This window comes from Magnolia sinica, chromosome 11 (assembly GCF_029962835.1).
Source record: "Magnolia sinica isolate HGM2019 chromosome 11, MsV1, whole genome shotgun sequence".
In the NCBI taxonomy this organism is placed as follows: domain Eukaryota; kingdom Viridiplantae; phylum Streptophyta; class Magnoliopsida; order Magnoliales; family Magnoliaceae; genus Magnolia; species Magnolia sinica.
Window position 1 is genome coordinate 79547577 of NC_080583.1, and position 144179 is coordinate 79691755.

Here is a 144179-nt window from a genome sequence, read left to right on the forward strand (position 1 = left end):
TCCCAACTCTTTGCACGAGCAAATCAACCAAGGCGTCTCTAACTTCAAGAGGCTTTGATCAAGTGTGCACCTGATTCGAACCATCCATTATCCTCATAAGTTCTCATATCTAGAGGGTAAAGGAGTTATGACCCGGTGCATCAAGGTTCAAAATCCTTATAAGGACATATTTGTCTTTGAAATAATGACTGTAACATGCTGCGGCTCTCCTTCTTTCATTTTATCCCTCGATAATTAATTCTATCTATGAGCTGCTGATTTCTTTTTTATCCCTGCTCAAGAACCAACAAGAAATGCAATGCATTTTAAGGGTCCGTTTGTTTCATTGGTAAACACGGTAATATAAAGAAAGTGTGCAGTGATTACAAACTACTTGTCCCCTGACAATGATCACATTTTATCATTAATTCCTATGTCTTTTTGGCAGTAAAATCACAACAAAATTACATAAATGTCAAATTATCACCAAAGTACATTGATGTTTCTAATTGGATTATATTTTTTAAAATAAATTACATGGGAAAAAAACAATAAATTACATATCTTTTGAATACATTTGCATTTGTCCGATCATTTCAATGCTTGGTCAGGTAATGGTAAAATTATAATAATGACACGATTCCTACCCACTACAGGGAATTTTATATTATTGGATATATACGCATGACAATGGTCACACCAAGACAAACTCAAGCAAGCTCGGGAAAATGGCACTTGTGTCTCTAAGGATCTCACATTCCTCTAAACCAACTGAGAGTGCATGTTGGGTGCATCCATTACTGTATCAAACCATTTCAGGAATTTGGAGGAACATTGAAGAAATTAGCAATGAAGACTGCCTTGGAACTTGCCTCACGCTTTTAAATTGAAATTTGATGGTTTGGTGGACTTTATAATAGGAGGGGGATTGCTAGAGGTCCTGTTGAAGATGGTTGTGGCCAGTTTCATTGTTGGTTTCTCAACTGTTGAGTTTAAATTAGTAAAGCAAAATGAATGATAACGTAGAGCATGAAGAATTGTAATATGGTAGAACCATGGTACATTCAACAAAGCGATGAGCCAATCGTCATCGTCTGTCTATTGGGCGTTCTTATGGATCGCAAGTGATTTAAGATGCACATAAATATTGATAATGTAGTCATCTCAAGAACATCCTTAAAATGAGGTGATGGCAGTGAGGAACCTATTAAAAAATGTTCCTATAAGCAAAAGCTATGCAGTGATCTCTGGTGAGGTCCACTCTGTCTATTAGTTTTGCAACTCATGACAAAGCAAACAAGGGAGATTGAAACACCCGTGATTGAAATCTTCTTAGGTCCTCCGTCATGCTTGCATGACATCCAAACATTTGTAACATCCCACTTAAAGATCATAAATAATACTTTGCATGATTTCAACAAACTATTAAAATCAACATTTGATTGTTTCAGGGGAATTTGATGGATTGTACCCAAGGCATATCCAAGTCCATTCAGAACCAACTAACGGTTTGGATCGGCCAAAAGTGACCGACAAGAATCTGATTCCCGCTGGCCACCTTATAGTGATCTAGACCAATAGTTGGGTCCTTGTGGCAATAAGGGTGGCAAATTTACCTTGAAAAATGTGAAACAATACTGAGGAAATTTGACTTCTACTAGTTTAAAAGGTTCACTTATCAGCCTGCGATGATTCTTATCATCTTGAGGCCACGTCAGTACTGATGTGAATCTGATTCCGGCTGATCATTTTTATAAACATCGAGCTCCTCTCTTTCATTTGTAGCGGACTCAACTAAGTAGGGTCCTTACTCTTACTCCGGTGGTAGACTCTCAGTAGTTTCAACACCTGGTTAAGGGTTCAAGTACCCATAGGTGGTAAAATTCCACTATGGTGTGAGTGTGTGCGTGCGTGTGTTTTTTTTTTAAAGTAGAGGAACACAACCCTTGGCTTAGCTTAAAAAAGGGTTTGAGAGAGCTTTTGTAAGGACTTGAGAGGGTTCTAAGGGCTTGGAGAGGTCTTCTTCTCCAAACGATCTTGCCTGTGCTATTAGGCTGCTAGTTTCCAAATATTTCATCAATTTAAGGAATAACATTAGAAACAAGGATGCATGATTAGCTCTTTTCACATAAGAATACTGAACTTCTCTCCTTTTATTTTTATATCTCCACAAGTTTATGCCAGTATTTAACTCGCAGTACATCAACACTATACTCTCATCTACTTTTATTTTCTTTTGTCACCCTTTTGCCTTTATAACTTTCTTGATTTCCCCGAAAAATTAAGATTCCACTAGTAATGTCCGGTGAAAAAGAGTGTCTAACTCATTTATTTTTCATTACGGGAGTTCTTGCTTAGGATCTTCGGGTGCAACCAGGGGTGGCTCCAAGGGGTAGGCAGGTGAGGCAATCACGTAAGGCTTCATAATTATAAAGGCCTTATATTATGGTAAAATAATTTATTTATTTTTAATTATGAAGGTCTTATATTATAACAAAATTAAAATTAAGAAGAAGAAAAAAAGCCTAACATTTTGGAAATAAAATTTATTGAAAAACCTACAAAATAGGAACATCTAAAAATTAGTGTACAAATTTGAAATTAAAAATAAAAAACAAATCCTACAAACTAGCACTATCAATAATAACAGCCTAACTCTATCATCTCTTTTCAAAATAATAGCATCATTCCCAATGAATTCTTCTCTTAAAACCTAGGACTACAACTACCTTTTTTATTGCTAATTAAGTTCTCAAAAAATTAAATTCTAACGTCATTTTTTAAACTAAAAAGCTTCATTTTTATAACTTGCCTAAGGCCCCCAAAATTGTTGAGCCGCCGCTGGTGCAGCCCAACCAATGAGTTATTCAATCCAGAGATTTAAGATTTTTTTATTTCATAAGTAATTTTATGATTTCTAATCCACATAGATTTTAAATTAAATTTAGTCACTGACAACTCTAAAATATCAACACCAACCCATCAACATCAAACGAGCTCACACGCCCAAGAGAAGCCTGTGGTGGGTTGGCCCACTCTTGCTCGCGCTCAGGGTTCGGGACTGTCCATCAGGCTATTCCCATTGGGCCAAATCGGAAATCCAGATGTTAGCCTGACCCAAATCTTCCGTGGCCCTATGAAGGCTTCAACGGTGGTCATTCAATCCTCACCGATTGCTACGGTGTGTCCTGTTTGAGTTCTAGAACTGCCTCAATTTTGTATCATAAACTAAGTTGAGCTTGCAAAACTGATGGACGGAGTGGATGTAACAAGGAGATTAGATGGGTCCCACATAAGTTGAGCTTTTGAAAGCAGGGGCACGTGCAATTGGCCCATGTATACAAAGTGATAAAGTGATAATGGTCCACATTAAGCGTCGGAAAGAGAAGACCCAACAAGAAAGGTCATACAAACTGTGGCCCGCCAGAGGGGCAATCCTATCCACAGATCATATTACCACGCGAACTATAGAGTGATGGCTCTACCTCATTCCGCTTCTTCTATCTACACGGTATTGTCTACGATGAAAATGTAACACAGGGATAGGCATGATGAGGCCGATCATCTTTCATCAAGGGAATAACTACCCTGAATCCATGGAATTTCTCTGTTCCACTTATAGATGCATGAATCCACCAAGAAATATAAAAAACTGGAAATAAATTCTAAAAAATTTTAAATTTTATTAGTAGATAATGAGAGTGAATTTATGATCATTTAAATGATGATACCAAACTTAGAAGAAGTTTCAAAATCAAACTCCCACTCACACCCTAACTTATTATAAATGGTAAATATATTATTTATAATAAGTGTTTTATCTAGTTTAATCACGTTATTTTTCTAATTTTTCTAAGCATTTTTTTATTTTGTATACAACTCATAAAATTTAAAGGATAATCAAATTAAAATTTATTATAAATAGTAAGAATGAAAATAAAATGGATTTTTGACTCGGGTAGTAAGGTTTTGGTTGTGCCGATCACCTCGGCCATGGGGCATTTTCTGGTCCATCTTGGACATTAAAGTGTCCGCGACCCGCTCTACGTCAAAGTGCCCCTTCGAACACCGTAAATCGCTTCGGTGGCCCATCTGTGGTAGGCCACACCGACTCCCCGCCAAAATGACACCCTAGGGTTTCAAAGCCCCCGCCAAAAAAAAAAAAAAAAAAAACCGCTGAGGTCCGGGGCTCCAACTCGAGTGATCGAGTGTGAAATCGAGCATTGGATGGCGGAAGAGAGAAACATCGAGATCCAAGTCCGAAGCCTCGACGGCGAATCGGCCACCGTTTCCGTCTCTCCTGACTGTTCGATCAAAGACATCAAATCACTGCTCATGGAATCATTCCTTCCCGCCAAAAACTCCCCGAATTTCCATCTCTTCTGCAAGGTAAAACAACATCAGATTCATCATATTCAATGAAGAAAGAGAGAATGAGAGTTTAGAGGTGGGGCTGAATCTAATCTAGATCTAAAATCACTCTGATCGGATGATCCTAACCGCCCATTTGGCTGCCTTCAAATTGATGTCTGGGATGAAATAGTCGGTAGTCCAAATCGACGGTGTGGATTGACCGAACACTTTACCTTTTTTGGGCGGCGTCCATTTGTCGTGGGCATGGGATTTGGATCGTCTCGATTTTGAACTACATGCATACCACTTGCATTGTGAAAGAGTGAATAAAAGAAAGAGATTAGAGGTGAGACAGTCTACTGTAGATCTAAAATCACTATAATTGGATGATCCTGACCATCCATTTGGTTGTCATCAAATTGATACCTAGGAAGAAATCATTGACAGCCTAAACTGATGGTGTGGATCGATCGATTGTGGTATCTTTTCTGGGTAATGTCCACTTGCCGTGGGGCCTGGGTTTGGATGGTCTCGATCGACATACATGTATGCCATATGTATTGCAAATTCATAGCTAGAACTCTCTTACAGTGCACAAAACTGACATCATAGTCTAGCTCTTCAGAGATTATGAAGTCAGTGAAATGCAATGGCCACCGGCAACCTACTCCCCACGCTTGCATAATGATGTAGATTCTATCTTTCTGAATTGGCAAAAAACCACACCAAACCGCACTCACAACATGAGAGAAGACTAAGAGGGAAGAAGGAAAATCGGGTTAGATCAATGAAATTTGGGGAAGAAAATCAACCCAAAAGACACACTGAGGAACGAGGAGGAAGAAGAAGAAGATGAAAAGATCCTCTCTCATAATCCTCTTTTTTATTCTGAATTTCGAATTCAAGAACTAACTATACTGATAGGCTACAGGGGGTTTTATACAGGGAAAAAAATGATACAGTAGAGCTGGTTGAATTGTAATAAGGTAGATTGCCAATCAGGTTATGCCACATGGCATTCTAAAAGCACTCACCCAAAAAATTCTGAAAATGTTTGAAAAGTGCCTTTGGATGCCACTTGCCTATCTCCGGACTCTGATTGGTTCCCTACCTTATTACAGTTCAACTAGCTCTATCCTATCGTTTCCCTTTCATATTATTCAAAGTAACAAAGGTGGTAAAGAGTTACCCATCAGCACCAATACACCTAACTTTGTAACTAATCACAAAAAGAAGAGGAAGAAGAAGAAGAAGAAGAAAAGAAGCACAATACTACCCTTCAAATTCCTCTCAAAACAATAATCACATTTGCCCAAGTAAGAACATTTTGTGTGTGTGTGTGGAGGGTCCTGTCTGATGGAAATGGGATCCCCACAGGGACCCCCAAGACACAGCAATGGGGTCCACTGGTTGGCTGACATTGGATTCCTGCCAACCAGGAACCACCCCTTTCTTTGTGTGGTCAACCTTTTAATGACCCTAGGTGGTTCTCTCTTGATGTTTGAGGTGATGTAGGCCTACTGTATCTGCATCACATTGCACATGTTCAACATCTTGTGTGTTCATTTGGTGGACCTTGTGTACATCAGGCTGGTCCAGTCATTTGGTTGCCAAACACATCTAAGAAGATGGATGAAGTGGGGAAAGAATTGGCCAGTGGTCCACATTGGTCATCAGTGGTTGGCAAAACACTTGATGAATCGACCAGCCTCATTTTCTGCATACACTGTTGGGATCACCTGATGGATGTCATGGATTTTGCACATCATGCCACATTGGCATGCATGGGGAGATTACGATTCTAAATCATACCATTGCAGGTAACCAAAGCAGTTCTAATTGGATTTTTTTTTTTTTTTGAAAGGTAACATGAGCTTGAACCCATGACCCATCCCAATGTTGAAACGCACTGTCTACAACTGAGGCATGGGTTGGAACCCAGCAGTGCTAATTGGATAACATTTGTTGTTTTATCAATTTTACTTCTGTATCTTTATTCATTTCTTAATTTTTCTTTCTCTTGTTGAAGGGTGCGAAAATGAACATGGAGAGCCAGATAAACAACTATCCAGTCATACAAAATGAATTCATAGTTCTTGTACCTTTCACTAAGAAAAACCGAATTCCAAAACATTCTGAACTGTCTAAACAAAGCATGGCCCAACCATCAGAATGTTCAGACAGCTGCACGGCTTCGTTTGCAGATTCGGCATGGTCGGATATAATGCAAGATCTTTCTTCTCTATCTGGCATCTCATCGAATGGAGTTGAACCCAGATTAGATTCAAATGCTATAAACATGAAAGAAAGGAACCTGGCAACAGGTGAAAGCTCTAATGTAAATCAGAGCTCGACTTCTTTACCTGCAAATTCGGCACAACCAGACATAATGCGCAACTGGTCATCTTTAGATTCAGATGATGTAAACAGAGAGGGAACAGATGTTGCAATCGGCGAGAGATCCAACCCCAGTTCTTTGAATGCGAAACGTAAGAGGGGTTCGAGTCAGGACGGATGGGAAGGGCGTAAACATGACTTGCTTCGTGATATTCTGTGTTTGAAGAATGAAGATTTTCTCAGCAAACAGAATTGTGGAAGAGTCTGTCAGGTTTTGGAGTCGGTGAATTGTTTATCTGATTCAAAGTCAGCTAACTGTTTGTTGTTTCAAGAACTCTATGGAAATTCTTCTCTAGATTCTGATACAAAAAGGTGCATGTGTCCGCCATGGTTGAAGACAACGTTGAAGACCTTTACTTTCTTAAACATCTTCTCTGGGTTTCTGCAAATGCGTAGTGAATATGTCACCTGGAATCGGTTAAAGGGAGCAGTGGAGAGGCTCAGTGGTTGTGGAATCAAGGAAGTTAGTATTGCAGACATGGAGCAGCTTTCACTTCTTTGCCCAAAGGTAATTGATGGGATGATGGAAGGCCTGAATCAACTAAATTGCATGTTTGGAATTGCAGTTTTGTATTTTTGTTGGAGGAAGAAAGATACCTTAATGGAGGCTTTTTATTGGGTGTATCTCTATAGTATCAGATCTAGCATACTCCACTATCTATTTCCATTCCTCTATATATGATTAGATGCAGTTGGGAAGCGTAAGATATCACATATCTATTCTTTGTTCCATTTCACATATCCATCCATCCATCCATCTATCGGTGCATCCATCTACATATAAATGCATACAAAATCAGGAAACAACATAATTATTTTTTTAAAAATAATCACATTTTAAAATTTATTTTTCTTTAATTTTAAATCATTCAATGATGTCCCATGTATTGGTGATAATATGTTGCTGATACAGACAGGTAAATGTTTGTACTGACGGGTTAGTGGTATTTTGGTGGTATGGGCGAGTATCGCCGATAAAAGTAACATTTTTTTTTTACCCCGGTATTTGTATCAGCCACCTGACGATACTGATATCACCAATATTATTGATAATATTGGCGATATTTAGAATGCTGCTCTCATCTATGCAATAGCATTATTTCCTTATAGGTGGATTGGAAAAAAAAATAATCTACAATGGACTGCTAACCGGACATCAAGTTTCCAATTTTAATGGACTGCCAACTGGATATCAAGTTTCCACTTTTATGCCGGCTCCAGAACCTGCTGCTAGTACTATAGAGGTGCGCATTTACAACACTTACAATTGCATGCCAATACTGCCCCCCAGTAACCCCTAATTGAACAAACAAATGTAGAGCTCAAAGGTCAAGCAAGCAAGCAATCATGGAGGGTTGGTCATCACACATACTGTTGAGAATAGGGCGCACCATGCACATGGAATTCCCTTGTATTGGGTACAAGTCACAGGAACCCAAGTTGGCACCTAGGCACACACGTACCACCATCGGACCAAAAGTCGGAAGGACCCAAGTAGTTGGCTGCAAAGAACCACGGGGAGCGCCCTGATACATGTTTAACTAAAACACGAATCACATTCCAATATGATTATGCTCAACACACTTTAGCATAAACATTACATGCCTAAAGAATCATCCGAAACAACTTGGTTTCTTCTGAGTTATATCAGTTTCACATCGAAATGAAACAAGTCACAAGACCAATTTGAACTTGTGCAGTTGAGTCATGCCAATTTTGGTCCTGTGGCAGGTTACACTCCAAAACCGCTATTTGAAGCCTGATTACATGTTACTCGAAATGGGGTTTTGCAAAAACTGTTAAGGTCTGCTGAGGGCAAACAAGCTCTCTAATTATGATCCACAACTGTCACATATAAATCATAAAAATAATCAGTACGGCAACCATTCCATCAAGAGCAACTGTTTCAAACTTGAGAGTTTACAACTTTACAATTTACAAACAAATGATTACCAATTCTTTCGTGTCTTTGGACATAAAATATTGTTAGGAAGCCAGTGGTTTTGCATAAGCTTGAAATGCCATGAAGAATGGACTAGCCGTGAAATCTCCCTTCGGGAGACTCAATTCCCCAATCCTTCATCCCCCGCACCTCTATCCGAGATTACCTTATGCGAGAGACCAAAAGGTTCTCCAATGGTGATTCTCCTATTTCTTTTAGGTTTCTTCAAAAGACCATGTTCCAAACCACCTTGCCTCGAAGGATCTCAGAACATTCTTCCACTAACACAATCCATGATCAAATGCCTTCCAAATTTTAATGTGCCATCAATCTTCTAATGTTTAGGGCACAAAAGGGGTACTCAATGTCTTTTGGAAGATGCCTTTAGAGTCTTGCTCTAATATATTGATCAAATGAAGATCCTACTTTGTTGGTTGAGTTTCTAGAGGAAGTTGGTGAGAGATAGATGCAGATGTCGTGGCGTCTTGAGAGAGATTCTCTCTCTAAGCTCTTGCCAGTGTTGCAATTGGCAGTTGCCATGCACTCAATATGGACCCATGGACTTTTGTGTTGGGTTATAGTTTGAATGTTTTTATTTATTCTTGGTGTTAACAATGCTTATGGTCTCAATGCAGATAAACTCAGTCAAAGGGAGCCGTCGCTCTTGCTTGCTTAGTTTTTAGTAGGAAATGTTTTGAGCTAAGGCTGCTCTTATATTTTTGTTGGTGTGTCTAAGCAGATGCCTTCTATGCCAACCAATGTGGCTAATGCACATAGTATGGTTCATGTTTGATGTAATCATTGTTACCCATTAGTGATAGACTTGTGGAGGGAAGGGAGATACAAATAGAGATATCTTGCACTCTACTGTGAAATGTTTTCTATGCATATTGATGTGTTAAGTAGGGTTCAGTTTGCTTTCACTTTTGCTTCCTTCATTCTGTTTATTCTGTTTATTGTAATTAGTAATGGATACTAAGAGATCTCTTCCCAGGTAGTAATGGTCGGTGATCGAGATAGTGCGGTAAGCAAATTGTGTGATACCATCGCCATTGTTGATTCTTCAGTGGAGTTGGAAGATGAATGCAAATCTGCAAAAAATTCTAGGACTGGTATGGTGATGTTGTTTTCCTTCTTTATTTTCTTTTTATAGAAGTTAATGAGTGGACATTGTAGTGTGGCCATGTTTGTTTTCTCTTCACATGATATTCTGAGGACTGGTTCTGGTCTTCCTGTTATCTTTCTTCTTTCTGTTTTTTCCTAATTAGACATCCAAAGAAGGATTGGGTTTGTCTTGTTTTCACATGGTCTACCTTGGAATGGTACAACCATGCTGTTCCTTTCTTTTCTGTCCTCTCTCAAGTTGGTACTTAGCCATGGAAACAAGTTTGTGTTTGTATTGTCCTCACCATATATGTTTTCTCAGGTGGAAAGCAATTATCTACCCTGGCAATTGTCAATGCTATAAAGAAACGTGAGAAGGCTTTCAAAACAGATATATGGAACCCTATCAAATTGTTCATGGTATGTTTTCTACATAGAGCATGCAACTTTTCCTAGCTAGTATCTGCATCCATTGGAATTTCATCACTATTTCTGGCATACAAGGTGCTCATATATCATAGCTATTATACCTAGATTGCAAACACCTATATTTTCCAATCCAGATCATGCGATCCAGTTTTTGGGTCATTTGCAATCTGGATTGCTATTTTTATCAACGCAAAATTACGGTCATATACTCTAATAATAGATCAAGCTGCAATCTGAGTTTAGATCTAGAATCTAGAAATTTATACTTATGTAGTAGCACTGTTGCAGGAGGCATATAATCAAAGTATTCCATAACAATAATGGTGTCTGTAACGGTCACCGCCGTTATGTTACGATACAGGCTGTAACAGTCAATTCAGTTACCTTCTTCTTCTTCTTCTTCTTTTTTTCGTGGGAAAAAAAACTTCATTTTTTCCGTAACGGCCGTTTCAACCCGATAATGTGCAACAGTTACCACCATTACCGTTATGTAACTGTTTAGGAATACCTTGCATATAATAACAAATCTTAGTAGCCTCTTATACACATGCCCCCAGTTTCCAAGCAGTACCTGCTGATCTTAGCGCATTGGAACTTGTTTATATTGTACGGTTATTGTGAGCTATGCAACTTGGAGGTGAACATGTGTGTTGGTGTTAGACATAGATGCATGACAATAGACATGGGGAACCCTGAAAAACTGCCACACTGGCATGTCCATAAGATAATATAATGATACTGACAACTCGATTGCTGAATAAACTGCAGCTCATAACACAAGATACTGACAAATGTTTCCTCATAACTCATAGACACAAGGCCAAGTTTCCTGTTTGTCGTGAATAGGGGTGGATAGAGGCAACACCTTTTGCATCTTTTAAAGGTAGCATTATAGGTTTTGGGTCCTGAGGACCAGGATGGCCGAAGATCAAAACCTAATGTGCCAGGGGTTGATCATCGAAGCCAGGGCAATAAAAATGAAGGAATTTGAGTGCTGATGTAGCTAATTTCTCAGCATTCCGGTTTTTTAGGCGTTAGAGGCCCTATTCCTCTCCTCAGGGGTAGGGTTCAGCTCTTCCTGTCGAATTGATTGATCAATGAAACATCCTTCTTACCCCCACCCAACCCACCGGCTCAGGAGATTAATATGAAATTATGAAGTGACCACCTGAAGCAGAGGTGCCATCCAATCTGTACATGTGGGGTCCATAATTATTTTATCCAAGCCATTAATCTGACATTCCTCGATCATGGATGAACCATGACCCAAAAATCTTCCAAATTGGAAGATCGTGACCATCAAATCTTGTCTTTTCTCCATTGAATGTGGATTGTTGGTGCTTTTTTTTTTTTTCTTAACCATTATTTACATGCCAAAAGTGGATAGTATTGACTAAGTAAAGAGATCTTTTGGGCATGGTTCATCCATAATGGGGTCCATAGGATCAATGGATTGAATGAACCAACCATGGGTCCCACATGTACAGATTAAGTACCAAACAGGGAACTCGGACTTCCTATGTATTAGTGCTATGCATAGTCTACAAATACTGCTAGAATGCAAGATAAAAAGATAAATTAAGGATTTTTCTTTTCAGTAGTTGCATCAATGTGTCTAATACGGGTTTTGCATATGCTATTTTTTTAAAGAAAATGGAGTTTGTTGTTACACAGATTCTGAGCAATTTCTTCTGATTCCTGGTGAAACAACTTTGCGAGTTCTCCCAACAATGGAGGCTTCTGTTGATCCTGTGGATTTTGTCCCAAAACCAGTTCATTGCTAAAACCAGGCTTGGTTTGAATTGGGTCAGCAGCTGTAGGAATTTATTGCATGAATCATGCCTCTGTATTTTACTGTTGGCATTTCTGTTTCTCAACTCTATCATCTATGCTTGGCAGTAAAGTGTTAATTAAAAAAAAATCTCAGTCATCTATACTTGGAACTGTTAAGAACCTACGCATTTATTATTGCAGGGTAAAGCAATGTCCGGAAGCGGGATTCCTGTTTTATTTTCTTGTGAAAACCTGCTTATATCTATGAAGACTAGCAGTTCTAGTTCAAAGAGTAGTGAAGTAAAACGTGCAAGGATGAGAAAAGGTTCTCATTTGGTCCAGCAAAGATGCAAGGTAGGCTTATGTGATTCTTATTTTCTATTCTATCTTTCCCTCTATATGTCCTGTTGAAGTTACTAATCAAGTAAGTGCAATCTTTGATAAATTTGAAGTTTACTTTACTTTGTTCATGTGCTCGTTTCACAAGATGTAAATGGATGATTGATAGTTATACATGGGAACCATAACCACAGACAATCAAGGTGAGAAATGTGAATGGGATGCATGTAAGTGCACTTCCATGTCACTCAGTAACTCACACCTGTCAGTATGGCATACATGTGCGAGATCCTAGCTGTCCATCAGGCCAAAGCCACTGTGTAGTTGCCCTGGATTTGGAGTCAGGCTGGTCTGCTCAGCTGGCGCATTGAGATTTGAGAGTGGACCATCGGTCAATTCTTGACGTAGCCGAAGGACCAGAAATGCGATAAGATGGGGAAGAAAATTAGCAATCAAGCTATCTATGACAATGCATGCAAAAGAGCTAAAGACTTCCACAAGTTTCTCTTAAAACATCACCATCGTAACAATCAAATGCTCAACTGGGCTTTAAATAGTTTGACACAAAGATGTAAAACCCTAATAAGATGGAAATTACACTGGCCCAAATCACTATTCCCTGATGGCTCTAAATGAGGGTAACTTTGACAATTCTCTTTTATTTTTAAAGCAATAATCATAAAGAAATAACTAAAATTATCTCCTCCCATCCCATGGAGCCCATGTGGATTTCACATATATGAGCATGTGGGCCCCACAAGTGTGATCAAGTTGATCTACGTGTTGGACTGTGGATCTGTTTGCTTAAATTGTTTATCTTTCGCATGTGTAGCCCACCTGAAAAGCAGACCTCCCTGATTTTTGGGCCTGGCCATCCACACAATGGGGCCCACCTATGAGCAATTTGGATCTTGTATGGTGTTCCATATGGCACATGTGAGTTGTGAGTGCGGTGTTCTGTATGGCACATGTGAGCTGTGAGTCCCATGAAAGCTCACTTGTGTGAGTGTTTTTACTGGGGTTGTCAAACAATGTAATATCTTGCAACCTCTTAATCCAAAATTTTCCTGCTTTTTGTTTTTGAATTGTGTAGTTTGGAGTATTACAATAACATGGCCTTTTCTTTTAATATTCTTAACTTATTGAATCAACAGGACACAAGCGCGTTGCTTCCGGTGGAAATGGTCGAGCATCTTAGAAAGGGCATTGGATCGGAGGGACAGGTCCCTTTCATATTTTATTTGTTATTTGCAAGTTTTGAGCAATGTTTTAAAAGGTGAAAGTTTGAGGTGAGGTGTCCAGGTCTTCCGAGAAATGGGGAATAACCCTCAAGGCATGAGGTGCTAGCCTCCTGAAATGCCTTCGTAATTTCCCTTTTCATTTAAAAGACGGAAGTGACAAAACTGGAGAAAATTAAGAATAAAAATTGTAAACGTTAAACCTCAAGTCTTTGCCTTTGCCTCTAGGTGTTTTCAGAGGGCCTCTCCTCAAGACATAAGCCTCTTGCACCTTTTAAAACATTAGTTAAAAGATCATGATGAAAAAGTGGTTGTATTAATATTGTACTTGGAATATTTTGGTTCATGCAGATTGTCCATGTTGAAGAAATTGATGCAAGAAAGGCCGTTTATGCAGAACTCCCACATGATCTCTTGGAAACAACAAAGGCAGCACTTGAAGGGATGGGTATCTCCAGGTTATACAGTCATCAGGTAAAGATTTGGTGCAATGCTTCTAGGTTGTTGTGTATCTTTAGGATGTTCTGAGGTTTTAGTATCTTTTGCAGGCAGAGTCAATTCGGGCTTCACTCTCTGGCAAGAATGTTGTTGTGGCAACATCAACTTCTAGTGGGAAGTCTCTTTGCTACAACCTGCCAGTTTTGGAAGCACTGTCTCAGGATTCACTATGTTGTGCTCTATATTTGTTTCCCACAAAGGTTGTGGCAAGAAACTACATTATTGGATGATTTGGATCCTTGCGATATATTTGAAACTTGGAAGAAGCTTTGTTTTAGTATTCTGTTTTTGTCATGAGTGCTTCCATTTAATTAGAAATTATAGGGTCTTGATGCATCAGGAGATGATCTGATCCACCCGTTCTACAGAACACAAGCAGGCCCATTGTTCGGCAGTCTAGACCTTTGATCTGATGTGCCCCACCATGGATGAAAGATATCTAAAATCTTCGAGACTGGAAGTCTATCCTCCCAATCTTTGGCCTTCGAATGGAATGTTGCTGCTCTTTTTTCTTATTTATTTATTTAAATCATGGCATCTATTTTTAGCCAAGGTTTGAAGGGTTTGTTCTTGTACATTTTTTGGGGCAGCAGGTTAACTATGGGGGCTATCTTTAAGGCGATATTTGCACCCTGCTGGTGATTAAACCAGTTTGCAAGAGGGCTACAACAAATCCACCTTCAGGATACAATAAGCCTCTTCTCCAAAACCGGAGAAATGTAGGCTTCGACCTACAAAACAAAAAAACCGCACCCCATACACACTTTTGCAGTGGACACCCCTGACTTTTATGCTATTACAGTTTACCTCCTGAAAACTGTTTGCTGTTTACTGCCTGAAAAATCTGTTTGCAGTGTACCATCTTAAAAGACTATTAACTTTTCAAAATGCCCAAACTGAAAATAGAGAAGAAGAAATTGTTGAAATTGTTGTTGTGATTCAGAATTACCCAAAGATGGGTTTATATAGACTCTCAAGGGACAGTAAAGAGCTCATTTCATGAAAAGGCACATATACATGCCTTTTTAAGGTCATGTCTCTTCATTAATGGCTTCCTTCTACCATTAATAGCATCTCTTTACCTTGAATTCAAAATTAAAGGATGTTCTATTCATCAAGAGGCATCACCATTCACAGATGAATGGTCACTAACAATCATCAAAAGCCATAACCCTTCTCCTCATTTTCCTTTATAAATTTGAAAAACCCATCATTTTCTTCTTTCTTTATTTTATAAAAAACCTAATAATCCCCCACTGTTTTTCAAAATAAAGAGGTTAGGGTATGAAAGAAAGATATGTGCATAGGAGAAGGTGTCTTGTGGACTGAATCTTCACGTAGTGTAGACAAATCAAAGTTGCATTAGAATCCTTAGTAGCCATGGTCTTGAACTAAGTATTCTCTATGACACAACCGGACATGTCCCGCACACATATTTTCAATTGACACGTATTCTAAAATTGTACCACATTAACGGCTTTGTGCTCAGTCCTGAATTCATAAGCTCATGAGAGTAGCCAAAACTCTTGAACATTAGGAAGTGGCTCTACTTCCAATACTCATATAGACTAGTCCTTATGAATGCCCCTGTAACAATAGCATCCTTGAAAGGACTCATTAAGAGCAGAAGCTCATCATCATTTTAATCATGACAAGTACCTTACATTATGCATATGTGTAGGAATGAGATAGATAGAAAACGTATAGTGCTACTTTGGCCACTTCCTGTCAGGTACTTTGCCCATTGAACCTAAACTTAAGGTTGAGTTTCCCTCATCCGGTGTCTGTTTAATTGGCCGAAGTCCCATTCCTCTTGATGTTCTACTGACAACATTCCTTGTCAGTCCCTTGGTGAATGGGTTCGCTAGATTTTGGATGGATCACATATAATGTTTTGTTACAATGCCATCACCAAGTAGTTGTCGCACAAAATTGTGCGTTGGACTGATGTCCAGATTTTTCATTGTAAGTCTTGTTATATGCCTTTGACAGTGTCGCTTCACTATTTCAATAGATAGAAATAGGTGGCAAAGGCCTTGCCAATTATGGTATTTTTAACAACAGGTTTCACATCCACTCTGCCTCTTTACTACTAGTCGTAAAAGCTATGAATTCATATTTCATCGTAGAATGAGATATGCAAGTTTGCTTCTTGGATCCCCAAGAAATGACGACTCCTCCAAGTTTAAAAATTCATCCACTGACAGACTTGGATTCATCAGAATCGGTGACCCAACTTGCATCACTATACCCTTCAAGCACACTAGGGTAACTAGAAAAATGTAGACCATAGTTAATTGTTTTCTTCAAGTATTTGAGTACTCTAGAAATAACATTTAAATGATCTATACTTGGATTACTTGTAAACCTACACAATTTACTTATTTTAAAAGCAATATCAGGTCGAGTAGAAATCATAACATATATAAGACTGCCAATTACCTTGGAATACTCTAACTGAGATATACTACGACCTTCATTCTTAACTAACTTGATGTTAGAATCAAAATGAGTAGAAACTGGGTTCTTATCATAATGATCAAACTTTCTAAGTATCTTTTCGATATAATGTGATTGAGACAAAATTATACCATTCTTGTTTCTGATTATCTTGATATATAGAATCACATTAGCTTCACCCATATTCTGCATGTCAAAACTAGATAATAAGAATCTTTTAGTGTCATTTATAACTTCTAAATGTCACTAAATTCTATGCTAAAACTAAATTGGTTTGGGTGAAGAAACTATATCTGTATAAACCCATCTTTGCTAAATATATAAATGACACTAAACTTTGTGCTAAAACTAAATGACACTAAACTCTATGCTATAACTTCATGTCATTTAGAAGAATCCGCTTTATTTTGACACTAAACTCTCTATATAAATGATACTAAACTCTATAACTTCATGTCATTTAGAAGAATACACTTTATTTTGACACTAAACTCTATATATAACACTAAATCTATGCTAAAACTAAACTCTATGCCATAACTTCATGTCATTTAGAAGCATATACTTTATTTTGAAAAATAGTGGGGGAATGTTCGGTTTTTCTAAAATAAAGAAAGAAGAAAAAAACTTGATGGGTTTTTTCAAATATATAAATGAAAATGAGGAGAATGGGTTGTGGCTTTTGGTAATTGTTGGTGACCATTCATTTGTGAATGGTGATGCCTCTTGGTGAATAGACTCTCATTTAATTTCGAATTAATAGTGAAGAGATGCCATTATTGATCGAAAGAAACCATTAATGAAGAGATATGACCTTGAAAAGTCATATATACATGAAAATGCATGTGCCTTTTCATGAAAGGGGCCTTTTAATGTCCCTTGAGAGTCTATATAAACCCATCTTCGGGTAATTTCGAATCACAACAACAATTTCAACAATATCCTCTTCTCTATTTTCATTTTGGGTGTTTTGAAAAGTTGTAGTTTTTTCAGGCGGTAAATTGCAAACAAAATTTTCAGGCTGTGAACTGCAAACATATTTTCAAGGGGTAAATTGTAATAGCAAAGAAGTTAAAGGTGTATGCTGTAAAAGTGTGTTCGGGTTGCGGTTTTGCAGGCCAAGCCTACATTTCTCTGGTTTTGGAGAAGATGCTTATTGTATACTGGAGGTGGATTTGCTATAACTAAGGGTGCACACGGGTCAGTTCAGTTCGGTTCGGTTCTGGGGTGAAACCGGAATTGAACCGTTCTTAACGGTTTTAGGATTTTTGGAACGAAACCGGACCGTTAGCACCCTAGAACCCAACCGGAATCGGATCGTTAAAATCGGTTCGGTTCTGGATTGGTTCCACGGTTTTAGCCTTTTTATAATCCAGCCCAATTGTGTGTGTGTGTGTGAGAGAGAGAGAGAGAGAGAGAGAGAGAGAGAGATGGGCAGTCGCAAGAGGGACTTAGGTTTTTTTTTTTTGGTTTTAAATAGTTCGGTTCCAAGTTCGGCTCCACGGTTCGGTTCCGCGGTTCGGATCTATGGTTCGGTTCCGGTTCACTGTTCGGTTCGGTTCTACATACCCCCAAACCAAGAACCGAACCGATGTAATCGGTTCTTTGATTTTTGGAACCGGAACCGGAACTAGTGCACTTTAGAACCAGACCAAACTGGGCCGTTTGGTCGGTTCCGGTTCGGTTCCACAGTTCTATCGGTTCAATGTGCACCCCTAGCTGTAACCCTCTTGTAAACTGGTTTAATCACCACTAGGGTGTAAATATCGCCTTAAAGATAGCAACATCATAACGCGCCTTAAGCCAATCTTTAAGTGATTGTTTTTCTATCTTTCCGCTTCTACTATTACAATTTTAAGGTGATATTATATCCTCTTTTATGGGCCATCCCGACTTTATTTGAGTAACACTGTTCGACGGCTCAAATTTTATTCGATGGCAATCGAGGGTGCATCTCTTCCTCACATCATCTAAGTTGGATCATGTGCTCACTCAAGATCTTCTTACATCGCCTTCTAATAAAGATATGGCAGGACAAGCTCAAAAGTGACAGGATTGGGAGCGTAACAAATATCTATGTAAGAGTCACATCTTCATTGCTCTTTTTGACTCGTTATACACTGTCTACTGCCAAAAGAAGATTGCTAAGGAATTGTGGCAGGCGCTGCTCGCCAAATACGCGTCAGAGGATGAAGGCAACAAAAAATTTCTTGTAAGCTAGTTTTTAGAATTCAAAATGTTAGATGAAATACTTGTCCTCGATCAAGTCCATAAGTTACAGGTCATCATTTAACAGATCATTGCCGATGGTACTAATCTCGACGAATCCTTCTAAGTATCCACCATTATAGTTAAACTGTCACCTAAATGGAAAGATACTAGGAAGTCTTGGAAACAAAAAAGGGAGAAAATGTCTTTAGATGATCTCTTGATGTTTTTTCGAATAGAAGAACCCGATCAACACTAACCTAGTCGAGAATAGTGTGAATCGGGAATCGGAGAAGCCATCTTTCAAAAAGGATAATCGGCTCAAACCCAAAAACCAAGGGTTAAAAAAGAACACATCCAAGAATGGTCCATACTTCTTTTGCAAAATCTCCGACCACTTTAAGAAAGATTCTTGAAAATACAAAAAGAAAATGCAAGAAAAGAAATGACAAGTCAATATGACAGAAGACATGAATCTGGTAGCCGTCGTCTCTGAGTTTAACACGATGAGTGGGGATGTTGAATGGTGGGTAGATTTTGGCGCTACCAAACATGTTTGCAGAAATTGCAACATGTTTATAAGTAATAAATGATACTAATTTTGACATAAAGGATATGGGTGAAGCTGATGTGATTTTAGGTATCAAGCTAATGAGAAACGAGGATGGTGTAATTCTTTCTTTGTCACGTTATGTTGAAAAGATACTTAGAAGGTTTGATCACTATGATAAGAATCCAGTTTCTACTAAATTTGATTCTAACATCAAGTTAGTTAAAAATGAAGGCTGTAGTGTATCTCAGTTAGAGTATACTAAGGTGATTGACAGTCTTATGTATCTATGATTTCTACTCGACCTGTTATTCATACTCGAAAAGTCATGTATACATGAAAAAGCATGTGCCTTTTCATGAAAGGGGCTCTTTAATGTCCATTGAGAGTCTATATAAACCCATCTTTGGGTAATTCCAAATCACAACAAAATTTCCAACAATTTCCTCTCCTCCTTTTCCATTTTCATTTTGGGTGTTTTATAAAGTTGCAGTTTTTTCGGGCGGTAAACTGCAAACATAATTTTTAGGCAGTAAACTACAAATAGATTTTCAAAGGGTAAACTGTAACAGCATAGAAGTTAGGGGTTTATGCTGCAAAAGTGTGTTTGGGGTGCGGTTGCTTTAAGATCAATGATTTGAATCACTGAACCATGGGCCCCATGCCTCCACCTTATGGACTTGCATGTCTGGGCATTGCTTGCTTTTTGATGCATCACGGCCCTATATTTCTCATGACATAATAGCTACATTCTTGTTCCCTATAATTTTCCACTTATGGCAGCTTTGGTGAAGATTCACTTTTTCTATAGTTTCAACATGCACTTGAAATAATATTAGTTTATGCATGTAGGCTTTAGCTCAAGATCAGCTGAGAGCTTTGTTAGGGATGACAAAGGGATTGGGTATCAATTTAAATATTGGAGTCTACGACGGTGACACTTCTCAAGAAGATCGGAGATGGCTCCGAGATAATGCTAGACTGGTATATCTGTAAGTTTAGGTTGCGTAGTACAGTACAATGTACTGATTCTCTTGATGTGTCTGTCAAGCCTACCATATGCTGAAATTTCAGTTGGTATGCATGCAGTTGATTACAAACCCGGATATGTTACACATGTCAGTCTTGCCATATCATGGACAATTCCAGCGGATTTTATCAAATCTCAGGTACTGTTGGATGGATTAGGGATTCCTGATTTCACTGAGAATTAATTCTTTAGTTGTCTCCTGCTCGTTAGATGAGCTGGTAGAGACAGTGGAGTGTGTATGAGTGATCCAGGGTTGAATCCCTGGTAGTGTTACTTCTCAAAAAGAAAAAGAAAAAGGAAAAAAGAGAAGCTTTTCAGTTTTCACTTTGTGGAAGCATTATCGTATTGCAAATCGTAATAGGGCTTGAATTGTATTGAATTGCAAAATGAATCATAAATCATAAATTTTTTTTTTCTTAAAACATTGAAAAAATTGGAAAAATATTAATAAACCAGAAAAAAAAATCAAGAACTCAACAATCATCCATTTCCCATCAACGTGCACCGAAAAAAGTAATACATGTCATGATATTGGCAATCGTAATAATATTAAAAGATTCTTGTCTTCCTTTACATTTTGTGTTCAAGAACCTTACTCCAAAAACTTACAAGATTACTTTAATAATATTACCTTTTTTAGTGTAGAATCACATCGGAAAAAATGTCATTCAATTATTTTGATTAAAGAAAAAGATATTGATGTCTTTATTTTGGGTTTTTGAATATTAAAATACCCATATCTACTTTCTCTCTCACAAGAAAAAAATGAGGATTTTTAACAGGGAGGGCCCTTTACATGTTTTACAAGCAAAATGGTAAAAAATAAGAAGAAAAAATGTATGGAAAGATAAAAATGATTTTGATGTAAAATTGGGTTCCATTTATGTAGTCCATATTAATCTTATGATTCATACGATTCAATACGATTCAGTATTGTTCTTTTAGGACTTCACATCATATGGTGTGCAATATGATATGAATCATACGATTCATATCACAAATGGCATGATTTTGACAATATTGGACTTACTATGAATATGATCCTGTAAATTGGTGTGTTGTTATGTTCCCTTGATGTGAATATAGGAGTACCGTCCTCATCCATGCTAAAAACGTTCCATATTGACATACCTAACCATCCAAATGTTTGGACTTATTTTTTTTTTTTAATTTTTTTCCTTTAAAGTTGAATGTGGAACATCATGGTATTTCTGGCCATTTGGAGGCTGCCAGTTAAATGGTTAGGATTGTCTCATTGGGTTATTTTTGGGGCATAAGCAATATGGATCCCACAAGATGAACGGTGTAGACCAGCTAACCATGCAAATTGAGGATGTGAGGATGTTATACATACTCTTGTGTTAAGGATCCATATGATGCCTCTAAACTGATTCATGCAAGATACTGATCAGTGGTAGACTTTGAGGAGTTTCAACACGAGGTCTTGGGTTCAATACCCATAGGTGGAGAAATCCCACTATGGTGTGCGTGGGTGTGTATATCGGGTGCGTGTGTAAAAAAGGAAAAAAAATAAAAAATAAAACGCAAGATACTGATCAATTGATTGGTGTTGCCAGTGTTTTGGTTCAAGTGAATAGTTTCAATATTTTTTTCAAATTTTTTTTTCTTGCTTTTTTTGGCTGCAAGTAGTTGCAATTTTATGTACTTTCTGAGGACTTTCTTACGCTTGCTTTTTAATCAGGTTTGTCATCATTGACGAAGCCCATGCATATAAGGGTGCATTTGGATGTCATACTGCTCTTATAATGAGGCGGCTCCGCCGTATCTGTTGCCATGGTACATCGTTCTGGAATGTTTTAAAGATGATAACTCGGTTTTCTTTGTACGCGCGCGCACACACACACATGTCTATTTGAGAAAAATAATGCACTTCTTCGCTTCCATGTGCAGTGTACAGTAGTGATCCGTCCTTTGTATTTTCTACTGCAACCTCTGCAAATCCTCGGGAGCATGCTATGGTAGGATTTGTAAAACGAAAAGTTTACTTATTTTTTTTTGTTTATTTTTATCTGTAATCTGAGACTTGCCTCTTAAGAAAACGGGTAGCAAATGGATACGAAATACATTATCATTTAGCAAAAGCAATCTAAGATGTTCTAATGAAGAGCTCGTGAGGGCCTCTGTATTGAAGATTAAGAAAAGCTGAATGAGCCAATAGGAAAAAGAAAAAGGAAATTGATGATGGTGACCCATCTAGTGGAAACAGGGGAATTGGAGCAATGAAAATTAAGAAACCTTTAACATAGTATCTAGCGTCTTCCCTTGGTAGTCCGATTGATTACATATTTGAGATTTCTCTACTTGTAGATGTAATTTTTTATGGACAACCATAGATTCCTATGCTCACATGTAGGAATCATGTTCATCTGATAGCATTTGTCATTTAGAATCAACTTTTATTTTTCAAAAATTTCAGGAGCTTGCCAACCTCCAGATGTTGGAACTGATTGAAAATGATGGAAGTCCTTGTGGTCCAAAGATCTTTCTCCTGTGGAATCCTCCACTATGTTTAAAGAATGTAGGTTACCTTCTCTCTGAATCTTGTTCCTTCCATTTAGCTTCTACTTCCAAATGCTGTCTAACTCATAGGCATTGAAGTTTCCTAGCAGCATGAATGGAAGCAAATCTGCAGATACAGAAGCTGTTGCTAGACGTTCGAGGTAGACAGTTCTTAACTCTGTTTTCAACCATGAATGATGATGTTTCCCCCTTTCCCATGCTTTTCATGATGTAATTGATGCTTGGTGATTGGGGAACTTTTGGAAGTCTGTACAGTAACTTCTATTTGGCAATTTCCAATATTGTGCCTAAGTGGACCATCGGGAAACCATAGCGTTTGCAGTTTGCGAACCAGTAGGGCATACTGGTAGCGGCACATAGTGCGTTATGTACTTGAAATGACTCAACGGAGAAGCCTAAATTCTTGGTAAGGAATCATCTAGGTTTTGTCCTTGGCAGCCAGGCTAAGTGGGACTTTTGGTTATCCCTTGCCACACCCATCAACATATACGAAGGTTGAACCTTTTACCATTGCTTGACTAGATTTTAAAAACCGATAAATAAATGCTTTTATAGCCTCCATGGAAAGGAGCATTTAAAATGATAGATCAAAGCCTTTTGTTCTCATTTGGTTGAAGAAGAGAAATTTCAACTCAATCACATCTGTACTACATACAACATGAGTACATTTTGGACATTTTTACCCCTGTAATTAGTCATGGGAAGGAAACAAAAAAACTTTCGGCATTTTCATTCATGTAGCTCTTGAAAAAAGGGTATTTTTGTCCTTTCAACTCCTTGGGTGTAGCTTGCACCCACTTCTCTTCTTTTTGTGTAGCCTACACGGAAGACATAGCATGAGGGAGCCCGTGCAACAAAGGGTTTGTGGGGCCCACTGTGATGAATCTGCAACATCCACATCGTACATCTGTTACAGTAGCTCATGTTAGGATGTCGGTAAAAAAACGAGGTATATCTAAAGCTCGAGTGGGTCACAACACCAGAAAGAGTAGGCATGGGGTGCTCACTGTCGAAACCCTTCTCTCTTTCTCTCCTTGCATGTAACCACACACTTTCCCTTCTCTCTCTCTATTTTCTCTCCCCTGCTCACTCCACATGTGTTGCACATGTCGTACTCCGAGAGTGTTTAACATGAATATTTAGGATTACTCATTTTTAACAACCCTCAATTTGTTATGTTTCAAATTTAGAGAACAGTGGTGGATTTTGGTGCTTATGCTTGAGACATTAATTTAATTGGTGTAAACTGTTAGGATCCATGGAGCCTGATCATTGGAGATGTACTGTTCATCTAGCCAGCACCGTCGCAAAAAAGAAAAAAGAAAAAAAGAAAAAAGAAAAAAAGGGAGATATTCAAAGGCACCATTATGGGACAACAACGATGAGAATATTTGTAGCTTCATTGTCTTCATCATCATTATTCATAATAGCTTTGTCCCAGCTATTTGGGGTTGGCTTTATGAAACCTATTTTAACAATCACATCTGAAAATGAATCATCCTCTAATAGAAATGTTCAGATTCAGTCACTTGAACGTTTACATAGAGCCCATCTTTCCTGCTGATGGGTCATTTGTGTAGAACATCCGAGTCGTGGAAGAGGTGGGCCACACCATGAATATCTCCTAGGACCATAACCAGTCACTCATCAGGCGGCCACTCCATTGAAATGAATGGAAAGCCGATGGTTTGACTCATTTTACAGGGGTAACCCACCTATGAGTGGTATGGCCTGTTGTTCATGACATGTGATCTTCATTGTGGCGACCCTTCTTTTACACAGCATGGATGTCCTACAAACATGACATGGGGGGTGCATGTGAAAGTTCACAGATAATACTTGTATGCGAACAGTTCTCTCCTCTTAATATGATGAATTGTTTACTTTAAACATGACTTTGCATTTTATGTGGAATCATTGCCCCTATGGATAATGTTTTGTTTATGTTTTGTAGTCCGATTTTGGAAGCTTCTTGCCTCTTTGCAGAAATGATTCAGCATGGACTCCGTTGCATTGCTTTTTGTAAAACACGCAAGCTCAGTGAGCTTGTTCTATGCTACACGTACGTCACCAATATAAGCAAATGCATGTTGATCTATGTGCTTGTTGTGCTCCACCTTTTTGTGTCTACATTTATCTTATCACAACCTTTTAGTGTTGTTGGCAAAAGTTGACATTTGGCAATTTCTTCATTTTGTTATAGGCGTGAGATTCTTCGGGAGACTGCACCCCATTTGGTTGATTCTATCTGTGCCTATCGTGCTGGCTACATTGCTCAGGTAGTTTTTTCACTTTATTTTGTATGTAAATGGGAAAGTTGGATGACCTCTCTGAGCATTCACAAACCAAAAAAAAAAAAAAGCAAAAAAAGGAAAAATACTTCTGTGTGACAGAGAATGTAGTAAAATAGTAGAATTTATCTGTTTTCATTGGAAGAGATTTTGAGAGAAAAAATTCTTTCCTTTTATCCACCAAACTTGATTTTAGTGTTTGCGTTGACAATAATGTGTCTTGACTTGGCATAAATTTTGGTGATTCTTTTAATATACAAGTAAACCTCTCATTATTTATCCTGATGCTATATCTTAGCCATTCAACTAGTAAAAAGATTTTTGTTTTCCTTCAAACTTCATTAATGTTTCGTATGCTTCTTTTTACTATCTCTCTTACCTCATCAATTAGATGCAGATCAATATCATTGAACAATAAAGTTGTGCTGCTTTTTTACTTTTTTTATTTTTATTTTTTTTTCTTGTTTTGGGAAAGGTGTGACAGTACCATTAGGGATTTTATTAATATAAAACATTAAATACAAGAAAAAAGAAGGGGATAAAAGGCCTACCTCCATAAAAGCAACTCTTACCAAAAAACCACAATTAACATCTAAGTTGTACACCCCCGCTTCAACAAGAAAGACATGTGATTTGGCCACAAACGGCAACTTCTCGTTACAATGGTAGAAAGAGTTATCTTGAGCAATGTTTTAAATATTGATGATATCGGCCAATATATCCCACGATCAATGTTCGAAATATCGATATCACGTTGCGTATAGCATCCTTGGGATATGGATACATATCGGTTATCGGTACATATTGGTTATCACATTGGATATATCGTTTGTATCGGGTAATTTATCGCACCTTTTGGGAAACATTGGGAAACTTGTTGAATTTTTTGTTGAAACTTCAGGGATTATTAAAAAAGACCTTAATACACACATTTAAATCATAACATCTCAAAAGAGATGTGTACATAATAGGTTTCTCGTATAGGGTCCTAAGCTATGCGCTGTCTAACTGAACAAATGCAACCATATTTAAATTGAATGCATAACATTTAGATTGTAATGATCATTTTATCAAACACTCCTAAATACTTTGAAATTAGTCTCAATTGATAGCTGGTTGAAGGAAATTTTTGAAAAAAATTAATATTTTAATAAAAATTTATTATTAATAATTTTTAATTAAAAAATAATTTTTATTGTCCGAAAATTAATGACTTAACAAATCAGTATATCAGCCCTCATACATGCTTGATTTCATGTTTGGAGTGCAACATTGCAAGCAATTTGGGATAAATTGAGAAATTTTGATTTTTCCCCAAAATTTCCCAAATCAGATCACATACACTCAAATTTCGAAATTAGAATGTATGTGATGATTATTTAATCAAATATTCCTAAATACTTTGAAATTAGTCTCAATTGATAGCTAATTGAAGGAAATTTTTGAAAAAAGCATGGAAAACATGAAGAACCAATGGATATTGAAATTAGAGCTCCAACTCCATGATTTTTCATGCAAAACATGAAGAACCAATGGATTTGTAACCATTTGACACTGATTTAACTTAATTTCAACAAAAAAAGAGATTGGAAATTGAAAATGCTCATCCGATCGAACATGTGGGATATATTGGCACTAACGGTGCGTTTCGTATTGCACATGTAGGATATAAGAGATATCGTGGGATATATCGGCCGATATTTTTGATATTTAAAACATTGCCCACGATATATCTTGTATCCCACCCGTGCGATATGAAATGCACATGTAGTGCCGATATATCCCACATGTTCGATTCAGTGAGCATTTTCAATTTCCAATCCCCCTTTTTTTTTGTTGAAATTATGTTAAATTGGTGTCAAATGGTTATGAATCGATTGGTTCTTCATGTTTTGCATGAAATATCATGGAGTTGGAGCTTTGATTTCGATATCCATTGGTTCTTCATGTTCTCCGTGTTTTTTTTTTTTTCGAAAATTTTCTTCAACCGGACTAATTGTGAAGTATTTAGGAGTATTCGATGAAATGATCATCACATACAATCTAATTTCGGAATTTGAGTATAGGTTGTCCGATTTGGGGAAAATTGGGGAACATTTTCCTAAATTTCTCCCAAATTGCTTGAAATGTTGCACTCCAAACACGAAATCAAGCATGTATAATGTCTAATCTATTGATTTATTTAGTCCTTGTCAATTTTTGGAAAATAAAAATCATTTTTTATTAAAAAACTATTAAAATGTTTTTTTTTTTTTTTTCAAAATTTCCTTTCAGCCAACTTTCAATTGAGACTAATTTTGAAGTATTTAGGAGTGTTTGATGAAATGATCATCACATACACTCTAAATGTTATGCATTCAATTTGAATATAGTTGCATTAGTTACAACGCATAGCTTAGGACCTTATACAAAGGAAACCTATTATGTACACTTCTTTTTGAGATGTTATGATTTAAAAGTGTGTATTAAGGTCCTTTTTAACAATCCTCGAAGTTTCATTGAAAAATTTAACCATTTTCCCAATGTTTCCTCATGTTTTCCAAAAAGTGCAATAAATTACCGGAAACAAACGATATATCCCGTGTGATAACTGATACATATTTGTATCCCAAGGATGCGATGCGTAACGCGATACTGATATTTCGAACACTGATCTTGAGCATTGCTAGCCCAATTAGCCCAAGAATCTGCAACAAAATCGGCCTCTCAAAAACACAATAAAACTGTATGACGAATGTTCCCATGTAAACATCTGATTTCCTTCTACCTACTTTAGGTACTCCACATTCTCATCCAATCATGGAGCATGCCACCACCACGAGACATTCCTGGGTTTCCTTGAGATGTCCAATCGACACTCAACTTGAAAACCCCCATGGAGGTTTTTAACCACTTCAATGTCAACAGAATGTTACATTTTGGCTTACGGGTACCAATATTACAGCTCGACAACTCTGACTTTTTGTGCCCCTCAGTTACCTGCTTCAACCAAACCAGAATGTTTCAAATAACCTTCCAGCCCTTCCAGCCCTCCTCCATCTTATCCTCATATTTCAACGAGTTCCCATCCTTCCAAATCTCCCAAAAGATAAATGCTGGGGGCTATCACCAAAGAAGTATGGAACTGTTTACTTAAGGATGCGTCAGACACCCAATGATCAAACTGTTGTTCTATTTAATTCGAGCTGAAAGTCTAGAGATTCAACATCTGCTCAAAGAAACCCCAGACCTATGGAGCAAGATCAGGCTCGCAGAACAAGTGATGAGGGCTCTCGCAACAGTAGGTTAGTCTTGCAGAACAAATAATGACTCACAATAGTTTGATGATCTGCAACAAAGACAATTTAGAAGCAAGCTGAACACCAAACTTCCACAAAACATTTTGGGTAATTTCCACTGTAACAGTCTCCACATAAAACTAGAGAATTTTAAAGGGATAACTTATCCACGCCCAATTACTTGATTGTGGTATATATCCTTTTCCTGAAAAACATTCCCATGCTAATTTGAGTGAGAAAATACCATTTGAAGAAGGCTTCCAAATAAACATATTTGAATCTGAGGACAAGATGATGCAGCTTGAAGGGAGGCCATCAATCACCACCCAAGGAATAATACTTCCAACCTAGAAAGCTCCCAAGGCCCATCATCCATGAGAACGTCCTTCAGACAAATTTTCATCAATTAAATTCCTTTCATCAACCTTTCAATAAGAAGCATATTCACCTACCAAGCTTCAATAAGAGGCATATTCACCTACCAAGCATAGAACCAGAAATTCAGATCATCCGTGCCAACCAACCACTTGGATTTTCAAGAATACCCGTTTTGGCTTTAACATAGATCTCCAAAGAGTAGACAAAGATCTACATGAATGTTCTGGCGGTATCGTGCTCCTGTATTTTGCCCAGATCTAACAAGATTCCAAAGCATTTTTAGTTGGAAACTCTTCTGCACATCTTGTAAGCATCTTATGCCTTGGCCACCACCCTGAACAGTCTCAAATTTTCTTCCAAAACAATTGATGACAATTTCTAGAGTCTGATTCAACCTAGAAGAAATTTGCGAGCTTAGCCTCGATCTTTTTTGACTACCGAATTTGGAACCTCCATCACAGAGAGATGATAATCTGGCATAGATTTTAAAACACTGATCTATATTGGGGCAGCCAATTCTGAGCTTATTAAACATGAATATAAAAAACAGATTCTTGGAAATCCTTACCATTCCCAAGATAGTGGATATGTCAAATACGTCCATATTTTGTCATTTTATCGATGCATGCTCAGGTATGTTCCTTCAGAACCTACATATCCTGAGGGGTATGGACATTGGCTGGCAGATAATGTCTTGATGTTTACCATAGTTTCACAGATCTCTACTTGATGTCTGAATCCCACTTTGGAATCTCTCAAAATTTAAAACTTCATCTCATAAACACATCATTTTTCTACTTCTGTTGCCACTTAAGCTTTTGGATCTTTGGGAAACTAAGGATATTCTGGTAATTGTGTGCCCTTGGTTCCTTACTTCATTTTGCAAATATATTTTGATAATCTTCATTATTTTAATTGTGCTTTTTGTGTGCTAGATGCACCATTTAATATGTATTTGTCATTTTCTTTTTCCCAAAATTTGCATGTATCTTTACGTTGTGTGTCATACCGTTACCTATAGCCTTAGTAATATATGTTCTACATTTTATACTCTATGGTAGGAGTCAACCTGCATTCTGCTTTATTTCATATGCCTAGTTTTACACTTTCTTTTATTTATGTAATTATGTCATACTATTGTTTAATTCTGTCAGCTTTGTAGGAAGTTGTCTAATTATATAAAAGACTATTCATTGCATTTGGCATCTTCCATTTATTATGTAACGCATGTTTTCTTTTGCTTGTGGCATCTTCCATTTATTATGTAACGTATGTTTTCTTTTGCTTGTGGCATCTTCCATTTATTATGTATGATGTTAAAATTCATTGGGTTATGGATTACATGATAGAGCAGGATAGGAGGAGAATAGAGGCTGATTTTTTCGGTGGAAAGCTTCGAGGGGTTGCTGCAACAAATGCACTTGAACTCGGGATTGATGTTGGACATATTGATGCAACTCTGCATCTTGGTTTTCCTGGCAGCATTGCCAGGTACTTCGTTTATTCATTTTGATTTGATTTATCTTACATTTTTTCTCTCACCATTTGGCTTTATCTTTTTAGTTGGGGCTGTTTTTATTTTTGATATGCAGCTTGTGGCAGCAAGCTGGGAGAGCTGGGAGAAGAGAAAGACCGTCTTTGGCAGTATATGTTGCGTTTGAAGGACCCCTGGATCAGTATTTCATGAAATTTCCACATAAACTCTTTAGGAGCTCAATTGAGAGTTGTCAAGTTGATTCTCATAATCAGCAGGTATTGTTGATTCTGTGTACTTGGCACCTTTTATTTTATCAGAAGTTACATTGCAAAGACATGCAAAAAGTTCGCTGCAAGTCATCCACCATACATGTGATGATGGCCCTACCCAATCACGGTAGTCATGGGAACCCCAGTGTTCGAAATATCGGTATTGCGTTATATATCGCACCCTTGGGATACAGATACGCATTGGTTATCGCATGGGATATATCGTTTGTATCAGGTAATTTATCACACTTTTTGGGAAACATTGGGAAAATGGTTGAATTTTTCAATGAAACTTCAGGGATTGCGAAAAAGACCTTAATACACACTTTTAAATCATAACATCTAAAAAAAGAAGTGTACATAATAAGTTTCCTTTGTATAGGGTCCTAAGCTATGCAATGTTTGAGTGAACATATGCAACTATATTCAAATTGAAGGCATACCATTTAGAGTGTATGTAATGATCATTTCATCAAACACTCCAAAATACTTCGAAATTAGCTTCAATTGACAGCTAGTTGAAGGGAAATTTTGAAAAAAATTATTATTTAAATAATTTTTAATTAAAAAATTATTTTCATTTTCCAAAAATTAACAAGGACTTAACAAATCAATGGATCAACCCTCATACAGGCTTGATTTCATGTTTGGAGGTAACATTGCAAGCAATTTGTGAAATTTTGAATTTTCCTAAAATTTTCCCAAATTGGACCACCTACACTCGAATTTCGAAATTAGAGTGTATGTGATTATCATTTCATCAAATACTCCTAAATACTTTGAAATCAGTCTCAATTGACAGCTAGTTGAAGGAAAATTTCAAAAAAATAAAATAAAAATGGAGAACATTAAGAACCAATGGGTTTGTAACCATTTGATACTGATTTAACATAATTTCAACAAGAAAAAATGGATCAAAAATTGAAAATGCTCATTGGATCGAATATGTGGGATATGTCAGCACTGCCTCTGTGTTTTGTATCACACAGGTGGGATACAAGATATATCATGGGATATATCAACCAATATCGTCGATATTTAAAACATTGGATGAAACTAACCATCCCATTGGTGCCTATCTAATTGATGGTTCATCGTCATCATCCAAGCCTTATCCCACCTAATTGGGGTTGGCGACATGAATCCTTTTCCATCGCTCCACTCTATCGAGGGCCATACTCACAGCTAGACTATATGTCATCAAGTCTTTTATTACTATCTCCACCCATGTCCTTTTGGGACTTCCCCTTGCCCTTTTAGAGCCTTTAACTTGTACCAACTCACTTCGAACAAGAGCAATTTTGGGTCTCAGTTGCACATGACATGACCAAATCATCTAAGTCTACTTTCCATCTTGTTACCTATCGTTGCTACTCCTAAATTCCCTTAAATGCATTCATTTCTAAATCTATCCTTGTCTTGCCGAGTATCCATCTCAACATCCTCATTTAACTACACTCATCCTATGGAGATTGTTCCTTAACCGCCTAACATTCTGTCCCATAAAGCATGGCTGGTCTTATAGCCATCCTATAAAATTTCCTTTTCAGTTTAAGTGGTATACTTGATCACATAAAACTCCATAGGCACATCTCCATTTCTTCCACCCTGCTTGAATTCTGTGGGCAAGATCCTTCTCAATCTTTCCACTCATCAATTATTGACCCAAGATATTGAAGGTGGTCATTTCAGGAAACTTCTTGGCCAATAATCTTTACTAATTCTTCATTCCTACTGCTATTGTTATTAAAATTGCACTATATATCTCTTGTTTTAATGCGATTAATTTTAAATCCTTTAGATTCTAAAGCACCTTTTCATAAATCTAGCTTTATGTTTACGCCCTTCCTCATCTTGTCAATCAAAAATGTCATCTGGAAACAACATATGCCATGGGATCCCTTCTTGTGAGTTAATAGCTCTTTGTACATAGTTATTCCACTGCTAAGTTGCCTTATATGATTGGCTTTTCCCTTTAGATACGCTTAAAATATCTTTTGTCACTTTCCTAATGCACTCTACCATCTCATTTCACACAATGTTTACTTCTTCCTTGACATTACAGTTTCCTTCTTCCAACTTATTTCTTAATAACATGGTCTTTTCTCCTTTTAAATCCCACCACCTAGGTTTTGGACATCGATTTATTTCATTCCCTTTCTTTCATCTCTTAGTGTAAACATTCATAGCCATTGTTAAAGTCCTTTGATATACACTGATATGCCATCCTCTAATGGCTTGAGCTTTTAGATCAAGTGGTTGTTTGACATGGTATCAGAGCTTAGGTCTTGTGTTCGAATCCCAGGAGCAGCAAATATGCGTCGGTAATATATTCTCCCACGGGGGGCCATTGTTTATGGTGCGAGTGTCCCTCCACCCTTGCCTAGTATGTTCCCGTGCGGAGTTCCACCCTGCATGTGCAGGGGAGTGTTAAAGTCCCTTGATATACATTGATATGCCATCCTCTAATGGCTCAAGCGTTTAGATCAAGTGGTTGTTTGATAGCCATTAAGCTATGTTGCACAATCAAATTCTTTCTAGGTTTCGCCTTGTAGTCCTTACATATTGATCGTTCTGTCTTACTAAGTAGAGAGAATATAATTGGCTTGTATCTGATCCACTTTTGGGAGTTATTAAATATTCATCTCTTTTTAAAGTATGCGTGTCAAATGGATAGTTAAGAAGAAAATTGTTAGCGGTGCAAATTCAATGGCACATTCAGACGATTAAGATCGTCTAAATAGTGTGGTATTTGGGCTATGCTCCATCTTGAATGTGACAGTTTAGAGTCCTTTTGAAAAAGTCTGCCTTTCTTCATTGACAATTGCCCATTATATAGGTAGATTACAAGCTATTTAAGGAAGAAATATAAGCTGATCTTCAGCCCCTACCATATATACATCTATCTAAATATACTGTACAGCTAATATATCTTAATTAAGGAAGGAATAAATCTGTATAACTGTCATATCAGTCAAAGCTGTAGATATTAGCTGTAAATCTGCTATTAGCTGTAAATCTGCTGTAGATATTAGCTGTAAATCTGTAAATCTGTAAATCTGTAACGCTGTAAATCTGCTGTGTAGATTGATAAATCTGTAAATCTGTAAAGCTGTAAATCTGCTGTGTAGATTGATATTTCCTTTGACATCCCCCCTCAAATTGATGTTGGTAAATCGACAAGCATCAATTTGCTAACGAGAAAATGATGGCGCTGACGTGGCATGGATTTTGTGAAGATATCGGCGATCTGCAAAGTTGTGGAGATATGTGGAAGAGTGACGACTTGATGATCATAGGCTTCCCTGATTGAGTGACAGTCAACCTCGATGTGCTTGGTGCGTTCGTGATAGACTGGGTTTGCGGCAATTTGGATGGCACTAGTGTTGTCAGCATGGAGTGGAGTAGGATGTACGGGAATGAAACTGAGCTCTGTGAGGAGACCACGCAGCCAAATGATCTCGGAGCATGCTGCAGACATGGCTCGGTACTCGGCCTCAGTAGATGATTTGGAGACGTGGTCCTGCTTCTTGCATTTCCAAGAGATAAGGGCATCACCAAGAAACATACACCAGCCGGTAGTAGATTTCCTGGTGTCTGGGCAGCCAGCCCAGTCAGCGTCACTATAGGCTTGTAGTTGAAGTGAAGAACCGGAAGGGAAGAATAAGCCACGAGTAGGTGTCCCAAGAATGTAGCGAATTATGCGGTGGACTGCAGATAGATGGAGATGCCTCGGTGCTTGCATGAATTTGCTGACGGTATGAACAGCATAAGAGATGTCTGGTCGGGTAATGGTTAGATAGATAAGACTACCAACCAACTTCCGATAGGTAGTAGGATCCTCAAGAAGCTCCCCTTCGTCACGTCGATATTTCACATTAAGTTCCATGGGGGTGTCAACCGAAGTAGCGTTGGTGAGACCGGCTAGCTGAACCAGATCTTGACTATACTTGTGCTGATGCAAGAGGAGACCGTGCGGCTGATGATGCACCTCTAAACCCAAGAAATAGGTGAGCTGGCCAAGATCTTTCATGTGAAATGTAGAATTCAACAAAGTCTGAACCGCAGAGATTGCCTCCAAGTCAGAGCCAGTGATGACGATATCGTCCACATAAACAAGGAGGACGACGATACCTGTGGATGTCCTTTGTAGAAAAAGAGAGGAGTCATACTGACTTTGAGTGAAAGAAAAACTAAGCAAAGTGGATCGAAACTTCTCAAACCATACTCTTGGTGCCTGCTTCAAACCATACAAAGAACGTTTCAGTTTGCAAACATCAGTAGGTGAGGAAGTGGGCATACCAGAGGGAAGTTTCAAGTAAACGTCTTCCTTGAGATCACCGTGGAGAAATGCGTTCTTAACATCCATTTGATGTAAGGGCCAGGATTGGGATGCAGCAAGAGCGAGTATAGTTCGGACAGTGGTCATTTTGGCGACCGGTGCAAAGGTCTCATCATAGTCGAGACCATATTTTTGTTTGTTGCCAAGTGCCACTAACCGAGCTTTGTAACGATCTATGGACCCATCGGAATTAAGCTTGATAGAAAACACGAACTTACTGCCAAGGGGTTTCACGGAGGAGGGACATGGAACAACATCCCATGTTTGGTTTTCTTCAAGTGCGAGAAGTTCGGTTTCAATTGCTTTTCGCCAACACTCATGCTCCATTGCCTGTTTATAAGATGAAGGAAGAGAAATAGACGACAAAGTGGCTGTGAAGGATGAAGGAGAAGAGAAACCAAACCTATCTGGGGGTCTACGAACCCGAGTACTGAGTCGGAGAGAGGGAGGTGCAGGTGCTGAAACAGGAGCATCAGTCGGGGAAGAAGCTTGAGGGGGCTCAGGAGGTGCTGAAGGTTGGTGGGAAGTGGCGGTGGAGCGTCGTCGATACACTAGGAGAGGTTTAGAAGGGACTGGATCTGCAAGAGAGTTAGAAAACATAGGCAAAACAGAAAATGAAGGAGAAACATGATCCTGATGGGTAGAAAAAAAATATTGATTTTCGAAAAAAATCACATTTCTAGAAACTCGAATGCGACACAGATTTGGATCATAGCAAAGAAAACCTTTCTGCTGTTCTGAATATCCTAGAAAAGCACATTTAATTGACTGAGCCATAAGTTTTGTGCGTTCATGTGCAGGAAGATGAACATAACAGACACAACCAAAGGTACGAAGGTTAAAATAAGTTGGAGGGTGACCAAATAACCTGGTGAAAGGTGAGTCATGGTTCAATGTGGGAGAAGGCAATCTGTTAATGAGATGGACAGCAGTGGAAAGAGCTTCACACCAAAATCGAGAGGGCGTGGAAGATTCTAACAGAAGAGTGCGAACCACATCAAGAAGGTGACGGTTCTTTCTTTCAGCCACTCCATTTTGTTGAGGTGTTGAAGGGCAAGACCGTTGAGAGATGATGCCATGATTCTGTAGGAAGTCCTGAAACAAATGAGACATATACTCACCCCCATTGTCAGAACGAAGGATTTTGACATGGGCCGAAAATTGTGTCTGAATATATGCATGAAAAATCTTAAAAACAGAAAATACTTCGTCTTTGGAATGAAGGAAATAAATCCATGTGAAACGACTATAGTCGTCAATAAAAGTGACAAAGTATTTGTAATTAGCATGCGAAGTGACTGGTGCCATACCCCACACATCACTATGTATCAGATCGAAAGGTTTGACAACATGCGGTGTGTGAAAAGGAAAGGGTAGAGTTTTACTTTTGCCAAGTCTGCAAGAATTGCAATCAAACTGAACAACACTAAGAGATGGTGTTTCATTATTCCCAAGAAAACCAGATTTCAATAAAGCATGAAGTACATTAGAGTTTGGATGTCCGAGACGTTTATGCCACGCTCGGTAAGCAACATGAGCAGAATTACAAGCGACAAAAGGCAAAGAAAAAGAAGACAAAGGAAATTGAAGAGGAAAAAGACGTCCCACTTTAGGCCCCCTCGTGATCATCCGCCCTGACTGTTGATCCTGCACAACACAACCAGATTTAGAAAACTCTACTTTACAATCATTATCAACTAACTGACCGACAGACACAAGATTGGTGGTAAGACCGGGAGATACGAAGACATCAGTGAGAGAGGAGAAAACATCACCAGTGGCCGTGATAGGTAAATGATTGCCATCAGCAGTATGAATTTTGAGATTTCCAAAATATTTGTTTACATTGGTAAGAGAAGCAGCATTGTTTGTCATATGATGGGAAGCCCTAATCAAAGTACCAAGGAGATGATGTAGTGAAGGGTTTACCTGAGAGTCCTAAAGCTGAAAATGCAGAAATGATCATTTGTTGAATCATGTCAGGGGTCACGGGTTGGACTGAAACGGGAGCAGGAGCAGGAGCACTTTGTGTTGTATTCACCAAACTACCCGCACTAGAAGAGCCAACTGAGACAGTATATGCTGTCTCCGATTTCTTGGGGGGTCGAGTTGGGCATTCCTTGATGATATGGCCATCCTTTTTGCAATAGTTGCAGAATTTTCGGGGACAGTTTGCAGCATAATGACCAAATCCCTTGCAACAGAAGCACTGAACAGTGCTCATATCCCTGCTTCGTGGCCTGCCTTGTGCTGCATAGGCTACAGGAACAGATGTAGGTCGTCGTTGTTCCATGGTGGTTTGCGTGAGAAGGCGCTGTTCCTCGCGAAGAAGATCATTTAGGCATGTATCCAAGGAGGGGACAGATTCTCGGTTCATAAGATTGGATCTGGTGCCTTCAAATTCAGACCTTAGTTTCATTAGAAATTGATCCCTCTGAGTAGTTTCATGGACAGATTGAACAGAACTAAGACCTTCGGATGGTAAATCAGCATAAACTATATCAGTGTATTCAGCCCAAAGATTAGTGAATCTAGAGTAAAAATCAGAGATAGAAAGACTATCCTGTTGGAGAGTGGCCAATTCATGTTCAAGCTGGAAACGACGAGCAGTGTTTTGTTGACTGTAGACCTTCTTCAGGTATGTCCACATCTGAGCTGCAGTCTGAGAAGATCGAAGGTTCAAGATGATGTTGGGTTCAACGGATCCCAAAATCCATGCCATAACTTGTGCGTCCTTGAATTCCCACTTGGCGTGTCGGTCTTTGTCTTTGTCTTTGTCTTTGTCAGGAGCTAGGTTACTGCCATCAACATGTCCCCACAGCTCCTTACCTTTGACGAAAATCCTGAAATGAAACGCCCAAGCAGAGTAGTTCTTGCCATTGAAACGAATCAAAGAAACATCAGACTTATCGGAAGACATGAGGTCAACAGAACTAGAACAAGAATAACCGAGACTAAGAAACTTGAGAGCACGAGACAAATGAAAATTTAGAGCTATAGCTTTGATACCATGACAGTTTAGAGTCCTTTTGAAAAAGTCTGCTTTTCTTCATTGACAATTGCCCATTATATAGGTAGATTACAAGCTATTTAAGGAAGAAATACAAGCTGATCTTCAGCCCCTACCATATATACATCTATCTAAATATACTGTACAGCTAATATATCCTAATTAAGGAAGGAATAAATCTGTATAACTGTCATATCAGTCAAAGCTGTAGATATTAGCTGTAAATCTGCTATTAGCTGTAAATCTGCTGTAGATATTAGCTGTAAATCTGCTGTAAATCTGTAAATCTGTAAAGCTGTAAATCTGTAAATCTGTAAAGCTGTAAATCTGCTGTGTAGATTGATAAATCTGTAAATCTGTAAAGCTGTAAATCTGCTGTGTAGATTGATATTTCCTTTGACAGAATGAACCCCACAACTTGGATGGTTAGGATCACCATGCATATATGCCACGCGTACGGTGGATAAACTGCAGCATGTGAGTGGTATCTGGCAGTGAAGGATACCACTTGGACCCTTGAAACATGTGGATGCAAGTTTGTAGGCATATTTATATTTTAAAGCAAGGCCCACGTAATGCTTCCAGATCTTACAATTTAAATGAGACATCAACTGCCGCTTACCTTACACTTCTTCCCTTTCATCTTCTAGGTGCTCGAACAGCAAATTGCATGTGCCGCTCTTGAACACCCACTGAGTTTGGTATACGACGAGAAGTATTTTGGTTCTGGACTGGATAGTGCAATAAAGTCCTTGAAAGATAAAGGACAACTGGGGTGTGATCCATCCCGTGTTTCTTCTGCCAGAATATGGGGCTATATTGGGCATGAGGTATGTTGTTTGTGCATATGGGATAAACTTTCTTTAAAAAAAAATAAATAAAAAATTTAATGATTTCCGTCAAAGTTCATGAGATTCTACGTGACTTTTGATTTGCTTTTTCTTGTTTGCTTTAATCAGAAAAGTCCTTCACATGCTATTAGCATTCGAGCAATAGAGACTGAGAAATACAAAGTAATAGACAAAGGCAAAGATGAAATCCTCGAGGAGATTGAGGAAAGCAAGGCCTTCTTTCAGGTAGTATGTTCGGAACTAATAATTGCTTTTGCAAACTGAAAGTATTTATTTGGTTGTTTTTTTAAGAGTAACATCAGCTATGCCAAATTTGCACTACGTAACCTAGTGTGCTTTTCATGACTCTGGTAATGAGTATGGTCGTCGGGATGGTATTCTCGTCTGCAAGAAAAAAACTTTGGAGTGAATGAATTCTTAATCTAAATAAGAGGTCTCAAGTCTGATCAGTTGGACCACAATTTATGGTTCACCAGCAAATAACTTCCAATATGTTCAGCGCATGAAACATCCAATCCTTCCAATATGTTGGACCCACCATGGGGATCTCCTAGTGTAAAATCATCTCCATCCACTCCTAAGGGCACACAATAGAAAACAATGTCTATCGACTATCGGTCTATCCATTGATAAATATCAAAAATATAAGCATGGCGACTAGATGAGTGGATGTGGCTGATTTTTGCACAAGGTAATCCTCAGGAAGGGGCCAACCTATTGGACGGGTTGACATGAAAAGGTTGGAAGATATACCCTGGGGCCTGGGTGTAACTTATAGTCCAACTAGTTGGACTTGGGACCTTCTCTTTAAATATTACATCTTGTACCTGCAAATTAATTTCCTGCATTTTTTACTTCTTGTAAAATAGATATAGTTTGTTTATGCAGCCATTCTTGTTCCTTAGGTTATGTCTGGATGCAGTATTGAATTGGATTGCAATAATTAGGTCAATATGGGAAATGACCAAATTGCAAGTACCTTCCTTTGTATTCATTTAGAGATACTGTGCTCCAAATTGCAATTTGTTACTTCCAAGTTAGGCTTGAAATGCTACAAATCAGGGACTACTTAGTTCATTGATAAAGTGGACACCTTGAAGATTAGCAATTTCCTCTTGAGTGAAGTGAATGTTGCAATCAGTTCTGTTGTGACTGCCTTAGATTTTCAACATATATTGGATAATTCACGTCTGCTTCCTGATTCAGGTCTATGAAGGTGCTGTGTATATGCATCAAGGAAAAACCTATCTTGTAAAGGACTTAGATTTATCCACGAAGATTGCTTTATGCCAAGAAGCCGACTTGAAGTATTACACAAAGACACGTGATTACACGGATATTCATGTCATTGGCGGTGATCTTGTAAGTCTAGCTCTTAATTGAAGTTTCAATATTTACTACACTGCTTTTGGCTGCCATGCCCATTCTTGTATCGTACGTTGAGATCATGGCATGGTTCAGAGGAAGCTTTATGCCGTCTTGAGGTTGGGATGATGTTCTGCAACACCTAAAACATTTTTATTCAATTTGTTGTGCAATTCATACAAGAAGCTGTTAGAATGGTTTTAATCTAATGCATTCTTTTCTGTAGTGATTAATGTATGGTAGAAATGATCGCTTGTTACTTACACACAATTATGAAATCTACATGGCTATGGCATACATAGTTATTGGGGATTTTCCATGTAGGGTTTAGTTCAACCATATTACATTTACAATTTTTCTAATAAATCCAAGTGTTTAGGGAAGTAATGTGGGCAGTGATTGCTGACTTGTTTTCTCTTAGATGAGAGAATACACATGTTAAATGAATCCTTCTTTGATGCGGGACAATTGACCACTTGCTCTAAAAGCTCGAACTGTTAGAGTATGGCGAATTAATCCATTTATCTCATAGCCTAGGCCCCACATCTCATGGGTTAGGACCTCGGCCGAACCCCCCTCGTGGGCCCCAAATCACATGGGCCGCCCACCCCGAGTGTGTCCCCGCATCCCATGGGCTACCCCACTCGAGCCCAGTGTGAAATGCGCATTAATCACCCCCGGTGAGGAGTCTTGAGCACGAGATCTCCTCCTTGGGCCCCAAATCACATGGGTCACCCACCTCGAGTGTGTCCCCGCCTCCCATGGGCTACCCCACTCGAGCCCGGTGTGAAAATGGCCCTGCATTATTCTTGCACCTCTAACAACACAAGTGAATTGTCCCTTTTGTTTTACTATAAATGTTTCTTATTTTGATCACCGTGTGAACAAACAAGATTGCAAGAGCAAATGTGAGACCAAGGTTGCCATTTCATGTTGGAAAGCAGAAGCTGCCACTTGCCACTAAGCCTCTCTTATGCATTTCCATCCCTGATATTTGCTATCTTTATTTTTACCCATGTTTTATTTCATCAGGTGTTTCTCTGATTTATCCTATTTGTTCAACGTTTATGCTTTTCGTACTATCGTTTGGCGTCACTATGCCAAATAGATCAGCCTTTCTTCGAACCACACCTGTTTAACTTATTCTTAATCCTTGGCTTGTTGTCGATTACCTTTTTGTTAAAACCACCAACCCCAACTAGGGGAATCAAACTCGTGTCCGTGGGGAGCAAACCCATGACCGAAGCCGTTTGCCCAAACCGTGACGGGATTGCCCATATATACCAAAGCCAAAGCCAATTCTCAACAATGTTCTTAGATCACATTATTGTCTTACAATGTTCCTCTTTTCCACCTTCAATCCTTCTAGTTGCCACTACTTATGTTGAAACTCTACGTTTCTCCTATGCATTCCATCTCCCATCTCAAGATGCCTTGTCAAGCCCTCAATGCCTCGTATTTTGACCAATGCCTTGTCCTATTCCAATTTAGCATGCCTGGTACGCCCACGACTAAACCTGGTTAGCTACTATCAGAAGTTTTTTTTTTTTCTCTTTATCCCTTTTATTCTAATCTACATCGTGTCTGCATAATCTTCGCAAAACAATTACTATCCCACTCACTAGTCACGTAAGAGGAAAATTGTATGCTTGATATTGACTTGGTCTAAAACTTGGTTGGTGTTATTGGATGCCCTTTCTCAAACGAGTTTAGAGAACATGGATGGGCTTTCTACAGAAGCCCCTTTAGGAATTTAGCCCCAGTTAGCTAGAATGTTCTTCTGTTTTGGGTAGGGTGTTGCGCTGTTTTAGTTTTGGTCTGTGAGGGATTGATAGCGGACACCAAAACTCTAGAGCTATTGGGGGATTACCAATTTATCCCTATATTTTGGCTCTCCCAGGCAAACCCACGCGAGTCCTCCCCGTGGGCAACCCACGCGTCGCACGGGTCCACGAATTGCACAATCCCACAATGGGTCCCACCCCGTGGCCAACTGGCCATCCTGCATCTCATAGGCCCCACCTCATGGGCCACCCCACTCCCACTGTGGAGATACAGTGCATCCCTGGAGTCGCACCAAGATTCCCCCGTGTCAGGGATTTGGTAATAGCTCTCCATCTTCACCAAATACAAGAATTGGATGGCGTTGCTGAGATGGTAGGGGAATTTGACTCATTTTCTGAAGATTTTGGTGAGACATGGGTGCAAACCTCCATTTGAGACGAAGAGACCTGTTGAAAGATCTGAAACAAGCACCAACCACGAGTCCAACTCCAAGTGATGCTCTACCTAAATCATCAACCCCCCTACATTTCATGTTTTGAACATGGTTTGGATGACGGGTCATTTGCAATGTAGGTGGTAATTTTTATGGACCCAAAATTTTGGTTCTATACTCTTTAGTTTTGATCAAGTTATAATGTACATTTATATTTAGAATGTAGGGATTTGTACTCTAGTTTATGTGATAGCATGCATATAATATAATACTATGGATGTAGGATCTATAATAATATCATTCATTATTTCATTTATAGATTACATTATCAATTCATACACATAAATTATATAGATAGATAGATAGATAGATAGATAGTAGGTAGGTAGGTATCTAGGTACACCCGCGTGCACACACACACAAGCACATGCACACACATCCGCACGCACACACGCACACGCACCAACACCGACACCGACACCCACACACATATATAATTGATCCTTTTCTTTTCTTAGATTTGTGTATTCCAAGGAATTTTGAAGGCTATTTACGGTGGGAGTATGGTTGAAGGACCAAGGATTGAAAAGTCAAGATCCCATTCTGATGTGGGTTGGTCCTAACTAACCCAATTGACCTCGGCAAGTTCCACTCAACGTAGGCAGGTCGTTGAAATTTCTTTTAGATCAATTAAAATATTGGAAACAGTCCAATGAGTTTTCAAAACTAAGGTCAGTTTATTTTCTTGAACGAAATCAAGGATCAGTTTTACCACGCTTATTGAAGTGGGTCTTAGGCTCTGGCCTGTTTAGATTGGTGGAATTAAAAAAGTAGATTTGGAAAGGAAAACGCCAAATTTGAGGGAACCTGTGGATAAAAAGATCTGTGGAAAAGAATTCAAAAAATGTTGTTTGTTTTAGTTTCCGTGATTTCTAGGGAAATGCAGAATGGTCAATGGTCAAAAAGTGAAATATGTCTCTCAAAAAGTGTAGAAATGAGGATTATCACGTTTTTTATTTATTTATTTTATTTTTAATTTATTTATTATTATAGCAAAACCATGGAAAGGTAAACGGTTTTCTATAGGTTAATTTTTTGCTGCAATCGGCGGAAAGCATCACATTTGCAGAAAACTTTTCCTCCACGGTTAGTTTTTGGATTCACTAATCCAAAAAGCTAAGTTGAATTGATTTCTTTAGTTGATCTTAAAGTGAGAAATGCTCATTAGCTGCTTTCTTTCCTGTTTCTTAGGCCTATCCAGCAAAGGTGCCTCGGATCCAGCTCCTGAAAACAACTGCCCAAGCACAAACTTGCAGAGTAACAACCACCTGGTTTGGCTTCTTTCGCATTCAACGAGGAAGCAATCAAATCATTGACGCAGTCGAACTTTCGCTTCCTAAATATTCATATCAATCACAGGTCTGCATTAGCTGCCTGATTGATGTTCCAAGTGGATAAAAATGCATAGGTTTGATGATTCTCAAGTTGCATTTTTGCTTCCAAGCTTGCTCGTACTGACCTAATGAATCATACTGCATCTTAATATTGAAACAGGCAGTTTGGATTCGAGTTCCCCAATCAATAAAAATGGCAGTGGAAATTCAAAATCTCTCGTTTCGTGCCGGCCTGCATGCAGCTTCCCATGCACTTCTTAATGCAGTACCTTTGTAGGTCCATCTGTCCATATTTCACACAAAATGTACAAGTTATGGCCTAAAGGAGTGGCATTAGAAAATATAAGCATTAAAATTGAGAAATGCTATTACAAAATTGACTTTATATTAGTTCTGTGAAGTCTGTCCACACTGCATGTGGCAAGGTGTTTGATAATCAGAAGTGTTGATCTGGTGGGCCACTGAATGGATGGACCATAGGTGATAGGCCAACAATCACCGTGATTGGCAACTCCAGCTGTCCGATTATTGTGAGTTTTTCCTGTTGAATGAAGACCATTGCACAAGTTTTAAGTTAACCATCCATTACCCCTTTTCACACCTCTGTTTGGATGGCTGCCCAGAATCTTATTGCCTTTCTATTTGGGAATGCTGCATCCATCATTTCAATCATCTTAATAGTGGCCCACAAAATCAACATCTTTGATCACTGTACTGAGTACCACGTGCAATAAACATGTTTTTGTTGCATGCTCCATGGAACTCCACAAAGCTCACGAATCATGGTAGCATGTAGTCAGCCAAATCGTTCCTGCAGGAATATATCTACATCCATACATGTAGCTTGCATTTGATAGTGTGCAATGTAGCATTGCATACATCCTCATGCATTTGGAAATCTTCTCTTAGCATTACGGCTGTGCATTGTTAAAGCTCTATGTTTCAGCATGCTACCTTTTCTTTTTTAATTACGAAAATCTGATATTAGATGCCTACCATATCATATGGGACATTGACGGATCACGAGCCTGACTACTCTATGCTTCTCACCTATAGGTATATAATGTGTAACTCCTCAGACTTGGGTTCGGAATGTGCAAACCCACATGAAACCCGCTACTTTCCTGAAAGAATTCTATTGTATGACCAGCATCCAGGAGGCATCGGCATTTCAGCCCAAGTAAGTGATCTGTGATCTCATTGCTTATACAGTTACAACTTTGCAGCGCTTGGTCACATTTCTAAGGCGGGTTATTCATTTCAGGGCATGACACTACGATGCTTATTGATTCCAATCTTGTGATTGGTGCAGAATAATAGTTCAAGTGGAATTATATAATGCTTGGGCCAGATGTTTGTAGTTTATACAGTACCCAGGGGTTTCATGGGCCAGGCAGGCCCGCTTCTGCCCTGTCTTCGGCTGAAATACCAGGCCCGGGCCTAAAATGAAAGCCTGCTTATTTATGGGGACAGGCTTAGTATGTATCAATGAGCGTGGCAGCCTGGCCAGTCTTAGCCCATTTAAGGTTTCATGGGCATTTTTGTCAATATTATGCATATTGGGTACACTTAACGAACAATTCATATCTAGCACAAAAGATAGTGGCTGGATTCAGGCCCAAGCTATGCATAATCATCACGATCTGGGCTCGGGCCTGTTTGTTTTGGCCCATTATGGGCATGGGCTGGGCTTGTGCCTGTGTTTTACTTTGCCAGGCTTGGAAAGACCTCAGCCCGGCCTGAACCCTGCCGGTGACAACCCTAAGTATCGTCGATGCTTTCAATTTACAAAAGTGGGGTCCGTAGTTCAGTCATCCAAATCATTAATATGATTGGCTAGACGATGAATGGCTTTGCACCCTAAATCTCATGGATGGAGGGATCTAGCTCTTCAATTGGTGTCCTGATGAATGGATGGTTACGAAAGAAAATACAATGACTTTTCATGTTTCAACCGGAAAATGCCAACTATTCTGTTCATAAGACCTTATCTGGGTGATTTTTAGTGCATGGGGCATCCAGGTTGACACCCATCATCTCAACGGTTTGGATCACTAAAATGTGGGCCCCACTTGTGCAACCTGAAAGCGCAAACATACTGTACTAATTCTCGACTTCTTGGCCTAAGCATTTTGTAAACCTTAAAGTTCAAGGATTGCCACGTGTCAATTTGTAGAGGACTCGTTTGTTGAAAAAATTCCACTGTCGAGTGGTGTATTAGGCTAACTAGTCATGACATTATGGTAACTCATCCACTATATACAAGGTTTGAATTCATGCCAATCCAGACCGTCCGAGTTGCCAATTCCGATTGAGGATTATGCGTGGCCCAAAAAGCACAATGATTAGACGTGCCTCATTATTCAATTGGTGAATATCAACTGGGATGTTAGAAAGAAAGTGATCATCATCATCATCATCATCGTATAAGCCTTATCCTAATTAATTGGGATCGGCTACATGAATCCTCTTCTGCCATTCCATTCTATCAAGGGCCAGACCTTTAGTTAGACCATATGTCATCAACTCTTTTCTCACTGCCTCCATCTACTTCCTCTTGGGCCTTCCCCTTGCCCTTTTAGAGCCTTCAACTTGTACCAATTCACTCCTAACCGGTGTGGTTTTTGGTTTCCGTTGCACATGACAAACCATTTTTGTCTACTTTCCCTCATCTTATTACTTATTGGTGCTATTCCTAAGTTCCCTCAAATGCATTCATTTCTAATTCTATTCTTCCTTGTCTTGCCATTCGTCCATCTCAACATCCTCATTTTAGTTGCACTCATCCTATAAACACGTTGTTTCTTAACTACCCAACATTCTGTTCCATAAAGCATGGCTGGTCTTATAGCTATCTTATAAAATTTTCCTTTCATTTTGAGCAATCACATAAACTCTAGAGGCACGTCTCCATCTCTTCTACCCACCTTGAATTCTATGGGCATTGTCCTTCTCAATCTCCCAACTCATGAAATGTTTATCCTCGGTATCCAAAGTGGTCATTTGGGGAAATTTCTTGCTCAACAATCTTAACTAATTCATCGTTTTCACTCCTATTGTTACTAAATTTGCAATCCATAAGCTTTGTTTTAGTCCAACTAGTTTTAAATCCCTTAGATTTTGAATCATCCCTCCATAGATCTAGCTTTATGTTTATGCTCTCCCTCGTCTTGTTAATCAAAACTGTCATCTGCAAACAACATACATCATGGGATCTCTTTCCACAAATGCCTTGTTAACTCGTCCATAACCAATGCAAAAAGGTATGGGCTGAATGTGGACCCCTTGTGCAAGCCTACAATAATTGGGAACTCACTTCTCTCCATTAGTGGTCCTCAGTCCTCACATCTGTTACCGCTCCCTCATACATATCCTTAATCATGTCAATTTATCCTCTTGAAACTCCTTTCTTTCCCCAACATCCACCAGATTAACTCTCTAGGGGCTTTATCGTATGCTTTCTCTAGAGATCCTTCAACCTCTCCATATATTTCGTAATCAATTGTTTTAATAGGAAAATAGCTTTAATGGTAGACTTTGTAGGCATGAAACTAAATGGATTTTCTGATACATTCGTTTCATACCATAATCTTTGCTCAATCACTCTCTCCTCAAGTTTTATAGTATGGCTCATAAGCTTAATCTTACAATAGTTGTGCAACTGTGTATGTCTCTTTTATTCTTATAAATAGGTTCCATGGTACTTTTCCTCCATTCATTTGGCATTTTCTTTGATTTGACAATCTTGTTGAATAACAATGTCAACAAAAATAACATAATATCTTCCATGCACTTTCAAGCCTCTATCGGTAAGCCATCTGGTCCGAGGCCCTTTCATTGATCCAAATCCTATGAAAGTATCTATGGTCTCCTACGTCATTTGAGTTTATAGTTCCTTCTATTCATATGTTCTTAGAGTAGTGGTCATTTAACAAGTTCTAAAATAGCCTCCCACCATTCATTGATTTCATAGTCTTTTACTAAAAAGAAAGTGGTCAAAGGTGCAAATTCAAAGTGCAATACTGGATGTCTCCAATCGTCATGACTCTCGGACTAGATTGTCTATAATGGGGTTCTGGACTGTCTGGACCCTAGTTAGCAAAACAGCATTTTAAACTCCGTATTTTTGAAGGGAAAAAAAAAACATATAATTGATTAAACATTTAGAACTCTGTATATTCAATAAAATGCATTTTATTCCAAAAAAAAAAAACTTTTGGGGGTGAATTTAAAAAACAGAGATTAGCGGTTGCCAACCATTGATGAAATTGAGTAGAAGGTATGTGGATTACTTGGAAAGGAAGGATTTGAGAGAGACAAAGCACCATTTAACTATCTATATACATGTTGTTCATACATAAAGAAACTCTAGTTATTTTAAATTTAGTTTTCTATTTTAACCTTATTTGTATAATATATGGGACATATTATGCACGTATGCAGCCATTTTCACTCCATTTTTTTAGTCCAAGCCATATTAAACCCGAACTTTTCATTCTCCATATTTTTGGCATTTCCGTTTTGTGACCGAATTTTTAATGATCAAGACTGAATTAAACATGTACATTTCCTGCATCATTTTATTTTTTGTCATATGCTGTTTTGCTAACTATGGTTTGGATTGGCATGCATGTATGCCACATAACGGTAGATGAGTTGCCACACCTTAGTGAGTTGTGTCAATGGACATTGTTGTCTACCACATGCTTTAGGGTCCATTTGGTTGCACCAAATATCCTGAAATTTCATGATTTTTGGTGCAACCAAATGCACCCTTAGATATGTATCTGAATTGTGTAATAGTAGAAGCCAGACCCAGTTTGTGTCCAGTACCATATGATTAATGGTATCAAACTTGAATGTGTCTATCATTCCCGATTGGCCATCTGATAAGCCACCTCATGATTGATCAATTGTGAAAGTTTTAGCAATTGGAAGTTCTAACCGTTGTCTTTAGACAATCTTTTAGATAATTTATTTGAGCCTTTCTTGACTGCCTAAAAAATGGATGATGCATTGGGTATGCACTTCCAATCGGAGCATTTTTTGGTATACGGCTCGGTTTGTCCAAGAAGTGACCTGCTAATTGTATGGTCTGGATGCATTGACAAGTGAACCAATCAAATGAAATATTTTTGAGTTCTGGTTTTTGGGGAAATCGTGTGATTAGGTGCAACCGGTCTTTGGGGAGCTCTTAACTGCTGCTCTGGAAATCGTCACAACATGCTCCTGCTCAGGCAATGCCGGTTGCCCGAATTGTGTTCAGGTGCGTCTTGCATGGCCCGCTCTTCTTACCACCAACCTCTTTCATTGCAAGGAATGCTGTATTTCTCAGTGCATTTGCATGTCGTTGCAGAGTCTGTCTTGTGGCGAATACAATGAAGTTCTAGACAAGGCTGCCGCCATTCTGATTCTAAAGGTCCTGTCTTATTCAGTTTCTACACACAAATCATGATCTCTCTGCTGCATTGATTTCTTTACTTGCCAGATTTTGAATGATTTTTTGTGCGTGCAGAGTGTCATAGAAGCCGAGAAGTCACACTTTGAGGGCAGTCAGGAGTCTTCCAATACCTCAGTGCCTATGTGAATCCTCCTCACATGGGCAGTGGAGAGACAGATGAGATCTCTTTGCAATTTGAGTACGGTGAAAATTCCTCTGTTGGGTCCCCATGCGGGCCCATTGGCGATCATGGTGGTGAAAAGGGCTTTGTATATTCAGCTGTAGCTTTTGAAGTGCCCACAGCTGAGGTTGGTTGTTTTACTACTTTGAAAATGGGATTCCCTTTGTGCTGATGCCATCCAAGATGAATACTTACAGACGCAATATGCAATGCCCAGCTGACTATTTGTGGAGTATGTTCAGGTCCAAAACAGTTGTCATGGTGGGCCTCACCTTGGATGGACCCCGCACTTAAAATCCCCCAGATTGGAATATCCTAGTTATAGAATATTTGGCCATTTTCCAATCAGATGTGAAGGATTGCTGTATTTTCATTCTTAGATGTCAATTTGTTGGGCCACCTAATAATGGAGGGTTGAGATAATTCCATCTTGGAGATTTTTGTTGCATCTGCCGTCCACTGTGGGGCCCATAATTTTGGAGTGGACCATGTGCCCTGCGGGGTACACCACAAGTACTCTGGCTGATCATTGTGAACGTTGCTGATTGGTCAAACTAAGAAAGGGCCCACCTAAGCAAGGCTGCAAGGGGTTTGCATCAGTGCTGGATGGGCCCCACCTAATCAAGGGAGCCTCTTTTTTTTTTTTCTTGTCATTTGTTAGTCTTTTATGAGTAACCTGGTATATGTGCTATAAATACTTTAATGTAGGTGAAGATTAATAATATCATGTTGCATTTTCATAAAATCACTCTCCTCATGATGACATCCAAACAAACAATATTATAAGAAAAATAGATAAAACAGACAGCAACATCTGCATATGAAATTAAATTTTCTGAAATTTAAGTTTTCGGAATTTGATTTCCATTGAACTTTGCTTCATTTTTATTTTTTTCAAGGGTGGCTACCAAACGGGCGTAATGTTATTATTTAATGACATGGATTCTTTGTTGCCTTTCTTTAATATAGATTCGCCATAATACATCCCATTGCATGGTAATAGGATACGTTGGGACTTCAGCTGTTGGATTGGGGGACTCAAAACCTTTAAATGGTGAGGCCTCACTGCCCTTGAAATATTTGAACCCTTGATTATTCAAAGGTTAAGGAGACTGCCCATATTTATGATCAGAGGGTTGAAGTAGTCCAATTTGAGATTCTTTGTGCAATCAAAATCTATTGCGAGGTGAGGCCCATCATATAAATGGTTTGGATCACTGGAAGATTACCTCAGATCTAAAGGCTAGAATCGCAATGTATCCTCATGTGGGAATGTATTCTAGCAATTCTCTTCTTTTAGTATTCTTGATGAAAGGGTATTTAAAGTTGGGTCCATTCTGGCAATTGCACCTACTAGTGGGTTTTCTTGCAATTTGTATATGGTTTGCATACTTGATATAAATTCCTAATGCAGGGCATTTTCACAACGGGCTCGAGTGGGGTAGCCTGTGGGATGTAAGGACACACTTGGGGTGGGTGACTCATGTGAAGTGGGGCCACGACGGTTAGGCCGACGTCCTAACCTCCTAACCCATGGGATGTGGGGCTTGAGTTATGAGATAAAAGAATTGATTCCTCACTCTTTATCAATTTGAGCTTTTAGAGTAAGTGGCTAACTGTCCTGCATCAATTCCACGTAGGACTCATTTGGTGATTGCACACCGGTCATTGTCTAGGTATGGTTTTGATTGGTCTACGATGGCAAAAGAGCCAGATGGTTTTATGGGCCCTGGTCTAATATGAGTGGGGCTCAGGCATGTAATAGAGACAAGTGGGTTAGGTATTGCCCTTGGATTTAAGGCTGTCAACATGCTGGGTCCCTAATGTTCCCATACACGGATTGCTTGGGCCCCAGTCCTCTTGGGTCAGGTCCCACTGGGTCTAGGTACTATATTTAAAGTCCCAAACCCAGAATCATTTGGGATAAGCCACCCATCAGGTCTCACAATCCCTTTGAGCTTGGATTGGGTTGGGTCGAGTTGGGTTCAGTCAAGTTTTTGTTGGGTCGGGTTCACTTAGAAGAATACGATGATAAGCTAGTGCAGGTTAGGAGAATTTGGTGAGCCATTACTGGAAAGGAGCCCGGGCAGCCACGAGAATACAGAGCCTTTACAAGTTGGAAATTTGACTTGGAACAAGAAAACTTTAATACTCTGGTAGATTGTGATGGTTGGTACACATGCACTAAGAAACCGTGTACATCAAACCGTTCATACAGTGGTCCTAATTTAGATTGTTAATAAATGAAAGGCAGTATGTTAATAATTATGAATAAATAAATAAATACCAAAACATTTAGAAGTTTTGTTAATCATTATGAAAAAAAGTAACAAATTGAACAGAAATATATAAACAAAATTAATAAAACTACAAAAAAAAGAAAGAATAACATGCACCAAAACTAATAAAAATACCAAATTAAATAAAAATATGCTAAAATTAAATAAAATAAAAACACCAAATTGATTAATAAGAAACCAAAATTAATAAAAATAAAAAATGCTAATTATACATGTTTGAAAATAACAAATTGAATAAAATGCGTCAAAGATAATAAATATATTAAATAAATACAAAAACACAAATTAGCCACAATTAATAAAAAAAAGTAGTTAGTTATGTTAATCCTGCATGTTTAAAAAAAAAGAATAACATGCACCAAAACTAATAAAAATACCAAATTAAATAAAAATATTCCAAAAATAATAAAATAAAAACACCAAATTGAATAAAAAAGACACGAAAATTAATAAAAATAAAAAATGTTAATTATACATGTTTGAAAAATAAATCACAATTTGGCACAAATTTAACAAAAAATAGTTAAATATGTTAATCCTACCTGTTTCAAAAATAATAATTTTAAAAAAAAGAAGAATAACATGCACCAAAGCTAATAAAAAAATGATAAAATTAATAAAATAAAAATACAATAATTAATAAAAAAAATTGGCCCATGCAGGTCTCGAACGACGATCTAACCAACTGAGCTAATAGGCCCGTTATTGTTAATATTAAATTAAATCATAAATTGAAAAAAAAATAATATGCACCAAAACTAATCAAAATACCAAATTAAATAAAAATAAAACATTGGCCCATGCAGGTCGCGGCGTTATTAGCACGACGCTCTAACCAACTGAGCTAATAGGCCAATTGTTGTTAATGTTAAATTAAATAATAATTTAAAAAAAAAGAATAACATGCACCAAAGCTAATAAAAATATGATGAAATTAATAAAATAAAAACACAAAAATTAATAAAAATAAAATATTGGCCCATGCAGGTTTCGAACCTGCGACCTTCGCGTTATTAGCACGATGCTCTAACCAACTGAGCTAATAGGCCAATTGTTGTTAATGTTAAATTAAATAATAATTAAAAAAAAAGAAGAATAACATGCACCAAAGCTAATAAAAATATGATAAAATTAATAAAATAAAAACACAAAAATTAATAATTATAAAATATTGGCACATACAGGTTTCGAACCTGCAACCTTCGCGTTATTAGCACAACGGTCTAACCAACTGAGCTAATAGGCCAATTGTTGTTAATGTCAAATTAAATAATAATTTTTTTTAAAAAAGAATAACATGCACCAAAGCGAATAAAAATATGATAAAATTAATAAAATAAAAACAAAAAAATTAATAAAAATAAAATATTGGCCCATGCAGGTTTCGAACCTGCGACCTTCGCGTTATTAGCACGACGCTCTAACCAACTGAGCTAATAGGCCAATTGTTGTTAATGTTATATTAACTAATAATTAAAAAAAAGAATAACATGCACCAAAGCTAATAAAAATATGATAAAATTAATAAAATAAAAACACAAAAATTAATAAATATAAAATATTGGCCAATGCAGGTTTGAACCTGCAGCCTTCGCATTATTAGCACGACGCTCTAACCAACTGAGCTAATAGGCCAATTGTTGTTAATGTTAAATTAAATAATAATTAAAAAAGAAGCAGAATAACATGCACCAAAGCTAATAAAAATATGATAAAATTAATAAAATAAAAACAAAAAAATTAATAAAAATAAAATATTGGCCCATGCAGGTTTCGAACCTGCGACCTTCGCGTTATTAGCACGACGCTCTAACCAACTGAGCTAATAGGCCAATTGTTGTTAATGTTAAATTAAATAATAATTAAAAAAAAAGAATAACATGCACCAAAGCTAATAAAAATATGATAAAATTAATAAAATAAAAACATAAAAATTAATAAATATAAAATATTGGCCAATGCAGGTTTGAACCTGCGACCTTCGCGTTATTAGCACGACGCTCTAACCAACTGAGCTAATAGGCCAATTGTTGTTAATGTTAAATTAAATAATAATTAAAAAAAAAAAAAGAATAACATGCACCAAAGCTAATAAAAATATGTTTCGAACCTGGGACCTTCACGTTATTAGCACGACGCTCTAACCAACTGAGCTAATAGGCCAATTATTATTAATATTAAATTAAATAATAATTAAAAATAAAGAAAAAAATGCACCAAAGTTAATAAAAACACCAATCTAAATAAAAAATGACAAAATTAATAAAATAAAAACATAAAAATAAATCATTGGCCCATGCAGGTCTCGAACCTGCGACCTTCGCGTTATTAGCACGACGCTCTAACCAACTGAGCTAATAGGCCGGTTGCTGTTAATTATTAAATTCATAGAATTTATATTATCGACGGGTAGGCAAAGCTTTTCATGATCATGTGACTGAATTATTAATCGGAACCATTCATTCAATATTTACCACTTAGAAGAAATCATATTCGTGGAATCAACCCAATCGGATGATCCCAACCATTTGGATGGGGTCAATATGTAACAAGGGCCTCGTTTTTTACAATCCATATAAGTCATAACTAGAATCATCAGACAAAAATGTTATTACGTAGTCATAAGCAATACAAAGTGGGATCTATAAGATGGATGGTTCAAGATGATGATGGGATTTATTTTATTGATCCGGTCAATCTTGACTATCCATTTTCCATTCTATCGATCTGACGCTTGGGATCATTTGATTGGGGTTATTTTTGTACTATGGATTCTCCCAAATTATATGAAAGAACGGACCGTTCAAATAGAGGATCTGAGGCCCACTTGTCAGTGAAAAGCTTCGGGACGTTGCTAACGTCCACACAAAGGTGGGTACGTTAGTAAAACTCTTTAAATATATCTGGCATTCTGGATAGACACTAGGGTCCACCAGCAAAACCCTTAGACAGTGGGGCCCACCAGATATTAAAATTAAGTAATCAGAGGGTGTAATTACAGTACCTATCAGCTATGCATATGTATTTTAAAACCCATTTATGGACCAGAAAACCAATGGTTAGGATCCTCTGATCAGATAGTTTTAGGCCAGGTGCTTACATTTGGATGGTTATGATATTAGCTAGATATAGATAGCCTTAGCCGTCCAAATTGTCACTGAGATTTACCAAATAATCATTTGATCGCTAATCTGATGGTCCATTCCTTCGATTGGGGCGATGTACCAAAATCTTACAGATTGATAGAGTCTAACCGTTCGATCGGTGACCCAAACATAGATGGTCAATGGAAATTACAACAAACTGGGAGAAAAGCCACTCAGTTGTATACTCCATGCATTGCAGGATCCACTAATCAAAGGTCCAGATTACTAAAGTGTGGGCCCCACAGAATGGCTGCATCATCCTGCCGTGGCTTAAAAAGAAAAAACAGGCACAAGGATAGGGCCCACCTAAGAGTTGGGTTGATCGATCTGACCCATCCATCATGTCCGGAAGACATCCATGGATCACCATGTGAAAATGAACCGTTAGGATGATCCAACACATCCTTGATTTGGCCTCAATTTTTTATATTACCCAAGCCTTAGATCGGACGGTTAGTATTGCTTAACAAAATCGACTATTTGGAATCACAACAGTGTCCAGAAAGTTTCTCTGGGCCCGACAGTTCTTCGGGCCCGGCTGAGACTGTCCAAGCCCGGCCCGTAATGCAAACCCAGGACCGAAACAAAGAACCCGGACATTCCACCCTCTTTTGTGCAAGATCTAGGCCGTTCACTTGGCGTGCCCAATCATTCATGAAATTGACAAAGATACCCTTGAAACCGTCAACGGGCCACGCCGACAGGCTCATAGTTGCAGGCTATGTCCAGCCCGATTAATAAACGGGCCTTTCTTGGAAGCCCGGCCCGGACATACAATTTCCTGAAACCACCGTGTTTGAATAACACCCGTTTAGTACAAGCAAGCCAATGGTCAGGATCCTCCAATCAGATGGTTTTAGCCGCATGAACTGTCTCCGCATCACCACATGGAACTAGGCCTTAGTGATATAGACCGCTCATCTGATGGTCCCCACCGCAGATGACGATGATGCACCAAACTAGTGCAGATTGAAAGGTTTTAACCGTTAGATCAGTGTCCCAAAAACTGTCTATTAATGAAAAGTACAACAGACCAGGAAAAAGGCAACAGAGATCAGATGTACTCGCTATGCACTGTGGGACCCACCATGATGTATGTGTTTTATCCATTCCGTCCATCCATTTTTTCAGATCATTTTATGGTATGAGTCCAAAAAGGAAGATCAAATTCTCAGGTGGACCACACCACATGAAAATAGTGGGATTGAACGTCCACCATTAAAAACTTCCTAAGGCCCACTGTAATATGTAGTTTCCATCCAACATGTTGGTAAGGTCACACAGACCTGGATGAAGGGAAATCACAAATATCAGCTTGATCCAAAACTCTTGTGTCCCACAAAAAAAATTCAACGGTAAGCATTCAATCCTCACTGTTTCATGTGGTGTGGTCCACCTGAGATTTATATCTGTATCATTTTTGGTCTCATGCCCTAAAATGATCTGAAAAAATCGATGAACGGCATGGAAACACGTACATCATGGTGGGGCCCACAGAGCTTTGACACCAGCTAGGTGGCCTGAACAGTTGGTCAGACCCGACTTTCTACAATTTTGAATAGTCCGGCGGACCACCAGTCCATTTCTTTTGGACCGTTCAAAACGCACAGATGTACACAAGCGTTGAATGGTGGTGGGCCACATTTCTCCTTTACACCATCCACAGTTCTCCCCAACAAAGGAACCTTCCAATGTGGTGGGCCCCACTTAAAAATTTTCAAACCCCTCCTTCCAATGTGGTGGGCCCCACTTAAAATTTCAAACCCCCCCTCGCCTCCTTACATCAAAAACATTTATACGTGCATCCATGTGCCATCCACTCACAAGAAAAAAGGATTGCATCTAATCATATGAGTTGAGAAGAATCTCACCGCTGCTCTTTAAAACTCTCTACATTGCAGGTGTACAGCTCCCTATCAGCCCAACCTGCATGATCCTGTCCATTTGGGGCACATGCCTTGTCATCCACACCGTTGATCTTCTATCCCTGATAATGGATAAGCGATCCCCCGGTCATCTTCTAGATCAGAAGATCTGATCCTTCTATATGATGTCCGAAAATTGGTGGTTAAGAATAAAGGAATGGAGTGCCGATCCAATATCAAACGGCTAGGATCTTCTGATCTGGGAGATCTCGATGTCATCTTCCATCTGGATCAATACGTATCAGATCAACGATGCAGTTCAAGAGACGGTGGGCCCCTCGTTCTTGTTGGTTGTCGGTCAATCGCACGTTTGCTGATGAGCGGGCCCCAGCAATCCTTCCCTAGCACTGTGGTTAGTGGAGGTGGACTCGGTCTTCCCACTTCCAAACCTTCTTCTCATGATTACAACGGTCAATCTAATTGATGAGACTTGGAAAAGGAGGAACCGTTGATGGGAGATGATGTGGACCAGGGTCCGGTAGAACCATCTCTCCGCAGCACACGTGGCATGGTTTTATCATTTTGGACCGTCCATCATGTTTCCCCTCCTGTGGAAGGAAAATAATTCAACACGCACTGAGATTGGATGATCCTAGCCACCTGATCAGTGTCCTTCAAAGCAACGGTAGAAAATGAAGTGATTAGTGTTAATTAATATCACGCGAGGACTTTAAAATAATATTGAGAAATAATTTGATACTCTGGCTGAGTGTGATTGATGATACGCAGGCATTTAATAATTACTCAGAAATTACTTTACCTGGAATACAAAATAATTCAAATTAAACCGTCGAAATTATTAGACCGTTAGAAATGCAAAACATCCAGTGGTCTTATATAAAAACCAAGTGTCCACTAATCAAAGACTAGGATTGTTCAACAACCTGATTATCAAAAAATGGGTTAAAAATTTTAGACGGTTGAAATTTAGTTCATATACTGCAAGTACGCCATTTGTTAGTGCCTGCGTATCAAGTGTCATACGGAGCCGGAGTATCAAATAATTAGCCTAGTGACAAATTACTGAAATTGAAATAAATAAAACATGGCCCCACCTCATATGCGCATGCCATCCAACCTGTCTAGTAGGTGGTCCACACCGTGAAGATTTCCTATTAAGAAAATCAAACCAATCCAACCATCATCTGGGCCACACGTGAGTTTGGAGTTTTTTTGGGGTCTGGATTAGGAAAAACGGATGGACGGTCTGGATTCATCACAAACATCACTTTGGGCCCCACCTAGCTTCCCAGCGCATGAACTTCCTTTGAAAGCGTCTAGTGAGAATCCGCTTCCACATGGTTCATCGTCGGATGGACAATCAGATGGTTCGTTGCGACTCACCACCGTCCACTTGGGTCTAGCGTTGGTGAATCTGGACCACCCATCTTGTCGGATCTTCTGCAGATGATGACCAGACAGTGTCCTAGATTGTGACAGGACCATGCACTACCGTAAGTTCTCTAGCCAGAAACACATCCCCGTACATATATATACACGTGACGCACGTGACACCCTGAAATCGTGTGAAGCATCTAAGCCGTGCATACTGTGGGGCCCACTGTGATATGATCTGGTACGATATTCAGGCCTGTCCACTCATCAGGAAAGATATCTATCTTTACACTGAATGTGGGCCGTTAACATATCCAACCCATTCATTATTTTTGGCATATGGATCAGCTGGATTTTGCACCAGATCACATCCAAGTGTGACCCACGTTACGCCAGGTTCTTATGCTCATTTGGAAAGGACGGTGGATGATCCACACCGTTCATCCGGAAGTTCTCATAGTGCAGGGTCCAGGACATAAGAATTATACTGATCGAAGATAATCACACCGTTCGTTCCAAGTTGATTGGGAGCCACTTCAATGGACAGTTTTTTTTACGTCACTTCACGTGGATAAATACAACCGTTGATGAATGATTTATTTTTTCCATAAGCCATCTCCGTTGAGTACTTCTAATTTAACGGTCTGGATTATCACCAAGTGGGGCACGCTGTGCTGCAGACAGACATGTTGTTCCTTTCACCTTCTGGAAGAGAGGACGCCAGATTGCAGAGGCTATTGTCCACACATTAGCCAAAGTGGACCACACGTTGGCGTTGAGTACACATCACATGCGCCATCTTTTCCCTCTAACCGACCGTTTTTGTCTCTAACATTTGTGGTTCAACGGATGAACGGACCAGATTTATTATTTAATGACAGAATATTCACACTGGGCCCCACCTGATACGTGGCACGGATCCACCTTTCGGCGAGTGTGATGGAAAAACAAAAGATTTAAACTTTGATACTCTGGCAGAGTGTGATGGATGATAGCATGGATTTAGAAATTGCACACGTGGCATACAGTTGATGGAAATTAAATTGTTCAAAATATTATTCCAACTTTAGATGTATCTTGAACAAAAAATTACATTTATTTGATTTTCTGACCATTAGATTAGGGGACATTGATTGGACGGTTAACAAAGAAAATTATCCAACGGTCCAAAATTTCAAGAAACAATTGTTTACAAATCAGGCATTAGGATTCTTTAAACAGTTTTTTATTTCTTAGTATAAATTAGAGAGAGTGGGTCCCACAATTTTGTCGGTTTAAATTGATTTAATGCATGCCACGTGTACAATATTTGAGTGCCTGCTTATCAAGCGTCAAAGGCAGCCTGAGTGCCGTCCACCTCGCAAATCAAAATTTACTAAAGCGATTCGCGCGGGTAGAGGTAGGAGAGGTGAATCGCGGCACTTCGCAACAGTACAAGCTAGTTGAAAAATCCAGGCCGTAGGGTTCGAAGAAAAAATGCCCACTCCCAAGAAGCTAGGCCTTTTAACTTAATAGGTGGACCACACATGTATGTGAATAGAAGCAGTTGGTAATTTTCTTTCCAAGGGTTTATTTTCCTTCTACAGATGGAGCCCACACATTAATTCTACACATGCAAAACGCTACCACCTTCTAATATTAAGGTTCTGTTTGGGCAGTGGAATCTTCCAAAAGCCTAATCTTAATTTTGGTGCGCTCTATCCCTTCAAGTACAACTCATGGCACTAAAGCAGCACTTTCCTTCTTATAAATGAAATTAATAGAAGTTAAAAAATAATAATAATAAATAAAATAAAAGTCTATATTATTTGATTTTTTTTGAGATTTTGTTACCACGTGGTATTATATGTATTGTTAAATCTAATATGATTAGATTAAACATAAACAAAGCTAGTTTTTGTACCAACTGATGGTAAAAGTGAGCCCAACCTATTAAAAGACTTAGACATCACATTCACTTAATGAGTTGGAACTTATCTACAAGTAAACCATAACTTGTGGTGAAACCTTTTCAATTCTTATAATGATCCACCACTCAAGTAGATCCTAGATCATGCATATATGATAAGGTTTCAATCGCATTTAAGTAATTTACATTATAAAGTTGTACGAGCTCTTTTTTTTTGGAATATGGACCTTGAGAATTATTAGTTTCCACATATATAATAAGAAAACCTCTCTATCTAGAAAGACCTACTTTTATAAACTTTAGCAGTGTGTGATAGTTGATGTGTAGCATGTGACTTAAATTAAACCGTCGAAATTGTAGGGTTGGGATTTAGATGGATTACTGACCAAAATTTGCACTTGATGGGTGATTGGAGGACATTTGATGGATAGTTGTGAATAAAAAACATTCAATTATCGATGTTCAACAAGCTAAAGTCCACTAAACAGGATTTATTGCCGATTATTCTATGTCATTTTGAGGTGATGACTAGGGTTGTACACAAGTCAAGCTAGCTCGAAAAGCTCGCTCGACTCGGTTCGACTCAGCTCGGATTGACTCGGCTTGAAGGGCCGACTCAAGGCGAGTCAAGCTTGTTTACTAAAGCTCGAGTTGAGTTCAAGTCAAGTTCGACCATGGTATATTTTAACTCGACTCGAAGCTCGAGCTCGAGCTCGAGCTCGACTCAACTCAAGTAATATATTTTAACAATATATATTATATATATTATATTAATATTAAATATATATAATATATATATTTAATTTTTTTTTTAAAAAAAAGTTAAAAACTTAAAAGTTTTTACTTAAAAACTTTACCCGGCCCTACCCGTCCCCATTCCTTTTTTTTACTTTCCCTTACCCTACCGAGGTAAACTCGACTCGACTCGAACCATTATCTCGACTCGAAAGCTTTGGCTAACAAGCCAAGCTTCAATGTTGAGCTCGAGCTCAAACTCGAGTATAGCATAGACGAGTCAAGCTGAGCTTGGCCCACCTCGACTCGACTCGGCTCGATGTACAGCCCTAGTGATGACTCATGTCTGATTTAAAGTGCATGTTGGTCCACTTGATGAGTGGATCAGTCTAATTTTCTGGCCTTCTTTATTGGAATATGTGAATGTTGGACATGGTTGATACTTTGACATTCAACTAGGCTTGCTTGTTTTTTAAATTATAATGTATTTATATTGTAAATGAGTCATCATTACTTACAATGTATTTACAGCCGTATTTCTAAAGCTGGCGTTGACAAGTATTGTGTTTGGGCACAAAATTGAGGTGGAAAAACTTTCTGGATGCAAAAATTTATAGGGCCCACCATGATTTATATGTCATATCCATGTCGTCAATTCATTCCATTAGTACATTTTAGGGCATAAACTAAAAAATGAGGTAGATTGAAAGCCAAGTAAACCACACCACAATAAACAGTGAGATTTGAATGCCTACCATTGATAACTCCTCCGAGGGCCATATAAGTCCTGGATCACACTAATATTTTCTTTTACCTTTAAGAAGGTTTAGTGTTTAACAGTTAAGGTCTATTAGGACCACTACTATTTCATGTGGTATGATCCATTTATGCTTTAGATCTGCCTCATTTTTTGTCTCATACCTTGAAACAAAATGGATGGACAATATAAATATGGCATTTTTGTCGCAATGGACCCCACTATTTTTTCAATATAGAAACTATAAAAGGGAAAGGATTCATATGGTTTAGGAGGTATCAATTCCTCCCTCAACTAAGCACATATAAGAAGTAATGTTGGCCTAATGCAAATATTTACAGTGTATTTGTGAACATCAAACAAGCCCTTAAACACCATATAACAATAGTGCTGCCCATTGATCAACATGCCATGACCATGACATCCAAACTGCCGAAGACATTAACCAACCAACCACCCCGAAGAAATTGAGGTTCGCTCATGATGCAGCTGTCAATCTAGTCCAAACTACCACATGTGGCCCACCTGATGAGGGGTTTGATCTGATTTTTTGAACTTGGGATTTGACCTTTCGGACAAGTTGGATGTTTACAAGAACCTGACACAATGACATTATGCCTTAGTTGGATATGATGCCACTATCTTTGAACCAAATGTGTGTGACCTCATCAAGGTCATCTTATAAAGACTATAATGGCCCATTTTAAGCTCGATATCTCATTCATAAAATGGTTGTACATTGAAAATGTATCCATACTCTCTCTCTCTCTATATATATATAAAGCAAGTAGCAATAGATAAGTTATCCACTTAAATAGAAGGAATTTTTAAGATAGAGAAGGGTATTTACTTAACTGGATGTTTCTATATCTTTTGTGAGAACCATATGTAATTATTATTTTCTTTCTTCGTAACCCACACTTTTTTTTCAATGTCTACTGTATTTTTTTAATAAGGCAGCATCTCTATTGCTAACATATTATTTATTTAAAATATTACAATTATGAAAATAATAAACCCCACCAAAAAAACATTTAGTTAAAAAGTTAGGTTGATATACCCATTGAGTGGGCCACGATATTAGAATTAATGGACAACCAACAAGTCGTGATACCTAAGTATCTGGTGAGCCTGAATTTTGAAAAGGGTGATCTTTACACAGTTAGGCATAATGTTTATACATGGTATTGATTTCCTACACAAGTTGCATGGTTTGCCTTAGATGATCAGCTCAATTACAAAATATCACTATGGCCGTTCATGTATGGGCTTGGAACGGATTTGGCCCTTGCCAATTGTAACCCCCTGAAAATTGGGGGTCGTGCATAGACTCGAATCCCGAGTTCCCGGGTATCACTTATCATCAATTTTATGGTTTTATGATTAATCAGGTTTAAATGTGCAACTTGAAATTACTTGGAGTATGAAACACAACCACAACTAGTCTACTGAAATGAAAGAGATCAATATATATAAGTCCAAAAGAATATAAATGGGTCGCACAAGGCGTTGCCCGACAAAATCACAAAAAGAATATCATGTTCAAAAGAATAGATCTGAGTCCACTACTCAGTGATCCAAATCCCGTCTACTGGAATGATGGGGAACCGTCCATCAGCTGAAAATAGGACAGCTCGTCCTCCTCCTCAAGGCTCGCGCTGCCAGACTCCTCATACTCTACATCACCTGCATCTACGAGAGAGTCTGGTTGGTATTTTAAAACATCGTCCCAAAGTGGGAGTGAGTGTTCAACTCAGTGGGTGCTATTAGTCTTAAGTTATAATAAATATCAATTATATTAAGAATTTAATGAAAGACAAGCATTCATAAACACCTAACTGATCTTGTTAATGCAGGTGCATGAAAAATGATATGATGCATGCCCTCGCCACGACACTCCCTTAAGCGACTCCGTCTAACGATCGCGCACGACCAACACTCTCTCAATGCGACCTCGACTGTCGAGTTGCCAACCTAACTAGTGCGATGCGATATGACGGTGTCAGCCGGGTTCTTAGTTAATCCCTTTCATCCAGTAGGTTGGGAAAACTAATACACCCCACGTATCAATGCCCTCAACTAGTTGCGATGCCAATGCCCCTCAACATGCGAGGCCAGGGCATCGCGATTCTTGATTCAGTCGGGTTCCCCATCCCCGACTTCAAGTACATGAGGAGTGCTAAGGAAAGGAATCACTCGCGATCACTACGGGGAGTTTCCTCACCCCAGCATAGGTTGACAGCTCGGACATGGTGTCCTATTCCACCATGCCCTACTCACAAGTCGTTGGATCGGCTTCAAATGGTTAACAATGAGCTCCAATGGTTGAAAGGTGTTCTAGGTTTTATACATATGTTAGCAAAAAGGGTTAACAGACAAGGTTGGCTAGTAAATAGACTAGACCGCACGAGTTCAGGCAAGCACTTGACAGACGACATCGGGTTTGAGCGACCCATGTAGTCGAACTACTGTCGCCCTTACACACTCGCCCAAATCCACGGGTTTAGTCTCAAGATAGTCCCACCAACGAGACTACCGTATCTCTCCTCAGATTCCTGACCAACCCAAAGGTTTTGATGGTAGTTCATACCATGCTAATAATCAGGGTTATTAACTAGCATAAGTAATAACATGCGTTCATATTTTTCAACATAAAATCTCAGATTTCTTTACCAAGCAAAACTAATCATGTTGTGAACTAAGGTGCATGTGTATTGTGTGGGTCAGTCAGGAAGCTAAGCATTTCATACATCGTAGGAACACAATGCACGGGGGTTAATGAATCATACATGTTATAAGGAACGTCATACACGGATCAACAAGATATGAACATGCAAATATGAAATTTCTACCCAAACATATGAGAGGCAACAAGCATGCTATATGGAACATCACACACGAATCAACAAGACATGAATATGCAAATGTTAAATTTCTACTCAAACATGTGAGCAACAACAATATTCCATAACTACTCCATGTTGATTGAAAGGATCAAAGGTAAGGTTCTTCCTAGGTTTTCTTTAGATCCTCCAAATACATCATCCAAGCAATTAAAATAATTAAACTCATGCTAAAATTAGTGCTAGGCCACCTAAGGATAATAGTCCGCAACTTAAGAGGAGATTTTCATTCTTTAAGATCTTAGGGTTTGGGGATTTCGGTAAAACCACCAATTCCTAAATCGAAATCAACAAAGACAACAATTATGCCTAGAAATCTATACTAGGTTGCTCTATTGAAGGGAAAATATACCATTCTTACCTCCACTTCTTGGCATGGGTGGGTTTGGTGGAGGTTTTGTAGTAGCTACCGGTTTGGTTGAGGAAATACCAACCCTACAAGCATCAAGATTTCCCTCACCACACAAACACTCTTTCCTTTATCCTTCTCTTCATCTTCTCTCCATCTCTCTTTCTATTTCTCCTCCTCCACCCAAAATAGGGCATGAAATTCGTATAGGAGGAGGGGGTGCCCAATTGAGGCCCTTTTATAATGCCAGATTTGGTGTAAATGGCTCCATGGGATAGGTTTTTACTATACTAGACCTATAATAGGGTCTTTCTAAGTTCTAGGGCTCACTATGGGGTATACATATTGATATACATCGTAGGATAGTTAGCCCTAATGATGATCTACGTATGTATATGATCAGCCCACCATTTCGATGCGCCGATCGACATATATGATTAGAAGTCTGTGCAACGGTCACCGATAGTCGATCGGGGCCTCGTCTATACGGGTATGAACAGGGAAATATCCTTACTCCACGGGTAAATTTTGGTCGTAAATCGACGGTCTGAAATCCTCAACTTTACATAAGAGTAGACGACCCAATTCACTTAAGTTTCAATTCATTCTTTTAGGGTATTTGCACTTCTCATGCACTCGTCCTTTAGCTCAAGTTAAGCGGTTCTGGATAACACCCAGGTCCGACTCCCGCGATGGACATCAAGCCCAGTAAGACGGATATTATTCTATAGTTTTGGAACTAGTGGCCCACTAACGAGCGGTCTAGAGCTTGTTCGAAAAATCGGAGCATTTCTGGAATGAATCTGGTAGTGAGATTTCTCGTGGGCCATGATTGGGGTTTGGATTAACTATGTTCATAGTGTGGCCTATTTATAACTAGTGAAAGTGAAGATTTGGTCATGATTACTCTAAACCGTCGGTTTTAGGCTAAAAGAGTAACGGGGTAGATTTGGTGTATTAGTTAAGATCCGGGTCATATCTGACTCGGCTTCAGTTAGATCTTTAATCTAGTTATGCTTGTCTTAATTAGTTAGTGATGGGTCGGTTAGATTTGGACCCTATGTAAGTAAATCATGGGGCTAAACTTGATGTTCAAATGATCGGGCAGATTCGTTGGCTTCTTACGGTTAATTAAACAGACTTGTGCGATTCTTCATTGGTTTCACCCGTGTTTAAACTAATATTGAGTACTAATAGTCAGTAAGTGACATTATAAGTTAATTACACAAAATTTTTTTAAGGATTTTTGAAAATCTAAAACAGTGAAAATTCAGGATGTTACAATCTACCCTCCTTAAAAATAATTTCGTCTCCGAAATTGCCTAAGGGTAATAAGTAAAGATATTAACATTTCATTTGTTTAAGTTTTGTTGGTTTTGGGTTTACATACATTTTAGGGTATATAATAAATATGTCGGCCTAGCTCATTGTGATCTACCCCCTTAAAAGTTTTTACCTTTGAGGTTTGAAAATAAATGTCAAAATCATCATTATTGCGCTAAGTGTTTGATGATAAAGTTTACCTAAGGGTGGTATATTATACTCTTTATGATTGGGCTAATACGAAAAGACAGTTGTGGTAGGCTTTGTCCCCATACGTTGATCCTCTGCTTGAACAGGGTAGAAAGGTCGTTGTATCCCTTCCTAATCCTGGTAGATCCTGATCTTCTACTCGGTCAAAGCAGTGGGTCTGTTAGTATTCACTCAAGATCGAGAATTGGGTTAAGCTGCGAATACTTTACAAATGTATGGCTCCGTAATTCCGTAGTCCGATTATTCTTAACATTTGGAAGATATCAAAATTTATTAAAAAGTTCAAGTTTCACATTTATAATATTTTAGTGGGTGGTGAGTCTCCCACGGTGCCTAAGATCAAACGACTATCTTAGAAAGATTTCCAGGAACTTAAGGTTCCTCTCGACATTATTCTCGGCTCCCAGCACCCATTTACCAGGTTCCAATCCTGGGATACTACAAGGAGGATTTATAATCATCAGTCTGATTCATTATGGGCATAATCAAAAGCATAACTCACGAACAATAACCACAAGAACACCATCACAAAATCCATTATGATCAAAAACTTTTAGATACGGTGCATATGAAAGGGAAATACAATATGACGAAAGCAACAAAACTCTAGAAGCTCGTCTGCATGCTCCTGCTGCTACTATACTACGGCTACGTCCTGGCGTCACCTGCATGCATCAATCGTGCATAAGCTTATAGAAAGCTTAGAGGGTGATGTAAGTGTGTGCGCAATATAACTGTACTCAGAATGCAAGGTCAGAGTAATACGGAATCATGGTGTTGAGTACATGAATGCAATCAGCCGTACTAAGGCTATGCGGTACAAGATATGAATGCTATCGGCCATAACACGGCCATGCGATGTGAGATGCAACTCAAGCATGCCAATCCTCATCATATATCAGTACAGTTCTCATTCTGGATAATCACCAGGGTTCAGTACACTCCAAATGGCACTGTCACTCTCCTTGCCGCATAGTCCAAGTGAGCGTAAGAAACCTCACTATCCGCCTAGCCAGTAGTCTGTCAATACCTATTCGGCACGTCGATAGCAGACCCATTCACGAGCTGGTCAAACTCAGCTTAGTATTACCTCCTATCCTTGGACGAGTAAGGCCACACCCCTTTCCAACTGACCACGACATAGTGGGAGACGCGACCTCCTGGTATTCAGCCCTCATGCGCTTATATTTTTACTTAGTCTTGACGTTGGAGTCATCATTTGGTACCATCGGGTTTAGGAATTTTCACCCAAGGACATCTATGGCGCCTCGATGCTTAGTAACAATATTTTCGGTATCCAATCCAGCCACCCACGATGTGTCTGTGAAGGCTATGGCCCTGATGTCATTAGGGCATACAGTAATCACACTAATGCAAGTGCATGAATCATACTATCAGACATGCAACAATCCTGCGCGTACCGAGCGCTCACGTGGGGCAACTCCACCTATCAGGGAATCCATAAATAATCTACCCGAAGGCATGTGCAATGATCAGTCAATCCTCACGTCAGGCATATATATGATGCATATGATCATGAATCATGGATCTATACTAAGCATGTTATGTGGTGATGGGCTCTGATTAAAATGAAGGTGGGCCTAGACGGCCTACACATTATAGGTATGGGCTTATCAAAGGGCCCTAGGGAGAGTGACAATGCGAACATTTAACCAACATCATCCTTGCAATGTGAACATCAAACTATCATTGCTCCCAAAGCATAGCCCGCTATAAGGGTCGACACATATACCACGGTGGAATCACACTGCAATAGGCCTTATGTACGTCCTATTGGGCCTCAACTCATGGGCCTCTAATACATCAAATGGCCTCACAACATGGGCCTTATATAAATCTCAGTGGATGGGCAATGATTACATTAAGATTGGCTTAATCATATGGGCCTCATATACAGGCCATATGTACATCGCAATGGGTCATAACCCATGGGCCTTGCACACATCACAATGAGCCTTATACAAATCAAAGTGGGCCTTAATGAACGGCCCACAAACACGCCAAGATGGGCCTCATCGCATGGTCTTAAAATAATTTCCAAATGATTGGACGGGTTGGATGAAACACATGCATCACGGTGGGGCCCACACTAATGGAGGGTGTGGTTTACAATACATACATAAGTGGGTCCCATGTGGGGCCTACCATAATGTTTATTTTCCATCCAACCCATTGATAAGGTCACTCAGACCTGGGGCCCACAGCAATGTTTATTTTCCATCCAAACTAGGCCCACTATACTGTTTATTTGCCATCCAACTGTTCATAAGGTCATATGGACCAGGGTAGGGCCCATTGTACTGTTTATTTGCCATCCAACTGTTCATAAGGTCATGTGGACCAGGGTAGGGCCCACTGTACTGTTTATTTGCCATCCAACTATTCATAAGGTCATGTGGACCAGGGTAGGGCCCACTGTACTGTTTATTTGCCATCCAACTGTTTATAAGGTCATATGGACCTTGGGCCCACCGTGATATTTATCTATCATTCAACCTGTTTATAAGGTCACATGGACCTGGGGGTGGGCCTGGGGCCCACCGTAATGTGGTTCACAAATCCAGTCCACCCATTACGTGTGTCCCACTTGACTGACGGTTCAGACCAAGTTTCAGTTGCATCCAAATTTCAGGTAGGCCCCACCAAGTGTTTTTATATGTTTAGGCATGACTTCACATGCTTTTAAATGGTGTGGCCCACCTGAGTTCCGTATACAGTTGATTTTTGGCAGGGGGCCACTGCCCTAAGGGCCCACCCAATGCACAGCTTTGATGTTCGAAAAGCATCACTGTGGGGCCCACAACTGGGCCGTGAGGGCCAGCCCAATCCGCCCGTCCGTCAGGCACAGGCGCTGCTTGCGTCTGCAGCAGCAGCGTCAGCGCTGCCTTCTTCCCTTTTTTTTAATTTGGGGTTTTCCCAAAGTTTTGCATAGGTGGGGCCCGCATCAGAAAAATCGGACCCCGCCATTGGTCTCCATGTCCCCATACACACCTATCAAGCACAGTATTGGGTGTATTTTGATGTACAGAAGTATCAAGGTGTATTTCAACGGCAAAAAATGTTATTCTCAATGCTATGGGCCGCTAGGAACTCAGATTCTATTTATTTTTCGGCCTAACGCCTAAAATGATCTGAGGAAGAAGATGGACGGCTTGGATTAAGCACATGCATCAAGCTAGGGCTTGCATGAGTAGCCCACTCCAAAAGTATTTTTTTTAAAAGCTTGCAAGTACACACCCCATCAGTACACGCAATCCATGTTAGCCACCCCTGCCCAGCGTCCAGAGACGCTGGACGGCTACAACATCATGGTGGGTCCCACATGCATGTGGCCCCCCTGTATGTATATACATATATATAATATATATTTTATATTATATATATATAATATATTATATTATATATATCATATATATTATATAAAATATAATATATAGAAATAATGGTGTATTGGGTCCATCTAAACAATGGATGGTGTGGATCATCACCTGCAATAGGGTGGGTCATACCGTCTGATATTGGTGGACGGAGTAGATATAACACATTTTGGTGGGATCCACACCATCACAATGGAAAAAGAGAAAGAGAGAGAGACAAAGACAAGAGAGACGGTGATGGAGAGGAGGGACCCCGCCACTATGGGCCCTCCATTGATACAACACATACATCAAGTGGGTCCCACAACAATTAGACCCTAAATTTTGAAATTAACGGTGGATCACTCACCTCTAGGCCTCCTTCCTTGCTCCCTTAGCCTTCTATGCTCCTTGTCTTCTCTTTTGATGGTGGTTGATGGGATTTTGATGGTATGGATGAGAGATGAGAGGGTGGGTCACACTTGATGTTTTTGAAAAAACTTGGGAATGCTTGGACGTGTGAGGCTTTGAGTTGCTTGGGAGAGTTTTTTTTTTAAATAAGGAGAAAAGGAGAATTAACGGATGAAGGGATGGGTGGAGTGGTGGTTGTAAGGAGAGGTATGGGTTGGGTTGAAATTTTGGTTAAAAAGGAATGGTGAGGGGAGAGAGAGAGTTGACTTATGGAAAAGGAGGGATGGGTTGATGTACTTGGGGTATGAAGTAACTTGACTTGTACTTGACATTGATTAATTGATTAATTGATGAGACAAATCGTAGAGATTTCCTCGATATTCGCAACGCACGGCGTTTCTTCGAAACAAACGCTGGCCTACATCTCTTGGCCTGGGTATCGGTTCAGTGAGCGAGTTACGGCGTTGGAATCGCGGCGACGACGCAGTCACTAAGATACAGGTTTCGGTTCGAACCGACTTAGGTATACGGGACCTGGTTTAGGATCACGCGCAAACGTCGGATACGGTGCGAAGGTTGCCGAAATTCGACCGGAAGGACCGCGGAAGCTAATGGAACGGTACGGACTAGGACACGGGTCTTACAGAGTCTCCCACGGTGCTTAGGATTAAACGACTATCCTAGAAAGACTTTCAGGAACTTAAAGTTCCTCTCGACCAGGCCGTCGTGAGGTAGACAAACATATCGACCTTCATTCCTATGGGGCATCTTTCAGAAAAAAAGTTCCTTAAAGTGTTAACCACTAGATCATAGCGTACACCAGGCATACAAAACCTATAGATCTAACTTATGAATATAACAATCGCACATGCAAGACACTCGCAAGCAATGAGAAAACTTCAAGTCAATCCATACGTTCACATTGATTTCAAAATGTCATTGGTATGGCCAGTTACATGTTACAACATGGATTACAAGCATTACTAGATATGCTAGACATAAAGGAAATACAATTTAGTTAAACAAAAGTCATAGCTATCCTACAATATATGTGGGTAGACCTAACTGACATAAAACAAACTAGTAGCTATTCGTAGAGTTAAACTACTATTCTTCTGAGTCAGACGAGAACGTGGGTGCTTCCTCCCCTTTCCTGCAACAGACCAAGGCCTTTTTAGCCCAATACATCTTCTTATTCCATTTTTCCTACTTCGCTTGGTGCCTGGCTTGGTTCTCCTTGATTTCTACTACCTCGGCCTTGAGCGCATCCAAGCGCTCGTGTATATCTAGGATGGTAAGGGGCTCCCTGCCAACTTCTTCAATTTTCTCAGCTTGTTCGGCCCCCTCAGCTTCACACTCATCTTCATTCTCATTCTCATCCTCGTCCTCGTTACTCTCATCGCTCTCCTCTTCTTCTTCGACAGGGTCTCCGTATCGCTCAATGTGGGCCTGCCGCTGCTTAGGGCCTATCTTCAACTTATTTAACATATCATCCCCCAATAGCTGTGTCGGTATAGGATTTTCATCTGATCCGCCCACTCCGTATTGTTGGGCCAACCGACAGACCAGACGACCAAATGGAAGGCATACACTCTTCCTTGTCGCTCTTGCGGCCCGCACAATCTGGTGGAGCACTACGCTGGGGAGGCACACATCTGCTCCCTGTCACACCTAATACAAAAACTCCACCATATAATGGGAGCATTCGGAACGGTTTATCAGCCTCGGGTACACATTATAGGTGCAAATGTGGTGAAGTGCTCGATACTCTAGGGTCAAGTTGGTCGAGCTCAAACCTTGCCCTCGCTCCCCTCGCTTCCACTGGGCAACCCGCCCACACAAAAAGCTGGTCCGCTCATCACGGGCTCGACTCGTATCTAGATTTCCTTCATCAATCTGTACCTCGCCTCGTGGCACTCCTTGTAACATCCCATCCGACTACCATAGTGTCATGGGGCGTCCACGTAGGAATTGCTACAAGACCCTTCGTTTAAACCACTTGTGGTAGGGTACCACACGTAAATTAATCTAGGATTAACCTCACTGAGTTGACCAGACAGGTCACGATGGAACCTGGTGCGGGCCGCCAAGCCAGATGGCTTGTTTACACTTAACAACAGCCCGTGTGGGCCACCCAGCGACTTAGGAGAGTCAGAAAAATCTAAAAATTGAGGGAACTGAAGATCTCTCTGAGCTTGTGGCCTATCGCGGCCCACGGACCCAGTGGACACCCAGAAGTGGAATCTGACACTTGCCAAACACGCCCCACCAACGCCAGCATTGGAATCTGCCACTTATAAATAAAACTGAGACTCTGGGCTTTCCAGCCGTCGGATCTCTTCTGCGTTTACGGTGAGGGTGTAATGTATTTTTCTACGCCCGTCCACAAAACCTGGGACCCGATCGTGGAATGGTGACCGTTGAACGCAAATCGGGCCCGTACGATCAAACCCCATATCCGGTCATCTCTAAATTTTGCATGGCCCTTCATCGGGCCATGGAGTATTTATCTGCCAGAGGGCCACCAGAACCGCTCCAATCACTAGAATAGACCCCACAGGGCCATTTAAAGGTCGGAATCGCTTACTCAGACCCTATATCCGTTCATCCGTTTGTCCCCAAAATTTACACGGGCCCTAATCGGGCCATAAGACACCTACACACTGAATTTGGTGGCCTGGGGGGCGTTAAGGCCACCCCAACTTCAATAGGGAGCCCTAGAAGGCTAGTTTGGGCAAGTGTAAGAACTTAAGGCCAAAGGGCCCAAGTTTAGAGAATAAACCCTAGCTCTCTCATAACTCTCCCATTTAACACAACCACCAAGGAGAAAAGGGAGAGCAAGAGAGTAAAGGAGAAGAAAGAGTGAGTGAAGAAAGAGCTTGTGTGGACCCTAGATCGAGGTGGGGCCCAAGAGAATCAAACCCGATAACTCTCTACCTCTTCTTCAAGAAGAAACTCTCCACCACAACCACACCATTCGTTCCATGATCGTCTAGGTAAGGTCCTTCATCCTTTTTTCTTGAAATCCTTGAGTAGAGAAGAGATTTACATGAGGTTCTAACATACAAACGTATGCTTTAGGGATTCCGGCCATTCAACCCCAAAGATCCACCCTCCTAGGTCGTTCACAAGCCTTCAACAAATCCGAAGGTGCGGACTATTGTTCTTAGGTGGCCTAACACCAATTTTAATATGAGTTTAATGATTTTATTTGCTTGGATGCTATATTTGGAAAGTCTAGAGAAACCTTAGGAATTGTATAGATTTTAATGCTTAGCTCTCAAATTATGGATGATAGTTTGCTCATGGTTGTTGATTCTTTTCCCTCATATGTGTGCTTTATTGGGTGAATGATTTACTACCACTGTGCTCATGATTTCCTTAGTTGGAGGAAGTGCTTAACTTCCTCACAAACCCACACACTCACACGTACCTTGTTTCTTGATAATGTTTACTTACTTAGTAGGAGTATTCGTTTATATGGTTGAGATGCATGAGAATATGATCTTGTTATGTCAGTTGATAATCTGGATAGTTGGCATGTTATGAATCACCATTATTCTAATGGGTTGGTCGGGAACATGATGAGAAACGGTAGTCCTATCGGTATGACTATGCTATGGCTAGACTTGTGGGTTTAGACGGGTGTGTGCGGGTGGCTGTAGTTTGACTACATGGGTCCTTGTGCCCGATGTCACTCGTCTCATGCTCGCCTGACTCATGCGGTCTAGCCTACTGTCTGACCAACCTTGTTTGTTAACCATGTTTGCTCACATACGTATGGAACCTGATCCACTCTACAACCGTTGTAGCCCATCAATAACCCACTTGGAACTGGTCCACAGCCTCGTGAGCCGGGAATGGTGGAATGGGACACTGTGTCCAAGTTGTCGGCCTATGCTGGGGTACCGCGCCTCCCCGTAGTGACCGCGAGCGATCCCTTTCTCTCGGCACTCCTCGTGTGCTTGAAGTTGGGAATGAGGAACCCGACGAGATCATGGACCGTGGGGTCTCGGCCTCACGCATTGGGGGGTCTTGGCCACACAACCAGTTTAGGGCATTGATGCGTGGGGTATACCAGATTTCTCAACCTGCTAGATGAATGGACCTAATTAATAACTCGGCTAACACGATCGCATCGCATCGCATTAGTTAGGGTGGCGACTCGGCAGTCGAGGTCGCTCTAAGAGAGTGTTGTCATACGCGATCATTAGATGGAGTCGCTTGAGGGAGCGTCGTGGCGAGGGCATGCATCATATCATCCTGCATGCATGTGCATTAATAAGATTAGTTAGATGTTTATGATTGACTGCTTTTCATTAAGATCATATTATAATCGATGCCTGTGATAACTTAAGAGCAATAGCACCTACTGAGTTGATCACTCACTCCCACTCTGGGACAGTGTTTTAAAACACCAACCAGACCCGTTCATAGATGCAGGTGACTCAGGGCTGGGGGAGCCTGGCGAGGCGAGCTTCGACGAGGAAGACGAGCTATCCTATTTTCAGTTGATGGACGACTCTCCATCGGCTTGACGGGTAGGATTGGGATTGCTGAGCAGTGGGCTCAGCCTTATTCTTTTTTTGGACATAGTATTCTTTTGTTGTTTTGGTTGGGCAATGCCTTGTGCGACCCATTTATATTTTTTTTGAACATATATATATATGACAAATTTCTTTCATTTCAGTGGACTTGTGTGGTTGTGCTTTATGTTCCAGGAAATTTCAGGCTGCGCAATTAAACCGGATTAAATGTACATGAATAAAAATCGGTTATAAGTGACTCTCGGGAACTCGAGAGTTGAGCATATGTGAGACCCCCGATTTCCAGGGCGTTACACTCCCAATACATCGACGATATCTTCCACATCAAATTGGAACCTCTTGCCACCCACTATGACATCAAAGCCTAGGGGCTTAAATTGAGGGTTTCGGATCCGTACGTAGAAAGCCCTAGCTTGCCCTTCATCTGCCTGGGAATCTCCGTAGAATATGAGATCCCATTCCTTATCCATAAGCTGGCCGAGTACGGCGTACTCATCAAACAGATGCTCCTCCACAAAGGCTTCGAAGGTGACACTATGTACGCGAAAATTTTTCATATCTTCAACTAGCGGCTGGGAGGCTTGAATCACGCAAGCCCTTTGAGAATCATTTTTGTGCTTGGATCGGACTTCTGAGACTGTCTTTCCCTTTGGATCGGCCTTTTGTTTGCTTCGCCTTTCTCGGCTTGGTCCCAACTCAGCGGGAGTCAATCTTTTCTTCCCCATGAGGTTGGAGAAAGGAGTTAAGGTAATAGGGAATGAGTTTATATGGGATTTGGGAAGGGATTCTGGATCGGTGCGAGAAAGATGGATTTGAGGAATGGGAGTTGAGAAATGACTTGGGAATGAGTAGAGGAAAGGAGATTTGAGAGAGATTTGGAATGGGTTTGAAAATGGGGTTTAAGAAGGAGGAATGAGAATGAGGTTAAGAAAATGGTTGAGGAATGGTTTGGGAAGATGAATTTGAAATGAGGAAAAGAGGATGTGTTAGAAGGTTTGGGATTTGGGAATGGAGGTTGGTGTGGGTTTAAGAAATGGGTTTTATAGATGAAAGTTGAAGAAGATTTGGGGAATGTATGTTGGAGATGGGTTTGAGGAAGAGGGTAAATGTTGGGTTTTGGAGGCGAAGGAGAAGATGGGTTGGAGAAATGGATTTGAAAAATGAATTTGAGGTGGGTTAAAGTGAAGGAGATGTGGGGGATTTGAGATTTTTGGGAAAGGAGAGGCTTCCTAAGTATTTGGGAGTAAAGGAGAGGAGTGAGATGGGAGGAAATAGGGCTATTGAGCCTTTATTTGCAAGGAGAGTGGACCTCACATGAATGCATGTTGTAAATGGGGAGAGGGTGCACGAATTTGGCTCGGGCGTTGGCGGCGCCGGCCCGCTGGAAGGTTAGGCGCTGTGGCGTCGACATACTGGACTCCTGGGCACCGGCCGGGCACTGTGGCTTCGAGTCCCTGGAACACCAGGCGCTGACTGTGCCGGCTGGGCGCTGTGGCGCCGAGTCTGGGCGCGGTGGCGCCGGCCAGCCGTGTTCTCCACATGGCTCATCTATTTCGCGATTTTTCGGGCACCGGTAAGGCCTCCCGGGATATACCATATGTGATTTTAGGGTAGAAGAAGCTAGTCTACGCAATGGGCCTATCCATTTTGTGAAATTCCTCCCGGTTAGTGGCCAAAAACTTGGTTTTTCTCCAGTTTCACTATTTTCGGTGAGTTTTCGTTCACCCCTAACTCTTTTTCCCCAAATGAGTCGAAACTATCAAATTTGGCTCGATATTTGCTCGTTCGGTCTAGGACGATGGTTTCGACCGTCAAATCGTTCAGTATCCGGCTCATTTCTGTTTATGGGCTGAGGTCTTGTAAGACTCCCGAACTCTTTCCCTAGCGTAGCGACCTTCTCTTACCACCCACTCCTAACTCATTAGAAGTCCTACCCTCCGTTTACAATCGTCGGTCCAGGGTTAATGTTGATTCCTAATATTCTAAGTCTCTATCGCATTTCCTCTCGAGTCAGCGGAAGTGTTAGTGAGTTCATGACCGATGAACCAATTGATTCCAAACTATTGCTCTGATACCAACTTTTAACGCCCTAAAAATTGGGGGTCGCGCATAGACTCGACTCCCGAGTTCCCGGGTATCACTTATCATCAATTTTATGGTTTTATGATTAATTAGGTTTAAATGCGCAACTTGGAATTACTTGGAGCATGAAACACAACCACAACTAGTGTACTGAAATGAAAGAGATCAGTATATACAAACCCAAAAGAATATAAATGGGTCACACAAGGCGTTGCCCGATAAAATTATAAAAAGAATATCATGTCCAAAAGAATAGATCTGAGTCTACTACTCAGCGATCCAAATCCCGTCTACTGGGCTGACGGGGAACCGTCCATCAGCTGGAAATAGGACAGCTCGTCCTCCTCCTTAAGGCTTGCATCGCCAGGTTCCTCATACTCTATATCACCTGCGTCTATAGAAAGTCTGGTTGGTGTTTTAAAACATCGTCTCAGAGTGGGAGTGAGTGATCAACTCAGTGAGTGCTATTAGTCTTAAGTTATAACAGACATCAATTATATTATGAATTTAATGAAAGGCAAGCATTCATAAATACCTAACTAATCTTGTTAATGCAGGTGCATGAAAAATGATATGATGCATGCCCTCGCCACGACACTCCCTCAAGCGACTCTGTCTAACGATCGCGCATGACCAACATTCCCTCAATGCGACCTCGACTGCCAAGTCGCCAACCTAACTAGTGCGATGCGATATGACAGTGTTTGCCGGGTTCTTAGTTAATCCCTTTCATCCAGCAGGTTGGGGAAACTGATACACTCCACGTATCAATGCCCTCAACTAGTTGCGATGCCAAGGCCCCTCAACGTGCGAGGCCAGGGCATCGCGATCCTTGATTCCGTCGGATTTTTCATTCCCAACTTCAAGCACATGGGGAGTGTTAAGGAAAGGAATCGGTCCCGGTCACTATGGGGAGGTTCGTCACCTCAGCGTAGGCCGACAGCTCGGACACAGTGTCCCATTCCACCATGTCTGGCTCACAAGTTAGTAGATCGGCTTCAAATGGTTGCCAATGAGCTCCAATGGTTGAAAGGTGTTCCAAGTTCCATACATATGTGAGCAAACAGGGTTAACAAACAAGGTTGACCAATAAATAGACTAGACCGCAGGAGTTCAAGCAAGTACGTAACGGACGACATCGGGTTCAAGCGACCCATGTAGTCGAACTACTGTCGCCCATACACACTCGCCCAAATCCACGAGTTTAGTCTCAAGATAGTCCAACCAATGGGACTACCGTATCTCTCCTCAGATTCCTGACCAACCTAAAGGTTTTGATGGTAGTTCATACCATGCCAATAATCAGGGTTATCAACTAGCATACGTAATAGCATGCGTTCATATTTTCCAACATAGAATCTCAAATTTCTCTACCAAGCAAAACTAATCATGTTGTGAACTAAATGTGCATGTTTATTGTGTGGGTTAGTGACGAAGCTAAGCATTTCATACATCGTGGGAACACAATGCATGAGGGTTAATGAATCATACATGCTATAAGGAACGTCATACACGGATCAACAAGATATGAACATGCAAACATTAAATTTCTACCCAAACATATGAGAGGCAACAAGCATGCTATATGGAACATCACACACGAATCAACAAGACATGAATATGCAAACGTTAAATTTCTACCCAAACATATGAGCAACAACAATATTCCATAACTACTCCATATTGATTGAAAGGATCAAAGGTAAGGTTCTTCCTAGGTTTTCTCTAGATCCTCCAAATACATCATCCAAGCAATCAAAATCATTAAACTTATATTAAAATTGGTGCTAAGCCACCTAAGGATAATAGTCCGCACCTTAAGAGGAGATTTCCATTCTTTGAGATCTTAGGGTTTGGGGATTTGGGTAAAACCGTCAATTCCTAAATCAAAATTAACAATGACAACATTAATGCCTACAAATCTATACTAGGTTGCTCTATTGAAGGGAAAATATACCATTCTTACCTCCGCTTCTTGGCATGGGTGGGTTTGGTGGAGGTTTTGTAATAGCTACCGGTTTGGTTGAGGAAATACCATCCCTACAAGCATCAAGATTTCCCTCACCCACATAAACACTCTTTCCCTTATCCTTCTCTTCATCTTTTCTCCATCTCTCTTTCTATTTCTCTTCTCCTCCACCCAAAGTAGGGCATGAAATTCGCATAGGAGGAGGGGGTGCCCAATTGAGGCCCTTTTATAATGCCAGATTTGGTGTAAATGGCTCCATGAGATAGGTTTTTACTATACTAGACCTATAGGAGGGTCTTTCTAAGCTCTAGGGCTGACTATGGGGTGTACATATTGATATACACCGTAGGATAGTTAACCCTAATGATGATCTACGTATGTATATGATCGGTCCTCCATTTCGATGCGCCGATCGACAGATATAATTAGAAGTCTGTTCAACGGTCACTGATAGTCGATCGGGGCCTCATCTATACAGGTATGAGCAGGGAAATATCCTTACTCTACAGATAAATTTTGGTCGTAAACCGACGGTCCGAAATCCTCAACTTTATATAAGAGTGGACAACCCAATTCACTTAAGTTTCAATTCATTCTTTTAGGATATTTGCACTTCTCATGTACTCGTCCTTTAGCTCAAGTTGAGCGGTTCTGGACAGCACCCAGGTCCGACTCCCGCTATGGACGTCAAGCCCAGTAAGACAGATATTGTTTTATAGTTTTGGAACTAGTGGCCCACTAACGAGCGGTCTAGAGCTTGTTCGAAAAATCGGTACATTTCTGGAATGAATCTGGTAGTGAGATTTTTCGTAGGACATGATTAGGGTTTGGATTAAATATGTTCATAGTGTGGCCTATTTATAACTAGTGAAAGTTGAGATTTGGTCATGATTATTTTAAACCGTCGGTTTTAGGCTAAAAGAGTAATGGGGTAGATTTGGTCTATTAGTTAAGATCTGGGTCATATCCGACTCGGTTTCGGTTAGATCGTTAATTTAGTTATGCTTGTCTTGATTAGTTAGCGATGGGTCGGTTAGATTTGGGCCCTATATAAGTAAATCATGAGGCTAAACTTGATGTTCAAATGATCGGACGGATTCGTTGACTTCCTACAGTTGATTAAACAGACTTGTGCAGTTCTTTACTAGTTCCACACGTGTTTAAACTAACATTGAGTGCTAATGGTCAGTAAGTGACATTATAAGTTAATTACGCAAATTTTTTTTTTAAAGAATTTTTGAAAATCCAAAACAGTGAAAATCCAGGATGTTACACCAATACAAGCCATTTCGTCAGAATTTTAAACCTTGGGCCCACCTTATTATTGGATTGGCATGATTTACTAGCCACCTTGTGTACGCAATAGGCCCCACGTAATGAATGGCCCTGATCATGCACTGGTATGCCAATCTGGCACAACTTCCACTCCAAGATAGAGGTACCTCTCCCTTCGTTCACGGGTGTAAGTCTCAGTATCAACGGTCACAATTTCATTTGGACCGCGCTAGTGTACCGAACGGTTTGTACGGGGAGAGCGTCTCTTTCGCTGACCAACTGCCACATGGAGAAAAAAATTCATGAGATCCATCCGTCCATCAGGTAAGACTTCTCAAATTCACCATGGAAATCAAAAATCATGATAATATAAAGCTCAGGTGGGCTACACCACAGGAACAATTGAGATGGGCACGTGCACCATTAGTTCTCTGTAGAGCCCACCGTGATCCGATCCATTCATCTGATTTGAATCATCAGGTTGAAAAAGAAATATCTTAAAATAACACAATTCCAAAACTCAGGTGGGCCATACCACTGTTTCCTATGGGGTGGACCAAATGAGCATTTGATCAACATTCTTTTGGCATCAGAGACCATAGAGAGGAAGGTGTAGCTGATGGACGGGGTGGATCTCACACACGTAAAGTCATCATCCCACGTTAGAGAACGACGCGTACTCCGTGTACGCAGTCGAGTTTTGTGCAAGCATTTTTGTTTCCAACTCTCATGCCAAGATAACGAGTGTGCGCAGGTGCTAAGATGAAACACGTGTAAGAGATCTGAGCTTTTCATAAGGTTGGCTACTGGTTAGATTTCATGGCTTAGAGTCAGGAAACACGTTAGAATTCTTGCACCGATTTTCATTTTTCGTAGCATGGGCCAATCAAAGGCCGCCATGTGTCCACGCTTGTGTTAGCATTTTTTTGATGTTACACATCCTGTCACAAATATATCAACATCGTGGTCATGATTATCGCGTCCATTAATTAGGTAATGTGCTCGTGTTTATAAGAGATTTGTCGAGAAAACAGATCTTATCATAAATTTAATAATGTTTCTATTGATGAGGTCATCTTATGGTCATTTTAAAATGGAAGATCTTTTCAAATTAAGTTGGGACTCTTTCTTTCCAATGTAAGTCGGCAGCTTCAGATCAATTAAGAATTCTCATATCCAAGTCCACAACCCAAGTGCAAAAAATTTAGAAGTAACAAAATAATCTTAACGAATGTTTCACCCATTCGACAATTTATATAATGAACAACCGAATAAGAGTTGGAGAAGTCATGCCATACACATCAATTCTATTTTCTTTTCTTTTCCTAGTATAACTATACTTAGTTTATAGATGCTACTTAATAGCTTTAGCTATGATACCTTAAAAGTAAAGATAGATTTTCTACAACCTTAAGTTATAAATTGTGATTATCTAAGTTCTAATTTGGTTGATCAAACCTTTCTTGAATAATTTGTTCTTACAGACGTATCAAATATTTATCTCTTTTGATTTTTGTTTATTCATTTTGTTGTCTTGCAAATTATCAATAATAATAAACATTGTTTTATATGGCATCACTCTACCTGAATTAATTTGAATTTATATTTGTATTTATTTGAAGATTGTTTTAAACTTAAAGTATTAGTCAAAGAATAAGTTCATAAATTTCTTTTACTAATTTCCGAATTAATCTGCAATCCTAATTTTCAATTTCTTCGTCTCATTGAAAGGACACCAACAATTCAACGAAGTCAAGCGTACTGTCATGCTGCACATCTGACTGACACACGTGTGCAAAATCTAAGAATATATTTCTGGTTTGATTGAAGTGAATGCAGCGAGAGTATATCTGGTTTCATTGAGTTGAGTGCAGCAAGAGTATATCTAGATACGTACGTTGGTACTCGAGGCGTCGGATGTGGGTCAAATCCTAGGATCTAAACGGTTGATGTGAGGAAACACACGAGTATGAAGGTAGTTTCCCCAAAAATCTTGAATATGGGAAGATCCTAACCTTCCAATAAAACAACTGTTAAGTACACGGTCCCTATTTAAATAAAACTGTTAAATGATCAAAGAGTTAAAATATTTCAATCTGTGACTTACTAGTTATACCAATCCAAAATGGTTCATTTTCTAGACGGTCTGGATCATAGACAATGACCACGGATCCAACGGTTATAACCCCGACGTAGCGTATATCAATACATCCGGATGTACTGGGGAAAACCCAAGATTAGTTTGCCACTCCCGCGCGTGTATAAAGGTAGCCCCCTTCTACGTACCGCATGTGCTGACGTAGCAAACAAGTTCAAGATCCAATCCGTCCATATGGTGGGCCCTCCACCAATACATATACCATCACCCAAAAATATACCTCATCCAAAGAAATTATACGTTCTTATCCGTCCATTTATTTTGTAAACCGTCAAGCACGTAATGACTCTATGGGTCTAATTTTTGGAACTGGACAACCAAATAATGGGGCCCACATGTTAGATGGATTGGATCTTCCATAGGAACGACAGGAGAACATGTGATGGCCTGTATATATCTAGTATTGCAGAGGCAGGTGGCTTGGCAGACTCATGTCCTTTTGATTTCGTCCCATCAGCGTCACACGATCACATTAACCTTTTTAACCCCACACTCTTACTTACTTTGGTAATAAAACAGTACGAAGTTGTACCGCTGGTTTAACAATCTGGGAAATAAAAGGGTGCGTTTATCAGTTATGATGGGTGTCAATATCAATGACCTTTTTAATCCCATCCGTCGCCGACAGAACAGAAAATACAAGTTTGCAACCGAAAACAATAGATTTTCAAGAGCCTAGGCAAGGTGGGGCCCACCATGACCGACCTTGTTTATGTTGCATCATTCAGCCTATCCACACCGTCCATCCATTTTTTCCCATCATTTTAGGACATAGGCCCAAAAATGAGGCAGATCCAAAGCTCAAGTGGACTACACAATGGGGATTAAACTACTACCGTTGAAAACTTCTTGGGGGCCACAGAAGTTTTGGATGGATGTGATATTTGTTTTTTCTTTTCATCCAGGTCTATGTAACTTTATGAATAAGTTGGATGGCAAATAAACATCACGGTGGGCCCTAGAAAAGTTTCAACGGTGAGAATCATTATCACCGCTGCTTCCTGTGGTGTGGTCCACTTGAACACGGTATCTGCCTCATTTTTGGGATTACATCCTAAAATGATATGAAAAAATGGATGGACGGTGTGGATAAGACCCATGCATCCCTATAGCAATCCACAGCCTTCTTTTTCGTTTCTCTTTGAAAGGGGATGGCCTCTATCCAGCACTGGACTATGTAAGTCGTGAGTTTCTTATGCTGCCTACTGTCCACGACGTCGTGGGTCCCACTGAGATGTCCGTGCAAAATCCGATCTGTCCATCACATTCGTAAGCTCATGTTAGGGTCTGAGTCCATAAATAAGGGAGATGGAAATATCAAGTGGGCCACACCACAAGAAATAGTGGGAATTGAACAGCCACCATTGAAACTTTCTTGGGACCACAGAAGCTTTAGACCGGGTTGATATTTGTGTTTTCCTTTTATCTTGGTCGTAGTCGGTTTTGGTTGTCATATAAACATCACGGTGGGCTCCAGGAAAGTTTCAACGGTGGATATTTTCGTTCAAAGTCTATCTTGAACCAGCGAAACTGATGGACGGAGTAGATTGCACACGGACATTGCTGTGGGCCCCGCAGAGGTTCGAGTTGCGTGGAAACTCCTGTCTTTACTGTCCATGCAAATTAAATTACAGTGTACCCTGGTACGTGACCCGGTGACATTTTTCAGTAATCCAGGCCGTTAATCTGATGGGGCCCACTACGGATGGGAGAATCCATAAATATCAAAGAGGATCTTTGCCATCAACGTCTTGCAGTTTTCACCGAATATAGACCGTCCGCTGTGCCGCGTTACTAATGTTTTATGTGTTGTCCCCTAATCCAACGGCTGAGATCTTCTACTGAGTAATTCCTTTTTTTTTTTTGGGAATTCACCGTGAAATGGGTGAATTTTTTTGGCTACTAGAATCCCTGAAATCAGATTGCGTACTGAGTTGCTCAGTAGGCTTTATCATACTGAGTAGACTCTATTGGGCCCACCGTGATTGCATGTAGTTTATCCACGCCGTCCATCCGTTTTTCCGGATTATTTTAGTTGTCGATTCCAAAATTGAAACATATCAAAATCTCAAATGGACCACACCATAGGAAACAGTGGAATAATGATTTCTACCATTGAAAACCTTCCTAGGGTCCACAGTGATGTATATTTGTCGTCCAGCCTGTCCATAAGATTAAAAAGACATAGATGAATGGAAAATACAAATATCAGGTCGATCCAAAACTTCTGTGGCCCGCAAGAAATTTTCAACGGTAGATGTTCAATTAACACTGTTTCTTGTGGTGTGGTCCAATGGAGCTTTATAAATGCTTCATTTTTTGCCTCAATCCCTAAAATTATCTGGTAAAATGGATGGACGGAACGGATAAAATACATAAATCACGGTGGGCCCCACAGTTACTCAGCACGCAATCCGCTAACAAGCTGGCTTTTATTGGACACACATGTATGTTGGGCTATACTCCTATGACGGCTAACGTGGCACTCATTTACACCAGCCCCGAGGCTGGTGGTCGGTGCTCTGTGGGCCCCACCATGATGTACGTGTTTCATCCATTCCGTTAATACATTTTTGTAGATCATTTTATGGCTTATAGAGAAAAATTATAGGATATAAGAATTAGGTGGGCCACACCACAGGACAAAAATAATGAATGGATATTCACAATTAAAATCCTCCTAAGGCCCACTGTACTGTTTATTTGACATCCAATCTGTTGATTTGGTCATAAAGACGCAGATGAAGGGAAAAAATAAATATCAGCTTGATCCAAAACTTTTATGACCCCCAAAACATTTTTAATGGTCAAAATTCATTCAACATTGTTTCCTGTAATGTGGTCCACTTGAGATTGAGATATACTTCATTTTTTTTATCATACCATAAAATGATATATAAAAATAGATGGACAGCATGGATGACACACATACATCATGGTGGGCCCCACAGAGCACCGACCACCAGCCAATGGCTGGTGTCAGTGGGAGTAGCCAATCCGTTCCCAGTAAAGTAACGTGGCACTCATTTACGCATATCCACACCATCCAATTGATGGAGAACGTTGAATGGTGTATATTTCTAAAATAACATCGATCAAGGAATCTCAACCATCCAATCGGTGGCAATTAAATAGATGACTAGAAATAAAACAGTAAACGGTCCAAATCCCACGGAAAAAAATCACACAGCTACAATCATCTTCCCATTGTCATCTTTTGGCTATGGTCAATCTACAATCAGGCCAGCTATCTGGATGGACCACATGTACCGTAGAATGAAAGGTCAGCACCGACACTTGTTTTTAAAGCCTTGCTAAGAGCACACGTGTCTGCAACAAAGCTTATGTACACGCCACGCATGTGCCAGCACGGCACGATAGTTCCAAGATCCAGTCCATCCATCAGAAAGGAACCACTACAATGCTTCCATAGCCCAAGAATCAGATTGATCCACTGATCAAATGGGCCACAATTTGTAAAACAAATGAACGGCTCTGGACAAAAATTCTGAAGTTTCCGATAATGAGGCCCAATTGCTAGGTGGATTAGATTGATTTAAGGAAGAGAAAAAAGTACAAGGTCAGAACTACCTGATGGATGGATTGGATCTCACATCCATCTACCATGCAGGCACACATGTGGCATGCACGTGAGCTTTATTGCACACGTGTACGCTTAGCAAAGCTCTGTTTTTTAAAATGATGGTGAACATAGAATAGAAGCCTTACACAATTTTGTATTTGTCCACAAAATCGCAGCCCTTGATTAAAAATGAAACAACATACATCCCATCAAGGTAAAATGTGAAAAAAATAAAATAAAATCTAATCCATCCATCACAAGCAAGATCCACCATCATGACCGTTGATCATGATCACCACCATCATCGTAAAATCTATGGTACACAAGCTTCCAGATCCCACCCCAGTTACAAAACTCAAAAACTTACATATATATCATACACATCTCCGTTTTTAATTTCTACTTTCCCTCCATAAAAAGAAAAACAAAAAAAAAGAAAAAAGGAAAACAAAAAAAAACCATGCTAGTTCACCACCATTTTTAAAAGAAGCCATAACTCCCCACCATGGACATGGTGTTATACGACCATCCAAATCGAGATAGCAAGCACCATCGCTACAATCTGGATGGTTTGGGTAGCCACACGAGTGCCACGTGCGTGAGGGATGAATCACCACCATTTTTAAATGGTGGTGAACTACGTGATAAGTTGGTTATCCCCTCCCTTGCCTTGCCTGGCTTGAAGTACCCGCAGCACCACCTGAACCGGTGCTCTTCCCACCCACAACCATCTGATGGTGGTGATAAGATGGTGCTGCTGGAGAACCATACATCTGTCCTTGATGGCCCATCATCATCATATTCATGGTCCCACCACCACCACCATACATCCCCCCACCATCATAACCACCCCCACTATTCCCTGAAATTACACCATTGCCACTCCCTCCGCCGCCACCAACACCACCACCACCTCCTCCTACTCCTCCTTCCTTAGAGCTTTTCTCTCCCTCCATCTCTCTAAACTTCTGCAAGTACACTTTCAGCGGCTCTACGTACTCTTCAAACCCCAGCGTCGTCATGGCCCACAGCAAATCGTCACCGTTGATCGTCTTCCGCTTCTCGCGCTGACACTTATCGGACGCTTCCCCTGTGATGAAGCTGATGAATTCCGACACGCACTCCTGGACCGTCTCTTTCGCGTCCTTCGAGATCTTCGCGTTCGCTGGGAGGGCTTTCTTCATGATCCGGCTCACGTTAGCGATGGGCAGGAACCTGTCCTGCTCCCGCGGCGAAGATTCGCTGTTCGCGTTGCCGCCACCTGCGAAGCCCCCGCCACCTGACTCGTTGTCGGAGTCCGCCATCGGAGGTAATTCCGGCCTTTCTCAGGGATATTTTAGGGAAAAAAACGTGTGAATTTCGGTTCTCTGCAGTGGAATTCAAGAAGAAATAATGGTTTCCGCCATTGAAGAAGCAGGTTGAAATGTGAGGGTATTTTGGGAATTTCGCTTTTTTGGTGAATTCAAGAAAATTACGGTTTCTGCCACTGAAGAAGAAGTAAATGTAGGGGTGTTTCCGGAATTCAAGAAGGATATTTATATATATAAAGAAAATAAAAATAAAAATTTCTTAGGGTTTTGGGAAATTTCGCCAGAAAGACCTGAATTAGCGTTATTCCCGGGAAGAAAGGGAACGAAATCAAGGGTATTTTCGGCAGACAGGAAGTTGGGTTTTTCAACGGAAATTGTGGTTTTCCGTAACGAAAGAGACAATTCGGGGGTTTTCAACAAAAAGTAGAAAGAAATGAGGTTTTTTCGGCAAATTGAAGAAAGAAGCTGACGGCTTTGTCGGAGAATTTCAGGGGTTTTCAGAAACGAAAAAGAGAATTCAAGGGTATTTCAGAAAATTCGAGAAATGTTGAAAGAAAGAGAAGAAATTAAGCTACGGACAGGAGGGCATTCTGGGAAATTCCAGATTTTTGAAGCTCCCTCTCCTCCTCCACCAGGACTAGGGTTTTTCTTGAGAGAGATGCCTGTGTTAGGGAAGAGAATGCCGCGTCCGTTGGATCTTTCTTCTATTATCACATCGTGGACGACACGTGGCACTTTCTAGGCCGTTTGTTTCTCGATAAGTTTCCGCCTTGGTGGATTCTTCTGGGACGTCAGATGGTTCTTGGAGGCAGGACATCTGGACCGTTGAGATCGCTCGCGCCACGTCGTCGGTGAAAAGCGGATGTCTGTGAAACTTCATTCGGATTAAGAGCTTTCCGAGCCGACGCCTCGCGCCGCGCTAAGCTAGAATATACGATTATACGATACATCAACCCGCGTGTTTGAATGTATACACGAGCTTTTAATTCTGGCAAGTGGAACCAGTGGATCGATAATCCAAACCGTTAGTATGTTACCTAACACCATGAATGGTCGATGATCCAGAAAAAAACGTGGATTAGAAATCCATCCGACTAAGACGTGGGAGTTTTCTTAGACGATGTGGACCGTTCAAATCAAAAGATTAAGATTGCCGTAAAATGGGAGTATTTTGGAGAATGGTCCATCCAAAGTGGGCCGCAAGAGATCATTTGTGTGGTTAATGAACCATGGGCCCCACATTTGAGAATTAAAATCCAGTATTTATAATGCAAAGGTTGTGTATTATATCATGGCTCAAGCCGACTTGCGCATGGTGGTTGAATGTTTAGTTCTGACAGGTGGGGCCCACGGTTCGGTACTACGGACCGTTGGTCGGTTGCATCCGACCGTTGATGGACCACATGCCAAGAGCTACCAAACTGAAAGATATTGTCCAGTAATGAGACTTTTCATGGTTGAAGATGGAAATATCTGTTATTAGGGGGGCCAATAATGGAAAGGTTAGGATCTTCCTAGATCAACGGTCCTGATTACATAAACAAGGGCTGATTTAAAAACCAAGCATACCGTGCAATTTTAGATATTCGGTGTGGAGACTCGTCATTGGGCCATACTCCAATTTTATCTGAACCGTTGATGCTTTGGGTCTCCATCACACCCTGTAGATGTTAGGATGATCTAATCCATGACGAACCACATCTGGGCCATTCAAATGAACGGTGCAGATTTCTTTCCGGGTTTCAATTTGTACGGATGCTTATGATAAGAAATTAGAAGTTATATTCCACTACCGAAACGATTTTTTGTCGTTTAATGACGAGTGCTTTTAAATTATTAATTAATTTAATTGATTATCGTGAATTGTAAGCTCGCTCCCGTATACAAGTCAACTAATGCACACGTTACTACGTATGCCAGCGTGGCATATTTGTGAAATATCCAAGCCGTCCATCAGACGGGTACAACTATCCAGATTCTCCATCACAAGAACGAGGTTGGAAAACTGGTCAGGTGGGACACATTTTACAGAACAAATGGACGGTTGTAAAAACATCACCATGTTTTCTAACCAGTTCATTCCAGTATCATGGATCATCTGCTACGTACACCATCTTTATATTTCGGAAATAATATCTAAACAGTAGGCCCAACCTGATGGATGGCTTGGATATTTTTCTTGTCTGCCACGCTGGCACATTTGGTGGCGTGTGCACTAACTTACTTGTACACGCGTGTAGCCTTATCAAAGCTCTTTATTTAATTATTTAGGGAGAGACCGAGGCGTCGCTTAGGAAAGTAATTTTTAGAGGAGAACTGATCCGGTGCTCTCAGAGCTATGAAAGTTAGAGTGCTCCTAATTATATTATCACATTTAGACAAGCCAATCTGCTGATCTAGACTGTTCATTACGTTGGATAGACATTTAGTGGGCCACCAAATACTAAACATTGGATTGGACGTTACTATGGATGGTCAAGATGGTGTATAAAAAATAGGTTCAATCTACAGTTTCATCCGTCTAATTTCTAGAAAACATCATGTATTGATTATTAATCTAAAGAATCGATTTTTTTAGGCAATCGTAACCGTCCTGTCCCTATCCTGGAAAGATGATGGCTACAAAGAAAAGACCAATTCATGGACGGATTGGGTTCCAGTCCTTGCCTCAGTGGTAGACTTTGAGGAGTTTCAACACGAGATCTTTGGTTCGATATCCATAGGCGGTGAAATGTAACACCTCAGGTTTTTAGGGGCCATATAGAAACTCAGCTCCCGAATTCCCAGGTGCCATGGGTGCCTTAATGGGCTTCATATTTTAATTACATTTTGATGATCTCATAAGCAATAAGAGATTTAGCAAGGCATGAAGCATAAATGCATCATAAAGCAGTATCAATTGCTAGTAAATATAAAAATATCAAAACCACGAATTCAAAATGTAACATCCTGAATTTTCACTGTTTTGGATTTCCAAAAATCCATCAATTTTTATTTTTTTAATTAATTAACCTAAATATTACTTAATAACCATTAGCACTCAATGTCAGTGTATATAGGGGTGGTACCAGTAAAGAGCGGCACCAGTCCGATTAATCAGCCGTAGGAAGCCAATGAATCCACCTGATCACTTGAACATCAGGTGTGGTGTAACGTCCCGCCCAACCAAAACAGTGTCCTGGGGCGTCCACGTAAGATTTGTCATAGGACCGTTCATTTAAGCCACTCGTAATGAGGTATCACAAATAAATTAGACCAAGATTAGCCCAATTGAATAGATCAGATGGGTCTTGATAGAACCTGGTGTGGGCCTCCAAGCCAGATGGCCGTTAACACCTAGCGACAGCCCGTGCGGGCTATACCGCGACACGGGAAGGTCAGAAAATTATAAAAATTTAGGGGAGCATAGATCTCACTGGGCTTGGGGACCATCGCGGACCACGGACCCAGTGGACACCCAGAAGTGGAATCTGACACTTGCCAGATGCGCCCCACCAATGCCAGAATTGGAATCTGACACGGGTAAATAAAACTGAGATGTAAGACATTTCAGCAATCGAATTTTTTCATAATTTACGATGAGGGTCTAATGTATTTTTCTACGCCCGCCCACAAAATCTGGGTCCCGATCGTGGCACGGTAACTATTGATCGCGAATCGGACCCGTGTAACCAAATCCCATATTCGCTCGTCCCCAAATTTTGCATGGCCCTTCATCGGGCCATGGAGCACCTATCCTATTAGTTTCATGGCCAGAGGGCCACCACAATTGCCCCGATTCTCCAAACAAGCTCTACACCGCTCGTTGGTGGGTCACTAGTTCCAAAACTATAGAATAATGTCCGTCTCACTGGGCTTGACGTCCATCGCGGGAGTTGGACCTGGGTACTGCCCAGAACCGCTCAACTTGAGCTAAAGGACGAGTGCATGAGAAGTGCAAATACCCTAAAGGAAGGAGTTGAAACTTAAGTGAATTGAGTCGTCCACTCTTATGCAATGTTGAGGATTTCGGACCGTTGGTTTGCCACCAAACTTTACCCGTGGAGTAAAGATATTTCTCTGCTCATATCCGTATAGCCGCGGCCCTGATCAACTATCGGTGACCGTTGAACAGACTTTTAATCATATCTGTCGATCGGCGCGTCCAAATGGCAGGCCGATCATATATATACGTAGATCATCATTAGGGCCAATTATCCAATGGTGGGTGTCGACTCCTACGCCCCATAGTGGGCCCTAGAGCTTAGAAAAATTCTCTTATAAGTCTAGTATAGTAAAAACCTAGCACTTTGGGCTATTTGCACCAAATCCGGCATTATAAAAGGGCCTCATTTGGGGCACCCTTCTCCCCATACGAAATTGCCCTAGAGAATGAAGGAGAGAAGAGAGAAAAGGGAGAAGAGAAAGAAGAGAAAGGAGGAGAAAGAGAGAGGAAGAAGAAAGGAAAGGAGTATGTGGTAGGAGGTGGGGCCCAAGGAAGCTTAACCTTACAACTCTCTACCCATTCTCCAAAGAAACCTCCATCAAACCCACCCATGCCAAGAAGCGGAGGTAAGAATGGTATATTTCCCTTTAATAGAGTAACTTAGTATAGATTTCTAGGCATTAATGTTGTCTTTCTTGATTTTGATTTAGGAAATGGTGATTTTACCCAAATCTTCAAACCCTAAGATCTCAAAGAATGGAAATCTCCCCTTAAGGTGCGGACTATTATCCTTAAATGGCCTAACACCAATTATAGTTGGAGTTTAATGATTTTGGTTGCTTGGTATGTTGTATGAAAGAATCTAGAGGAACCTAGGGATGACATGTTATTGGAATTGTATGAATTGCATGTTTATTTCTCTTTGATGTTAATCTTGCCTCTCTCATGATATAGTGTATGGATGATTACATGCTTATGTTTTGTTGATTTCTTTTTCTCATATGTGTTGCTTCATATTGTGTATGATTCATTTGCTCTTATGTATTTGATCCCTTGAGGCATAGGAAGTGTTTAACTTCCTCACCAACCCACACCACACCACACACATACACCTTATTCATGATATTAATAATTTGCTTGCTAGAGAAATTTGAATTGTATGTTGAGCAACATGAGAACATGGTGTTAAATATACTTGATGTTGCATTGGTAGTTGGCATGCTATGAGTCACTATTCCTACCCTTGGGTTGGTCAGGAACATGAGGAGAGCGAAGGTGGTTTCGTTGGTAGGACCACCTTGAGACTAAACCCATGGGTTTGGGCGAGTACGTGTGGGCGGCAGTAGTTAGGCTACATGGGTCGTTTGTACCCGATGTCGTTCCGCCATATACTTGCTTGGGCTCGTGCGGTTTAGTCCACTGGCTGACCCACCTGATTTGTTAACCTTGTTTGCTCACATATGTATGAAAACTGGAACACCCTATCACCGTTGTAGTCCATCGATACCGGATAGAATATTGATCCACAGTCTCGTGAGCCGGGCATGGTGGAATGAGACACTGTGTCTGAGTTGTCGGCCTACGCTGGGGTGACGCGCCTCCCCGTAGTGACCGCGAGCGATTCCACATTCAGCACCCCCCATGTGCTTAAAGTCGGGGATGGAAAAAACCCAACGGGGTCAAGGATCGTGGGGTATCGGCCTCACACATTGGGGGGACTTGGCCTCGCAACTAGTTCAGGGCATTTGATATGTGAGGTGTATCAGATTCCCAAATCTGCTGGATGAATGGACTTAACTAAGAACCCAGTTAACATCATCATTGCACGGCATTAGCTATGTTGGCGACTCGGCAGTCGAGGTCGCTCTGAGGGAGTGTTGACATATGCGATCGTTAGATGGAGTCGCTCGAGGGAGAGTTGTAGTGAGGGTATACATCATATCATCCACCATGCATGTGCATTAATAAGATTAGTTAGGTATTTGTGAATAATTGTTTTTCATTAAATTCTTATTATAACTGATGCTTGTTGTAACTTAAGACTAATAGCACCTACTGAGTTGATCACTCACTCCCACTCTGGGACGGTATTTTAAAACACCAACCAGACCCGCTCGTAAATGTAAGAGATACAGATTACGTGGAGCCTGGTGATGTGAGTCTCGAGGAGGAGGACGAGTTCCCTTACTTCCAGTTGATGAGCGGGACCCCGTCGGATCAATATATGGGTCGTTGGATCGCTGAGCAGCGACTCAGCTTTATTCTTATTGGTCATGCCATTCTTTTTGTGATTGTGTTGGGCGTCACCTTATGCGCCCGTTTGTATTCTTTTGAACATGTATATATAGGTATAGTTATTTTTCTTCCATTTCAGTAGACTTGTGTGGTTGTGCTTTATGTTCCAAGAAATTCTAGAATGCGCATTTAGACTGGATTAATTGCATATTAATGAAAACTGGTTATAAGTGACCCCGGGAACTCAGGAGTCGAGCGTATGCACGACCCCCGATTTTTAGGGCGTTACACAAAATTATTTAAATAGGGAACTAGTCTCACTCATACACGACCTAAAGCGACTAGGGCCCTAGTCCATACCCCGCGGTAGCCCGAACTCAAATTAAAAGGATCCGCCGAAAGTCTGGAAACAGGGAGGCTCCTCCTCCCTATCCATGCTCACCTCGCTCTGCTCATCGAGCTCCACCTCACCTGCATCTAGTAAAGGGGCTGGTTGGTGTTTTAAAACACTGTCTCAGAGTGGGAGTGAATAGCTAACTCAGTGGTTACTATTAGCCTTAAGTTACAACAAGCATCAATTATATAATGAATTTAATGAGAGGCATACATTCACAGATCACTAACTAATCTTGTTAATGCATATACATGTATTATGATATGATATATGCCCTTACAACAACACTCCCTCAAACGACTTCGTCTAACAATCACGCATGACCAACCACCCTCGTTGCGACCTCAACTGCCGAGTCACCAAATCCTAACTAATGCGATGCATAGATAATGTTAGCCGAGTATTTAGTTAATTCCGTTCATCCAGCATATTTGGAAAACTGGTACACCCCATGTAACATTGCCCTCAACTGGTTGCGAGGCCAGGACCCCGTGATCCTTGATCTCATCGAGTTCTTCATCCCCAATTTCAAGCACATGGGGAGTGGTGAGAAGAAGGATCGCTCGCGGTCACTACGGGGAGGCTCGTTACCCCAGCGTAAACCGACAGCTCGGACACAATGTCTCATTCCACCATGTCCGGCTCTTGAGTCAGTGGATCGGTTTCAAATGGTTATCAATGGGCTTCAGTGGTTGAAGGGTGTTACAGGTTCCATACAAGCATGAGCAGACAGGGTTAACAAACATGGTTAGTCAGTAAGCGAACTAGACCGTGTGAGTTCAGACGAGTACGTGATAAACGACATCGAGTACAAGCGACCCATGTAGTCTAACTATTGTCGTTCATTCGCATCCGCCTAAATCCGCTGGTTTAGCTGCAGGATGGTCTTACCAATGGGACTACCTTCTTCCACTTCAGTTCCCTGACCAACACAGGGGTTTATGACATTCAATAATATTCCAACAATTCAGGACTCATCTTCTACACGAGTGAAGTCATGCTCTCATACATTAAACATAAAATCCAGATTTTTCTACAATGCAACTACTAACAAAATACGAAATTAATGTGAATGTGTGTTGTGATAGGTTACTGAAAAGATCAAGAGTTATACATCATTCATAGCACAAACATACAACAACGATTAATGCAAGCACCAACATACAATAAGGATTTTATGCAATCAAACATACCACAAGGAAGGTTATACTAAAATCATATGTGGGATGAACATGCCACACGAAAATTAAACCTAATCATATTGAAGAACAAATAAACAACATTCAATCATTTCATGGAATTTAGAGGGACCTATCATGTAGGGTGTAACATCCTGGATTTTCACTATTTTGGATTTCCAAAAATCCTTGAATTTTTTTTATTAATTAACTTATAACATCACTTAATGACCATTAGCACTCAATGATAGTTTAAACACGGGTGGAACCAGTAAAGAACCACATAAGTCCGTTTAATCAATCGTGGGAAGCCAACGAATCCGCTCGATCATTTGAACATCAAGTTTAGCCCCATGATTCACTCACATTGGACTCAAAGATCTAACCGAAGTCAAGCCAGATGGCCCGTTTACACTTAACGACAAGCCGTGTGGGCCACCCAGCGACCAAGGAGGGTCAGAAAAATCTAAAAATTTAGGAAACTGAAGATATCACTGGGCTTGTGGTCCATCGCGGACCACGAACTCAGTGGACACCCAGAATTGGAATATGACACTTGCCAAATGCACCTCACCAATGCCAGAATTGGAATCTGGCACTGGTAAATAAAACTGGGATTTCAGACATTTCAGCCGTCGAATTTCTTCCAATTTTAAGGTAAACGTCTAATGTATTTGTCTATGCCCGCCCACAAAATCTGGGTCTCGATCGTGGCACGGTGACCGTTGATCGTAGATCGGACCCGTACGACCAAACCCCATATCCGATCGTCTCCAAATTTTGTATGGCCCTCTATCGGGCCATGGAGCATTTATCCTATAAGTTTCATGGCCATAGGGCCACTAGAACCGCTCCAATCACCAGAATGGACCCCACAAGGCCATTTAAAGGTTGGAATCGTTGACTCAAACCCTATATCCGTTCATCCATTTGTTTTCAAATTTTATTTGGCCCCCCATTGGCCCATAAGGTACTTACACACCAAATTTGGTGGCCAAGGGAGGTGTTGGGTCCGCCCCAAAGCCAATGAGGAGTCCTAAATGGCCATTGTGGGAATTCATTAAAACTTAAGGCCAGAGGGCCCAAATCTAACCGACCCTTCTCTAACTAATCAAGGTAAGTATGAATAAATTAAAGATCTAACCGGGGCAGAGTCAGATAAGGCCCGGATCTTAAATAATAGACCAAATCAACCTCGTTACTCTTTTATCCTAAAACCGATGGCTTAGAGTAATCATGACTAAATCTCCACTTTCACTAGTTATAAATAGGCCACACTATGAACATAGTTAATCCAAACCCTAATCATCATCTACGAGAAATCTCAATACCTAATTCATTCCAAAAATGCCTCAATTTTCTGAACAAGCTCTAGACCGCTCGTTGGTGGGCCACTAGTTACAAAATTATAGAGTAATGTCTGTCTTAGTGAGCTTGACGTCCATCGCGAGAGCCAGACCTGGGTATTTCTCAGAATCGCTCAACTTGAGTTAAAGGACGAGCTCATGAGAAGTGCAAATACCCTAAAGGAAGAAGCTGAAACTTAAGTGAATTTGGTCGTCCACTCTTATGCAAAGTTGAGAGTTTCGAACCGTCGGTTTGCTACCAAACTTTACATGTGGAGTAAGGATATTTCCCTGCTCATATCCGTATAACCGCGGCCCTGATCAACCATCGGTGACTGTTAAATAGACTTCTAATCAGATCCATTGATTGAAACATCCAAATGGCGGGCCGATCATATCCATACGTAGATTATCATTAGGGCTAACCATCCTACGGTGTATATCGACTTGTACACCCCATAGTGGGCCCTAGAAGCTAGAAAAATCCACCCATAGGGTTAGTATAGTAAAAACCCAACACTTGGGGCCATTTCCACCAAATCTAACATTATAAAAGGGGCTCATTTGGGAACCCCCTCTCCCCATACGATTTTGCCCTAGATGAGGGAGGAGAGAAAGAGGGAGAGAGTAAAGGGAGAAGAGCGAGAGCAAGGAGAGAAAGAGAGAGTGAAGGAGAGCAAGAGTGGAACATGGATCGAGGTGGACCCAAGGAAACTCAATCTGGCAACTCCCTATCCCTTCTCCAAAGGAAAACCCTACACCACAACCACAAGAATCATCTAGGTAAGATCCCTCATCCTTTTTCTTAAAACCCTTGTGTTGAGAAAGGATTGGCATGAATTTCTAACATGCAAATGTGTGCTTTAGGGATCCTGGCCGATCGACCCGAAATCCACCCTCCTAGGTCGTTTCCAAGATCTCAACGATCTATAGGTGTGGACTATTATCCTTAAGTAGTCTAGCACCAATTATAGTTGGAGTTTAATGATTTTGTTTGCATGGTATGTTATTGGATTGTTTGGAATGGCATGTTTAGTTATCTTTAATGTTAAATCTTGCCTCTCATGATCTAGTGTATGGATGATTACATGCTCATGTTTGTTTGATTTCTTTTTCTCTCATATGTGTTGCTTCCTAGTGTGTATGATTCATTGGTCTTGTGTAATTGATCCCTTGAGGTGTAGAAAGTGCTTGACTTCCTCCCAAATCCACACCACTCACATGTACCTTATTCATGATGTTGTAGTTTGCTTGCTAGGAGTGTTTGAATCATATGTTGAGATGTATATGAACATGATACGGTATGTTAGATGATATCCTTGATGGTTGGCATGTTAAGAGTTATTCTCAAATCCTTGGATTGGTTAGGAAACTTGAGGAGAGACGGTAGTCCCATTGGTAGGGCTACCCAAGTCTAAACTCATGAATTTAGGTGGGTGCGCGTGGGCGACAGTAGTTCGACTACATGGGCGTCTTGTGTTCGATGCCGTCCGTCACGTGCTCACCTGACTCGTGCGGTCTAGCCTATTTACTGTCCAACCCTAGTTGTTAACCATGTTTGCTCACTTATGTATGGAACCTAGAACACCCTATCACCATTATAGCCCATCGATACCAGATGGAATATTGATCCACAGTCTCGTGAGCCGGGCATGGTGGAATAGGACACTGTATCCAAGCTGTCGGCCTATGCTGGGGTGATGCGCCTCCCCGTAGTGACCGCGAGTGATCCCTTTCTCTCGGCACTCCCCGTGTGCTTGAAGTCGAGGACGGGGAACCCGACGGGATCAAGGATCGCGGGGTCTTGGCCTCACAACTCGTTCAGGGCATTTGATACGTGGGGTGTATCGGATTCCCAAATCTGCTGGATGAATGGAATTAATTAAGAACCCGGTTAACATCATCATTGCACGACACTAGTTAGGTTGGCGACTCGGCAGTCGAGGTCGCTCTGAGGGAGTGTTGACATACGGGATCATTAGACGGAGTCGCTTGAGGGAGAGTTGTGGCGATGGCATACATCATATCATCCACCATGCATGTGCATTAATAAGATTAGTTAGGTATTTGTGAATGATTGCTTTTCATTAAATTCTTATTATAACTGATGCTTGTTACAACTTAAGTTTATTAGCACCCACTGAGTTAATCACTTACTCCCACTCTGGAACGGTATTTTAAAACACCAACCGGACTCTTCCATAGCTGCAGGTGATGAGGAGTTCGAGGATCCTATCGATGCGAGCTTGGACGAAGAGGACGAGCTGTCCTACTTTCCGTTGATGGGCGGCTCTCTATCGGCTTGACGAGTGGAGTTTAGATCACTGAGTCGTGGACTCAGCCTTATATTCTTTGGGACATGACATTCTTTTCTTGTGATTTTGTTGGGTGACGGCTTGTGCGACCCATTTACATTCTTTTGGACTTGTATATATTGATCTTTTCATTTCAGTAGATTTGTGTGGTTGTGCTTCATGTTCTAAGAAATTCCAAGCTACGCATTTAAATTGAATTAAACGCATAGTAATGAAAATCGGTTATAAGTGACCCTGGGAACTCGGGAACCGAGTGTATGCACGGCCCCCCGATTTCTAGGGCGTTACATAGGATCTTGGTTAGGTTCTCTCTATAGATTTCTTAAGCACATCATCCTAACATTCATAATCATTATACTCATAATAGAATTGGTGGTGGGCCACCTAAGGATAATAGTCCGCACCTTGTGACGATCCGCTCGATTCACGATGTCCATAGGGTTATGGTGTTAGGAAATCATTGTTGAAATGCCTAAATAAGCATACAAGCTTGTGAGATTAGGGACAAATAACTATTAAACCCTAAATTACAAGTGGGATTCAACACTTACCCCCAATCATTGTCGAGAGAGCTCCGACGACAACTCCAATGTAACGCTCTGGAAATCGGGGGTCGTATATACACTCGACTCCCGAGTTCCCGGGTATCACTTATAACGTATTTTCTTATTAAAGGGCGTTTAATAAGGTTTAGATACGCAGCATGGAATTACTTGAAACATGAATCACAATTCACAACTAGTCAATTGTAATGGGAAAGGTTAAATGTTTACAAGTCCAAAAGAAAATTTATAACTATGGGTCGCACAAGGCGTTGCCTAACAAGAGTACGAACAAAATATGTCCAAAAGAATGATTCACCAAGTCCCCTACTTAGCAATCCAAGTCTGCCCGCAAAACTAGGGTGAGCCACCCATCAACTGAAAATAGGACAACTTGTCCTCCACATCCAATCTCGCGCCGTTATGCTCCTTGTACCCTGCATCACCTGCATCTACTGAAGAGTCTGGTTGGTGTTTAAAACAACATCCCAGAGTGGGAGTGAATGATCAACTCAGTGGGTGTTATTAGTCTTAAGTTGTAACAGGTATCAGTAATATTATGAACTTAATGAAACACAATCATTCACAAACATCTAACTAATCTTATTAATGCGTATGCATGATAGATGATATGATGCATGCCCTCGCCACAACACTCCCTCGAGCGACTCTATCTAACGATCGTGTATGTCAACACTCCATTAGATCGACCTCGACTGCCGAGTCGTTAACCTAGCTAATGCAATGCAATGTTAATGTTAACCGGGTTCTTAATTAAGTCCATTCATCCAGCAGGTTGGGGAATCTGATACACCTCACGTATCAAATTCCTTAAACTAGTTGTGAGGCCAAGGCCCCCCAACATGTGAGGCCGAGACCCCGCGGTCCTTGATCCCGTCGGGTTCCCCATCCCCGACTTCAAGCATATGGGGAGTGCCAAGAGAAAAGGATCGCTCGTGGTCACTACGGGGAGGCGAGACACCCTAGCGTAGGCCGATAGCTCGGACACAGCGTCTCATTCAACCATGCCCGGCTCACGAGGCAGTGGACCCGTTTCAATTTGATTATCGATGGGCTACAACGGTTGTAAGGTGTTACAGGTTTTATACATATGTGAGCAAACAGTGTTAACAAGCAAGGTTAGACAGTAAATGGGCTAGACCGCACGAGTCTAGGCAAGCACGCGACAGATGACATCAGATACGAGCGACCCATGTAGTCTAACTACTGTCGCCCACGCGTACTTGCCCAAATCCATGAGTTTATCCTCAAGATAGTCCTACCAATGGGACCACCTTTACTCTCCTCATTTTCCTGACCAACCCAAGGGTTGAGGGTAATTTCATAACATGCCACAATCAGGGTTATCATCCAATACAAGTAGAAGCATACGTTCACATCTTCCAACATAGAATCTCAATGTCTCTACCAAGCAAAGCTAATCATGATGTGAACTAAGGATGCAAGTGCGTTGTGTGGGTTAGTGAGGAAGCTAAGCACTTTCTACACTTCATAGATCCAAATAGCACAAGATTTAAGGAATTATACATGTTATAAAGCAACACTTTATGAGAAAATCACAAAAGACATGAACATGCAATCAACCATTGTAGCAAATCATATGAGAGGCAAGAACAACATCATGTAAGAACTAAACAAAACATACTATTCCGTGCAATTTCAAGCAAGACATACAATTCCTAGGTTTCTCTAAAATTTTCAAATACATCATTCAAGCAATCAAAATCATCAGGCTCATGATATAGTTGGTGCTAGACCACCTAAGGATAATAGTCCGCACCTATGGATCGTCGAGGTCTTGGGAAACGACCTAGAAACGCCAAACTCAAAGTGGATCGGTCGGAATCCTAAGACAATACTCTTGCATGTTAGAACCTCATGCAAATCCTCTCTTACATAAGGTTTTCAAGAAAAATGGGTGAGGAATTTACCTATACAATCAACGGAAGCGGTTCTTACAGTTATAGTGGAGGGTTTCCTTGAAGAAGAGAGAGAGATTTGCAAGATGGAACTTTCTTGGGCCCCACTTCAACTATGACCCACTTTCTCTCCCTCCTTCACTCTCCCTTCCTCTCTTCTTCCTTTCTTCTTTCTCCCTTTTCTCTCTTCTCTCTTTCCTTCTCTAGGACAAATTCGTATGGGGAGAGGGGTACCCCAAAGGAGCCCCTTTTATAATGTCAAATTTGGTGCAAATGGCCCCAAGTATTGGATTTTCACTATATTAGCCCTATGGGAGGGTTTTTGTAGCCTCTAGGGCCCATTATAGGGTGTAAGAGTCGACACCCACCGTTGGATAGTTGACCCTAGTAATGATCTACACATAGACACAATCGGCCCGCCATTTGGATGCGCCGATTGACAGATATGATTAGAAGTCTGTTCAACGGTCAGCGATGGTCGATCGGGGCCGCGACTATACGGATATGAGCAGGAAAATATCCTTACTCCACATGTAAAGTTTGGTCGCAAACCAACGGTCCGAAATCCTCAACTTTGCATAAGAGTGGACGACTCAATTCACTTAAATTCCAACTCATTTCTTTAGGGTATTTGTACTTCTCATGCACTCGTCCTTCGGCTCAAGTTGAGTGGTTCTGGACACTACCCAGGTCCGACTCCAGTGTGGACGTCGAGCCCAGTAAGACGAACATTACTCTATAATTTTGAAACTAATGGTCCACCAACGAGCGGTCTAGAGCTTGTTCGGAGAATCAGGGCATTTCTGGAATGAATTTGGCAGTGAAATTTCTCGTGGGCAGTGATTAGGGTTTGAATTAACTATATTCATAGTGTGACCTATTTATAACTAGTGAAAGTGAAGATTTGGTCATGATTACTCTAAACCGTTGGTTTTAGACTAAAAGAGTAACAGGGTTCATTTGGTCTATTAGTCAAGATCCGGGCCTTGTCTGACTCGGCTTCGGTTGGATCTTTAATTTAGTTATGATTATCTTAATTTATTATCGATGGGTCGGTTAGATTTGGGTCCTATGTGAGTAAATCATGGGGCTAAACTTGTTGTCCAAATGATCGGGATGATTCGTTGGCTTCCGACAGTTGATTAAACGGACTTGTGTGGATCTTTTCTGGTACCACTCCTGTATAAACTAACATTGAGTTCCAATAGTCATTAAGTGGTATTATAATTTAATTAATAAAAAAATTCAAGGATTTTTGAAAATCCAAAACAGTGAAAATTCAGGATATTACATCCGGTTACAGCGAGGTGACTAGAGAGATGATGATAGGGTGGATGTGCATCGACACTCACTCCCCAAGCTTTTTCTCTTCTCCTTTCTCCTCTTTTTATTCTCCCTTTCTCGTTTTTTTCTTTTGCTCTAAGGAAAATTCGTATGGGGAGGGGGGTGCCCAAATGAGGCCCTTTAATAATGTCAGATTTGATGTAAATGGCCCCAAGGGTTGGTTTTTACTATACTATCCCTATGGGAGGATTTTTCTAATCTCTAGGGCCCACTATGGGGTGTACATATTGATATATACCGTAGGATAGTTAACCTTAATGATGATCTACGTATGGATATGTTCGGCCCGCCATTTGGATGCATCAATCGACAGATATGATTAGAAGTCTGTTCAACGGTCACCGATGGTCAATCGGGGCCGCGGCTATACGGATATAAGCAGGGAAATATCCTTACTCCACGTGTGAAGTTTAGTCGTAAACCGACGGTCTGAAATTTTCAACTTTATATAAGAGTGGACGACCTAATTCACTTAAGTTTCAGTTTCTTCCTTTAGGGTATTTGCACTTCTCATGCACTCGTCATTTGGATCAAATTGAACGATTCTTGAAAGTACCCAGGTCTAACTCCCATGATGGACGTCAAGCCCAGTAAGACGGACATTATTTTATAGTTTTGGAACTAGTTGTCCACCAACGAGCGGTATAGAGCTTGTTCAGAAAATCGGGGCATTTCTGGAATAAATTAGGTATTGAGATTTCTCGTGGACAATGATTAAGGTTTGGATTAACTATGTTTATAGTGTGGCTTATTTATAGCTAGTAAAAGTGGAGATTTGGTCATAATTACTCTAAACGGTCGATTTTAGGTTAAAAGAGTAACAGGGTTGATTTGGTCTATTAGTCAAGATCCGGGCCTTATCTGACTCGGCTTCGGTTAGATCTTTAATTTAGTTATGCTTGTCTTGATTAGTTGGCGATGAGTCGGTTAGATTTCGGCCCTATGTGAGTAAATCATCGGGCTAAACTTGATGTTAAAGTGATCAGGTGGATTCGTTGGCTTCCTACGGTTGATTAATCGAACTTGTGCAGTTCTTTACTGGTTACACCCGTGTATAAACTAACATTGAGTGCTAATGGTCAGTAAATGATATTATAAGTTAATTACAAAAAAATAAAAATAAAAATTTAAGGATTTTTGAAAATCCAAAACAGTGAAAATCCAAGATGTTACATGAAATCCCACTACATCATGCGTGGGTGTGAGTACTGTACAAGAGCAGAGTTAGCTAGCTCGGTAATTCGTTCAACTCGGCTCCAAAAAGCTTGACTTTGATCGAGTTTTAAGTGAATATATAAGGGCATTCACCTGACCCTACTCGCCCAACCCAGCAACCCTAATCCATTTCTCCCTCCCTTTCGTTCAAATCGGTCATCCGTTCGCCCATTACGCTCGCCGTTCTCCACCACCAGACGACATTCTTTCTTCCAGCGTCTGTCCGAACGATCTCTTCTTCTAAAGTGAGTCCTCTTCTCAACTCTCTTTATTTTTTCCGGCAATTAACGTCCGTCCGAATAGTGGAACACATCCGAAAACTCAGCTCGAACTCGACTCGGACTGGACCGATCTACTGGCTGAGCCAAGCATGAGCTGTTGTTCAAAGCTCGAAAGCCGAGCACAAGCTGAGACTTGAGCGGAGACTCGAGCTATCCGAGTCGAGCACGAGCTGGGCAAAGCTCGGCTCGGCTCCACTCGTGTACACCTCTAGGTGTGAGTGTTGGGTGTGTGTTAAAAAAATTTTTAAAAAATAAATAAATAAATAAATAAAAATCAAGGATGGATTGGATCATCAGATCAGTCAGAAGTTTGCGTTGTAGCCATTGGAATGTGTTTTTGGACTTAATGGAAAGTTAAGATCGATTGATTGGACTGCTCAAGTGAATTGATGGGAGCAGATTATGTGTTACCCTTACCATGTGGGCCCACCTTCCACACCGTCCATACTTTTTTAAAGCTCATTTTAGGATGATAGTTTAAATTTAAAGGCATCCAAATCTCAGGTGGGCTGTTTTGGAAAAAGTGGTGAATGACCGTTAAAAAGTTTTTGTAGGCCACTAAAGTTTTGGATCAAGCTGATCTTTGAATTTTCCTTTCATCTAGATCTGTTTTACATTATCAACGGGGTTGATGGAAAATAAAATTAAGTATCTGCTTACTGTGAGCCCTGGGAAGTTTTTAATGGTGGGCATTCAATCATCACTGTTTCCCTACGGTGTGATCCACCTGAGATTTGGATCTGCTTCATTTTTGGGACCCTGTCCTAAAATAGACTGGAAAAACAGATGTACGGTGTGGATATACTTGGGGCTTTGTGGGGTCCATAGAGATTTATGCGATAAATCCACTACGTCCATCTGATTTGAAAGACAAATAGGAAAAGAGCTTAAAAAATCAGGCAGATCCAAAACTCAAGTGGGCCACACCAACCAAACGGTGGTAATGTAAACGTCCACCGCTGAAACCTTTCTAGAGCTGACCATGATGTTTACATGCCATCTAAACCGTTCATTATGGTTATTACCACTCAGATAAGCCTTAGATTGTCCTACTGTGGTCTTGTGAAAGAGATGGACGAAGAGGATTTGTCACAGACATCTCTGTGGGCCCCATGCAGCCCCGGTCACAAGAATATCAGGGGTCATAGGCAATCCGCTTCCTACTTCATTAATCACCTTTCCTTGGATGTAGGGCTATCAACGGGCCGGGCCTGGGTAGATCTCGCCTGGATTTTCAACTTTTCGGGCCAGGCCGTTATTCCATCCGTATTGAAAATTCTGATTTTCAGGCCCACGCCCAGCCCGTTAACACCCCTACCTAGATATGGTTAAATCGGATTGGTACTGACTAAACTCTGTTGGGCCCACCGTGAATGTATGTCATTTATCCACATCGTCCATCCATTTTTCCTTATCATTTTAGGGTCGATCTCAAAATTAAAGCATATTTGAAAGTGGACCACAACATAGAAAACAATGGGAATAACATTTTAGGGACCACGTTGATGTTTATTTGTAAGCTAACCTGTCCATGAAATCACTCGGAAAAAACAATATCAGCTTGATCCAAAACTTATGTGGTCTCCAAGAATTTTTCAACATTAAATGTTCAATTCAAATTATTTCCTTTTGTGTGGTCTACTTGAACTTTGGATATGCTTGATTTTATAAATTATCTGGTAAAATGGATGGACAGAGTGGATAAAATACATAAATCACAGTGGGCCCCACAATTTACTCAATACGCAGTATGCTTCGAGATATGGAGGCCTCGCGAGAAAATGGGCTTCCACTTCTATGGTGATGTTTATGTGAAATCTATCCCAATCACCATGCCATTTACCCTGTGTGGGGTAAAAAAAAAGAGTTGCCTATACAATGCTCACGCTTCAAACTTTGTCTTGGAGTGTCTTAAATGAAACATGGATTGTTGAAGAAAATACAGAAATAATAGTTTTCTGTAAATTATAAAAGCTAACAAATGATATGAAATTAGGATAGGTTGAAGCACGTTTGGAACGATGTCCTTAAAGTGTAATTTGCCTCTACTCAAATAAATCGAGTATATTGAAAGGTTATAGGCAAATTGCTTTTAGGATACGATAAATCTATGTGGATCTGTGTTCAACAAACACGAAAATCCATCTAATAGAACTCTGTTACATAAGTTCTGGCAGAAAATAAAAGAAATATCCTAGAAAATAGAGTGAGAGAGAGAGAGAGAGAGAGAGAGAGAGAGAGAGAGGAAATGTGGATAAGACCACTGCATTGGTCAGTCCTTTAGCAGATGGTTCCGATGAACCGTTCTACCCCACACTTCTGGTCTGATCTTCAGGCAATGGTTTGGATGAACCTTGCTATCTTGCTGGAAATTTCTGATCTATAGGAGTTGTTGTGGTTTGTATGTATTTTGCTATAGTGAGTTGTGATGGGTTGGAAACCCATCTAAGCCCTATTTATATAGGCAATGGTGGCTGGGGATTATGATCTAGGGAAATAAATTCTATTTACCGTTTTCTAATTGTCGGAGAAACTAGCCGTTATTAGTAGTTTCTACACAACATGGATAGTCCTGTTTTTTAGACCGAAGAGGCCTAGATTGTTGTGCAGAATCTAATGGTTGGAGTGGATTTCGCATAATCATCTCAATGGGCTTGTAAAAAGTAGGCATGAACATATTTCTCCATATGTTTTGTCTCTAGGCCTGGAATTAAACATATAATGCTCGGAGTGGATCCCACGTAGACATCACTATGGGCAGTAAAAAGTCAAGGGTAGTCAATAGTCATCTTATAAAATAATTTTTTTTAATCTTTAATACGTCTCAGTTTATTGTTATTTGGTACCAGTTCGAGAGAGGGACGCCCCTGATTTTCAAGGGAGCCCAACGTGATGTGTACTAGAAATCTTCTCCGATTGTTAGATGTGTAATCCTAAGTGGTTGACTGGTGATTTGGGTGGGTCATAAGAAAGGAAATAGTTGGGAGAAATGTCCACCATCTATTTTTACAGGATCCACCATCGATAATTATATAAAATTCACTCTAATCATTATATGCCACATTAAAATTTAGGTTTATGGCACAAAAATAGGGCCTTCTTTAATTCAGACTTTGTGTAATAGCTTGGAAGGTAAGCATTACCTTATACACTATTTTTAATTATGTGGTCCACCTGAATTATGATTAAAATTGCGTATTGGCCCTGAGTCTAACATGGGACGAAGCATCTAATGGTCAGGATAGATTTCACATAAACATCACCCCTTCCATGCACATTAAAAATCTTTCTGCAAGAGTAATCCGAATGTAAATTCTATATTAGTAAGTAGTTTGAAGTAAATTCCCATTTTATTATGTGCGTATGTGTGACATCTAATCCATCCATGAGGATATGAAGAAGAAAAAATCAAGCCAATCCAATCATCAAATGGACAAAATAGTAAAAAAATCTACACCGCCCAAAAACCTTCAAATTCAAGTGTGGCGCACTTAATGATCAGATGGGCTTGATTTTTTGTTCATCAAATCATGGTAAGAGGGTGCGCATGTTGGACGTGTTGGATATGATACAGATACCAACGTAGCCCCACAACACCTGACTCTACCACTTGCAATAAAAATAATAATAATAATAATAACAATAAAAGGCAATGGCACTATGGCCAGTTTGGCACGTTTTCAGTTTATTTTTTTATAAAAGAAAAAAACATTTAGAAATGGTGGTGAGTGATCTTCCTCACATGTGTAGCAAAGATGTACACCAATCTAGACCGTTTAAATTGTGGGTCTCATCGTGGATGGAGCATATCCTAATCATTCATTCAGCGTAATTTTATTTATGTGCCCCGTTTGGGATGGCACCCAAAAAACACAGTTGTGTATAATGTAATTGCCGATTAAAAGTGGACGGTTAGGAATCTTTTCTGACGGTCCATTTACCCTCCTTGGAAAGCTTGCCCATTTATCCAGGTATGATGATTGTGTATGATTTTTGGGATTTGGCCCATCCAGATTAGGGGCAATCAGATGAACGGTTCAGATATCCTTTTGGTATCAAGTCAAAGGGTTTAGAATGCTTAAAAGATCCCAGCCGTTTAGACTTTGGCCTTAGTCATACTCAGTTTTGTTAAGAGCACATGAAGGGTTTGGATTGCATTATCATGGAAGATTTCATACATGTGATTCATCTACAGTGGGGCCCATCAAATAAATGGTCTTGATCATTTATTCCAACACATGACACTAAGAAGTATAATTGATGTAGAGCGGGTCGCAGACAGTTACATGGCCAAGATGGATCAGAAAAGGCCCGGTCGACGACAGAAGTGATCCAGACCATCGAACCTTAAATCGAGCGTATCTTGCAATCCGGAATGAGTTATCTGGCATAAAATATATGATTTTGGGGTAGAACGAGCTACTGAAGCCAATCATCCCCGCTACGTCGGGTTGCGTAGCCCGGATTTGCGAAAAACCCCTGGATCGACGGTCGTTTCCCTGTTTTAATTTCATTTTTACTATAAATAGTAAGTTTTAGTTTGATTATAACTCTTCATCCGTCGGGCTTTAGGAGTTGCGCCCAACGTGAAAAGAGCTTAGAATAATTAGGAGAACAGTTTGGTGAAGCCAAATAGGACACTTACTATTTTTGGCCTAAAACCTTGCGCACTAGTAGACATCATGACCGTCTATAAATAGTAAGTCTACTATTTATAGTAAGTCGCGGATTCTAGGAGTTTGAGTTGTAGTTTGATTCAAATTTCTTTTCCATTGCGTGATACCCCTATTTAAAGAGTTTTGAACTCATTTTTATTGATCAATGAATCAATTTCGAATTTCTTAGAATTTATTTCTATTTTCTGCTTTCTTTCCTCGTGAATTCGAGAAGTCTCTGTGAGGAGTCCAGAGCAGCTCCATGGATTCGGAGTAGTTATCCTCATCACGTTCATCCCTGCGTCAATAATTATGTATTTTGGACCTAGTGATCATGGTTTTAAGACTGAGTGACTCGGACCAACTCATTTGGTTCTGAGTCGAGTCATGACTCGGGTTAGTCGGGGATGACTCGGTTTCGTCAAGGGCCGATCACCCCCTACTTTCATTTCTGACTTTGGCACTGGACCGAGTCCGAGTCAACTCAGACAAGCCAGACATGACTCGTCCATGTTTTAAAACCTTGCTTTTGACTCGGTACTCCAAAAGTCCAAACCCTAACGATGTGGGCCACAAGGCTAGAACCAAGGAAAAAACCTTAAAGAGTGTAAGATCTTAGCCATCCATTCTTCTCCCTGAATATTCAAACTGTAATCCAACGGTCAGATGGTTAGGTTCGTTATTCCACTAGCCATAGGCAAGTCTCCCAGATGAGTGGACCTGCCTTCTCTTTACGCTAAGACAGAGGAGAGTATGTGAATTAATGGCTACACTACTGTGTTAGTTTTGCAGCATTTGTATATGTCGGCTAGTCCGTGACGACTCCTCCCCCCACGTATTAGTTCCCAAGACCTTCAACGGTAGTAACTTATCATAGGGTTATGAACATCTAACCATTCGGATTTTGTAGCCACAAAATCATCAGGGTGATCAGCGATAGTGAAACTACAACAAACACGGTTTCAACTTTCAAGCATGCATTCGCTTTTCTTTCATGAAGAGCTTGACAAAGCTCTCATGAATGTACAAGGCAGCCAGCCCCCTCTAAATGCTATAACGTGTGCCGCTGTGGCACACAGCTACACGATCCAAGCCATCCATCAGCTGGGTCCCACCGCTTCCAAAGTAAATGAATGGCTGCAAAACACACACACAAACACCAGGCATAAGTTTTTTCTAGGCCACCAGCTTGTTCCTAACATAGTTGCCAACAGGAAGGGTGGAAACGCCCGTTGTTTGCGCCAAATCATTTACATGGCCGGAAATACCTGATGGACGGCTTGGATCTTGCTCTAGCATCTCTTGTACATGCAGGTGGACATAGCAAACCTCATAAACGAAATTTCATAGCATTATAAGCATCTGGAATTGTAATATATACTGGTCCACTTTCTAACTTTTTTGGGAATAGGAGTGGAAAGCAATGAAAGAATATTTCTAGTGGAACATCTTTCACTATCTCTGGAAGAGTTCCTATCAAAATGACAGGAATGGGACTCGCTTGAGGACCAAAACCGGAGTTCCCATCAAAATGCCAGGAATGCGACTCGCTTGAGGACCAAAACCAACCAGAAAACACCAGCTGCTAGCATGTATCTACATGTCAGATAAGTTAACAGAGACCCATTTAGTTAAATAGTTCAAAAACCCAATAACTAACCAAGTCGAGTTGACTCAGCCGAGTTTTTAGTCGAGTCAGTGAGCTTAAGAAATGGGGTTTCGTTGATAACCAAAACCGGTACGACTCAGCAAGATATTTCAAATCATGACACAGGCTAAGAGGAGAAAACAACGGCTGCTAGCCAACATCTATGGGTCAGATAAATTGATAGACGAAAAATTCCTACATATGTTACTCATACATAACACATCGCTATCCACACCACGAGCAACCACTGCCTGTTGGTGCCAGAAAACCCATGTTGGGTTGCTGGCAATAAGCCCACTCTGCGGTGAATATTACTTCTGGGGTCCCACATTCGCTTAGTGGCGGTATCACAGGTAGGAGTATTTTAGAATCAAAACAAAAGTACCACTTTTCTGTGTGGTTCCGTCCATCAAGCCTACACTTCTTGGGCAGCAGCTTCCTTACTGTCTTCCTTCTCGGCATCACCTTCGTCATCTTCATCGTCTTCATCTTCTTCGGCCGCGGCAGCTAGCTTGGTCAGCTCATTTTGGATCATTTGCTTGATGGCTGATTTTCTCGGTGTAAAGTCGGTATCAAAATGCCGAGCTGGAGCAGGAGCAGTTTCGTCAATGATTTTTTTGTCGACCACATAAAAATACTTCCAGTGGCATAAAAAGAAGCAATATATAATACTCAATCAACCTCCTGCCTGGCACAGGAAAGCCACACTTGGGGAAATCCATCACTCATTTGGTGGGCACCACCGATGTTTTGGACATAACAAAAGATATGCCCCGTCAGATGAACCTTGCTGCCCAATTTGGCCCCACTTAAATGTGGAAAACGGCGTAGGAGACAGTCAAGGGCATGGCACATCCCAGGATGATCTCAATCAGATCAATGGTGCAGGTTACAGCAAGGTAGAGACTACATGTATCAATTCTGGCTTGAAAATAAATAAAATAGCGGCTTTTCACCTTATGAACATCATATAACACCTTAGAGAAGAAATAACAAGGGATGGTACATACCAAGTTTCTTGAGAATGTCGGTGAAGGTGGCCTGAAAATAAGAACGAGAAATACACAAATCAGGAACATCTCCATTAACAAGTGATCAACCCTACATATTTTAAAGCATCCCTGCCATGTAGCATACCACATTGAAATCGACTTCTTTGAGAATTTCACAGATCGCCTTCCTCAATTCCTCATCACTCGGACTGGATCCCTTTGCTTTGGATTTATCCTTCCCTCTTGCCGTCTTTTGACCTTCAAAGAAACAGGAACACTTTTAGATCATACAATCAACCAGGATGGTCGTTGAAAAGCCCAAAAACTCAACTCAACCGCCAGCCGGTATAGATCGACTCGAGGACTCAATCAGGTCTTCACTTGGAATCGATTTGGTATTTAATAGTTGCATCAAAACGTTTTAAATAGTTTTAAACAGTTAAAAGTATGAAAAATAGATCGACTCGAGGACTCGATCAGGTCTTCACTTTTAGATCATACAATCAACCAGGATGGTTGTTGAAAAGCCCAAAAACTCAACCACCAGCCGGTATAGATCGACTCAAGGACTCAATCAGGCCTTCACTTGGAATCGATTTGGTATTTAATAGTTGCATCAAAACATTTTAAATAGTTTTAAACAGATAAAAGTATGAAAAATAGCAATAATGTGGCTAGCAGAATGGTGATTCAGGAAAATCACTTTCTTGAATAGCACCACGGGTTTGGAACTTAATAAGCTTATTATAGCTTCTACTAACAAAGAACAAACTAAGTGACTCGGTTCAATTAACTGAGTCATATCGAATCAACAAGCTGACTCAACGAGCCTTCGTGATTTAGGACCGAGTCACAGATAGCTGCAAGTTCCCTAATGACACGGCTCAAAATCTTGTTGGATCAATGAGACTTGGCTGAGTTTCGAATCGAACCAACAAGTTCTAGGGATGCACCGGTTAATCAAATTGCAATGACTAATTAGATAAAAGAGAGATGATCAATTTGCAATTAGGTTCTTCAGTCTCTGCATAGACGAAGTGTTGTGCAGAATGCCTTGTATTCTGCAGGGTCTGGGTGTCAGAGCAGGACATAGTCGGTCCGACTGACAGCGTGCGAGATGGATTTCTCGGTCAGCAGAGCAGGACGCTGTCGGTCCGACCGACAGTTGTTGGTTCGAGTCGGTATGACCAACAGCATACGCGAATTAGCATAAGTCGGGGGTATTTAAGCCTAATTGCAATTGGAGCTTTGTACCAACGAGTGTTTTCTCTCAAAGGGCAAGGGTTTTGCGAGGTGAGAGGATTTTCTACACTTGTAAGCATTGTTGTCAAATAGCATAAGCAATTATATGCGACCTGAGGAGCGGTGCGCATATGCAATTGCATAATCGCACATGCCATCGCACAGCCTTCCAAAAAAAATTTCATTTTTTCATCACAAAAGTAATGGCATAATCGCATATTCAATCGCATAATCACATAAGAGATCGCATATGCCATCGCATAATCGCATAATGCCTACTGGTCATAAGCATATGCAATCATATATGACAACACTGCTTATAAGTGCTTGGGAAGGGATTTTCTCAAGGGGCTGGGGTTTTCCTAGGTGCGCATCGCAAGAGATCGAGTGCTTCTATAATCAATGAAGATGAGTGGTGTAAACTCTAAGGCTTTTGATTATAGTGGAGATATTTGTCGCTTTGTGCCGTGGTTTTTTCCCGCAAAGGTTTTCCACGTAAAATCAGTGTGTTCTGTGTTTGCTTGCTTGATATATTTGGTTATTCTAGTTATTGTGATTGTTCTATCTTCGTTGAATGTGCTTCCGCAAAGCACACGGATTGACAGTGGTATTAGATCTGAATTTCTAATACCTCATGTTAATCTGAGTTTGTTGGGTTTCGGGATTACAAAAAAGTTGTATCAAAGCCGAAGCCCGGTTTATCACAACAGTTCCAAATCAGAACCATGTTGCTTACAAGTTGGACTTTAAACAGGTGTAAATGTAGTTTGAGGGTTATAAGGTAATTACAATTTGGTCATTTCCATCTTCATTTAACTAATTTTTTCGCAATTCAATTCAATAGTTCACCCCAAAACAGTCCAAAGAGTTCTGTCACTTACCCTAGCTTCTAAAACTGACATTAACTAAAAGCATTGTTTTCAGAACCCCGGATGTTCTTGTTTCAGCTTTTTTTTTTTTTTTTTGAAGACACAAGGTGTCCCCACCTCTTTTTGAAGTGAAACTAATCCCTGCGGATACACGCAATCACCCACAACCACGTGTATCGGGTAAAGCCAAGGAGGGGAATCGAACCCTCACCTATAGGGAGCAAACCTACGGTGAAGACTATTCACCCAAACCTCGTTGGGTGATCTTGTTTCAGCTTTTACTTCACAAGAGAAATAATAATGAACATTGAACCATCCTCTCAGTAAGGTGAAATGAGAAGCTTGAATCAAAACATTCCTTCCATTTAATATTTCCATAATCAGCGCATGCATTCAGTAAAGAAGTAAAAACAGAAATAAAATAAGCATTACCAGTTTTTGCCTTGGGAGCAGATTTTGGAGTTGTTGATTGCTTTGTGGGCATCTCTTCAGTCTTCTTCTTCCTGGAAAAGACCCTTGGGCTTGTATCACACCCATCATCAACCTTGGACCTCTTGGAAGATGTCCTGGCAGAGCTTTTGGTCAGCATTGCAGGAGTGGCTTTGTTTGGTGTTGTTGCTTTCTTGGTGTTAGCTTTCCCAGCAGACCCTCTCTTTGATGACTCCTTCGACCTGCGTTTGCCTTTTCCCGTGTACTCTTCGTCATCCTCTTCCTCTTCCTCTTCTTCCGACTCATCCACTTTTTTCGCATTTCGAGCATTCATTTTCTTGGTTTTATCTTTACCAGCAGAGCCTCCCCTCAAAGACTTCTTCAAGGCATGTTTACTTTTTCCTGATACTTCATGCTCCTCTTCTTCAGACTCTTCTTCTTTCTTCTCACTTTCGGAATGCTCAGACGCATCATCCTCATCTGCATCGGGAAGGCCATTTTCCTCTTCCTCTTCCTCTTCCTCCTCTTCGTCTTCATCCTCCATCTCCAGTGCCCTATTCCCCTCCTTTGATTTCGGCGTTCCCTCAATCTTTCTTCGTTTCTGCAGAATAGAGAAATAGACACCAAGGAAGACAAACAAAGTCAACGACAGAGCCGATTTTTTGTTTCTGGATCATTGGTTATTAGTCCAATTTACAAGACCAGAAAGTCCAACTGGTTTCATTATATCAAAGAGAAAGTAGTGTTAAAAACACGTTAAAACAGCACTTCCCATTCTGCCAAAAATTACAGAGATTGGCCTCACATTTCTGCTATGAAGAACATTCATATTGTGGGGCACATCCCAAATACCTCATCATCTGGAAAATTATCCATAAGAACAAAGGATTGCCTGTTTGATGCAGATAATTAGAAGGGGGGGACACCGTTGTACAGGAACTTTCACCTACAACTTTTGCCCGCCAAAATGTCACTTTTCTGTAACATTCGAGCCATGAGACACTTAAATAAAGAGAACTGCTCACATGCAACATTGTATAGGAACATACAAAACTTTATTTCCCACCAATGTATCACTTCCTATAACATCAGAGTTGTGAAAATGGCTGGAGACGTCATGAAGATCACCCAGGGCAAAAACTAGGACTCTATTCATCAGGTGGGCTAAACCATCAAAATCAATAGACAGCCAACGGCCCAAAACAATTCAGGTGTGTGGCCCACTTAATGAGTAGATTGTTTCAATTTTTGTTCGAGGTGACCTTCATGATACAGCCCACCATTTTTTATATATATATAAATGTTTTACGTGAATTCCCAAAAAACTGTGTCAATTTGCAGGGGACCTGTCACCTGTCAGACAGTTAAGATTGCCTGATGGAGGAGTTTTTGTAGCATGACCCATCCATAATTAGGCCCAAATGATCTCTATCCCAAAAGGATGGCCCATCCTCTACATCTGGGCTGAAGAAATAACACCATTTGGTTCAGTAAAGCATCATATCATCCCTCTTCATAACTGATGTAGAACAGAAACTGCATGATTCCAGAAAGCACGGAAGAAAGATAGAGGATAGAAGGAAAGAATGATAGTTGAATCGCTTCGGATCATTGTTATGGAGACTCACCAGACAATCTACGAGAGCCACGGTACTAGCAAATGCATCATATTCTACAAAAACCATCGCATCTTTAAACAAGAACTGCACTAGCCTAACTCGTGTAGGTATGTCTCAGGCATACCTACCGCTAACCGAATTACGTGAGGGGAAAAGCATGAGATCCACCCCATCCGTCCGGTCCACTGCCTCGTATTCACCATGGAACCCAAAACTCAGTTTGGCCACACTGCAGGGAAGTCCTTAGTTGCAGGATCCTTCCAACTATGTTGCTCTTCTAATCTTGCCTCCAACTTGTGCTCCCGATCTGTTTCTAGCCTTTTTTATACTTGAGAATGTTACAGACACTTTCACACACACCTGAATCTGTTGCCGCTTCCCATCACACTTTGTGCAACCATATAGGGAACACTTGAGATGGGGACACCCACAGTTATCAGTGGAGCTCACCATGGTGTTTATATGCCATCAAATCAATTCATCTGATGCTCCTTATCAAGATGATAGAACACACCAAAAGTCACACTATTTCTAAACTCAGGCGGGCCATAGCACACGATTTTAGAGTTTTAAGGCTTGATTTTATACTATCCCTCATGCCATGGCCCACCTGAGTTTTGGATCTTCCAGACTATTGGGACCAGTGACAAAAAACGGAGTCACGCGCCTGATGGATAGGGTGGATATATTTACATAAAGTTATTCCCCCTACGTTAGCGATAGGTATGCACCCTAGGTATCCGCATGAGTCCCACTCGCGTTTTCATTTACAATGACAGCTAAATTTTCATTCACTAGCATCGCCTGCCATATGGCATCTAAAAGGATAATATATAAAGACTGAATACCCTAATTTATTCCTAGTCATTCACTAAATCTTGATCCCAACCATCTATTCTAATCAAATGTTAGAAAGGACTAAAATATCCCTAAATCCTGTCAACCATACAGCCCTTCCATAAATCAGCCATAAGTCAAATGATCTCAGACACGAATGGGGAGTGCTGTTTTCCTTTGTGGAGCTCACATATCAATCTGACCCCCCATCAGGAACCCAAAAACTGTCTGACCAGACTGTGGGCCTAGAAAACTGATCGAACAGGTCGTGAGCCCAATTCTTTGATCAAACAGTTCACAGGGCCCACATTATTGATAGGATTAGATCGTGGAGCCCACTGAATGGGTAGCTTGTGGATCCCCTCCTAGGAACCATTGCTAGTGCAACCACTCAAATAATCACATTCCCAGTGTCACATATAAGACATCCATGACTCCCAGCAAACAACACATGCAGAGATGTTATGAACAGTTTTAACTTGTTTTGGTGTTTCCCGGGAGAGGCAAATCACTTCCTCCTAGCGTGGCACGGGATGTACTTTGGTAAGACGAAAACTACAATCTGGAGAATGGTGGTCCTATCAGTTTGGTGGTCAGTGTGGGGGGAAAGAAACAATAGATGCTTCAGAAATCTCTCCAATTCGGCTGGGTCTGTGGCGTCTTCGGCTAAGCGTCTTATCATTGAATGGGCTCTGAATGTTAAGGATCTGTCGGGTCCTGATTTCTCTTTCTTAGGCGTGTAATCTGAGGCCTGCTTTCTCAGCAGCCTCCCCTTTTGTTTTCTCTTTCTCTTAATGAAATCTCTTCATCTTTCAAAAAAAAAAAAAAAACACATGCAGAGATGGTAGGGACTGAACAGGGTATATAAATCCAGTATAATGTTAAGAAAAGACTGATACCCGTGATGAGCGCTTTCCTGAGGTGCTTCCAGACCTCGATGCACCTCTGACCCTCCGTTTTTTTGTTTTGCCCGACTGCCACACACAATAGACATGAGCGAGCAGTTTCTTCCAAATAGAGCACATGAGTTTAAAAGATTCTAAGCTAATGCAAACCTGCTCCTTTTCTGCAAGTAAGACATCAGTTGTAGGATGAGGGGCAACCAGAAAGTCTATTAACTTCATCACAACGTCTTCCTGCACATTCATCATTAGTCAGGGTCACCATCAGCAATGATGCAATGACAACGCATTTAATCATTTAATTATAGATCTGAACTGTGGCCTACTTGCAAAAGTAGGATCCCAGATCCCACTCGACCCACATGTGCCAATAGCACTTGGTGTGCAAGATCCAGCCTGCTTTGGATCATCAGTTCCTTTTAACCACACCCACCAGAAGCAGATCACCCCAATTTTCAGGTCATGACACGCAGTGGAGCCTACCCCATCCAATAAAACAGCATGGATCTCACACTTACGCACTTAGGAGAATAGGATGTGAAATCCTACTCCCACCAGTATCCTCAATTTAAGCTACATGGTCGTAGTCAACAGGAAACAAGAATAAGAAAACTACCTTCTTCATTGAGTTTGGAACAGGCATGTCAAGCACATCACAGAAATCCAACAATTTATCTTTGACACATTTGTCGAGCTTCTCTTTGATCTTACCTCGTTGCTTTTCCTGTAAGTCAAATCTGAACTATGAAGCATATATCATGCATGTAGACATACCACTCATCACATTCATTCCATAAAGTTCAGGGTATCAAATTAAACTTGTAATAAGAAACTCACCAATGAAGAAAGTGCTTGAATCAGACTCCCTAATAATATGGCAAAAGCTAAAGAATAGAGAACATAGAAATAGATCAATACCAGGGGCAATCCCAGAGTATGCACTTCTTACCTCATTATCATGCCACACAAAGCCAGAAAATTGGGAGATATTACTCTTGACATGAAGTGCCTGCAAACCATATCCACCAGTTATCTTCCATCATGGAAATGAAGACACCGAAAGAAACGTTTTGAATCATCATCGTATCACAAGAAACAGTTAGAAACTAATGCTGCAGTTTGAAGCAAAACAGAAAACCCTAGAAAGTAGCATGGTTTAATAGTGGTATAAGTATAGTCGGACACAGAGTCGAGGGAAGTGGAAGCAGATTCAGGCGCGAGAGCAGGGATGCATCTGTTTCAAAGTGCATATAAATAGCTAGGAAGCAGGTGCCGGCATGTGAATCCGAAGTGTGATTCAAGGCGGTAGCAAGTCGTAGGTAGAAGGTATGTGCAACTAAGGTTTTAAAGGCATGGGGCACATATGAGCCACTCCACCCTCTGATGAGGCGACATGTAAGCCTCAGGCATTAGAAATCAGTCAAATTTATTTATATTTTTCCAAACTACAAAAAAAGAAAAATAATCCATAATTGTAGAAATGATGATAATTTTAAAATTAAAAGAAAAAACTTCCCACTTTCATTACAACTTCAAAAAGAAGATTCTGCTCTGAAAAGAGAATGGCCTTCATTACAGAAAAGAGGCAGATGTTCCCTTCTAATTGAAAAGAATACATCTAACTATAGCCTCTTCCAGTTGCTGCATAAATACAAAACTTATCTCTCAGCATGGTAGTCCTCGGGTGCACTGATTTGCATAGCTTAGAAGTGTGATACAGTAAACTGCAAGAGATAAGAATTACTCTTTCTCACCAACAGGGCCTGGGCCAAGGTATCTACTCATGGGTCCGGTTCAGGCTTAGATTTTAGGTCATGCAGTAGATGGATTGGCTTCAAGCTAAACATGACCTGATCCCAAACCCATTTCCACCCTACTTATCCTATTTGGGATAGCAGGAGGATTTTGAGACAATATATCATCTGCTGAGTAACGCTACAACGATCTGCCATTTACTTACAACATGTGTCCCCTGTGGTACGATGCAGCAAAACAAAAGGCTCCATGGGGCTCGCCATGATGTTTGTGTAACATCCACCCTGCCAATCATTTGCAACTGATCATGTTTGGAAATCCATGCCGATCCAAAGCTTAAAGTAAGACACCACAGGAACACCGATGGTGGAGACACGATTGAAACCTCCTTGGGGCTGACGTAAGTTTTGACCAGGCTGTTATTTGATTTTTCCCTTCATCCTAGTTGTACTCCTTTATGAACAGATTGAATGGCATAAAAACATCACAGTGAGCCCCAAAATGGTTTGAATGGAGGGCATCCTCATCAAAGTTCCTTGTGTGGCCCACTTGAGTTTTATATCAACCTGAGTTTTGAGTTCACCTCATAATATGAGCCGGCAAAGCTGATAGATGGAGCGGATGTCACACACAAGCATCATCATGCGTAAAACGGAGCTTGTTGTAGAAGTAAATCACTCAAGCTAACTCTATACCATTACCCATCGGTTGTTATATCACCGATATAAAGACCAAGGTTCTAGGCTGAATTTTCTGTTTTCTAATCACTGAAAATTTCACACAGATTTCAAAAAGGAGAATATGAAGCATCCTCACAGAAGTGACCAATAGAGGTGACCAATAAGCAATACATATTATCAATAAAAATGCTCTTATGCGATTGATAACTTAATCTGAATTACCTTTCCCCTCCTTCCAAAAAGGATCACATGAAGCATCTTCAGATTATCATCAATTTTCCTTTTTGATAGTTTGTATGCCACTGAAACAGCACAAAATAGTTCAGGAAATGATAAACAAAATCAACAATAAAACTTAATGGTTGTTATACCAACAGGGCAGACAAAAAAGTGCAGATTACCATTTCTAATATGAATGTGTGTGTGTGTGTGTGTGTGTGTGTGTGTGTGTGTGTGACAACTACTAACAAGAAAGTATGACTAGAAATTTAGTGAAGCTTCCTTCATTAGAAGCCTCCAACTACATAAGAAAACACAAAAATAATGAGCATAAGACTGGCACAGCAAAGTACATTGCATGAACTAAAAAGTTCAAGAAAATTCTTGCTAAAACTAGGTTGCCAGCATAAGAATTTAAGTAAGAAAACGCTGGCTACCGCTAGAAATTTAGATCCTGTGGGATAATAACATTAGGAAAATAAACATTTTGGAAAACAGCAAATCTAACAGAATTGCTGTATATATAGTATGCCAGCCTCACAGAAGAGGCTTCTAATGCTTGATTTTTAATACATCTCTAAAACATAATGCAAGTAGCAATGGACAATTTTACCCATGAACTAGTCTTCAGAGAGTCGTGAACTTTGGGGTTTAAAAGGACAATGAATTCGAACGTGGGGAAGGGTATTTAGGTAACTTGGAGGTATTGGCTTCTTAACAACCAACAGTTCAGAGTTTATCCGCTCCGAGTAGTCGTGACTCCTAAGTCCTAACCCCTTCCTCCCTCTCTTTATGCGAGCACACCCCCCACCCCCCAAGAGTTAGACTCAAACCGTTGCATTATATTAAGGGACAAAAAGTTGGACTAGTCATTACAACTTTAAGATCATTGATTGATTGCTGGCATAACCAAATATATCAAATATGGGAATGCAACCAAACATTTCAGTAAAAACATACAATTGAAAGCTGTGAAAACCTCTGCAGAAACACCAAAATATGCATGGAATGGAGAGAGGAATTGCCAGATGTAAGGGTAGCCAAGAGTAGCATATGCAAAGGATAAATCACAAAGAAAAGTTGCTAGAGAAGCAATGAAGCAATGAAATTCAACATCATAAGGTCATGCCATAGTTCTGAGGAGCCCTTGATGGTGTTCACTTATGAAGCCATCAGCCCATCACAATGCACACCTAACTAAGCAAGAAGGATCATAGATAAGCAGCTGTCCAGTTGATAGGGTGGAGACTAGAATGATCCTGCCAAAAACAGAGACCCACCCTGCTTCCACCTCTGACTCCCACCAACCCCAAAATCTCTTTCACTTCTAAAGAATGGTAACTACTTCCACTTGGCTGTCTAATCCACTAATCATTTCTCATAAGTCTATCAAACACAACATCAATTTCTCATACACTGAGCAGGATAAAGCTTATGCTGAAGTGATTTATGCAAGATGTATATGGTGATTCCAGAACACCTGTTGTGCATAGGCATCAAGTGACCTAGTTGTCCAATTGCCTACCTTGATTTAAATGGACCTAGTTGTCCAATTGCCTGCCTTGAAAAATGATACGATACTGCGTCGCATATTGGAATCGAGGCCATATGCCGTATCAGCCCGTGTCGGTCAGAATTTTTTTTAAGCAAAAAAAACGTGAAAATATATCCAAAAAATTGGAAAAATAAAAATAAAAAATGACATATTCACGGATCTATCATTTTTGTATTTTGACCATGCATTCAATGGTGTATCGGACCATTCTTTGGTAAGAATGTCATCCTAGCCAGTTGACATATTGCAAGTTCTTGTGTTGATTTTTTTATATAAACTATTGATATATGTCATAAATTGATATCATATATTGCTAATAGTCTAATATGATCATACATGAATTACATTTCAACTTTCAACATATTTATTTTAAAAAAAAAAAAAAAAACAATTAACAAAAAATTTTGAAATTAAAGAAAACTAGACAAAATATTCGAAAAGAAAAACAACCAAACTACTCAAATGATGTAGATCTTCACAAAATTAGCCCCACCCCCCAAAAGCAATATATTTGAAAAAAAAAAATCTAGAATTTACAGAAATTACCCCAAAAATAAATTATAAAAACTTTATTTCCGATCAAATCCGATGTAGATCTAACATCTATTTGAAAATGCATTCCCTCTCCAGATTTGTGATCAGATTTAAATAAATAAATAAACTAAAATTTTCAGAATTTTCAACAAATTTAATTTTAAAAAATTAAAATTAAAACTTTTTTCTCCGATCTGAGATCATATTCAAAAAAAAAAAAAAAATCTGGAATTTCCAGAATTTTCAACAGATTAAAAAAAAAAAAAAAAAAAAAAACTATTTTTTCATTAGATCTGCTATAGATCTGATTGGATATGGTTCCACTCTCCAGATTTGAGATCAGGTTAAAAAACTATTTTCAAAAAAATCAGGCGTAAATGCTTTAAAAAATCCAAAAATGATCAAAACGATCTTCAAATCTGGTAGTTTTTGGTAGATCTAGGCATATAATAAACATTACTATGGATTTCAACAAGGATCAACAGAAAAAAAAAAATTTGATTTTTTTACGTTTTTTTCAAAACTGACCCCAAACTATTTTGATCCTTCAAATCAGCCGAAATCCGATGTTTTGATCCTCCAAGTAGTTGTTAATGGTGCCAAAAATATCTATAGGTTGATGTATTTGAGGGATTTGAAAGATTGGAGGAGAAATTGGGGGGGGGGGGAGGGGGGAGGGAGAGAGAGACAGAGAGATCAGAAAGGGGGAAAAAGGGGTGTTTTGCCCTTTTTATATGCCCGTATCAGTCTGACCGATGTGGGTACAGCATATCAGCACCTATATGGGCTATATCAGCCGATGCGACCTCAATATGGGTCAACCGATACCAATATGGCCGATATAGGCCCATATCATGTATTGTATCAAGCCGATACGGATACAATACGCCCGTATCGGCCGATACAATACCGATATTTGGATCTATGGGGCACACGTCCAAGGATGATTGACGCATTTTGTAACATTTTTACATAGACCAGACCACATTGATCCAGTAATATCTTGGCACAGTTTGTTTACCATTTTCAACCAAGTACACCTCTGAAAATCAAGGCATGATTATATCACAATTTCATTGAAACTAACTCTCCAATGACACTATGGAACTTTTGCTGGGCTGCACCAGATGAAACAGCGAGAACTTGGGGGGGGGGGTGGTTTGAAATTTTTACCCAATGCTTCTACAAATCACTGTGGCCTAGTGACTGGATAATGCCGTACCTAGGGACATAGAGAGTCTCATTCAAGCTTCGAATCTGCTTCTCATTAGCAGTAGACAGCATGAATTCTATCATGAACTTCCACTCTGATTTTGGAGGTTATGATAGCTCAAGCAATCTGATTTTGGAAAGTAACATAGCGAGAGTGTGTTCCACAATTTGGTCGGTTTAATTTGGGTTATGACCTGCTATGTATGCAATTCCTGAGTACATTTGCAACAAGCGTTGTATGCTGTGTATGTGGCCCACTTTGTAAACAATATAAATAATGATAAGTGAAATAGTGTAATCCAGGCCATTGTTCTTACCTGTCCCACTGTGTACGTGACCGTTCGTGTGTGTATAGGCCAGTTGGGACAAATCGTATCAGTTTCGGTGGTGACTGATACAGTACACCAGAACCAATTTTTAAACCTTGCTTAAATGGTCAGAGTGATTCTCCAGAGATGGAGTTTTTCTTTCCTATTTCATTTTCAAACAGATCCGCAGACAGTCTCACCATAGGATTCCAGCAGTCAACGAGTTCTTTGTACCGGATCCATCTAGGGTCCTAGCCAAGGCCTGATGTTCTAAAGTCAAAAAGTTATGGGGAAATATGCAATGATTGAGCCAAATGTTTGTACAGTGTTGCTTGGGCTTTCAGTTTGTGTCAGTGGGGCCCATGGTTTACTGATCCAACCCATTGAAATGGTAGGTGGGTCTCCTATGAATGACCCATATATGAAATTTTAAAAAAATCTCCCAGAGAGACAAATCCTAATCCTTCAATGGGTGGCACAGCAAACAGATGGTCAAGAAGAAAATGATCTAAAATTCATGCTCAACCCAAAAAATAGTAGCTTTCAATCCAGTGGTGGTGCACATGCCATCCAAGGTGAGGCCCATCGCATCAACAATTTGGATCAATAGCATGGCTCTTACTTGGACAAAAAATAAGCCCGAACATACTGTACAAATACACTACTTTGTAGTTATAGGTGATCTAGGCATATGCCTCTATCTTTCAGGCCAAACCAACCTCACCTGCACCCCAGGTGAAATGCCAACCCCGGGGTTGCGCCTAGCACTGAGGCCCGGAAAGGAGATTTTGGACATTTAACACCCATTAAGGTGGAAAACAGTTTAGGGGGCTCAGTTAAACACCATTAAAAGCTACTCCACCCTTTATTTTAGATCAAAGCTAGGGTTTATGGAAATCTCTTCTTCCGAAACTTCCTAGATTTTCATTCAGTGGTGAAATCTTTCCTTCCATGGGTATTGAAAGATCAACCCACTGAATGGATTGATGAAAAGTATGATGAATAAATGGTCTAATTTGTTACTCACTTAATTGCCTCTACCTCTAATTTTCTACAATATTTGAGTGGTTATGAAATATAATTTGATTCGTTGGAATGGTCATGGACTCACAATCATGATTTGATCCATTTGAATTATTTTCAATTATGATTTAATAGCTTTCAGTGCTTTTTGAATTTGTATGGTTTGATTGGAATGATTAATTGATTTGGGATGTTTGAGTTGATGTGAGTTTCAGGGAGCACGTCTAATTCAGTGTCTAACATACACCAAAACTTTGAAGTTAAATCCATTTCCTCATGATAAAATTAGTCTAGAGCTAGAACTATTAAAAAAAAATTAATATGTATCTGCTACATGATATATGCTGTAAAATACACCAAAAAAGAGGCTTCGCCTGGTTCCTCTGGTGTTATAGAGGCCTGTGTACGTGTGTGCCTAATACATTTAGCTGCTATGCTCAGCACAGGGATTATATAAACCTCAAACTTATATCCCGTATATAAAAGACAAGAAATCTCCTTCAAGTTTTTCATGCACCAGAAAACCTAGAGTAAGTATCTGACCTGCATGCGATTGCAATGAATCTTAAAGGAAAATCTAAGTTATCATGATTTAAGAAGACACGGGAATTCCATTCAGTGGTCTATGTCAGTAATTTTGTATTTGGAGGTCCAAAAAGCTCGACAGGAATTTAGCCGACAAGTAATATTTGAAAGCCATCAAAATCTGGCATCACATTGCACCCAGACTCAATAACCTATCATGCTATTCAGAGGACACAATAAATTAGGAAGATATATTCCTTCCATTTGCATGCCAGAGATGTCAAAGATAAGAAAGACACAGTCAGCAGAGAGCATACATTGCACGCTTTCAGGCATCACATTTAACCTTAATTATTGCATCCTGAATCCAAGAAACATGTGTGACCCCTCAACTACTAGCCAAAGTAAGGAAACCACATATTGCTGATTGTCAATATTCGTCTTTCTTCCCATGTCTATTTATGAAATCAGGTCCAATTTGATAGCACAAAATTCAGTCACAGGTTCCATGATAAATAATATTCTACAATAGGTAGGCTGCTATTAGGTGCCATTATTAGGGTTGCAATTTGGTTGTATCGACCCAACCGTTGGACCTAACCCAACGATAAACAAGTCTGGATCTAAATTTGGACCATGGGTAAGCTATGGGTCCAAAACATTGCCCCAAATATCAAACTAGCCAGGTTTAGAAACTCTAAAAGTCAACCCGAACCGGCCCATAATTGACTTTTAAATGTGCAAGATTTGGACCAACCAAAGATGTGGTCGCACCAACTTTCATGTTGGTCGGTTTTAGACCACCCAAAACCTTACCTGGTCAAGACCCAACCCATTCTCTCAGACCGACCTGGACCGGACCCAACTCGAGCTCAGCCCCAACCATTTAAACTCCAATACATTCTTGACTTTATCATCATAAATTGCATCCCATTTTGCAAACTCATGTTCTAAAATTGTGGGTTGTTTTATGTAGTTTCCATTTTTCAATAATGCTTAAAAACTCACAAAAGATGAACATGTGATAGATGCTTCATAGGAAGGTACATCGGAAATAGAGAAGTACTGATCAAGCAAACCCTACGCAAACCCAACCCTTAGATAAGTGGGTCAGGTCTGTATCGCCTCTAGTTCAAACCTGACACTAACTTATGTCGACTTGGACCCTACCCGAATCCAGCACAGATTTTAAAAGGTCTGATCTGAACTGAAACCTATATCCTATTATTAAATGGGTCAGTATGGAACTCCACTTGACCCGACCCAGCTCCATCGCACGCCTAGGCAATTAGATAAAATCAGAACATTGAACAACGAACTGTGCATGAAAACATAACCATAAATACGACTTTTTCTCAAATTAAGGATCAAGCCAAATGGATCCCCACCGAGAAAACATATTTGGATATAGATTTATATGAAAGATATAAATTAAATAAATACAAGATAAAGAAACTCAAAACCCACTAGCAAAATTGTACGATGCCCAACTTTAAGCCAAAAGCATTCTGTAAGACAACTACATCATGGTATAAAGTTTGGAAAAAATAAATAAATAAATCATTGGAGATCCCATGAATTCACTTAGTTTTACAAAGAGCATCTATCTGAAGGCATCATATGTGATAATCCTCAGATTACTGCCATTAAAAAGGGAAGGTGAGTCTATAACTTCAACTTTCTTAGTAGTCATCCTGCATCTAGCTTTCACAATCAAAACACTTATTATTGTTAAATACTATATATCTTCAACATCTGGGCCCGTTATATTGACCAAAAGAAACCTCTCTCTCTCTCTCTCTCTCTCTCTCTCTCTCTCTCTCACACACACACACACAATGGGTCTAAAATGAACCACTGGCACCAAGACATCTCTGGTAAAGGATCTTTAACGGGGTTTAGCTTCTTTCAACTTCAAGACCTTGATTACAGGCACTCATATGTACGTATGTTTCACCTCACCACCTGTTCAATTCTTTCCCATTTACATAGTCACCTTGCATCATTATGTGATAGTTTTATGTGCATATAGAAATTATTAAGCACAAAACCTTTCCAACCTCTAATGAAGCTTCATTATTTGCTCTATAAAAAAATCAACCTCAAAACCTTGATTGAGAACTGTTATATGTAACTATGTAACTAGCAGAGGCATTCTTGTCCCTTCCTAAGTAATTAAGTGTTAGTGTTTTCCAAATAAATCATTCTACTAAAGCTTCACTTCTTTTTTTCTTTCTTTTTTCCTTCTTTCCTTTTTTTTTTTTTTTTTGAATGGCAATAGAACAACTAGGTTAGCTAGAGCAAGATCCAAAATGGCTACCGAAAAAGGTGTGCAGATAAAATGTATGATTTCCTACAATGTTAATACTTGATGAGTCATTACTAGAAGGTCAAAACTCAAAGAAGAAACTAATAGAAAGAACATCAGATGAAAACCATACCATTGGGTATATCTTTTAATGCAGTACCTTGGCCCTGAAATTTTTAGAGGAAAAGAAGCAAATTAAATATCAGTGAAGTAAGCATTCATAACCCAACAACCACAAAAAGGGCAAAAAAAACACCTTTTCAATGAGGAACTCCTTCTCCTTAGCCGATTCTTTCTCAAGGGCAACCACCAACCTCTCAACCGACTTTCTCTCACGCACAGGGCGATCAACAGAAGAAGCCACAGGAGAACTCAAGTCCTTAGCCTTTTCCTCATCCACATCCTTTTTCTTCACCTTGCTTTTCTCCTCATTAGCTGTCTTTTTCTTGTTCTCCTTATCCAGCTCTTTTTTCTTCACTTTCCCTTGCTCCTCTTCCACCTCTTCCTCTGCTTTCCCTCTCTCCTCATCCACCTCTTGCTTCGTTTCCCCTTTCTTCCTATCCGCCTCCTCTTTCTTCACTGTCACTTTCTCCTGTTTCTCTTTTTTCTTTACCTCCCCTTTTCCCACAGCTTTTGCCCCCCTCCGACGTTTCTTTGAGCCCTTTTCCTCCTTAATCTCTTCATTTTTCTCACCAGCCTTCTCACAATCATTATCTTCCTTCAAATCCCCTGCTTCATCCATTTCCACATCCCTCACTTCTACTTCTTCTTCATTTTTACTTCCCTTCTCTTCCTTGATATCACTTTCTTCCTCCATTTTCATATCTGCAACTTTCTCCTCATGTTCTTTATTTGCTTCTTCTACTACACTTTTCTCCTCATTTCGTTCTTTTTGTACTTCTTCAACTCCATTTTTCTCCTCCACATTTCCATCTCCCTTTATTTCTTCAACTTCACTCTTCTCCTCCTCAGATCCTACTTTGCTTAACACACCGACTCTATTTTTCTCCTCCTCATTTCCATCTTTATTTAGCTCGTCAATTCCACTTTTAGCCTCCTCTTTTCCTCCCACCTTTACTTCTTCGACTTCATTTTTCTCTACCTCATTTCCCTCTTTCTTTACTTCCTCCACTCCACTTTTCTCCTCCTCATTTCCTCCTTTATTTACATCTTCAACTCCATTTTTCTCCTCCTCAGTTCCTTCCTTCTTTACATCTTCGACTCCACTTTTCTCCTCCTCATTCCCTTCTTTCTTTACATCTTCAACTCCATTTTTCTCATCCTCTTTGCCTGGCTTTACTTCTTCAGCTTCTTCTTTTTCCACGTTTCCTTCTTTTTTTACTTCTTCAACTCCAATTTTCTCTTCCTTTTTCATTTCAACAACAGTTTTCCCTACATCCTCAGGCGGTCCAGTCCCATTATCCAATGCTGCCACGGCAGCTTCGGACCCCACCTCTGGCTCGCCCATTTTTAGCCTGAGGCTTCAAAAGCAAATAGCGTCACCTGAAATTTCAAATGCCTAGATAGCTTAAACAGCCATGTTTCAAAGCATTTTGTCCATGCATCACAATAAAAAAAAGGCAGCAGATCTTTTCTTCAACCAAAGTCAAGATACTAAAACAGGAAAACATACAGTCAATGGAATTAAGAGGCAGCATTTGTCTGACCCAACAGCAATTTAGACAAGGCATGCCACCATCATTACATAATCCAGGCCGTTCATTGGGTGGGACTGGTTGTAAATGAGTCACAACACATTAACCACCCCCCACCACAAAATCTTACCTATAAAATTAATGGAATTCTTCATGCAAATGCAAACAGTTGGATCAAATTCCCAACACCAGGCCACAATTTGCACAATTGTGATCATCCAATGGAGGAGATTCCTGGGGCATCGGTCATCCATAATGGGCCCACCATATTAACGGTCTAGATAGCCAAGGTGGGCCCCACCATACATTTACGGGGCCAAACGGAAGATTTTTTATTTTTTTATTTTTTTTTAAACACCATTTTTATGGGAGCTACAAATAATACTTACCAACAAAAGAGATACAAGTGAAATTTAAGGTCAAAAGAAAAAAAAAATTAAAAAATGAACAGAAATCGCCAAAAAAAAAATAGCATTTTTACCACGAAATGAAGAAAAATCACGCAGAAAAAAAAGCACCTCACGGAATAAAAAGTAATACGAAAAGGAAATTAATTACAAAGAGAAAAGCTGCAAATTTTCAGCGGCAAAGTCGTTGGAATTACATAAACCCAGCCAAACAAAGCGAAAATCGTAGCTCAAACTCAAGAAATCGAAGAATAGAAGCTTAGAAAGCCATTAAAAACCCAAAAAATGTATTAAATGGCAAAATAAAATAAATTTCAGAGACCTGAGCACGTTCTCCACCATTGCAAGCTCAGCGAAGAATCTAAAACCAAAAACAGAAGAAAATGAAGAAAATTCCACACATAACGAACTTCACCACGAAAATTCAAAACCCTAACCAAACGGAACCAAAAAAAAAAAATGCAAAAAAAAAAGAAGCTACGAATGGAAGTGAAATGCAAGGAAAATCAACTTACAGAAGAATTTCAGCTCTGATACAATTGAAAATCGAAGAGATTTCCACAGAAATTCTCTCTTTTGTCTCTCTCTCTCTCTCTCTCTCCTGAAAAAATGGGAGGGCTTTTTTCCCTCGAACGGAAAAGATGGTTTATTTTCGGGACGGAATTACGCATACGATTACGATGCTCTGGCGGAGTACGGTATAATCATACACACGTATGCATCTACCGTACACGTGGACGGTCCAAGTGCCCAATCTTCGTGTCCATCTGTGGACGGGAATATAGCGTGCACATTTTCACACGTGGAAGCTACGTGTATTTCAGGATGACGATCTGTAACCATCCTGTCCGTTCAGTTCGAGCTCAGATCCTCACCGTTGACTTTCAAGGGTCCATCTTCGAAGTGGCGCGTGTAAACGATTATCTGCATTAATTGCGGACGGATCTGTGCGTAAGATCTGCAAGAGTATAGTAGAATTTGGCCTGAAAATACCATCAGAACCAATGGTTGAGATTTGGAGGTTGGATGTCCACTGATTCAACGGCTGGGAGTGGTCGATCGTGTTGTTTTTTTTGACTGATGGCATATTTTGCTTGGGGAGTAGGATTTGGACGGTGTAGATGGTGAATGGTTTGGATTTGTGTGTGAGTTTAATAGAGAATTCTCTGCCGGAGTATCGTACAAGGTACTCCTTTTTTTTTCGTTAGTGCTTTATACTTCGGACATGAAACGCGGATTTTAAAGGTGTTTTAAGTTCTGTCAGAACTCCGTTTGAAATTAAAAAAAGAAAATGGTCGAGATTTCGCGGTCGTGCGCAATCGGCTCTCGAGCGGACGGCTAAGATTTCACCTCTGGCTTACTCTATTGGATGGGGCTTCCGCCACGTGCTCGCGTTTGAAATTTTCACCTGGGGAGGCAAATTGGACGGCTGGCACTTCGTCTTTCTTCTCTTCGAGAGCATCTAGCCGTTCAAATCACCGTTTATTGAAATCAGGAGATTTTACAGATTTCTCATACGCGTGCCGCGCACGTGGAGATCAGTAGCTTATGGTGTGGATACTTGAGCTGGTGCTCCTCGTGCATCCGTTCACCTGCACGGTCCAATAGATGGATGATCGATCTGAACCTTCTATTAACTCCAGAACACAGATCGCACCGATCATTTGATCCAATCATCTTTAACTAGGCCTTATTTTCTCTAGCAGTCCCTTCTCCAAGCATCGAATTGGATGGTTAGGATTGAACCACCAGAATATATGACAGCCATCCGTTCACGTTACACGTGGCAGGTTAATGCATCAATCAGAGACGTCCATTTAGGGACATTTATCATGTATGGGCTATATTTCAAAGATCACACGGTTAGACATTACTATCCAACAATTCTCCACCTTTCAAATTGCATCATTAGATAGACGGTGGCGATTATCGGGTGGGCCACACATGTACAATGAAATTAATGGTTGGGAAAATGATAACCATTAGGCCTACCTCGTGATTTATGATAATATACATGAAGGGTGGGGGCCACCCAATCCATAACATGCACTTGTGTTTGGAACTTTAGATATGAAGATGGACGTCTGGGATTAGAGATTTCTCGCTGGGATTGCTTTTTGGGTGGGGACCACTCAATCGAAGCCTTGTGATTGATGTGAACACAAACACACACACACACATATATATATAACAAATTCGATGGAATAAATTGTTTTTATGTTTAGGTAGTATAAATAAATAAATTGTATTTATGGCACGAAAAACAGCACAAAAAAAGGATTTTCAAAAGCTCTATTTCGTAGAGGGTTGAGTTGGTATTGGTGGGAAAGCGTGTCTTTGAACCCTTCCGCATTCCGAGGCTCGACATGACCAAGGGAAGCGGATTGCGTACTGAGCCAATCTCACTACCGAAGTGACGTCACCACATTATGTGGATCCCGCCATGATGTATGTGTTATATCCACACCGTCCATCCATTTAGATATATTATTTTAGGGTATGAGCCAAAGAATGAGGCAGATCCAATGCTCAAGTGGACCCCACCACAGAAAAATGTGGGGAATGAAATCCTACCATTAAAAACTTTTCTGGGCCACAAAAGGTTTCGATCAAGCTAATATTTGTATTTTCCCTTATTTCATGTCTTTATTAACTTATAAACAGGTTAGATCTTAAATAAACATCATGGTGGGCCATAGGAAGATTTCAACGGTGGGCGTCACTCTCCCCACTGTTTTCTATGGTGGGGTCCACTTGAACTATATATCCATCTTCTTCTTTGGCTCATGATCTAGAATGATCTCGCCAAGTAGATGGATGGTGTAGATACAATACATGCATCATGGCGGGCCCAAAAAATGTGGTGACGTCACTTCAGTAGCAGACTCGCTACTATCGGTTCAATAGCTAATCCACGTCAGGCGTTTCATCTTATATCATGACCGTTCATTAAGTCCAGTGCGGACGCGGATTAGATACTGACAGGGTCAGTGGCCAAATTACTACTGAAGTGACGTCACCAAGATCTGTGGACCCCACCATGATGGATATGTTGTATCCATACGGTCCATCCACTCGAAGAGATCGTTTTATGGCATGAGAAAAAGAATGAGATAGATATATAATTTAAGTGGACCACACCATATAAAAAATTGGGGACAGTGACATCCACCGTTCAAAACTTCTTAGGGGCCACAGAAGTTTCCGATCAAGCTGTTATTTTTTTTCAATTCATCTATCTCTATGTTAACTTATGAATAGGTTGGATCTAAAAAATACATCATGGTGGGCCCTATAAATGTTTCAACGGTGGGAGTGACTGATCCCACGGTTTTCTGTGGTGGGTCCACTTGAACTTTAGACCTATCTCATTCTTTTTCTCACGCCATAAAAAGATCTCTACAAATGGTTGGTCGGTATGGATACAACACACCCATCATGGCGGGGCCCACAGAGCTTGGTGACATCACTTCAGTAGCGATTTGGGTACTGACATTGCCAGTATCTAATCCGCGTTCATACAGTGCACTCTTCTTGGACGCGGATTGGCTAGTCCCCTCACCCGTAGCTCCTGGGCTAGTGCTCATAGCTGGCGCCTTACTATTGGTGTGTCAAAGTGGGTCCCATCGCGCCTATCGAGGTAAGTGAAATGACATTAACAAACGGCGTTAGAGCCCGTTTCACCCGAGTATCTACTTGAGACGAGTAAAAACACCTGAATTCTCTCCCGCCTCTCCCTCTCTCAAATCCAACAAAAACCGATATGTCTTTGTTGCATCTCACGGCGTGCTAACCCCAACGCATGAATCAGAGCTCGAATCCAAAGCCTCTCTCAAGCACACCATAGGAGCCCTCCATTGTTCGAGAGAAACCCAAACACTTCACATCAGGTCTGCTGATCTCTCTCTCTCTCTCTCAATCTTATTTGGAACAGCCTGGGGATTTGGAGATTTCTCATTTTTTGAATATAGATTTAGTCATTTTTCAGCTTCGTGTGTCGATTTTTAGGATTTAGGGATTTTTCAACTTCGGAGGTAGATTTTAGAATTTGGGGATTTTCTAACCTGAATGTGGAAATTGATTTGAAAAATTTAACATCTTCTTTGGGATGCCTAATCTAGACTTGGTAAGGAGCAAGGAGTCTGCAAGCACTGGGAATGCATGGTTCAACTTCACATCCATATTCGACGAATAATGGAGGGCTCGGCCGAACATAGATTACAATCTATTTAGAGACCAAATTCATTGTTAGGCTTGAATATGCTTGAAATCTAGCCCACCCTTTTGGCGACGAAAAGCAAACTTTTCAAAGTTTTCTTATTGGTGCAGTTCTGTGAGCAGAAGATCTACTGAGAATGTCTTGAAAGCTAAAAATTCAAGTGCATCAGACTCCTGAAATAGCTACTACGTCCTGCAAGTTTTTGATGGGCCTGTTTGGATGACCTTTGGTTGGCAAAAGGGGCACGGCGTGTTTCCACCCAAATCAGCAGCTATATTGCATTACAGCTTCGACTGGAAACTCAACAAATGTTGAGTAGAGGTTGAAAGCAATGTCCGGCTCAATCCAGTAATGGTTTAACATGCCTCCCCAAATGCCAATATGGGTGTCCATTCAGCAATGAAAATCCAAACAGTTTGCAATTTGTGGTAGGCCTTAAACAGAATAAGTTTATTAAAGAAACAAAACAGAATGACGGGACCTTATCATTCTTGGAGCTGAAATGCATTTACAACGGCTCAAGAACATCAGCATGGTGACCCCTCAAGAGCGGTTAAGCCCAGCTATAAACACATCGGTTGGATAAGGTCTTACTAGAATTGGAAATTGACATCAGCCAAAAAGGAATGTTGATTTTCGACAACGAGAGCTAATATATATCTAATCCAATTCAGTTGTGGAAGGAATGTTACAAATGTAATGTGTGGTGAGCAAAATGTCGGCCGTAACATTACAAGTACATGTGGTTGAGAAATCCAAATGAATGGAAAATTTTACTTATTAGAAAATGTATCGTCCTGGATTTTCAAAAATCCTTGAAAATTTTTCTATTAATTAACTTATAATATCACTTAATGACCATTAGCACTCAATGTTAGTTTATACAGGGGTGGTACCAATAAAGAACCACACAGGTTCGATTAATCAACCGTAGGAAGCCAACGAATCAGCCCGATCACTTGAACATTCGGTGTAGCTCCATAATTTACTCACATAGGACTCAAATCTAACCGACCCATCGCTAACTAATCAAGACAATCATAACTAAATTAAAGATCTAACCGAAGCTGGGTCAGATAAGGCCTCAATCTTGACTAATAGACCAAATCAATCTCGTTACTCTTTTAGCCTAAAATCGACGGTTTAGAGTAATTATGACCAAATCTCTACTTTCAATAGTTATAACTAGGCCACACTACGAACATAGTTAATCCAAATCTTAATCATTGCCCATGAGAAATTTTAATACCTAATTTATTCCAGAAATGCTCCGATTTTTCAAACAAACTCTAGACCGCTCGTTGGTGGGCCACTAGTTTCAAAACTATAGAATAATGTCCGTCTTACTAGGCTCGACGTCCATCACGGGAGTCGGACCTGGGTACTGTCCAGAACCGCTCAACTTGAGCCAAAGGACGAGTGCATGAGAAGTCCAAATACCCTAAAGGAAGAAGCTGAAACTTAAGTGAATTAGGTTGCCCACTCTTATGTAAAGTTGAGGATTTCGGACCATCGGTTTACGACCAAACTTCACACGTGGAGTAAGGATATTTCTCTGCTTATATCCGTATAGCCATGGCTCCGATCGACCATCGGTGATCGTTGAACAGACTTCTAATCATATCTGTCGATCGGCGCATCTAAATAGCCGGCCGAACATGTTCATACGTAGATCATCATTAGGACTATCCCATGGTGTATATCAATATGTACACCCCACAGTGAGCCCTAGAGGTTAGAAAAATCTTTCCATAGGGCTAGTATAGTAAAAACCCAACCCTTGTGGCCATTTACACCAAATCTGGCATTATATAAAGGCCTTATTTGGGCACCCCTTCTCCCCATACGAAATTACCCTAGAGCAAGAGAAAAAAAAGGAGAAAGGGAGAAGAAAAAGAGGAGAAAGGAGAAGAGAGAGACCTTGGGGTAAGGGTGTTGGTGCACCTCCGCCCTCTCATCCCCTCTTTAGCCGCCTCGCCATAGCCGGAGTCGTCGTTGGAGCTTTCTCGACAATGGTTAGAGGTAAGTGTTGAATCTCAAATATAATTTAGAGTTTCAATAGTTATTTATCCCAAATCTCATAAGCTTATATGTTTGTTTAGGTCTTTCAACAATTTTCTTTAAAAACCTAACGCAGGAGCTTAAAATCCGAGATTCCTTCTTAAAGGTACAGACTATTACTCTTAGGTGGCCTAGCACCAATTTTAATATGAATCTAATTATTATGAATGTGTGGCTGATGTATTTGGATAATCTAAAGAAAACCTAGGAAAGACCATACCTTTGATCCTCTCAATCAACATGGAATGGTTATAGAATGTTTGTTGTCTCTCACATGATTGGGTATGAATTTGATGATTGCATGTTCATGTCTTGTTTGATTCTTGTACAATGTTTCCATATAGCATGTATGATGCATTAACCCTTGTGCATTTTTGTACTATGAGATATATGAAATTCTTGACTTCCTCACTAACCCACACAACACACATGCACATTTATTTTGTAATATTGTTAGTAGTTTACATTTATAGCGAATTCTGAATTTATATGTTTAATGCATGATTACACGACATCACTTGTATAAGATGATATTTCCTAACTTGTTGAACTGATATTGAATACCATCAAATCCCTAGGTTGGTCAGGAAACTAAAGTGAGAGAAGGTGGTCCCGTTGGTAGGACTATCCTGAGGCTGAACCAACGGATTTGAGCGGATGCGAACGGGTGACAGTAGTTGGACTACATGGGTCGCTTATACCCGATGTCGTCCGTTATGTACTCGCCTAAACTCGCACGGTCTGTTCCACTTACTAACCAACCATGTTTGTTAACCTTGTCTGCTCATGCCTGTATGAAACCTGAAACACCCTTCAACCATTGAAGCCCATTGATAACCATTTGAAACCGATCCACTGACTCGAGAGTCGGGCATGGTGGAATGAGACACTGTGTCCGAGCTGTCAGCTTACGTTGGAGTGACGAGCCTTCCTGTAGTGACTGCGAGCGATTCCTCTGCTCCGCACTCCTCATGTGCTTAAAGTTGGGGATGGGGAACCTGACGGGAATAAGGATCACGGGGTCTTGGCCTCGTATGTTGAGTAGCCTTGGCCTCGCAACCAGTTGAGGGCAATGATACATAGGGTATACCAGTTTTCTCAATCTTCTGGATGAACGGAATTAACTAAATACTTGGCTAATATTATTCACGCATCGCATTAGATAGGATTTGGCGACTCGGTAGTTGAGGTCGCAATGAGGGAGTGTTGGTCATGCGCGATCGTTCGACAAAGTCGCTCGATGGAGTGTTGTTGTGAGGGCATACATCATATCATAATACATGCATATGCATTAACAAGATTAGTTAGGGATCTGTGAATGTATGCCTTTTATTAAATTCATTGTATAATTGATGCTTGTTGTAACTTAAGGCTAATAGTAACCACTGAGTTAGCTACTCACTCCCACTCTAGGACAGTGTTTTAAAACACTAACCAGACCCTTTACTAGATGCAGGTGAGGCGGAGCTCGACGAGCTGAGCGGGGTGAGAATGGATAAGGAAGAGGAGCTTCCCTTCTTCTAGACTTTCGGCGGATCCTTTTAGTTTGGGTTCGGGCTACCACAGGGTATGAGCCAGGGCTCTAGTCGCTTTGGGTCATGTATGGGTGGGACTAGTTCCCTATTTAGATAATTTGAGATTTATGGTTTAGATATTTTTATATTTAGTAGCACTTGATACTACTTTATGACTTACTTACGCTGCATGTCTTGCTAAACTCTCCATTGTTTATGAGATAATACAAATGTAATTAAAATTTGAAGGTCATTAGGGCACCCATGGCACCTGAGATTTTGAGAGTCGAGTTCCTACACGGCCCCTGAAAACCTAGGGTGTTACAGAAAAGTTCCAAAAGAAATCTAAATTTTCAATGATATACAATAAGTTTGCTCTGGTGAGTATAGCACTTGGAGGAAATTAAGACTATTCTTTATGTGGGCCGCGCGGCGGGTGCACCCCACCTTGATCGTCCATTGAATGTGGACCATCAGTCAGCATTTTATAATTACCTATTTGCTGTATATGTATGGTCTATCTGTTTTTGTTTTTTTTTTTTGCTAGGTACATGTATTAGGCCCACTAGATGAAGAGCGGAGATTGCCCGCACATGTGGCTATCATGAAGGTTTAGGATTCCACCCATTTTGATAAAATGCCAAACAATGTAGATTGATTTTTTGGCAGAAATAAGAAGAAAACTTTAATTGACGATGTTAATTATGATATTTGTAAGAGATTATCTAGGATTTGTATTTAACAAAAAGAAATTGAATTAAAGAAAAATGAAATAAAATAGAAAAGAATGATTTTTTAAAGAAACCATACCTTTTGAGAGAAGATAGAAATGGAACTCCAAAACAAATGAATTCAGATAAGAGAAGAAAAGGAGACCAGATTCAAGGTATGTATTAAAGATTCCGTGAATGACCGGTTTGACAGGCAGTTCAATGGTTACCGTTACCGTCTTGTTCGGAGGAGTTCTGGACCGTTAGCCGTTGGGGGAAGAGCGTCGGTGAGGTTCTTGCACCTACTCCTAATGGTAAGGAAGGAATTGACTTGCCATTGTTTTTTTTTTTTTAACAATAGGATTTCACTTCTTTCAATCTCATATATATATATATATATATATATATATATATATATATATATATATATATATATATATATATATATATATATATATATATATATAATGGTAATCTCTGTTTACAAGTTGTGTGTGTGTATTATCACAACCATCTCAGGTTCTTTTTTTCTTCTTTTTACAAGTCTGCTCATCCAGTAGTTGTAATTATATTCATGAGTTTGCTATTTTGTTGTTGCAGGTCATTTGAAAGAGGCACTGGAACGTCTTAACATGATGCAAAAAGTGAGAATTCAACCCAACAAGATGAAGATCTTCTTCTTTTTTTTTTGTGGGAATATATATGTAACGAGCGATGATCCACAAATTCAAGCTTGGTGAATGCTTTTTTATTTAGTTGTTATTATATTCATGAGTTTGCTATTTTGCTATTGTAGGTCATTTGAAAGAGGCACTGGAATGTCTTAACATGATGTAAAAAGTGGGAATTCAACCCAACAAGATGAAGATCTTTTTTTTTTTTTTTGGAATATATATGTAACAAGCAATGATCCACAAATTCAAGCTTGGTAAATGCTTCTTTTTTTTTTAACTACACATGTGAGCCTTTTTTTAATGAAAGAGTGTGTCATTAAAGATTGATTATAGAAATGGATGTTCCATTTTCTCGGATGCTCACTACATTTTGTTTATTTAGTCCACTTGTATTTTGGATTCTTGATCAATAGTTTGGATCACAGGATATAGCCCCTGAACAAGTGGATATATTCCAACCCGTCCGATAGTTTGGATCAATGTCATCATAACTACAATCTATAAATGTAATTTTGGCTTCATAAATATTGGTTTTTTGGGTGCACTTTTGAGGTCCATGGTTTGCTAGCAGTAGTATAATTAATTAATTAATTTATGTTGTTGATTGAGAAAATATTTATTTTTTATAGTTAATGGGAAAATTTATCTTATGTAATATTCAGGCAAATGCAGCCTTTTGGTAAAATCTAAAGTTTTCATATTTTGTTGTTAGCCTATCCCATAGCAGCCTGGATGCCTGGAATTTGCTAGAGATTGCCAATCAAATTTCAATGGATATGGAGAATTGTTTGAAGATTTTATGTTCATCTCTCATGATGAGAAACTTGATTTTATTAGCTGTGGAGCAGCTCTTGAGGACTCGGAATAAGGTTTTTGCAATTTTAGACTTTAGTTGCTGGTCTTTGTTTTTTTTAAAGGAAAGGTGAAGGATTACACTAGTTGAACTTTGTTAATATGGCATAAATCTATACAAGCCAAAGAAAACAAACCTTCAGACGATAGAATGACATTTGTCATTTAATTCTCGGGAATCACTTGTTTGATATATGTACATTAATAAATAGGACTGATAGAAGATACAGACTATCAAATATGTTAGGCCTATCGTGGATTGCACATACACAAAATTTATCCAAATCAATGAAAATTCCAAACATGGTCCCATAATATAAGCTTAAGGAAGAGATTGTAGCATATCAAAAGTGTTTTATATTTTATAGTAACTATCAAGGTTGATGTGGGACATACATGAATAATGAATGCATTCCAATGTTCTTGCAAAATATGGTGAGCAGTTTGGCCCATTTTATTGGGAGAACACACTCATAGCCTACGTAACAATCCTGCTTACCTTCGAATAAACATCTGGGAAGCTTACATACTTCAATGTGTTCATCATATTGACAAGGCTAAAGCAACAAAAAGGACTTGATTGTTTGCCAAAACTCAGACAAAGGAGCAGTTAGAAACATATTTCAATGTGCTCATCATATCGTCAAGGCTAAGGCAATTGAATTGCAATTAATTAAAAAAAAACAAAAAACAAAAAATGAGATATGTTAGAAAGGTTAGATCTCTAGTGCATGTGGACAGCATTCGAGAATACTTACATCATGGGGCTCATTAAAGACAACATTGCCCAAATATCACACCAACCAAACAAATGGGGCAATAATCCAAATTTATTTGCTTTGACATCTAATTCACCCACATTTACATTCAATTACACAAGTAATCCACATTCAACCTGTTAATCATTCAATTATACATTCAATCCACATCTAAATCACATATTCAAAATCCAAATCCTGCCCATATTGATATATACCCATTCTTTCTTCTTCTTTTTCTAAAGGTGGGAAGCACACCACCCAAGATTATTGAGTGAAAATGCTCTGTACAACTATTCATGTGGACGCCAACAAAAAGGGCAGCAATCACACCTATCATTTAGAGCACTTGTACAAAAAAAAAAACAAAAAAAAAAAACAAAAGAAAATAAAAAACTATACAGGGTTAAAAAAATTAAAAAATTAAAATAAATCCACAGAACAAGCCACCAATCTGGCACCCCAAAGCTGATCTAAATCTTCAATGACACCTACCAACTACCATCCCTACAAACTAGCTGCACACCACAATAAGACCACAACAGCCCAAAACAAAACGACCAGGGTAGCTTATATCCAAAACTTGCACAACATCAGCCACAGGACAACTGCAGGGAGCAAAAGAAGGCCACACTGATTTGAAAAGAACATGTTGCTTCTATTGCTACATACAGGGGCTGCTGTTGAAAATCACATCATGTCCTACATAGAGAGCCATGAGGGCTGCGACCGCTTCCTGCTATGAAGCCACATGCAGCTTAAAAACCCAAAAGTGTTGAAGAGCAATGTAATCTTCTCATACACATCTTGTACCATCATTTCGGACATGTAGAATTTACTTGCAACATCATCAACAAGAAAAAATCATCAGATAAAAAGCATACTATGCAAATATAATAGAAAAGTAGTTACAAATTGGCAAAGTATAATGAATGATACACAAGCAGTTAGAATTTACTAAAACACTACATACATGAATACAAGTAATTCAAACTATGATGACTCAATTAGATATATCATGAACAAAATATTATACTTTGTTCATTAACCATCAATAAGATTTTTGAATGATTATTGGATGGCTAAAATGGAAAATATTGGAAGGTCTTATTGAAAAGCAAACATCGGCATTTTATAATGTACAAATTTAACCTCACATTTTTTATGAAATTTAGGAACAAATTTTGACTTTGCATTGTTGACAAATTTGACAACAAAAGTCTTACGGAAGTTTTTTGTTGACAACTATGACAAATTTGACAACAAAGGTCTTATTACGAGCACATATATTACTAATTTTGACAACAAATTTGACTCCAAATTTATTGACAAAATTCCGACTCGATAATTTCAAGTGGCTTTTTGCAATTAGTAAGGCTAGCATAAGCATAGTAGGTGAAAAAATGGGTGGTCACTAAAATTAGCTAAAATTTTGTAACTTGCCAACCTATTTATATCACAGCTCACCTTCTAAATGAACCGCCTTAATTTATTTATTTATTTTTATTTTTTTTTTGCAGTAGTCCACTTGATGGATGCCTTGAACATTTGAAAACCATTATGGGAGTTCTCACCAAAGAAGCCAAATCAACATCTCTTTTGATTTTCCATCTCAAAATTACACATAAGTGGAGAAAACATGCTTGTGAAAATTAGATCCTTTCCACCTCAAAAATTCCCATGAAGGATATGGATGGTGCATTGGTCCCTTCCTACCTTAATGTCACAAACTTTTGCACACAAAACGCAAAATTTCTTCTTCTTTTTCTTTTGTTTTGTTAAGAGAAAAGAAAGTAAATAGATTTCACCAATCAAGTTGCAATCTTTTGGCTTTTGTAGTAAGAGTTGGAACATACACTCATCTTTGAGGAAAGAAAATCTATTTATTCAAACGTAGGTTGTGTTCTTCACACCGTAACAGTTGACTCTTATCACATCGTGCTGATGATAACTGCGTACAGGGATTTCAAATTTCAATGAATAAGATGTCTCACTATATCAAAAATTAAAAAGTTCATTCAATACGATGAATGATAGAGATTGACAGTTTTACCTGCTGAAATGCAATACTTCCTATAGATGTATCTTCACGTAAATGTGCCAATTGCGGGTTGCTTGAGGGAATTTGCTTGTACAAGTTTATACTTGGTTGGTAGCCACAAGTAACCAAAGGGCCACTAATTGATCCACTAGGTCCGGTCTTAGGTATCCCAAAACGACTCAGACTGGTACCAATTGAAGTCTAGCATAGCAAAAACACAATAATGAAAACTTAAATGAGCACAACTGACATGAATGTCAATTCCTAATGTTACTCTAATATTAGAAATATACAAAATTAAATTGTACTTTTACTTGTGCTCCAATGTTGAAGAGATTTTGTTGAAACATGCCAGAATAAGGTGCTTGGTATCGAAATTGAACCAATGGTGCATTTATGCACCCACTAGAGGCAGGAGTGTAGCCAATCCCCATATGATGATTGGGTCCTACATGGGATCCTATCGGTACTTCTAAGGGACTCATAACAGCAATATGTGTACCCTGATGAAGGGAAAAAAATCAAGAATTTAAAGAACATAAACATGTGACACGACAATATTTAGTAAATAAGTTCTCATTGATACCTGATCAAGATGACTCAGTTCAGGAGATGGAATTGAATAATTTGAAGGTTGAAATGAAGTAGGGTGCATTTTGTTTGGTGCTTGAGCAGTTTCTTGTCTCTCTTGATTTTCTTGTGGCTGAAAGGATTCAGTTCGAGATTTTTTCTTCCGTACTTTATCCAGCAGATTTTGATACACATGACAGCTGCCCCCAACTCGAGGCTTTACTTTAATCCCACTTACAGTTTGTGAACTCTGGCTATTAACAAAAGTAACTTCTTTTTCAATAGGCTCAGAGTGTGTTATTTATATATTTATTCTTTTCAGTTGGCTCATGACATGTACCTTTAGTATTAACATTTTCATTTCGTCTAGAGTGTGCACGTCTAATATCTTCACTTTTGGTCGGCTCATGGTGTGCGTGTTCAATTTCTACGCTTTCATCAACGGATTTAGACGACCTTAGTGGAGGTTCCTGCTTCCTTTTCATACGTTTCATCATTTCATCGTGGAATTTATCTGTGTATTTATCAGCGAATTTGAACAACTCATCATGTTCCTCAGCCATTGTTGCAATTCTATGAAGCTTGTTACACAAATATTTGTACCACTTACCTGAAACAATATTACGCTCGCCTTTTGTTCGTACCCTAGTATGATCTTTACTAAAACCTTCTTTTGCATCTCTTCTCCATCTTTTTATAATATACCGAGGATCAACTTTTTTTATATTATAAAAATCTAAAACTTTCAATGCATGACTACATAGGATCCCCACAAACTCAAATTTCTTGCAACTACTCGTTATTGTGCCATCTAAAGAGTTGAATCTAATAGTACGTCTTTCATCTTTATCATTATATACATAATACTCTGCAACTGTGCTAAATTCACCACATTTAGAAATTGAATAACTAAGATATTACTTATTCTCTTCTTAAAACATTTTAAATACCTCTGGAGTGTACAACTTTGCCATTTCATTTAAAATCTTCACATCGAGAAACATTATTGGGGTACTTTGCCTCATTTTGAAATCAGTCATGGATTCCTTGTATCGTCGACTAGCCACTACCCGTTCAAAATGGGTGAAGAAACACAGAAGATTATATTTAGAGTTCAGATAATTTTTCAACAAATTATTCATGCTTTCACTCCGTTGTGTGCTTTTCATGCTTTTCATGTCTACACAAAAATGTATTTCTTTTTCCTTAAATAGATTTTGTAACCACTTGTTATCCATTAAATTGTTCTTTAAAATTATGGTATTCCATGCAGTTAGAAACTCTTCCTCGTACTCATAATTATATACACATCTATTCAAATCATGTTCAAAAATTGTTAAACCTTTAAATACATGACTAAGGTGCTTGACAGCATTCTGGTAGATATGCCAAATACATAGGCGATGATATGTTCCTGGCATCACTGATGCTATTGCATTTGCCATTGAAGCATCTTGGTCAGTAAGGATTGTCATTGGTAGTTTTCTAAACATGACACTAAAAAATGTTTTGAACAACCACTTGAAAGATTCAATCGTTTCATCATATAGCAAAGCCCTACCAAATATTATAGTTTGCTTATGATGATTCACCCCAATAAATGGGGCAAATGGTCGTTCATAACTATTTATTTTGTGCGTGGTATCAAAGTAAACCACATCTCCAAAAACACTATAAACCATTATTGAAATCGCATCTGCCCAGAATATATTCATGATCTGATCATCTTCATCCACTTGTATTGCATATATA

The 144179-nt window shown here is 40.0% G+C and overlaps 3 protein-coding genes and 6 non-coding genes across 15 annotated transcripts; 1 reads left to right on the top strand and 8 right to left on the bottom strand.

Moving 5' to 3' along the window:
- The first annotated feature begins 3962 nt into the window (after window positions 1-3962).
- On the top strand, window positions 3963-50202 carry LOC131219449 (uncharacterized). 6 transcript variants are annotated; one of them, XM_058214584.1, is made up of 27 exons: window positions 3969-4368; window positions 6362-7237; window positions 9666-9783; window positions 10098-10195; window positions 12179-12331; window positions 13471-13539; window positions 13906-14028; window positions 14103-14252; window positions 20123-20254; window positions 20360-20439; window positions 22003-22097; window positions 22212-22279; window positions 22738-22839; window positions 22920-22981; window positions 24796-24903; window positions 25045-25120; window positions 30143-30279; window positions 30381-30540; window positions 38537-38716; window positions 38846-38962; window positions 39944-40099; window positions 43572-43739; window positions 43875-43987; window positions 44771-44894; window positions 48885-48980; window positions 49071-49133; window positions 49230-50202. In XM_058214584.1, the coding sequence occupies exons 1-27, from the start codon at window positions 4207-4209 to the stop codon at window positions 49299-49301; spliced, it is 3858 nt and encodes a 1285-aa protein (XP_058070567.1). In that variant the 5' UTR covers window positions 3969-4206; the 3' UTR covers window positions 49302-50202. The 6 variants fall into 6 exon arrangements, 3 of the variants coding, with proteins under 3 accessions (XP_058070569.1, XP_058070568.1, XP_058070567.1); XM_058214585.1 differs by lacking the exon at window positions 14103-14252 and having other exon boundaries at window positions 3968-4368; XM_058214586.1 differs by lacking the exons at window positions 48885-48980; window positions 49071-49133; window positions 49230-50202 and adding an exon at window positions 44979-48865 and having other exon boundaries at window positions 3966-4368.
- A 2408-nt stretch (window positions 50203-52610) lies between these two features.
- Window positions 52611-52684, bottom strand: TRNAI-AAU (transfer RNA isoleucine (anticodon AAU)). Its single transcript has one exon. It is a non-coding gene; the product is annotated as a tRNA-Ile (tRNA).
- A 320-nt stretch (window positions 52685-53004) lies between these two features.
- On the bottom strand, window positions 53005-53078 carry TRNAI-AAU (transfer RNA isoleucine (anticodon AAU)). The gene has a single exon. It is a non-coding gene; the product is annotated as a tRNA-Ile (tRNA).
- Window positions 53079-53197: 119 nt separating this feature from the next.
- On the bottom strand, window positions 53198-53270 carry TRNAI-AAU (transfer RNA isoleucine (anticodon AAU)). The gene has a single exon. It is a non-coding gene; the product is annotated as a tRNA-Ile (tRNA).
- A 123-nt stretch (window positions 53271-53393) lies between these two features.
- On the bottom strand, window positions 53394-53467 carry TRNAI-AAU (transfer RNA isoleucine (anticodon AAU)). The gene has a single exon. It is a non-coding gene; the product is annotated as a tRNA-Ile (tRNA).
- Window positions 53468-53587: 120 nt separating this feature from the next.
- TRNAI-AAU (transfer RNA isoleucine (anticodon AAU)) lies at window positions 53588-53660 on the bottom strand. Its single transcript has one exon. It is a non-coding gene; the product is annotated as a tRNA-Ile (tRNA).
- A 265-nt stretch (window positions 53661-53925) lies between these two features.
- On the bottom strand, window positions 53926-53999 carry TRNAI-AAU (transfer RNA isoleucine (anticodon AAU)). The gene has a single exon. It is a non-coding gene; the product is annotated as a tRNA-Ile (tRNA).
- A 31753-nt stretch (window positions 54000-85752) lies between these two features.
- LOC131219451 (nuclear transcription factor Y subunit B-3-like) lies at window positions 85753-87803 on the bottom strand. Its single transcript, XM_058214587.1, has one exon. It carries the CDS (start codon window positions 86931-86933, stop codon window positions 86283-86285), a length of 651 nt encoding a protein of 216 aa, XP_058070570.1. The 5' UTR covers window positions 86934-87803; the 3' UTR covers window positions 85753-86282.
- Window positions 87804-110105: 22302 nt separating this feature from the next.
- Window positions 110106-129697, bottom strand: LOC131219452 (DEK domain-containing chromatin-associated protein 1-like). 2 transcript variants are annotated; one of them, XM_058214589.1, is made up of 13 exons: window positions 129544-129664; window positions 129351-129389; window positions 127223-128469; window positions 127100-127133; window positions 119505-119584; window positions 117797-117856; window positions 117464-117571; window positions 117001-117081; window positions 116845-116919; window positions 113493-114090; window positions 111095-111207; window positions 110968-110998; window positions 110106-110542 (listed from the first exon to the last, which is right to left on the bottom strand). In XM_058214589.1, the coding sequence occupies exons 3-13, from the start codon at window positions 128432-128434 to the stop codon at window positions 110373-110375; spliced, it is 2562 nt and encodes an 853-aa protein (XP_058070572.1). In that variant the 5' UTR covers window positions 128435-128469; window positions 129351-129389; window positions 129544-129664; the 3' UTR covers window positions 110106-110372. The 2 variants fall into 2 exon arrangements, with proteins under 2 accessions (XP_058070572.1, XP_058070571.1); XM_058214588.1 differs by lacking the exon at window positions 129351-129389 and having other exon boundaries at window positions 129544-129697.
- Between the last annotated feature and the right edge of the window lie 14482 nt (window positions 129698-144179).

Coding starts and splice junctions, on each gene's coding strand:
- LOC131219449 (XM_058214584.1), top strand. CDS start 4,207: ATGGCGGAAGAGAGAAACATCGAGATCCAAGTCCGAAGCCTCGACGGC. Junction 7,238..9,665: donor TTTCACTTCTTTGCCCAAAG/GTAATTGATGGG, acceptor ATCTCTTCCCAG/GTAGTAATGGTCGGTGATCG. Junction 38,963..39,943: donor AAAGCAAGGCCTTCTTTCAG/GTAGTATGTTCG, acceptor TTCCTGATTCAG/GTCTATGAAGGTGCTGTGTA.
- LOC131219451 (XM_058214587.1), bottom strand. CDS start 86,933: ATGGCGGACTCCGACAACGAGTCAGGTGGCGGGGGCTTCGCAGGTGGC.
- LOC131219452 (XM_058214588.1), bottom strand. CDS start 128,434: ATGGGCGAGCCAGAGGTGGGGTCCGAAGCTGCCGTGGCAGCATTGGAT. Junction 119,585..127,099: donor ATTAAAAGATATACCCAATG/GTATGGTTTTCA, acceptor GTGCTGTTTCAG/TGGCATACAAACTATCAAAA. Junction 114,091..116,844: donor CAGGAAAGCGCTCATCACGG/GTATCAGTCTTT, acceptor TCTATTCTGCAG/AAACGAAGAAAGATTGAGGG.